Here is a 144,179-nt window from a genome sequence, read left to right as displayed (position 1 = left end):
GCTGTTTAGGTGCATTTAGCGTAAAGAATCGCTCCTGCAGATGTACTTTGATTTATGTGAAACCTGTGTGCATCCTTCCATTGACTGTCTTACAATGTAAATAAAATAATACAGTGTATTATTACAGATAAAAAAAAAAAAAAAGAAAGCACATCAGGTCTCGAACCCTGGTCCCCCAGCGAGGGAGGTGGGAGCCTTCACCCCTAGCCCACGACGCCTCATGAGAGATTTCCAATTTCATGTGTGAAAGTACTGCAAACAGCGCCCGGCCCCCGCCCCATTGCTGTTGGTTTATGCCTTAGAGGACTCGGACGCTCGCATTTGTAAAGCACGGTGTTTTCCTCCGCCTCCTGCCAGCTTGTTGCCCTTCCCCCATGGGAGCCTGCACAGATCATGCAGTAGACAGGGAGGGAATGCAGGTCATGTGCAATACACAAACGCCCCGCTCCTGCAGATGTACTTTGATTTATGTGAAACCTGTGTGCATCCTTCCATTGGATGTACTGTATTGGAGAGAAGAAAAAAAAATTTTTAAAGTGAATGTCACGGGAACACATTAAAAATAAGGTTGGCACTTCCTTCCCATTGGTGTTGGTTTACAGTATGCCGTAGTGTACTCGGACGCTCATGTAATTGCATTTCAAAGGCACAGTATTTTCCATCGTCTCCCCCCTACCCCCATCGCCCTTCCCCCCTGGGAGCCTGCACAGGGAGGAAATTCAGGTCCTGTGCAATACACAAACGCTGAAGATCTACAGTACTGTTTTGCTCAGTTGGTAGCGTCAGAATACACTCATTTCATTCCCGCTGTTTAGGTGCATTTAGCGTAAAGAATCGCTACTGCAGATGTACTTTGATTTATGTGAAACCTGTGTGCATCCTTCCATTGACTGTCTTACAATGTAAATAAAATAATACAGTGTATTATTACAGAAAAAAAAAAAAAAAAAGAAAGCACATCAGGTCTCGAACCCTGGTCCCCCAGCGAGGGAGGTGGGAGCCTTCACCCCTAGCCCACGACGCCTCATGAGAGATTTCCAATTTCATGTGTGAAAGTACTGCAAACAGCGCCCGGCCCCCGCCCCATTGCTGTTGGTTTATGCCTTAGAGGACTCGGACGCTCGCATTTGTAAAGCACGGTGTTTTCCTCCGCCTCCTGCCAGCTTGTTGCCCTTCCCCCATGGGAGCCTGCACAGATCATGCAGTAGACAGGGAGGGAATGCAGGTCATGTGCAATACACAAACGCCCCGCTCCTGCAGATGTACTTTGATTTATGTGAAACCTGTGTGCATCCTTCCATTGGATGTACTGTATTGGAGAGAAAAAAAAAAAATGTTAAAGTGAATGTCACGGGAACACATTAAAAATAAGGTTGGCACTTCCTTCCCATTGGTGTTGGTTTACAGTATGCCGTAGTGTACTCGGACGCTCATGTAATTGCATTTCAAAGGCACAGTATTTTCCATCGTCTCCCCCCTACCCCCATCGCCCTTCCCCCCTGGGAGCCTGCACAGGGAGGAAATTCAGGTCCTGTGCAATACACAAACGCTGAAGATCTACAGTACTGTTTTGCTCAGTTGGTAGCGTCAGAATACACTCATTTCATTCCCGCTGTTTAGGTGCATTTAGCGTAAAGAATCGCTCCTGCAGATGTACTTTGATTTATGTGAAACCTGTGTGCATCCTTCCATTGACTGTCTTACAATGTAAATAAAATAATACAGTGTATTATTACAGATAAAAAAAAAAAAAAAGAAAGCACATCAGGTCTCGAACCCTGGTCCCCCAGCGAGGGAGGTGGGAGCCTTCACCCCTAGCCCACGACGCCTCATGAGAGATTTCCAATTTCATGTGTGAAAGTACTGCAAACAGCGCCCGGCCCCCGCCCCATTGCTGTTGGTTTATGCCTTAGAGGACTCGGACGCTCGCATTTGTAAAGCACGGTGTTTTCCTCCGCCTCCTGCCAGCTTGTTGCCCTTCCCCCATGGGAGCCTGCACAGATCATGCAGTAGACAGGGAGGGAATGCAGGTCATGTGCAATACACAAACGCCCCGCTCCTGCAGATGTACTTTGATTTATGTGAAACCTGTGTGCATCCTTCCATTGGATGTACTGTATTGGAGAGAAGAAAAAAATTTTTTTAAAGTGAATGTCACGGGAACACATTAAAAATAAGGTTGGCACTTCCTTCCCATTGGTGTTGGTTTACAGTATGCCGTAGTGTACTCGGACGCTCATGTAATTGCATTTCAAAGGCACAGTATTTTCCATCGTCTCCCCCCTACCCCCATCGCCCTTCCCCCCTGGGAGCCTGCACAGGGAGGAAATTCAGGTCCTGTGCAATACACAAACGCTGAAGATCTACAGTACTGTTTTGCTCAGTTGGTAGCGTCAGAATACACTCATTTCATTCCCGCTGTTTAGGTGCATTTAGCGTAAAGAATCGCTACTGCAGATGTACTTTGATTTATGTGAAACCTGTGTGCATCCTTCCATTGACTGTCTTACAATGTAAATAAAATAATACAGTGTATTATTACAGAAAAAAAAAAAAAAAAAGAAAGCACATCAGGTCTCGAACCCTGGTCCCCCAGCGAGGGAGGTGGGAGCCTTCACCCCTAGCCCACGACGCCTCATGAGAGATTTCCAATTTCATGTGTGAAAGTACTGCAAACAGCGCCCGGCCCCCGCCCCATTGCTGTTGGTTTATGCCTTAGAGGACTCGGACGCTCGCATTTGTAAAGCACGGTGTTTTCCTCCGCCTCCTGCCAGCTTGTTGCCCTTCCCCCATGGGAGCCTGCACAGATCATGCAGTAGACAGGGAGGGAATGCAGGTCATGTGCAATACACAAACGCCCCGCTCCTGCAGATGTACTTTGATTTATGTGAAACCTGTGTGCATCCTTCCATTGGATGTACTGTATTGGAGAGAAAAAAAAAATGTTAAAGTGAATGTCACGGGAACACATTAAAAATAAGGTTGGCACTTCCTTCCCATTGGTGTTGGTTTACAGTATGCCGTAGTGTACTCGGACGCTCATGTAATTGCATTTCAAAGGCACAGTATTTTCCATCGTCTCCCCCCTACCCCCATCGCCCTTCCCCCCTGGGAGCCTGCACAGGGAGGAAATTCAGGTCCTGTGCAATACACAAACACTGAAGATCTACAGTACTGTTTTGCTCAGTTGGTAGCGTCAGAATACACTCATTTCATTCCCGCTGTTTAGGTGCATTTAGCGTAAAGAATCGCTCCTGCAGATGTACTTTGATTTATGTGAAACCTGTGTGCATCCTTCCATTGACTGTCTTACAATGTAAATAAAATAATACAGTGTATTATTACAGAAAAAAAAAAAAAAAAAAGAAAGCACATCAGGTCTCGAATCCTGGTCCCCCAGCGAGGGAGGTGGGAGCCTTCACCCCTAGCCCACGACGCCTCATGAGAGATTTCCAATTTCATGTGTGAAAGTACTGCAAACAGCGCCCGGCCCCCGCCCCATTGCTGTTGGTTTATGCCTTAGAGGACTCGGACGCTCGCATTTGTAAAGCACGGTGTTTTCCTCCGCCTCCTGCCAGCTTGTTGCCCTTCCCCCATGGGAGCCTGCACAGATCATGCAGTAGACAGGGAGGGAATTCAGGTCATGTGCAATACACAAACGCCCCGCTCCTGCAGATGTACTTTGATTTATGTGAAACCTGTGTGCATCCTTCCGTTGGATGTACGGTATTGGAGAGAAAAAAAAAATGTTAAAGTGAATGTCACGGGAACACATTAAAAATAAAGTTGGCACTTCCTTCCCATTGGTGTTGGTTTACAGTATGCCGTAGTGTACTCGGACGCTCATGTAATTGCATTTCAAAGGCACAGTATTTTCCATCGTCTCCCCCCTACCCCCATCGCCCTTCCCCCCTGGGAGCCTGCACAGGGAGGAAATTCAGGTCCTGTGCAATACACAAACGCTGAAGATCTACAGTACTGTTTTGCTCAGTTGGTAGCGTCAGAATACACTCATTTCATTCCCGCTGTTTAGGTGCATTTAGCGTAAAGAATCGCTCCTGCAGATGTACTTTGATTTATGTGAAACCTGTGTGCATCCTTCCATTGACTGTCTTACAATGTAAATAAAATAATACAGTGTATTATTACAGAAAAAAAAAAAAATAAGAAAGCACATCAGGTCTCGAACCCTGGTCCCCCGGCGAGGGAGGTGGGAGCCTTCACCCCTAGCCCACGACGCCTCATGAGAGATTTCCAATTTCATGTGTGAAAGTACTGCAAACAGCGCCCGGCCCCCACCCCATTGCTGTTGGTTTATGCCTTAGAGGACTCGGACGCTCGCATTTGTAAAGCACGGTGTTTTCCTCCGCCTCCTGCCAGCTTGTTGCCCTTCCCCCATGGGAGCCTGCACAGATCATGCAGTAGACAGGGAGGGAATGCAGGTCATGTGCAATACACAAACGCCCCGCTCCTGCAGATGTACTTTGATTTATGTGAAACCTGTGTGCATCCTTCCATTGGATGTACTGTATTGGAGAGAGAAAAAAAAAATGTTAAAGTGAATGTCACGGGAACACATTAAAAATAAGGTTGGCACTTCCTTCCCATTGGTGTTGGTTTACAGTATGCCGTAGTGTACTCGGACGCTCATGTAATTGCATTTCAAAGGCACAGTATTTTCCATCATCTCCCCCCTACCCCCATCGCCCTTCCCCCCTGGGAGCCTGCACAGGGAGGAAATTCAGGTCCTGTGCAATACACAAACGCTGAAGATCTACAGTACTGTTTTGCTCAGTTGGTAGCGTCAGAATACACTCATTTCATTCCCGCTGTTTAGATGCATTTAGCGTAAAGAATCGCTCCTGCAGATGTACTTTGATTTATGTGAAACCTGTGTGCATCCTTCCATTGACTGTCTTACAATGTAAATAAAATAATACAGTGTATTATTACAGAAAAAAAAAAAGAAAGCACATCAGGTCTCGAACCCTGGTCCCCCGGCGAGGGAGGTGGGAGCCTTCACCCCTAGCCCACGACGCCTCATGAGAGATTTCCAATTTCATGTGTGAAAGTACTGCTAACAGCGCCCGGCCCCCGCCCCATTGCTGTTGGTTTATGCCTTAGAGGACTCGGACGCTCGCATTTGTAAAGCACAGTGTTTTCCTCCGCCTCCTGCCAGCTTGTTGCCCTTCCCCCATGGGAGCCTGCACAGATCATGCAGTAGACAGGGAGGGAATGCAGGTCATGTGCAATACACAAACGCCCCGCTCCTGCAGATGTACTTTGATTTATGTGAAACCTGTGTGCATCCTTCCATTGGATGTACTGTATTGGAGAGGAAAAAAAAAAATGTTAAAGTGAATGTCACGGGAACACATTAAAAATAAGGTTGGCACTTCCTTCCCATTGGTGTTGGTTTACAGTATGCCGTAGTGTACTCGGACGCTCATGTAATTGCATTTCAAAGGCACAGTATTTTCCATCGTCTCCCCCCTACCCCCATCGCCCTTCCCCCCTGGGAGCCTGCACAGGGAGGAAATTCAGGTCCTGTGCAATACACAAACGCTGAAGATCTACAGTACTGTTTTGCTCAGTTGGTAGCGTCAGAATACACTCATTTCATTCCCGCTGTTTAGGTGCATTTAGCGTAAAGAATCGCTCCTGCAGATGTACTTTGATTTATGTGAAACCTGTGTGCATCCTTCCATTGACTGTCTTACAATGTAAATAAAATAATACAGTGTATTATTACAGAAAAAAAAAAAAAAAAAAGAAAGCACATCAGGTCTCGAACCCTGGTCCCCCAGCGAGGGAGGTGGGAGCCTTCACCCCTAGCCCACGACGCCTCATGAGAGATTTCCAATTTCATGTGTGAAAGTACTGCAAACAGCGCCCGGCCCCCGCCCCATTGCTGTTGGTTTATGCCTTAGAGGACTCGGACGCTCGCATTTGTAAAGCACGGTGTTTTCCTCCGCCTCCTGCCAGCTTGTTGCCCTTCCCCCATGGGGGCCTGCACAGATCATGCAGTAGACAGGGAGGGAATGCAGGTCATGTGCAATACACAAACGCCCCGCTCCGGCAGATGTACTTTGATTTATGTGAAACCTGTGTGCATCCTTCCATTGGATGTACTGTATTGGAGAGAAAAAAAAAATGTTAAAGTGAATGTCACGGGAACACATTAAAAATAAGGTTGGCACTTCCTTCCCATTGGTGTTGGTTTACAGTATGCCGTAGTGTACTCGGACGCTCATGTAATTGCATTTCAAAGGCACAGTATTTTCCATCGTCTCCCCCCTACCCCCATCGCCCTTCACCCCTGGGAGCCTGCACAGGGAGGAAATTCAGGTCCTGTGCAATACACAAACGCTGAAGATCTACAGTACTGTTTTGCTCAGTTGGTAGCGTCAGAATACACTCATTTCATTCCCGCTGTTTAGGTGCATTTAGCGTAAAGAATCGCTCCTGCAGATGTACTTTGATTTATGTGAAACCTGTGTGCATCCTTCCATTGACTGTCTTACAATGTAAATAAAATAATACAGTGTATTATTACAGAAAAAAAAAAAAAAAAAAAGAAAGCACATCAGGTCTCGAACCCTGGTCCCCCGGCGAGGGAGGTGGGAGCCTTCACCCTTAGCCCACGACGCCTCATGAGAGATTTCCAATTTCATGTGTGAAAGTACTGCAAACAGCGCCCGGCCCCCGCCCCATTGCTGTTGGTTTATGCCTTAGAGGACTCGGACGCTCGCATTTGTAAAGCACGGTGTTTTCCTCCGCCTCCTGCCAGCTTGTTGCCCTTCCCCCATGGGAGCCTGCACAGATCATGCAGTAGACAGGGAGGGAATGCAGGTCATGTGCAATACACAAACGCCCCGCTCCTGCAGATGTACTTTGATTTATGTGAAACCTGTGTGCATCCTTCCATTGGATGTACTGTATTGGAGAGGAAAAAAAAAAATGTTAAAGTGAATGTCACGGGAACACATTAAAAATAAGGTTGGCACTTCCTTCCCATTGGTGTTGGTTTACAGTATGCCGTAGTGTACTCGGACGCTCATGTAATTGCATTTCAAAGGCACAGTATTTTCCATCATCTCCCCCCTACCCCCATCGCCCTTCCCCCCTGGGAGCCTGCACAGGGAGGAAATTCAGGTCCTGTGCAATACACAAACGCTGAAGATCTACAGTACTGTTTTGCTCAGTTGGTAGCGTCAGAATACACTCATTTCATTCCCGCTGTTTAGATGCATTTAGCGTAAAGAATCGCTCCTGCAGATGTACTTTGATTTATGTGAAACCTGTGTGCATCCTTCCATTGACTGTCTTACAATGTAAATAAAATAATACAGTGTATTATTACAGAAAAAAAAAAAGAAAGCACATCAGGTCTCGAACCCTGGTCCCCCAGCGAGGGAGGTGGGAGCCTTCACCCCTAGCCCACGACGCCTCATGAGAGATTTCCAATTTCATGTGTGAAAGTACTGCTAACAGCGCCCGGCCCCCGCCCCATTGCTGTTGGTTTATGCCTTAGAGGACTCGGACGCTCGCATTTGTAAAGCACGGTGTTTTCCTCCGCCTCCTGCCAGCTTGTTGCCCTTCCCCCATGGGAGCCTGCACAGATCATGCAGTAGACAGGGAGGGAATGCAGGTCATGTGCAATACACAAACGCCCCGCTCCTGCAGATGTACTTTGATTTATGTGAAACCTGTGTGCATCCTTCCATTGGATGTACTGTATTGGAGAGGAAAAAAAAAAATGTTAAAGTGAATGTCACGGGAACACATTAAAAATAAGGTTGGCACTTCCTTCCCATTGGTGTTGGTTTACAGTATGCCGTAGTGTACTCGGACGCTCATGTAATTGCATTTCAAAGGCACAGTATTTTCCATCGTCTCCCCCCTACCCCCATCGCCCTTCCCCCCTGGGAGCCTGCACAGGGAGGAAATTCAGGTCCTGTGCAATACACAAACGCTGAAGATCTACAGTACTGTTTTGCTCAGTTGGTAGCGTCAGAATACACTCATTTCATTCCCGCTGTTTAGGTGCATTTAGCGTAAAGAATCGCTCCTGCAGATGTACTTTGATTTATGTGAAACCTGTGTGCATCCTTCCATTGACTGTCTTACAATGTAAATAAAATAATACAGTGTATTATTACAGGAAAAAAAAAAAAAAAAAAGAAAGCACATCAGGTCTCGAACCCCGGTCCCCCAGCGAGGGAGGTGGGAGTCTTCACCCCTAGCCCATGACGCCTCATGAGAGATTTCCAATTTCATGTGTGAAAGTACTGCAAACAGCGCCCGGCCCCCGCCCCATTGCTGTTGGTTTATGCCTTAGAGGACTCGGACGCTCGCATTTGTAAAGCACGGTGTTTTCCTCCGCCTCCTGCCAGCTTGTTGCCCTTCCCCCATGGGGGCCTGCACAGATCATGCAGTAGACAGGGAGGGAATGCAGGTCATGTGCAATACACAAACGCCCCGCTCCTGCAGATGTACTTTGATTTATGTGAAACCTGTGTGCATCCTTCCATTGGATGTACTGTATTGGAGAGAAAAAAAAAATGTTAAAGTGAATGTCACGGGAACACATTAAAAATAAGGTTGGCACTTCCTTCCCATTGGTGTTGGTTTACAGTATGCCGTAGTGTACTCGGACGCTCATGTAATTGCATTTCAAAGGCACAGTATTTTCCATCGTCTCCCCCCTACCCCCATCGCCCTTCACCCCTGGGAGCCTGCACAGGGAGGAAATTCAGGTCCTGTGCAATACACAAACGCTGAAGATCTACAGTACTGTTTTGCTCAGTTGGTAGCGTCAGAATACACTCATTTCATTCCCGCTGTTTAGGTGCATTTAGCGTAAAGAATCGCTCCTGCAGATGTACTTTGATTTATGTGAAACCTGTGTGCATCCTTCCATTGACTGTCTTACAATGTAAATAAAATAATACAGTGTATTATTACAGAAAAAAAAAAAAAAAAAAAGAAAGCACATCAGGTCTCGAACCCTGGTCCCCCGGCGAGGGAGGTGGGAGCCTTCATCCTTAGCCCACGACGCCTCATGAGAGATTTCCAATTTCATGTGTGAAAGTACTGCAAACAGCGCCCGGCCCCCGCCCCATTGCTGTTGGTTTATGCCTTAGAGGACTCGGACGCTCGCATTTGTAAAGCACGGTGTTTTCCTCCGCCTCCTGCCAGCTTGTTGCCCTTCCCCCATGGGAGCCTGCACAGATCATGCAGTAGACAGGGAGGGAATGCAGGTCATGTGCAATACACAAACGCCCCGCTCCTGCAGATGTACTTTGATTTATGTGAAACCTGTGTGCATCCTTCCATTGGATGTACTGTATTGGAGAGAAAAAAAAAATGTTAAAGTGAATGTCACGGGAACACATTAAAAATAAGGTTGGCACTTCCTTCCCATTGGTGTTGGTTTACAGTATGCCGTAGTGTACTCGGACGCTCATGTAATTGCATTTCAAAGGCACAGTATTTTTCATCGTCTCCCCCCTACCCCCATCGCCCTTCCCCCCTGGGAGCCTGCACAGGGAGGAAATTCAGGTCCTGTGCAATACACAAACGCTGAAGATCTACAGTACTGTTTTGCTCAGTTGGTAGCGTCAGAATACACTCATTTCATTCCCGCTGTTTAGGTGCATTTAGCGTAAAGAATCGCTCCTGCAGATGTACTTTGATTTATGTGAAACCTGTGTGCATCCTTCCATTGACTGTCTTACAATGTAAATAAAATAATACAGTGTATTATTACAGAAAAAAAAAAAAAAAAGAAAGCACATCAGGTCTCGAACCCTGGTCCCCCGGCGAGGGAGGTGGGAGCCTTCACCCCTAGCCCACGACGCCTCATGAGAGATTTCCAATTTCATGTGTGAAAGTACTGCAAACAGCTCCCGGCCCCCGCCCCATTGCTGTTGGTTTATGCCTTAGAGGACTCGGACGCTCGCATTTGTAAAGCACGGTGTTTTCCTCCGCCTCCTGCCAGCTTGTTGCCCTTCCCCCATGGGAGCCTGCACAGATCATGCAGTAGACAGGGAGGGAATGCAGGTCATGTGCAATACACAAACGCCCCGCTCCTGCAGATGTACTTTGATTTATGTGAAACCTGTGTGCATCCTTCCATTGGATGTACTGTATTGGAGAGAAAAAAAAAATGTTAAAGTGAATGTCACGGGAACACATTAAAAATAAGGTTGGCACTTCCTTCCCATTGGTGTTGGTTTACAGTATGCCGTAGTGTACTCGGACGCTCATGTAATTGCATTTCAAAGGCACAGTATTTTCCATCGTCTCCCCCCTACCCCCATCGCCCTTCCCCCCTGGGAGCCTGCACAGGGAGGAAATTCAGGTCCTGTGCAATACACAAACGCTGAAGATCTACAGTACTGTTTTGCTCAGTTGGTAGCGTCAGAATACACTCATTTCATTCCCGCTGTTTAGGTGCATTTAGCGTAAAGAATCGCTCCTGCAGATGTACTTTGATTTATGTGAAACCTGTGTGCATCCTTCCATTGACTGTCTTACAATGTAAATAAAATAATACAGTGTATTATTACAGAAAAAAAAAAAAAAAAAGGAAAGCACATCAGGTCTCGAACCCTGGTGCCCCAGCGAGGGAGGTGGGAGCCTTCACCCCTAGCCTACGACGCCTCATGAGAGATTTCCAATTTCATGTGTGAAAGTACTGCAAACAGCGCCCGGCCCCCGCCCCATTGCTGTTGGTTTATGCCTTAGAGGACTCGGACGCTCGCATTTGTAAAGCACGGTGTTTTCCTCCGCCTCCTGCCAGCTTGTTGCCCTTCCCCCATGGGAGCCTGCACAGATCATGCAGTAGACAGGGAGGGAATGCAGGTCATGTGCAATACACAAACGCCCCGCTCCTGCAGATGTACTTTGATTTATGTGAAACCTGTGTGCATCCTTCCATTGGATGTACTGTATTGGAGAGAAAAAAAAAATGTTAAAGTGAATGTCACGGGAACACATTAAAAATAAGGTTGGCACTTCCTTCCCATTGGTGTTGGTTTACAGTATGCCGTAGTGTACTCGGACGCTCATGTAATTGCATTTCAAAGGCACAGTATTTTCCATCGTCTCCCCCCTACCCCCATCGCCCTTCCCCCCTGGGAGCCTGCACAGGGAGGAAATTCAGGTCCTGTGCAATACACAAACGCTGAAGATCTACAGTACTGTTTTGCTCAGTTGGTAGCGTCAGAATACACTCATTTCATTCCCGCTGTTTAGGTGCATTTAGCGTAAAGAATCGCTCCTGCAGATGTACTTTGATTTATGTGAAACCTGTGTGCATCCTTCCATTGACTGTCTTACAATGTAAATAAAATAATACAGTGTATTATTACAGAAAAAAAAAAAAAGGAAAGCACATCAGGTCTCGAACCCTGGTCCCCCAGCGAGGAAGGTGGGAGCCTTCACCCTTAGCCCACGACGCCTCATGAGAGATTTCCAATTTCATGTGTGAAAGTACTGCAAACAGCGCCCGGCCCCCGCCCCATTGCTGTTGGTTTATGCCTTAGAGGACTCGGACGCTCGCATTTGTAAAGCACAGTGTTTTCCTCCGCCTCCTGCCAGCTTGTTGCCCTTCCCCCATGGGAGCCTGCACAGATCATGCAGTAGACAGGGAGGGAATGCAGGTCATGTGCAATACACAAACGCCCCGCTCCTGCAGATGTACTTTGATTTATGTGAAACCTGTGTGCATCCTTCCATTGGATGTACTGTATTGGAGAGAAAAAAAAAATGTTAAAGTGAATGTCACGGGAACACATTAAAAATAAGGTTGGCACTTCCTTCCCATTGGTGTTGGTTTACAGTATGCCGTAGTGTACTCGGACGCTCATGTAATTGCATTTCAAAGGCACAGTATTTTCCATCGTCTCCCCCCTACCCCCATCGCCCTTCCCCCCTGGGAGCCTGCACAGGGAGGAAATTCAGGTCCTGTGCAATACACAAACGCTGAAGATCTACAGTACTGTTTTGCTCAGTTGGTAGCGTCAGAATACACTCATTTCATTCCCGCTGTTTAGGTGCATTTAGCGTAAAGAATCGCTCCTGCAGATGTACTTTGATTTATGTGAAACCTGTGTGCATCCTTCCATTGACTGTCTTACAATGTAAATAAAATAATACAGTGTATTATTACAGAAAAAAAAGGAAAGCACATCAGGTCTCGAACCCTGGTCCCCCAGCGAGGAAGGTGGGAGCCTTCACCCTTAGCCCACGACGCCTCATGAGAGATTTCCAATTTCATGTGTGAAAGTACTGCAAACAGCGCCCGGCCCCCGCCCCATTGCTGTTGGTTTATGCCTTAGAGGACTCGGACGCTCGCATTTGTAAAGCACGGTGTTTTCCTCCGCCTCCTGCCAGCTTGTTGCCCTTCCCCCATGGGAGCCTGCACAGATCATGCAGTAGACAGGGAGGGAATGCAGGTCATGTGCAATACACAAACGCCCCGCTCCTGCAGATGTACTTTGATTTATGTGAAACCTGTGTGCATCCTTCCATTGGATGTACTGTATTGGAGAGAAAAAAAAAATGTTAAAGTGAATGTCACGGGAACACATTAAAAATAAGGTTGGCACTTCCTTCCCATTGGTGTTGGTTTACAGTATGCCGTAGTGTACTCGGACGCTCATGTAATTGCATTTCAAAGGCACAGTATTTTCCATCGTCTCCCCCCTACCCCCATCGCCCTTCCCCCCTGGGAGCCTGCACAGGGAGGAAATTCAGGTCCTGTGCAATACACAAACGCTGAAGATCTACAGTACTGTTTTGCTCAGTTGGTAGCGTCAGAATACACTCATTTCATTCCCGCTGTTTAGGTGCATTTAGCGTAAAGAATCGCTCCTGCAGATGTACTTTGATTTATGTGAAACCTGTGTGCATCCTTCCATTGACTGTCTTACAATGTAAATAAAATAATACAGTGTATTATTACAGAAAAAAAAAAAAAGGAAAGCACATCAGGTCTCGAACCCTGGTCCCCCAGCGAGGAAGGTGGGAGCCTTCACCCTTAGCCCACGACGCCTCATGAGAGATTTCCAATTTCATGTGTGAAAGTACTGCAAACAGCGCCCGGCCCCCGCCCCATTGCTGTTGGTTTATGCCTTAGAGGACTCGGACGCTCGCATTTGTAAAGCACAGTGTTTTCCTCCGCCTCCTGCCAGCTTGTTGCCCTTCCCCCATGGGAGCCTGCACAGATCATGCAGTAGACAGGGAGGGAATGCAGGTCATGTGCAATACACAAACGCCCCGCTCCTGCAGATGTACTTTGATTTATGTGAAACCTGTGTGCATCCTTCCATTGGATGTACTGTATTGGAGAGAAAAAAAAAATGTTAAAGTGAATGTCACGGGAACACATTAAAAATAAGGTTGGCACTTCCTTCCCATTGGTGTTGGTTTACAGTATGCCATAGTGTACTCGGACGCTCATGTAATTGCATTTCAAAGGCACAGTATTTTCCATCGTCTCCCCCCTACCCCCATCGCCCTTCCCCCCTGGGAGCCTGCACAGGGATTAAATTCAGGTCCTGTGCAATACACAAACGCTGAAGATCTACAGTACTGTTTTGCTCAGTTGGTAGCGTCAGAATACACTCATTTCATTCCCGCTGTTTAGGTGCATTTAGCGTAAAGAATCGCTCCTGCAGATGTACTTTGATTTATGTGAAACCTGTGTGCATCCTTCCATTGACTGTCTTATAATGTAAATAAAATAATACAGTGTATTATTACAGAAAAAAAAAAAAGAAAGCACATCAGGTCTCGAACCCTGGTCCCCCAGCGAGGAAGGTGGGAGCCTTCACCCCTAGCCCACGACGCCTCATGAGAGATTTCCAATTTCATGTGTGAAAGTACTGCAAACAGCGCCCGGCCCCCGCCCCATTGCTGTTGGTTTATGCCTTAGAGGACTCGGACGCTCGCATTTGTAAAGCACGGTGTTTTCCTCCGCCTCCTGCCAGCTTGTTGCCCTTCCCCCATGGGAGCCTGCACAGATCATGCAGTAGACAGGGAGGGAATGCAGGTCATGTGCAATACACAAACGCCCCGCTCCTGCAGATGTACTTTGATTTATGTGAAACCTGTGTGCATCCTTCCATTGGATGTACTGTATTGGAGAGAAAAAAAAAATGTTAAAGTGAATGTCACGGGAACACATTAAAAATAAGGTTGGCACTTCCTTCCCATTGGTGTTGGTTTACAGTATGCCGTAGTGTACTCGGACGCTCATGTAATTGCATTTCAAAGGCACAGTATTTTCCATCGTCTCCCCCCTACCCCCATCGCCCTTCCCCCCTGGGAGCCTGCACAGGGGGGAAATTCAGGTCCTGTGCAATACACAAACGCTGAAGATCTACAGTACTGTTTTGCTCAGTTGGTAGCGTCAGAATACACTCATTTCATTCCCGCTGTTTAGGTGCATTTAGCGTAAAGAATCGCTCCTGCAGATGTACTTTGATTTATGTGAAACCTGTGTGCATCCTTCCATTGACTGTCTTACAATGTAAATAAAATAATACAGTGTATTATTACAGAAAAAAAAAAAAGGAAAGCACATCAGGTCTCGAACCCTTGTCCCCCAGCGAGGGAGGTGGGAGCCTTCACCCCTAGCCCACGACGCCTCGTGAGAGATTTCCAATTTCATGTGTGAAAGTACTGCAAACAGCGCCCGGCCCCCGCCCCATTGCTGTTGGTTTATGCCTTAGAGGACTCGGACGCTCGCATTTGTAAAGCACGGTGTTTTCCTCCGCCTCCTGCCAGCTTGTTGCCCTTCCCCCATGGGAGCCTGCACAGATCATGCAGTAGACAGGGAGGGAATGCAGGTCATGTGCAATACACAAACGCCCCGCTCCTGCAGATGTACTTTGATTTATGTGAAACCTGTGTGCATCCTTCCATTGGATGTACTGTATTGGAGAGAAAAAAAAAATGTTAAAGTGAATGTCACGGGAACACATTAAAAATAAGGTTGGCACTTCCTTCCCATTGGTGTTGGTTTACAGTATGCCGTAGTGTACTCGGACGCTCATGTAATTGCATTTCAAAGGCACAGTATTTTCCATCGTCTCCCCCCTACCCCCATCGCCCTTCCCCCCTGGGAGCCTGCACAGGGAGGAAATTCAGGTCCTGTGCAATACACAAACGCTGAAGATCTACAGTACTGTTTTGCTCAGTTGGTAGCGTCAGAATACACTCATTTCATTCCCGCTGTTTAGGTGCATTTAGCGTAAAGAATCGCTCCTGCAGATGTACTTTGATTTATGTGAAACCTGTGTGCATCCTTCCATTGACTGTCTTACAATGTAAATAAAATAATACAGTGTATTATTACAGAAAAAAAAAAAAGGAAAGCACATCAGGTCTCGAACCCTGGTCCCCCAGCGAGGGAGGTGGGAGCCTACAGCCCTAGCCCACGACGCCTCGTGAGAGATTTCCAATTTCATGTGTGAAAGTACTGCAAACAGCGCCCGGCCCCCGCCCCATTGCTGTTGGTTTATGCCTTAGAGGACTCGGACGCTCGCATTTGTAAAGCACGGTGTTTTCCTCCGCCTCCTGCCAGCTTGTTGCCCTTCCCCCATGGGAGCCTGCACAGATCATGCAGTAGAGAGGGAGGGAATGCAGGTCATGTGCAATACACAAACGCCCCGCTCCTGCAGATGTACTTTGATTTATGTGAAACCTGTGTGCATCCTTCCATTGGATGTACTGTATTGGAGAGAAAAAAAAAATGTTAAAGTGAATGTCACGGGAACACATTAAAAATAAGGTTGGCACTTCCTTCCCATTGGTGTTGGTTTACAGTATGCCGTAGTGTACTCGGACGCTCATGTAATTGCATTTCAAAGGCACAGTATTTTCCATCGTCTCCCCCCTACCCCCATCGCCCTTCCCCCCTGGGAGCCTGCACAGGGAGGAAATTCAGGTCCTGTGCAATACACAAACGCTGAAGATCTACAGTACTGTTTTGCTCAGTTGGTAGCGTCAGAATACACTCATTTCATTCCCGCTGTTTAGGTGCATTTAGCGTAAAGAATCGCTCCTGCAGATGTACTTTGATTTATGTGAAACCTGTGTGCATCCTTCCATTGACTGTCTTACAATGTAAATAAAATAATACAGTGTATTATTACAGAAAAAAAAAAAAAAAAAAAGAAAGCACATCAGGTCTCGAACCCTGGTCCCCCAGCGAGGGAGGTGGGAGCCTTCACCCCTAGCCCACGACGCCTCATGAGAGGTTTCCAATTTCATGTGTGAAAGTACTGCAAACAGCGCCCGGCCCCCGCCCCATTGCTGTTGGTTTATGCCTTAGAGGACTCGGACGCTCGCATTTGTAAAGCACGGTGTTTTCCTCCGCCTCCTGCCAGCTTGTTGCCCTTCCCCCATGGGAGCCTGCACAGATCATGCAGTAGACAGGGAGGGAATGCAGGTCATGTGCAATACACAAACGCCCCGCTCCTGCAGATGTACTTTGATTTATGTGAAACCTGTGTGCATCCTTCCATTGGATGTACTGTATTGGAGAGAAAAAAAAAATGTTAAAGTGAATGTCACGGGAACACATTAAAAATAAGGTTGGCACTTCCTTCCCATTGGTGTTGGTTTACAGTATGCCGTAGTGTACTCGGACGCTCATGTAATTGCATTTCAAAGGCACAGTATTTTCCATCGTCTCCCCCCTACCCCCATCGCCCTTCCCCCCTGGGAGCCTGCACAGGGAGGAAATTCAGGTCCTGTGCAATACACAAACGCTGAAGATCTACAGTACTGTTTTGCTCAGTTGGTAGCGTCAGAATACACTCATTTCATTCCCGCTGTTTAGGTGCATTTAGCGTAAAGAATCGCTCCTGCAGATGTACTTTGATTTATGTGAAACCTGTGTGCATCCTTCCATTGACTGTCTTACAATGTAAATAAAATAATACAGTGTATTATTACAGAAAAAAAAAAAAAAGGAAAGCACATCAGGTCTCGAACCCTGGTCCCCCAGCGAGGAAGGTGGGAGCCTTCACCCTTAGCCCACGACGCCTCATGAGAGATTTCCAATTTCATGTGTGAAAGTACTGCAAACAGCGCCCGGCCCCCGCCCCATTGCTGTTGGTTTATGCCTTAGAGGACTCGGACGCTCGCATTTGTAAAGCACGGTGTTTTCCTCCGCCTCCTGCCAGCTTGTTGCCCTTCCCCCATGGGAGCCTGCACAGATCATGCAGTAGACAGGGAGGGAATGCAGGTCATGTGCAATACACAAACGCCCCGCTCCTGCAGATGTACTTTGATTTATGTGAAACCTGTGTGCATCCTTCCATTGGATGTACTGTATTGGAGAGAAAAAAAAAATGTTAAAGTGAATGTCACGGGAACACATTAAAAATAAGGTTGGCACTTCCTTCCCATTGGTGTTGGTTTACAGTATGCCGCAGTGTACTCGGACGCTCATGTAATTGCATTTCAAAGGCACAGTATTTTCCATCGTCTCCCCCCTACCCCCATCGCCCTTCCCCCCTGGGAGCCTGCACAGGGATTAAATTCAGGTCCTGTGCAATACACAAACGCTGAAGATCTACAGTACTGTTTTGCTCAGTTGGTAGCGTCAGAATACACTCATTTCATTCCCGCTGTTTAGGTGCATTTAGCGTAAAGAATCGCTCCTGCAGATGTACTTTGATTTATGTGAAACCTGTGTGCATCCTTCCATTGACTGTCTTATAATGTAAATAAAATAATACAGTGTATTATTACAGAAAAAAAAAAAAAGAAAGCACATCAGGTCTCGAACCCTGGTCCCCCAGCGAGGGAGGTGGGAGCCTTCACCCCTAGCCCACGACGCCTCATGAGAGATTTCCAATTTCATGTGTGAAAGTACTGCAAACAGCGCCCGGCCCCCGCCCCATTGCTGTTGGTTTATGCCTTAGAGGACTCGGACGCTCGCATTTGTAAAGCACGGTGTTTTCCTCCGCCTCCTGCCAGCTTGTTGCCCTTCCCCCATGGGAGCCTGCACAGATCATGCAGTAGACAGGGAGGGAATGCAGGTCATGTGCAATACACAAACGCCCCGCTCCTGCAGATGTACTTTGATTTATGTGAAACCTGTGTGCATCCTTCCATTGGATGTACTGTATTGGAGAGAGAAAAAAAATGTTAAAGTGAATGTCACGGGAACACATTAAAAATAAGGTTGGCACTTCCTTCCCATTGGTGTTGGTTTACAGTATGCCGTAGTGTACTCGGACGCTCATGTAATTGCATTTCAAAGGCACAGTATTTTCCATCGTCTCCCCCCTACCCCCATCGCCCTTCCCCCCTGGGAGCCTGCACAGGGGGGAAATTCAGGTCCTGTGCAATACACAAACGCTGAAGATCTACAGTACTGTTTTGCTCAGTTGGTAGCGTCAGAATACACTCATTTCATTCCCGCTGTTTAGGTGCATTTAGCGTAAAGAATCGCTCCTGCAGATGTACTTTGATTTATGTGAAACCTGTGTGCATCCTTCCATTGACTGTCTTACAATGTAAATAAAATAATACAGTGTATTATTACAGAAAAAAAAAAAAGGAAAGCACATCAGGTCTCGAACCCTTGTCCCCCAGCGAGGGAGGTGGGAGCCTTCACCCCTAGCCCACGACGCCTCGTGAGAGATTTCCAATTTCATGTGTGAAAGTACTGCAAACAGCGCCCGGCCCCCGCCCCATTGCTGTTGGTTTATGCCTTAGAGGACTCGGACGCTCGCATTTGTAAAGCACGGTGTTTTCCTCCGCCTCCTGCCAGCTTGTTGCCCTTCCCCCATGGGAGCCTGCACAGATCATGCAGTAGACAGGGAGGGAATGCAGGTCATGTGCAATACACAAACGCCCCGCTCCTGCAGATGTACTTTGATTTATGTGAAACCTGTGTGCATCCTTCCATTGGATGTACTGTATTGGAGAGAAAAAAAAAATGTTAAAGTGAATGTCACGGGAACACATTAAAAATAAGGTTGGCACTTCCTTCCCATTGGTGTTGGTTTACAGTATGCCGTAGTGTACTCGGACGCTCATGTAATTGCATTTCAAAGGCACAGTATTTTCCATCGTCTCCCCCCTACCCCCATCGCCCTTCCCCCCTGGGAGCCTGCACAGGGAGGAAATTCAGGTCCTGTGCAATACACAAACGCTGAAGATCTACAGTACTGTTTTGCTCAGTTGGTAGCGTCAGAATACACTCATTTCATTCCCGCTGTTTAGGTGCATTTAGCGTAAAGAATCGCTCCTGCAGATGTACTTTGATTTATGTGAAACCTGTGTGCATCCTTCCATTGACTGTCTTACAATGTAAATAAAATAATACAGTGTATTATTACAGAAAAAAAAAAAAGGAAAGCACATCAGGTCTCGAACCCTGGTCCCCCAGCGAGGGAGGTGGGAGCCTACAGCCCTAGCCCACGACGCCTCGTGAGAGATTTCCAATTTCATGTGTGAAAGTACTGCAAACAGCGCCCGGCCCCCGCCCCATTGCTGTTGGTTTATGCCTTAGAGGACTCGGACGCTCGCATTTGTAAAGCACGGTGTTTTCCTCCGCCTCCTGCCAGCTTGTTGCCCTTCCCCCATGGGAGCCTGCACAGATCATGCAGTAGAGAGGGAGGGAATGCAGGTCATGTGCAATACACAAACGCCCCGCTCCTGCAGATGTACTTTGATTTATGTGAAACCTGTGTGCATCCTTCCATTGGATGTACTGTATTGGAGAGAAAAAAAAAATGTTAAAGTGAATGTCACGGGAACACATTAAAAATAAGGTTGGCACTTCCTTCCCATTGGTGTTGGTTTACAGTATGCCGTAGTGTACTCGGACGCTCATGTAATTGCATTTCAAAGGCACAGTATTTTCCATCGTCTCCCCCCTACCCCCATCGCCCTTCCCCCCTGGGAGCCTGCACAGGGAGGAAATTCAGGTCCTGTGCAATACACAAACGCTGAAGATCTACAGTACTGTTTTGCTCAGTTGGTAGCGTCAGAATACACTCATTTCATTCCCGCTGTTTAGGTGCATTTAGCGTAAAGAATCGCTCCTGCAGATGTACTTTGATTTATGTGAAACCTGTGTGCATCCTTCCATTGACTGTCTTACAATGTAAATAAAATAATACAGTGTATTATTACAGAAAAAAAAAAAAAAAAAAGAAAGCACATCAGGTCTCGAACCCTGGTCCCCCAGCGAGGGAGGTGGGAGCCTTCACCCCTAGCCCACGACGCCTCATGAGAGGTTTCCAATTTCATGTGTGAAAGTACTGCAAACAGCGCCCGGCCCCCGCCCCATTGCTGTTGGTTTATGCCTTAGAGGACTCGGACGCTCGCATTTGTAAAGCACGGTGTTTTCCTCCGCCTCCTGCCAGCTTGTTGCCCTTCCCCCATGGGAGCCTGCACAGATCATGCAGTAGACAGGGAGGGAATGCAGGTCATGTGCAATACACAAACGCCCCGCTCCTGCAGATGTACTTTGATTTATGTGAAACCTGTGTGCATCCTTCCATTGGATGTACTGTATTGGAGAGAAAAAAAAAATGTTAAAGTGAATGTCACGGGAACACATTAAAAATAAGGTTGGCACTTCCTTCCCATTGGTGTTGGTTTACAGTATGCCGTAGTGTACTCGGACGCTCATGTAATTGCATTTCAAAGGCACAGTATTTTCCATCGTCTCCCCCCTACCCCCATCGCCCTTCCCCCCTGGGAGCCTGCACAGGGAGGAAATTCAGGTCCTGTGCAATACACAAACGCTGAAGATCTACAGTACTGTTTTGCTCAGTTGGTAGCGTCAGAATACACTCATTTCATTCCCGCTGTTTAGGTGCATTTAGCGTAAAGAATCGCTCCTGCAGATGTACTTTGATTTATGTGAAACCTGTGTGCATCCTTCCATTGACTGTCTTACAATGTAAATAAAATAATACAGTGTATTATTACAGAAAAAAAAAAAAGGAAAGCACATCAGGTCTCGAACCCTGGTCCCCCAACGAGGGAGGTGGGACCCTTCACCCCTAGCCCACGACGCCTCATGAGAGATTTCCAATTTCATGTGTGAAAGTACTGCAAACAGCGCCTGGCCCCCGCCCCATTGCTGTTGGTTTATGCCTTAGAGGACTCGGACGCTCGCATTTGTAAAGCACGGTGTTTTCCTCCGCCTCCTGCCAGCTTGTTGCCCTTCCCCCATGGGAGCCTGCACCGATCATGCAGTAGACAGGGAGGGAATGCAGGTCATGTGCAATACACAAACGCCTCGCTCCTGCAGATGTACTTTGATTTATGTGAAACCTGTGTGCATCCTTCCATTGGATGTACTGTATTGGAGAGAAAAAAAAATGTTGAAGTGAATGTCACGGGAACACATTAAAAATAAGTTTGGCACTTCCTTCCCATTGGTGTTGGTTTACAGTATGCCGTAGTGTACTCGGACGCTCATGTAATTGCATTTCAAAGGCACAGTATTTTCCATCGTCTCCCCCCTACCCCCATCGCCCTTCCCCCCTGGGATCCTGCACAGGGAGGAAATTCAGGTCCTGTGCAATACACAAACGCTGAAGATCTACAGTACTGTTTTGCTCAGTTGGTAGCGTCAGAATACACTCATTTCATTCCCGCTGTTTAGGTGCATTTAGCGTAAAGAATCGCTCCTACAGATGTACTTTGATTTATGTGAAACCTGTGTGCATCCTTCCATTGACTGTCTTACAATGTAAATAAAATAATACAGTGTATTATTACAGAAAAAAAAAAAAAAAAAAAAAGGAAAGCACATCAGGTCTCGAACCCTGGTCCCCCAGCGAGGGAGGTGGGAGCCTTCACCCCTAGCCCACGACGCCTCATGAGAGATTTCCAATTTCATGTGTGAAAGTACTGCAAACAGCGCCCGGCCCCCGCCCCATTGCTGTTGGTTTATGCCTTAGAGGACTCGGACGCTCGCATTTGTAAAGCACGGTGTTTTCCTCCGCCTCCTGCCAGCTTGTTGCCCTTCCCCCATGGGAGCCTGCACAGATCATGCAGTAGACAGGGAGGGAATGCAGGTCATGTGCAATACACAAACGCCCCGCTCCTGCAGATGTACTTTGATTTATGTGAAACCTGTGTGCATCCTTCCATTGGATGTACTGTATTGGAGAGAAAAAAAAAATGTTAAAGTGAATGTCACGGGAACACATTAAAAATAAGGTTGGCACTTCCTTCCCATTGGTGTTGGTTTACAGTATGCCGTAGTGTACTCGGACGCTCATGTAATTGCATTTCAAAGGCACAGTATTTTCCATCGTCTCCCCCCTACCCCCATCGCCCTTCCCCCCTGGGAGCCTGCACAGGGAGGAAATTCAGGTCCTGTGCAATACACAAACGCTGAAGATCTACAGTACTGTTTTGCTCAGTTGGTAGCGTCAGAATACACTCATTTCATTCCCGCTGTTTAGGTGCATTTAGCGTAAAGAATCGCTCCTGCAGATGTACTTTGATTTATGTGAAACCTGTGTGCATCCTTCCATTGACTGTCTTACAATGTAAATAAAATACACTCATTTTATTCCCGCTGTTTAGGTGAATTTAGCGTAAAGAATCGCTCCTGCAGATGTACTTTGATTTATGTGAAACCTGTGTGCATCCTTCCATTGACTGTCTTACAATGTAAATAAAATAATACAGTGTATTATTACAGAAAAAAAAAAAAAAAGAAAGCACATCAGGTCTCGAACCCTGGTCCCGCAGCGAGGGAGGTGGGAGCCTTCACCCCTAGCCCACGACGCCTCATGAGAGATTTCCAATTTCATGTGTGAAAGTACTGCAAACAGCGCCCGGCCCCCGCCCCATTGCTGTTGGTTTATGCCTTAGAGGACTCGGACGCTCGCATTTGTAAAGTACGGTGTTTTCCTCCGCCTCCTGCCAGCTTGTTGCCCTTCCCCCATGGGAGCCTGCACAGATCATGCAGTAGACAGGGAGGGAATGCAGGTCATGTGCAATACACAAACGCCCCGCTCCTGCAGATGTACTTTGATTTATGTGAAACCTGTGTGCATCCTTCCATTGGATGTACTGTATTGGAGAGAAAAAAAAAATGTTAAAGTGAATGTCACGGGAACACATTAAAAATAAGGTTGGCACTTCCTTCCCATTGGTGTTGGTTTACAGTATGCCGTAGTGTACTCGGACGCTCATGTAATTGCATTTCAAAGGCACAGTATTTTCCATCGTCTCCCCCCTACCCCCATCGCCCTTCCCCCCTGGGAGCCTGCACAGGGAGGAAATTCAGGTCCTGTGCAATACACAAACGCTGAAGATCTACAGTACTGTTTTGCTCAGTTGGTAGCGTCAGAATACACTCATTTCATTCCCGCTGTTTAGGTGCATTTAGCGTAAAGAATCGCTCCTGCAGATGTACTTTGATTTATGTGAAACCTGTGTGCATCCTTCCATTGACTGTCTTACAATGTAAATAAAATAATACAGTGTATTATTACAGAAAAAAAAAAAGGAAAGCACATCAGGTCTCGAACCCTGGTCCCCCAACGAGGGAGGTGGGAGCCTTCACCCCTAGCCCACGACGCCTCATGAGAGATTTCCAATTTCATGTGTGAAAGTACTGCAAACAGCGCCTGGCCCCCGCCCCATTGCTGTTGGTTTATGCCTTAGAGGACTCGGACGCTCGCATTTGTAAAGCACGGTGTTTTCCTCCGCCTCCTGCCAGCTTGTTGCCCTTCCCCCATGGGAGCCTGCACAGATCATGCAGTAGACAGGGAGGGAATGCAGGTCATGTGCAATACACAAACGCCCCGCTCCTGCAGATGTACTTTGATTTATGTGAAACCTGTGTGCATCCTTCCATTGGATGTACTGTATTGGAGAGGAAAAAAAAAATGTTAAAGTGAATGTCACGGGAACACATTAAAAATAAGGTTGGCACTTCCTTCCCATTGGTGTTGGTTTACAGTATGCCGTAGTGTACTCGGACGCTCATGTAATTGCATTTCAAAGGCACAGTATTTTCCATCGTCTCCCCCCTACCCCCATCGCCCTTCCCCCCTGGGAGCCTGCACAGGGAGGAAATTCAGGTCCTGTGCAATACACAAACGCTGAAGATCTACAGTACTGTTTTGCTCAGTTGGTAGCGTCAGAATACACTCATTTCATTTCCGCTGTTTAGGTGCATTTAGCGTAAAGAATCGCTCCTGCAGATGTACTTTGATTTATGTGAAACCTGTGTGCATCCTTCCATTGACTGTCTTACAATGTAAATAAAATAATACAGTGTATTATTACAGAAAAAAAAAAAAAAAAAGAAAGCACATCAGGTCTCGAACCCTGGTGCCCCAGCGAGGGAGGTGGGAGCCTTCACCCCTAGCCCACGACGCCTCATGAGAGATTTCCAATTTCATGTGTGAAAGTACTGCAAACAGCGCCCGGCCCCTGCCCCATTGCTGTTGGTTTATGCCTTAGAGGACTCGGACGCTCGCATTTGTAAAGCACAGTGTTTTCCTCCGCCTCCTGCCAGCTTGTTGCCCTTCCCCCATGGGAGCCTGCACAGATCATGCAGTAGACAGGGAGGGAATGCAGGTCATGTGCAATACACAAATGCCCCGCTCCTGCAGATGTACTTTGATTTATGTGAAACCTGTGTGCATCCTTCCATTGGATGTACTGTATTGGAGAGAAAAAAAAAATGTTAAAGTGAATGTCACGGGAACACATTAAAAATAAGGTTGGCACTTCCTTCCCATTGGTGTTGGTTTACAGTATGCCGTAGTGTACTCGGACGCTCATGTAATTGCATTTCAAAGGCACAGTATTTTCCATCGTCTCCCCCCTACCCCCATCGCCCTTCCCCCCTGGGAGCCTGCACAGGGAGGAAATTCAGGTCCTGTGCAATACACAAACGCTGAAGATCTACAGTACTGTTTTGCTCAGTTGGTAGCGTCAGAATACACTCATTTCATTCCCGCTGTTTAGGTGCATTTAGCGTAAAGAATCGCTCCTGCAGATGTACTTTGATTTATGTGAAACCTGTGTGCATCCTTCCATTGACTGTCTTACAATGTAAATAAAATAATACAGTGTATTATTACAGAAAAAAAAAAAAAAATGCACATTAGGTCTCAAACCCTGGTCCCCCGGCGAGGGAGGTGGGAGCCTTCACCCCTAGCCCACGACGCCTCATGAGAGATTTCCAATTTCATGTGTGAAAGTACTGCAAACAGCGCCCGGCCCCCGCCCCATTGCTGTTGGTTTATGCCTTAGAGGACTCGGACGCTCGCATTTGTAAAGCACGGTGTTTTCCTCCGCCTCCTGCCAGCTTGTTGCCCTTCCCCCATGGGAGCCTGCACAGATCATGCAGTAGACAGGGAGGGAATGCAGGTCATGTGCAATACACAAATGCCCCGCTCCTGCAGATGTACTTTGATTTATGTGAAACCTGTGTGCATCCTTCCATTGGATGTACTGTATTGGAGAGAAAAAAAAAATGTTAAAGTGAATGTCACGGGAACACATTAAAAATAAGGTTGGCACTTCCTTCCCATTGGTGTTGGTTTACAGTATGCCGTAGTGTACTCGGACGCTCATGTAATTGCATTTCAAAGGCACAGTATTTTCCATCGTCTCCCCCCTACCCCCATCGCCCTTCCCCCCTGGGAGCCTGCACAGGGAGGAAATTCAGGTCCTGTGCAATACACAAACGCTGAAGATCTACAGTACTGTTTTGCTCAGTTGGTAGCGTCAGAATACACTCATTTCATTCCCGCTGTTTAGGTGCATTTAGCGTAAAGAATCGCTCCTGCAGATGTACTTTGATTTATGTGAAACCTGTGTGCATCCTTCCATTGACTGTCTTACAATGTAAATAAAATAATACAGTGTATTATTACAGAAAAAAAAAAAAGAAAGCACATCAGGTCTCGAACCCTGGTCCCCCAGCGAGGGAGGTGGGAGCCTTCACCCCTAGCCCACGACGCCTCATGAGAGATTTCCAATTTCATGTGTGAAAGTACTGCAAACAGCGCCCGGCCCCCGCCCCATTGCTGTTGGTTTATGCCTTAGAGGACTCGGACGCTCGCATTTGTAAAGCACGGTGTTTTCCTCCGCCTCCTGCCAGCTTGTTGCCCTTCCCCCATGGGAGCCTGCACAGATCATGCAGTAGACAGGGAGGGAATGCAGGTCATGTGCAATACACAAACGCCCCGCTCCTGCAGATGTACTTTGATTTATGTGAAACCTGTGTGCATCCTTCCATTGGATGTACTGTATTGGAGAGGAAAAAAAAAATGTTAAAGTGAATGTCACGGGAATACATTAAAAATAAGGTTGGCACTTCCTTCCCATTGGTGTTGGTTTACAGTATGCCGTAGTGTACTCGGACGCTCATGTAATTGCATTTCAAAGGCACAGTATTTTCCATCGTCTCCCCCCTACCCCCATCGCCCTTCCCCCCTGGGAGCCTGCACAGGGAGGAAATTCAGGTCCTGTGCAATACACAAACGCTGAAGATCTACAGTACTGTTTTGCTCAGTTGGTAGCGTCAGAATACACTCATTTCATTCCCGCTGTTTAGGTGCATTTAGCGTAAAGAATCGCTCCTGCAGATGTACTTTGATTTATGTGAAACCTGTGTGCATCCTTCCATTGACTGTCTTACAATGTAAATAAAATAATACAGTGTATTATTACAGGGAAAAAAAAAAAAAAAAAAGAAAGCACATCAGGTCTCGAACCCTGGTCCCCCGGCGAAGGAGGTGGGAGCCTTCACCCCTAGCCCACGACGCCTCATGAGAGATTTCCAATTTCATGTGTGAAAGTACTGCAAACAGCGCCCGGCCCCCGCCCCATTGCTGTTGGTTTATGCCTTAGAGGACTCGGACGCTCGCATTTGTAAAGCACGGTGTTTTCCTCCGCCTCCTGCCAGCTTGTTGCCCTTCCCCCATGGGAGCCTGCACAGATCATGCAGTAGACAGGGAGGGAATGCAGGTCATGTGCAATACACAAACGCCCCGCTCCTGCAGATGTACTTTGATTTATGTGAAACCTGTGTGCATCCTTCCATTGGATGTACTGTATTGGAGAGGAAAAAAAAATGTTAAAGTGAATGTCACGGGAACACATTAAAAATAAGGTTGGCACTTCCTTCCCATTGGTGTTGGTTTACAGTATGCCGTAGTGTACTCGGACGCTCATGTAATTGCATTTCAAAGGCACAGTATTTTCCATCGTCTCCCCCCTACCCCCATCGCCCTTCCCCCCTGGGAGCCTGCACAGGGAGGAAATTCAGGTCCTGTGCAATACACAAACGCTGAAGATCTACAGTACTGTTTTGCTCAGTTGGTAGCGTCAGAATACACTCATTTCATTCCCGCTGTTTAGGTGCATTTAGCGTAAAGAATCGCTCCTGCAGATGTACTTTGATTTATGTGAAACCTGTGTGCATCCTTCCATTGACTGTCTTACAATGTAAATAAAATAATACAGTGTATTATTACAGGGAAAAAAAAAAAAAAAAGAAAGCACATCAGGTCTCGAACCCTGGTCCCCCGGCGAGGGAGGTGGGAGCCTTCACCCCTAGCGCACGACGCCTCATGAGAGATTTCCAATTTCATGTGTGAAAGTACTGCAAACAGCGCCCGGCCCCCGCCCCATTGCTGTTGGTTTATGCCTTAGAGGACTCGGACGCTCGCATTTGTAAAGCACGGTGTTTTCCTCCGCCCCCTGCCAGCTTGTTGCCCTTCCCCCATGGGAGCCTGCACAGATCATGCAGTAGACAGGGAGGGAATGCAGGTCATGTGCAATACACAAACGCCCCGCTCCTGCAGATGTACTTTGATTTATGTGAAACCTGTGTGCATCCTTCCATTGGATGTACTGTATTGGAGAGAAAAAAAAAAAATGTTAAAGTGAATGTCACGGGAACACATTAAAAATAAGGTTGGCACTTCCTTCCCATTGGTGTTGGTTTACAGTATGCCGTAGTGTACTCGGACGCTCATGTAATTGCATTTCAAAGGCACAGTATTTTCCATCGTCTCCCCCCTACCCCCATCGCCCTTCCCCCCTGGGAGCCTGCACAGGGAGGAAATTCAGGTCCTGTGCAATACACAAACGCTGAAGATCTACAGTACTGTTTTGCTCAGTTGGTAGCGTCAGAATACACTCATTTCATTCCCGCTGTTTAGGTGCATTTAGCGTAAAGAATCGCTCCTGCAGATGTACTTTGATTTATGTGAAACCTGTGTGCATCCTTCCATTGACTGTCTTACAATGTAAATAAAATAATACAGTGTATTATTACAGAAAAAAAAAAAAAAAAAAGAAAGCACATCAGGTCTCGAACCCTGGTCCCCCGGCGAGGGAGGTGGGAGCCTTCACCCCTAGCCCACGACGCCTCATGAGATATTTCCAATTTCATGTGTGAAAGTACTGCAAACAGCGCCCGGCCCCCGCCCCATTGCTGTTGGTTTATGCCTTAGAGGACTCGGACGCTCGCATTTGTAAAGCACAGTGTTTTCCTCCGCCTCCTGCCAGCTTGTTGCCCTTCCCCCATGGAAGCCTGCACAGATCATGCAGTAGACAGGGAGGGTATGCAGGTCATGTGCAATACACAAACGCCCCGCTCCTGCAGATGTACTTTGATTTATGTGAAACCTGTGTGCATCCTTCCATTGGATGTACTGTATTTGAGAGAAAAAAAAAAATGTTAAAGTGAATGTCACGGGAACACATTAAAAATAAGGTTGGCACTTCCTTCCCATTGGTGTTGGTTTACAGTATGCCGTAGTGTACTCGGACGCTCATGTAATTGCATTTCAAAGGCACAGTATTTTCCATCGTCTCCCCCCTACCCCCATCGCCCTTCCCCCCTGGGAGCCTGCACAGGGAGGAAATTCAGGTCCTGTGCAATACACAAACGCTGAAGATCTACAGTACTGTTTTGCTCAGTTGGTAGCGTCAGAATACACTCATTTCATTCCCGCTGTTTAGGTGCATTTAGCGTAAAGAATCGCTCCTGCAGATGTACTTTGATTTATGTGAAACCTGTGTGCATCCTTCCATTGACTGTCTTACAATGTAAATAAAATAATACAGTGTATTATTACAGAAAAAAAAAAAAGAAAGCACATCAGGTCTCGAACCCTGGTCCCCCAGCGAGGGAGGTGGGAGCCTTCACCCCTAGCCCACGACGCCTCATGAGAGATTTCCAATTTCATGTGTGAAAGTACTGCAAATAGCGCCCGGCCCCCGCCCCATTGCTGTTGGTTTATGCCTTAGAGGACTCGGACGCTCGCATTTGTAAAGCACGGTGTTTTCCTCCGCCTCCTGCCAGCTTGTTGCCCTTCCCCCATGGGAGCCTGCACAGATCATGCAGTAGACAGGGAGGGAATGCAGGTCATGTGCAATACACAAACGCCCCGCTCCTGCAGATGTACTTTGATTTATGTGAAACCTGTGTGCATCCTTCCATTGGATGTACTGTATTGGAGAGGAAAAAAAAAAATGTTAAAGTGAATGTCACGGGAACACATTAAAAATAAGGTTGGCACTTCCTTCCCATTGGTGTTGGTTTACAGTATGCCGTAGTGTACTCGGACGCTCATGTAATTGCATTTCAAAGGCACAGTATTTTCCATCGTCTCCCCCCTACCCCCATCGCCCTTCCCCCCTGGGAGCCTGCACAGGGAGGAAATTCAGGTCCTGTGCAATACACAAACGCTGAAGATCTACAGTACTGTTTTGCTCAGTTGGTAGCGTCAGAATACACTCATTTCATTCCCGCTGTTTAGGTGCATTTAGCGTAAAGAATCGCTCCTGCAGATGTACTTTGATTTATGTGAAACCTGTGTGCATCCTTCCATTGACTGTCTTACAATGTAAATAAAATAATACAGTGTATTATTACAGAAAAAAAAAAAAGAAAGCACATCAGGTCTCGAACCCTGGTCCCCCAGCGAGGGAGGTGGGAGCCTTCACCCCTAGCCCACGACGCCTCATGAGAGATTTCCAATTTCATGTGTGAAAGTACTGCAAACAGCGCCCGGCCCCCGCCCCATTGCTGTTGGTTTATGCCTTAGAGGACTCGGACGCTCGCATTTGTAAAGCACGGTGTTTTCCTCCGCCTCCTGCCAGCTTGTTGCCCTTCCCCCATGGGAGCCTGCACAGATCATGCAGTAGACAGGGAGGGAATGCAGGTCATGTGCAATACACAAACGCCCCGCTCCTGCAGATGTACTTTGATTTATGTGAAACCTGTGTGCATCCTTCCATTGGATGTACTGTATTGGAGAGAAAAAAAAAATGTTAAAGTGAATGTCACGGGAACACATTAAAAATAAGGTTGGCACCTCCTTCCCATTGGTGTTGGTTTACAGTATGCCGTAGTGTACTCGGACGCTCATGTAATTGCATTTCAAAGGCACAGTATTTTCCATCGTCTCCCCCCTACCCCCATCGCCCTTCCCCCCTGGGAGCCTGCACAGGGAGGAAATTCAGGTCCTGTGCAATACACAAACGCTGAAGATCTACAGTACTGTTTTGCTCAGTTGGTAGCGTCAGAATACACTCATTTCATTCCCGCTGTTTAGGTGCATTTAGCGTAAAGAATCGCTCCTGCAGATGTACTTTGATTTATGTGAAACCTGTGTGAATCCTTCCATTGACTGTCTTACAATGTAAATAAAATAATACAGTGTATTATTACAGAAAAAAAAAAAAAGAAAGCACATCAGGTCTCAAACCCTGGTCCCCCAGCGAGGGAGGTGGGAGCCTTCACCCCTAGCCCACGACGCCTCATGAGAGATTTCCAATTTCATGTGTGAAAGTACTGCAAACAGCGCCCGGCCCCCGCCCCATTGCTGTTGGTTTATGCCTTAGAGGACTCGGACGCTCGCATTTGTAAAGCACGGTGTTTTCCTCCGCCTCCTGCCAGCTTGTTGCCCTTCCCCCATGGGAGCCTGCACAGATCATGCAGTAGACAGGGAGGGAATGCAGGTCATGTGCAATACACAAACGCCCCGCTCCTGCAGATGTACTTTGATTTATGTGAAACCTGTGTGCATCCTTCCATTGGATGTACTGTATTGGAGAGAAAAAAAAAATGTTAAAGTGAATGTCACGGGAACACATTAAAAATAAGGTTGGCACTTCCTTCCCATTGGTGTTGGTTTACAGTATGCCGTAGTGTACTCGGACGCTCATGTAATTGCATTTCAAAGGCACAGTATTTTCCATCGTCTCCCCCCTACCCCCATCGCCCTTCCCCCCTGGGAGCCTGCACAGGGAGGAAATTCAGGTCCTGTGCAATACACAAACGCTGAAGATCTACAGTACTGTTTTGCTCAGTTGGTAGCGTCAGAATACACTCATTTCATTCCCGCTGTTTAGGTGCATTTAGCGTAAAGAATCGCTCCTGCAGATGTACTTTGATTTATGTGAAACCTGTGTGCATCCTTCCATTGACTGTCTTACAATGTAAATAAAATAATACAGTGTATTATTACAGAAAAAAAAAAAAAAAAAAAGAAAGCACATCAGGTCTCGAACCATGGTCCCCCGGCGAGGGAGCTGGGAGCCTTCACCCTAGCCCACGACGCCTCATGAGAGATTTCCAATTTCATGTGTGAAAGTACTGCAAACAGCGCCCGGCCCCCGCCCCATTGCTGTTGGTTTATGCCTTAGAGGACTCGGACGCTCGCATTTGTAAAGCACGGTGTTTTCCTCCGCCTCCTGCCAGCTTGTTGCCCTTCCCCCATGGGAGCCTGCACAGATCATGCAGTAGACAGGGAGGGAATGCAGGTCATGTGCAATACACAAACGCCCCGCTCCTGCAGATGTACTTTGATTTATGTGAAACCTGTGTGCATCCTTCCATTGGACGTACTGTATTGGAGAGAAAAAAAAAAAATGTTAAAGTGAATGTCACGGGAACACATTAAAAATAAGGTTGGCACTTCCTTCCCATTGGTGTTGGTTTACAGTATGCCGTAGTGTACTCGGACGCTCATGTAATTGCATTTCAAAGGCACAGTATTTTCCATCGTCTCCCCCCTACCCCCATCGCCCTTCCCCCCTGGGAGCCTGCACAGGGAGGAAATTCAGGTCCTGTGCAATACACAAATGCTCAAGATCTACAGTACTGTTTTGCTCAGTTGGTAGCGTCAGAATACACTCATTTCATTCCCGCTGTTTAGGTGCATTTAGCGTAAAGAATCGCTCCTGCAGATGTACTTTGATTTATGTGAAACCTGTGTGCATCCTTCCATTGACTGTCTTACAATGTAAATAAAATAATACAGTGTATTATTACAGAAAAAAAAAAAAAAAAAAGCACATCAGGTCTCGAACCCTGGTCCCCCAGCGAGGGAGGTGGGAGCCTTCACCCCTAGCCCACGACGCCTCATGAGAGATTTCCAATTTCATGTGTGAAAGTACTGCAAACAGCGCCCGGCCCCCGCCCCATTGCTGTTGGTTTATGCCTTAGAGGACTCGGACGCTCGCATTTGTAAAGCACGGTGTTTTCCTCCGCCTCCTGCCAGCTTGTTGCCCTTCCCCCATGGGAGCCTGCACAGATCATGCAGTAGACAGGGAGGGAATGCAGGTCATGTGCAATACACAAACGCCCCGCTCCTGCAGATGTACTTTGATTTATGTGAAACCTGTGTGCATCCTTCCATTGGATGTACTGTATTGGAGAGAAAAAAAAAAATGTTAAAGTGAATGTCACGGGAACACATTAAAAATAAGGTTGGCACTTCCTTCCCATTGGTGTTGGTTTACAGTATGCCGTAGTGTACTCGGACGCTCATGTAATTGCATTTCAAAGGCACAGTATTTTCCATCGTCTCCCCCCTACCCCCATCACCCTTCCCCCCTGGGAGCCTGCACAGGGAGGAAATTCAGGTCCTGTGCAATACACAAACGCTGAAGATCTACAGTACTGTTTTGCTCAGTTGGTAGCGTCAGAATACACTCATTTCATTCCCGCTGTTTAGGTGCATTTAGCGTAAAGAATCGCTCCTGCAGATGTACTTTGATTTATGTGAAACCTGTGTGCATCCTTCCATTGACTGTCTTACAATGTAAATAAAATAATACAGTGTATTATTACAGAAAAAAAAAAAAAAAAAAAGAAAGCACATCAGGTCTCGAACCCTGGTCCCCCGGCGAGGGAGGTGGGAGCCTTCACCCCTAGCCCACGACGCCTCATGAGAGATTTCCAATTTCATGTGTGAAAGTACTGCAAACAGCGCCCGGCCCCCGCCCCATTGCTGTTGGTTTATGCCTTAGAGGACTCGGACGCTCGCATTTGTAAAGCACGGTGTTTTCCTCCGCCTCCTGCCAGCTTGTTGCCCTTCCCCCATGGGAGCCTGCACAGATCATGCAGTAGACAGGGAGGGAATGCAGGTCATGTGCAATACACAAACGCCCCGCTCCTGCAGATGTACTTTGATTTATGTGAAACCTGTGTGCATCCTTCCATTGGACGTACTGTATTGGAGAGAAAAAAAAAAAAATGTTAAAGTGAATGTCACGGGAACACATTAAAAATAAGGTTGGCACTTCCTTCCCATTGGTGTTGGTTTACAGTATGCCGTAGTGTACTCGGACGCTCATGTAATTGCATTTCAAAGGCACAGTATTTTCCATCGTCTCCCCCCTACCCCCATCGCCCTTCCCCCCTGGGAGCCTGCACAGGGAGGAAATTCAGGTCCTGTGCAATACACAAACGCTGAAGATCTACAGTACTGTTTTGCTCAGTTGGTAGCGTCAGAATACACTCATTTCATTCCCGCTGTTTAGGTGCATTTAGCGTAAAGAATCGCTCCTGCAGATGTACTTTGATTTATGTGAAACCTGTGTGCATCCTTCCATTGACTGTCTTACAATGTAAATAAAATAATACAGTGTATTATTACAGAAAAAAAAAAAAAAAAAAGAAAGCACATCAGGTCTCGAACCCTGGTCCCCCGGCGAGGGAGGTGGGAGCCTTCACCCCTAGCCCACGACGCCTCATGAGATATTTCCAATTTCATGTGTGAAAGTACTGCAAACAGCGCCCGGCCCCCGCCCCATTGCTGTTGGTTTATGCCTTAGAGGACTCGGACGCTCGCATTTGTAAAGCACAGTGTTTTCCTCCGCCTCCTGCCAGCTTGTTGCCCTTCCCCCATGGAAGCCTGCACAGATCATGCAGTAGACAGGGAGGGTATGCAGGTCATGTGCAATACACAAACGCCCCGCTCCTGCAGATGTACTTTGATTTATGTGAAACCTGTGTGCATCCTTCCATTGGATGTACTGTATTTGAGAGAAAAAAAAAAATGTTAAAGTGAATGTCACGGGAACACATTAAAAATAAGGTTGGCACTTCCTTCCCATTGGTGTTGGTTTACAGTATGCCGTAGTGTACTCGGACGCTCATGTAATTGCATTTCAAAGGCACAGTATTTTCCATCGTCTCCCCCCTACCCCCATCGCCCTTCCCCCCTGGGAGCCTGCACAGGGAGGAAATTCAGGTCCTGTGCAATACACAAACGCTGAAGATCTACAGTACTGTTTTGCTCAGTTGGTAGCGTCAGAATACACTCATTTCATTCCCGCTGTTTAGGTGCATTTAGCGTAAAGAATCGCTCCTGCAGATGTACTTTGATTTATGTGAAACCTGTGTGCATCCTTCCATTGACTGTCTTACAATGTAAATAAAATAATACAGTGTATTATTACAGAAAAAAAAAAAAGAAAGCACATCAGGTCTCGAACCCTGGTCCCCCAGCGAGGGAGGTGGGAGCCTTCACCCCTAGCCCACGACGCCTCATGAGAGATTTCCAATTTCATGTGTGAAAGTACTGCAAATAGCGCCCGGCCCCCGCCCCATTGCTGTTGGTTTATGCCTTAGAGGACTCGGACGCTCGCATTTGTAAAGCACGGTGTTTTCCTCCGCCTCCTGCCAGCTTGTTGCCCTTCCCCCATGGGAGCCTGCACAGATCATGCAGTAGACAGGGAGGGAATGCAGGTCATGTGCAATACACAAACGCCCCGCTCCTGCAGATGTACTTTGATTTATGTGAAACCTGTGTGCATCCTTCCATTGGATGTACTGTATTGGAGAGGAAAAAAAAAAATGTTAAAGTGAATGTCACGGGAACACATTAAAAATAAGGTTGGCACTTCCTTCCCATTGGTGTTGGTTTACAGTATGCCGTAGTGTACTCGGACGCTCATGTAATTGCATTTCAAAGGCACAGTATTTTCCATCGTCTCCCCCCTACCCCCATCGCCCTTCCCCCCTGGGAGCCTGCACAGGGAGGAAATTCAGGTCCTGTGCAATACACAAACGCTGAAGATCTACAGTACTGTTTTGCTCAGTTGGTAGCGTCAGAATACACTCATTTCATTCCCGCTGTTTAGGTGCATTTAGCGTAAAGAATCGCTCCTGCAGATGTACTTTGATTTATGTGAAACCTGTGTGCATCCTTCCATTGACTGTCTTACAATGTAAATAAAATAATACAGTGTATTATTACAGAAAAAAAAAAAAGAAAGCACATCAGGTCTCGAACCCTGGTCCCCCAGCGAGGGAGGTGGGAGCCTTCACCCCTAGCCCACGACGCCTCATGAGAGATTTCCAATTTCATGTGTGAAAGTACTGCAAACAGCGCCCGGCCCCCGCCCCATTGCTGTTGGTTTATGCCTTAGAGGACTCGGACGCTCGCATTTGTAAAGCACGGTGTTTTCCTCCGCCTCCTGCCAGCTTGTTGCCCTTCCCCCATGGGAGCCTGCACAGATCATGCAGTAGACAGGGAGGGAATGCAGGTCATGTGCAATACACAAACGCCCCGCTCCTGCAGATGTACTTTGATTTATGTGAAACCTGTGTGCATCCTTCCATTGGATGTACTGTATTGGAGAGAAAAAAAAAATGTTAAAGTGAATGTCACGGGAACACATTAAAAATAAGGTTGGCACCTCCTTCCCATTGGTGTTGGTTTACAGTATGCCGTAGTGTACTCGGACGCTCATGTAATTGCATTTCAAAGGCACAGTATTTTCCATCGTCTCCCCCCTACCCCCATCGCCCTTCCCCCCTGGGAGCCTGCACAGGGAGGAAATTCAGGTCCTGTGCAATACACAAACGCTGAAGATCTACAGTACTGTTTTGCTCAGTTGGTAGCGTCAGAATACACTCATTTCATTCCCGCTGTTTAGGTGCATTTAGCGTAAAGAATCGCTCCTGCAGATGTACTTTGATTTATGTGAAACCTGTGTGAATCCTTCCATTGACTGTCTTACAATGTAAATAAAATAATACAGTGTATTATTACAGAAAAAAAAAAAAAGAAAGCACATCAGGTCTCAAACCCTGGTCCCCCAGCGAGGGAGGTGGGAGCCTTCACCCCTAGCCCACGACGCCTCATGAGAGATTTCCAATTTCATGTGTGAAAGTACTGCAAACAGCGCCCGGCCCCCGCCCCATTGCTGTTGGTTTATGCCTTAGAGGACTCGGACGCTCGCATTTGTAAAGCACGGTGTTTTCCTCCGCCTCCTGCCAGCTTGTTGCCCTTCCCCCATGGGAGCCTGCACAGATCATGCAGTAGACAGGGAGGGAATGCAGGTCATGTGCAATACACAAACGCCCCGCTCCTGCAGATGTACTTTGATTTATGTGAAACCTGTGTGCATCCTTCCATTGGATGTACTGTATTGGAGAGAAAAAAAAAATGTTAAAGTGAATGTCACGGGAACACATTAAAAATAAGGTTGGCACTTCCTTCCCATTGGTGTTGGTTTACAGTATGCCGTAGTGTACTCGGACGCTCATGTAATTGCATTTCAAAGGCACAGTATTTTCCATCGTCTCCCCCCTACCCCCATCGCCCTTCCCCCCTGGGAGCCTGCACAGGGAGGAAATTCAGGTCCTGTGCAATACACAAACGCTGAAGATCTACAGTACTGTTTTGCTCAGTTGGTAGCGTCAGAATACACTCATTTCATTCCCGCTGTTTAGGTGCATTTAGCGTAAAGAATCGCTCCTGCAGATGTACTTTGATTTATGTGAAACCTGTGTGCATCCTTCCATTGACTGTCTTACAATGTAAATAAAATAATACAGTGTATTATTACAGAAAAAAAAAAAAAAAAAAGAAAGCACATCAGGTCTCGAACCCTGGTCCCCCGGCGAGGGAGCTGGGAGCCTTCACCCTAGCCCACGACGCCTCATGAGAGATTTCCAATTTCATGTGTGAAAGTACTGCAAACAGCGCCCGGCCCCCGCCCCATTGCTGTTGGTTTATGCCTTAGAGGACTCGGACGCTCGCATTTGTAAAGCACGGTGTTTTCCTCCGCCTCCTGCCAGCTTGTTGCCCTTCCCCCATGGGAGCCTGCACAGATCATGCAGTAGACAGGGAGGGAATGCAGGTCATGTGCAATACACAAACGCCCCGCTCCTGCAGATGTACTTTGATTTATGTGAAACCTGTGTGCATCCTTCCATTGGACGTACTGTATTGGAGAGAAAAAAAAAAAATGTTAAAGTGAATGTCACGGGAACACATTAAAAATAAGGTTGGCACTTCCTTCCCATTGGTGTTGGTTTACAGTATGCCGTAGTGTACTCGGACGCTCATGTAATTGCATTTCAAAGGCACAGTATTTTCCATCGTCTCCCCCCTACCCCCATCGCCCTTCCCCCCTGGGAGCCTGCACAGGGAGGAAATTCAGGTCCTGTGCAATACACAAATGCTCAAGATCTACAGTACTGTTTTGCTCAGTTGGTAGCGTCAGAATACACTCATTTCATTCCCGCTGTTTAGGTGCATTTAGCGTAAAGAATCGCTCCTGCAGATGTACTTTGATTTATGTGAAACCTGTGTGCATCCTTCCATTGACTGTCTTACAATGTAAATAAAATAATACAGTGTATTATTACAGAAAAAAAAAAAAAAAAAAGCACATCAGGTCTCGAACCCTGGTCCCCCAGCGAGGGAGGTGGGAGCCTTCACCCCTAGCCCACGACGCCTCATGAGAGATTTCCAATTTCATGTGTGAAAGTACTGCAAACAGCGCCCGGCCCCCGCCCCATTGCTGTTGGTTTATGCCTTAGAGGACTCGGACGCTCGCATTTGTAAAGCACGGTGTTTTCCTCCGCCTCCTGCCAGCTTGTTGCCCTTCCCCCATGGGAGCCTGCACAGATCATGCAGTAGACAGGGAGGGAATGCAGGTCATGTGCAATACACAAACGCCCCGCTCCTGCAGATGTACTTTGATTTATGTGAAACCTGTGTGCATCCTTCCATTGGATGTACTGTATTGGAGAGAAAAAAAAAAATGTTAAAGTGAATGTCACGGGAACACATTAAAAATAAGGTTGGCACTTCCTTCCCATTGGTGTTGGTTTACAGTATGCCGTAGTGTACTCGGACGCTCATGTAATTGCATTTCAAAGGCACAGTATTTTCCATCGTCTCCCCCCTACCCCCATCACCCTTCCCCCCTGGGAGCCTGCACAGGGAGGAAATTCAGGTCCTGTGCAATACACAAACGCTGAAGATCTACAGTACTGTTTTGCTCAGTTGGTAGCGTCAGAATACACTCATTTCATTCCCGCTGTTTAGGTGCATTTAGCGTAAAGAATCGCTCCTGCAGATGTACTTTGATTTATGTGAAACCTGTGTGCATCCTTCCATTGACTGTCTTACAATGTAAATAAAATAATACAGTGTATTATTACAGAAAAAAAAAAAAAAAAAAAGAAAGCACATCAGGTCTCGAACCCTGGTCCCCCGGCGAGGGAGGTGGGAGCCTTCACCCCTAGCCCACGACGCCTCATGAGAGATTTCCAATTTCATGTGTGAAAGTACTGCAAACAGCGCCCGGCCCCCGCCCCATTGCTGTTGGTTTATGCCTTAGAGGACTCGGACGCTCGCATTTGTAAAGCACGGTGTTTTCCTCCGCCTCCTGCCAGCTTGTTGCCCTTCCCCCATGGGAGCCTGCACAGATCATGCAGTAGACAGGGAGGGAATGCAGGTCATGTGCAATACACAAACGCCCCGCTCCTGCAGATGTACTTTGATTTATGTGAAACCTGTGTGCATCCTTCCATTGGACGTACTGTATTGGAGAGAAAAAAAAAAAAATGTTAAAGTGAATGTCACGGGAACACATTAAAAATAAGGTTGGCACTTCCTTCCCATTGGTGTTGGTTTACAGTATGCCGTAGTGTACTCGGACGCTCATGTAATTGCATTTCAAAGGCACAGTATTTTCCATCGTCTCCCCCCTACCCCCATCGCCCTTCCCCCCTGGGAGCCTGCACAGGGAGGAAATTCAGGTCCTGTGCAATACACAAATGCTCAAGATCTACAGTACTGTTTTGCTCAGTTGGTAGCGTCAGAATACACTCATTTCATTCCCGCTGTTTAGGTGCATTTAGCGTAAAGAATCGCTCCTGCAGATGTACTTTGATTTATGTGAAACCTGTGTGCATCCTTCCATTGACTGTCTTACAATGTAAATAAAATAATACAGTGTATTATTACAGGAAAAAAAAAAAAAAAAAAGCACATCAGGTCTCGAACCCTGGTCCCCCAGCGAGGGAGGTGGGAGCCTTCACACCTAGCCCACGACGCCTCATGAGAGATTTCCAATTTCATGTGTGAAAGTACTGCAAACAGCGCCCGGCCCCCGCCCCATTGCTGTTGGTTTATGCCTTAGAGGACTCGGACGCTCGCATTTGTAAAGCACGGTGTTTTCCTCCGCCTCCTGCCAGCTTGTTGCCCTTCCCCCATGGGAGCCTGCACAGATCATGCAGTAGACAGGGAGGGAATGCAGGTCATGTGCAATACACAAACGCCCCGCTCCTGCAGATGTACTTTGATTTATGTGAAACCTGTGTGCATCCTTCCATTGGATGTACTGTATTGGAGAGGAAAAAAAAAAATGTTAAAGTGAATGTCACGGGAACACATTAAAAATAAGGTTGGCACTTCCTTCCCATTGGTGTTGGTTTACAGTATGCCGTAGTGTACTCGGACGCTCATGTAATTGCATTTCAAAGGCACAGTATTTTCCATCGTCTCCCCCCTACCCCCATCGCCCTTCCCCCCTGGGAGCCTGCACAGGGAGGAAATTCAGGTCCTGTGCAATACACAAACGCTGAAGATCTACAGTACTGTTTTGCTCAGTTGGTAGCGTCAGAATACACTCATTTCATTCCCGCTGTTTAGGTGCATTTAGCGTAAAGAATCGCTCCTGCAGATGTACTTTGATTTATGTGAAACCTGTGTGCATCCTTCCATTGACTGTCTTACAATGTAAATAAAATAATACAGTGTATTATTACAGAAAAAAAAAAAAAAAAAAAGAAAGCACATCAGGTCTCGAACCCTGGTCCCCCGGCGAGGGAGGTGGGACCCTTCACCCCTAGCCCACGACGCCTCATGAGAGATTTCCAATTTCATGTGTGAAAGTACTGCAAACAGCGCCCGGCCCCCGCCCCATTGCTGTTGGTTTATGCCTTAGAGGACTCGGACGCTCGCATTTGTAAAGCACGGTGTTTTCCTCCGCCTCCTGCCAGCTTGTTGCCCTTCCCCCATGGGAGCCTGCACAGATCATGCAGTAGACAGGGAGGGAATGCAGGTCATGTGCAATACACAAACGCCCCGCTCCTGCAGATGTACTTTGATTTATGTGAAACCTGTGTGCATCCTTCCATTGGATGTACTGTATTGGAGAGAAAATTTTTTTTTTAAAGTGAATGTCACGGGAACACATTAAAAATAAGGTTGGCACTTCCTTCCCATTGGTGTTGGTTTACAGTATGCCGTAGTGTACTCGGACGCTCATGTAATTGCATTTCAAAGGCACAGTATTTTCCATCGTCTCCCCCCTACCCCCATCGCCCTTCCCCCCTGGGAGCCTGCACAGGGAGGAAATTCAGGTCCTGTGCAATACACAAACGCTGAAGATCTACAGTACTGTTTTGCTCAGTTGGTAGCGTCAGAATACACTCATTTCATTCCCGCTGTTTAGGTGCATTTAGCGTAAAGAATCGCTCCTGCAGATGTACTTTGATTTATGTGAAACCTGTGTGCATCCTTCCATTGACTGTCTTACAATGTAAATAAAATAATACAGTGTATTATTACAGAAAAAAAAAAGAAAAAAAAGAAAGCACATCAGGTCTCGAACCCGGGTGCCCCAGCGAGGGAGGTGGGAGCCTTCACCCCTAGCCCACGACGCCTCATGAGAGATCTCCAATTTCATGTGTGAAAGTACTGCAAACAGCGCCCGGCCCCCGCCCCATTGCTGTTGGTTTATGCCTTAGAGGACTCGGACGCTCGCATTTGTAAAGCACGGTGTTTTCCTCCGCCTCCTGCCAGCTTGTTGCCCTTCCCCCATGGGAGCCTGCACAGATCATGCAGTAGACAGGGAGGGAATGCAGGTCATGTGCAATACACAAACGCCCCGCTCCTGCAGATGTACTTTGATTTATGTGAAACCTGTGTGCATCCTTCCATTGGATGTACTGTATTGGAGAGAAAAAAAAAAATGTTAAAGTGAATGTCACGGGAACACATTAAAAATAAGGTTGGCACTTCCTTCCCATTGGTGTTGGTTTACAGTATGCCGTAGTGTACTCGGACGCTCATGTAATTGCATTTCAAAGGCACAGTATTTTCCATCGTCTCCCCCCTACCCCCATCGCCCTTCCCCCCTGGGAGCCTGCACAGGGAGGAAATTCAGGTCCTGTGCAATACACAAACGCTGAAGATCTACAGTACTGTTTTGCTCAGTTGGTAGCGTCAGAATACACTCATTTCATTCCCGCTGTTTAGGTGCATTTAGCGTAAAGAATCGCTCCTGCAGATGTACTTTGATTTATGTGAAACCTGTGTGCATCCTTCCATTGACTGTCTTACAATGTAAATAAAATAATACAGTGTATTATTACAGAAAAAAAAAAAAAAAAAAAGAAAGCACATCAGGTCTCGAACCCTGGTCCCCCAGCGAGGGAGGTGGGAGCCTTCACCCCTAGCCCACGACGCCTCATGAGAGATTTCCAATTTCATGTGTGAAAGTACTGCAAACAGCGCCCGGCCCCCGCCCCATTGCTGTTGGTTTATGCCTTAGAGGACTCGGACGCTCGCATTTGTAAAGCACGGTGTTTTCCTCCGCCTCCTGCCAGTCCTCCATTCCCATTATGTATTAGCGAACTCAGACGCTCATATATTTTAAAAGCACGGTGTTTATACATTGTACTGTACATTCTTCCTTTTACACAATTACTGTAGTTGCGTCTCCATACACATACAGTACAGTACGCCATACTTTTTCCACCGCCTCCCGTTACGCCTACAGTATTGCCAGAGCTGTAGATCAATCCGCCGCTATACTGTACGATCGAAAGTACTGGATTAGTGGAGCATTAGCCACACAGTGGTGGAGATGTGTAATGCATGATGAGTATCTAGATCGCCTCAACGCGCCTGCCTGTGATTAAACTCAGCTATCGCCTTAGCGTGACTAAACGCCCGTCTCGGCGGAGAAACAGTCAAGATAAAGGTGGCTACATCTGTAGCTTACACCATGAAAATTGGCTAAGGGGAATTCCTTTTGGCCAATATAGTCGTATCAAAAGAAATTGCTCGGAACCAGAGGTCTGTAAAGAACTTATTAATGAAACAAAACTACGAGTAGTATAGTGAACCACTTTCTATCAAACTCATTTTTTACAGATGCCACGCCCACTCTCCACCTACTCTCCGCCTACTCTCCGCCCAGACACCGCCCCCATAACCGCCCATAACAAACCCCGACACTCCCACTTTTTATCTCTTTCTGCTGCTGTTTTATATGAAATAAGCTTACAAAATCTGTTATAAGCGCTTTTAATACACTGTGTATTATCACTGATGATGCAACGATGTATATTATTTCCAAATGATTTATAAAATAAACGTGCGAGCTAGGAATGTTGTTTATTGGATTCTAGCGTGATATCTATAAAAGTGTATACTGCTATGTCTGCGAACAAAATATCCGTTGTGTTACAACAGTCTGCTAACCGAAAAAATCATATGAAGAATGCTTATTACACTGTATTAAAACCGGGAAGTTATAGCGGCATTAATAAGTTTTATGCATCGAATAAAGATGTGTTTAAAAGGAGCGATATTAAAGAATGGCTGCAAAAACAAGATACTTATATATTACATAAGCCGGTCAGGAAAAACTATAAAAGGAATATGATCTGCGTATCTGGTATAAATCAACAATGGCAATGTGACTTGGTTTCGCTCATAGATCTTGCGAAGTACAATGACGGATTTAAGTACATACTAACCATCATCGATATTTTCAGTAAGAGGTCGTGGGCTGAAAGCTTAATGACTAAGAACGCTACATCCGTCGCTAATGCTTTTGAAAAAATATTTCAGCAGGGTTACGTACCAAAGAATCTACATACCGACTGCGGTAAAGAGTTTCTAAACAAAACCTTAAAAAAAGTGTTAGAAAAATACGATATACACCATTTTACGACTAATAATGACGTAAAGGCGGCTGTCACAGAACGCTTTAATAGAACTTTAAAAACACGGATGTGGCGCTATTTCACAGCGCATAATACTTACAGATATATAGATGTTTTACAGGCCTTTATATGCAGCTACAATAACATGTACCACAGAACGATTAAGTGCGCACCGTTTGAAGTGAAGCCCTCTAACGCTTTGTGGATTTTCAAGACTGTGTACGGCGATTACTTTAAATACGGTAAACAAGCGCCACGTTTTAACATCGGTGAGCATGTGCGCATATCCAAATATAAGGATATATTTCAGAAAGGGTATGAACTGAATTTTTCTGAGGAAATATTTGTCATACAGGATGTGAACACTAAAGGTGTTAAGCCGCTTTATAAGTTGACGGATCTCTACGGCGAGACCATTACAGGCAGTTTTTACTCCGTAGAACTTCAATGCATACCCAAAAACCATAATAGAATTTACAAAGTGGAAAAGATTTAAAAAAAATAAGACGGTTAAAGGTCGAAAATACGTGTTAGTCAAGTGGCGCGGATGCCCTGCAAAATTTAACAGTTAGGTAGCGGCAGCTGAGTTAAAAGATATATAAAGCGCATTACCCTCTAAACAAGACGAGCTATGGATGACAAATCGTTTTACATAACTTTGCCCAGCAATGCTTCGGCCTATACTTTCCCGCAGAATAAGATATCTAACTATACAACAAAGCTTGCAAAGCCGATACACTTAAGCGGTGAGTGGGAAGTCACTCTTACAGAGATACAATATCCGCACACATGGAATACTTTGGATATACAGGATTGTAGGTTACAAATAACACAGGGCGTTATGCTAACCAATTCAGTGTGGAATTCACAACAGTGTGCGTTAAACCCGGATTTTATAAAACAATCGACGCACTGCTGGATGTAATCAACGCGGAAATTGACCATCATAAACTGGATGGTGGTTTAAGGCTAGGGGGAGTCATTCCGAGTTGTTCGCTCGTTATTTTTTTCTCGCAACGGAGCGATTAGTCGCTAATGTGCATGCGCAATGTCCGCAGTGCGACTGCGCCAAGTAAATTTGCTATGCAGTTAGGTATTTTACTCACGGCATTACAAGGTTTTTTCTTCGTTCTGGTGATCGTAATGTGATTGACAGGAAGTGGGTGTTTCTGGGCGGAAACTGGCCGTTTTATGGGAGTGTGTGAAAAAACGCTACCGTTTCTGGGAAAAACGCGGGAGTGGCTGGAGAAATGGAGGAGTGTCTGGGCGAACGCTGGGTGTGTTTGTGACGTCAAACCAGGAACGACAAGCACTGAAGTGATCGCACTGGAAGAGTAAGTCTCGAGCTACTCAGAAACTGCACAGAGAAGTCTTTTCGCAATATTGCGAATCTTTTGTTCGCAATTTTGATAAGCTAAGATTCACTCCCAGTAGGTGGCGGCTTAGCGTGTGCAAAGCTGCTAAAAGCAGCTTGTGAGCGAACAACTCGGAATGACCCCCAGTGTACGATCCGCTTGAACGTGTTGTAACATGCGACAGTAAGCGGTTGTATCATCTTTCAGCGGGAGATAAACTGATGAGAATACCTGGTTTACAGCCTAAAACTAAGATTTCTAAGCCGTGCGCAGATATCAAGGGAGGCCAATATATGCTGTACGTGTATACTGACATTATCGAACATCAGAGGGTCGGTGATAGCTACGTACAGCTACTACGCACAGTTGAAATTAAGGGATATAACAATGAAGTGATCACAATACGATATGAGAAGCCCGATTGCGTACCTTTGTGCAAAGCGCATTTTGACACAGTCGCCATAGAGATAAAGGATGACCAGAACAAGAACATATCATTTAAGTTTGGTAAAGTGATCGTGAAACTACACTTCAGACGTCGCAAAAACGATATTTATTAACTAAACAGAATGGTCGCTGTTAAAAATTATGGTGAGCCGGACCTCTACGCACAATATTATAATACGCAAGCTGGTAATGGATTACCCGGTTTTCACGGCAGTGCATACATGTATGGCTGCGGTTTAGGCGGTATTTTTCGAAGTCTTTTCAGAAAAGCTGTTCCTCTTTTCCGGAGAGGTTTAGAGTTAGCTAAACCGCATATGAAGACAGCCGCACGTAATATTGCGAAAGACGTTATCGGACAAGCCACAACGGCCGTAATTAATAAAATACACGAGTTGAACCAAGCAAAACAAGATGGATCAGGCCTAATATATACAAGAAAAGGTGTGTCTAAAAGAAAACGGAAGCGTGTGATATCACTTCCGCCTTGGGACATACCCTTTTTAAATAAAAACCAGAGACGACGCAACTCAAAGAAGAAGAGAAAGCCGAAGTGCACTGTTGGTGATATTTTTTAATCATGTCTTTCATACACCACGAGTCCGTTGAATGTGCAAAAACTGAGCTGGATCTTTTTGACGTACCCCCGACACAAACTAGCATAGAGAAAAGTCTATACGTTGAAGTTCATCCTTTAGCGGCTTTATCAGACACAGCACCGCTAGAGTTTTATATAGCGGCCAGCGGTGAACACTACTATGATCTGAACAACACGCTGCTGTACGTGACGTGCAAGATTGTACGAACCAATAACACACCGATACCGCAAGGTGCACGGGTAGCACTTATTAATTACCCCATAGCGACTTTATTCAACCAAGTGGATGTAACTTTGGGTGATAGACTCATATCACAATCCAACAATCTTTACGCATACCGCACGTACATTGAGACTATATTGAATTACAGCTCGGACGCTTTGTCAACAAAGCACACAACAGGATTATTTTACAAAGATTCGGCTGGAGAATTTAACAACACTGTGCTGGACGGACCGAACACGGGATTCAAAAAACGAGCAGAAGCGACAGAGCAGAGTCGCACTGTTGAATTGCTAGGACCGCTTCACTGCGACCTTTTCCATCAACATAAATTAATTTTAAACGCCGTTGACCTGAAGATTAAACTCACCAGAAACAAAGACGCATTCTGCTTAATGTTGGCTGATGCGGATGCCTTTAAAATACAGATCACAGCAGCGTCCCTGTTCGTGAAAAGAGTGCAGGTTTCACCGGCCGTGCGAATTGGACACGCGCAGGCTCTGCTAAACGGCAATGCGAAATACGCGATCGACCGCGTTGGGATGAAAATCTACAGCGTACCCACGGGGAGTAGAGTATTTAATCTAGAAAATCTATTTTTAGGTCAAGTGCCGAAAACTGTCATAGTCGGCTTTGTGGATAACGAAGCATTTTCAGGAATCCATAACCGGAATCCCCTTTGCTTTGAACATAAAAATTTAAGTTTTGCGTCCCTTTATCTGGATGGAACACCACATCCTGCAAAACCATTTCAACCAGACTTTGAACATGGTAACGCTGTAAAAGAGTATATGTCACTCATACAGATCACAAATAAACAGAAATCTGACAATGGTATACTGATTGACCGCGAAGAGTACCTCAGAGGTTACGCACTATTTGCTTTTGATCTTGGATATCGTCTGAATAACGGAAAGACCTGTTTAAAAGTTAAAGGTATAACTCTCAACGTTGATAATGCGCAACACGTCAACTTTGACAGCCTGAAAGAGTTGGTCTTGGATTACCCTTTAAATCCTGAAGGTGACATCCAGAAAAAAATTGTGATACGTCAACCCGGAATAGTGAGGGTTAAAAAGTATTGGCAAATTGAAACGCGTTTGCTGCAGAAAACGCAAAAGTGCGTTTACACTAAACGGAGATTTACAGAAAACTTCACAACGTTACCGTTTGGTTATTAAGATGGATATCAGACTGCAACATCCCTTTTCATGCATTTTAGCAGGCCCCTCCAATTCGGGTAAAAGTTATTTTGTTAAAATGCTGCTGCAAAATGCATCTACGCACATATCACACGTACCTGATAATATTGTTTGGTTTTACGGATGTTGGCAACCTATGTATGATCAGCTTCTGCGTGATTACCCAAGCATTCGTTTTATAGAGGGTCTACCTGAGACTTTTAACGACGACCAACTTTTTTCCTCTACTAGGATTAATTTAGCAGTTATTGATGATCTGATGGAAACATGTCGATGCGCTTACGTCGCAATTGGTCGATTTTAAAAGCGTTAAAAAAGGCGAAACCGACTCAAAGAAAAGCTATTCTATCCACCGCTTCAAACGATTTAGTAACAACCATTTGCGAGATAGCCCTCAATATACTTAAAGGTAAAATACCCTTGCCACAAGGTCAGCTGAACTACCTTAAAAAGAAGCGAGCCCTTATAAAATCGCTTTGTGATAAGAAATGCGCCATTGGTAAAAAGAAGCGCTTGGTGAAACAATCTGGTAGCTTTATTGGATCTTTGCTTGGTTTTGCTATTCCGTTAATAACAGGTCTTCTGACTAATCGCTGATGGAATACGCTGAGAAAATGTACCTGGTTCCGCAGCGACAGATAGAACGTTTACAAAACAAACCGTTTAACGATGATATACGTAAAACAGTCACGCAAGGTCTACATGTGGAAATCATAAACATACTACAGAATAATAATTTATTGGAATATGATAAAGCTAAACGTTACAGAAATATATGGTGTTGAGTAAGCAAGCTGATAGAGAAATGTCATCTTTAACTCTTTTAACGCCCAAAATAACATCCCAACCTCAAACAAACAACTCTGATCAACCAGACGGAATTGACACTGTTTATCATGATGTTGTGGATGGTGTTAATGCCCGATATAGGAAGAACTCTGAAATTATTTTGAGTAAAATGACGGGCTCGAAACACATCACAAACTGGAACGCCAAAGGCGAGTTTCTCTATAAAGGTAACGTTGTACAGGGATCCAATATGTTAGATTTAATAAAACACATCACGCAAAGCCACAGCGTGTCGAGCCGTAAAATGCCGCATGGGTGGAGTGAAATTATGCACGCTATGGCTGAAATAAATGTCCCGTCCACTGTAGTCGGCAACGCATCAAACAGAATGCTCCTAGAACGTTTAAAAGCAGAAACACGCACCGTTGATGATGACTTTTTATTAACACCAGATCTAGATGCATATAAAAAAAGGCATTTAAATGTTATAATCAGTCCCGGATTAACAACGACTCATGGTTACTTAATGCCTAGAAAACGAACTGTAGAAATGTTACAGGATTCACCGTGGCTGAGCCTATGATCTATTTCTATTATATATTGATTTTAAGCATTGACTTTGTAATAAAGTTTAAAAAAAAAAAGTTTGTTTATTATAGTTATGAATCATTGTATATAAATGCTTCAAACATCGTTCTGATTACATTTGTTATAATATTACGTTTATGCATCTGTAAATATGCTTTTTATGTTACAATAAAATAATCTTATGATTAATAATGATCTGTTTTGTTCTTGGTTTCTAATCCGTGCTTTTGAAAGAAAATCACAAGTGCACAACAACATAAAGTTTAAAATCATTGATTTATTATAGTTTTGAAACATTATACATAAAATGTTTCAATCACAGGGATGATTACAAGTAACACATTTCTGTATACATTTAGCCGTATAACGACTCAAACAATGACTTTTTGGCAGGCGCCTTACAAACATTGCAACTAAACGGTCATTACATTTTGTATCAATACTAAATCGGGACATAATCTCCTCATATTTGTAGTTTTTACACATCATAAATATAAAGTAAATACAATATTGACTGCATACAGTGCTTGAAAAATCTTGTAACTGACGGTTTTGGTGACAAACACTTTTTGAATTAAAATGTAAAAACTTTATGATATTCTTTGAGAAAATGTCACTGTCCGGCGAGAGACCGTAGGAATCAAAAAAATAACAAATACCGTGTTCATTAAAATAAACTGCCAACCAGTGTTCGCTGGGCTGTCCACTACTATGCATATTGATTACAAATGCGCAGGGGTAATGCGTCAGTTTATCGGTAGGCAACAGATCACACGGATAAGTACCTTTAAAAATATTCTGTGTGCTTGGCGCAGCATACAGAATGCAATTTATCTGTAATGTGTTCATTTTTCAGCAAACGCTGTTTTACTTTATTTCATTTATAGATAATCGTACAGCACATCGCGCCTTTGATTAATCTCGATGATGTTATCAAATAGAGCATATATTATCACGTTGACTGTCCGGTCCAGCGCTTCTGCGAAGCGGAATTCGGCGCGTAGAGTCCCCGTTCTTATCAGGGAAAGGTGTTCTCCACACTCCTGTTCAGGTGAAAGATCAAAAGCAAATAGTGCTGAGGTACTCTTCGCGGTCAATCAGTATACCATTGTCAGATTTCTGTTTATTTGTGATCTGTATGAGTGACATATACTCTCTTACAGCGTTACCATGTTCAAAGTCTGGTTGAAATGGTTTTGCAGGATGTGGTGTTCCATCCAGATAAAGGGACGCAAAACTTAAATTTTTATGTTCAAAGCAAAGGGGGTTCCGGTTATGGATTCCTGAAAATGCTTCATTATCCACAAAGCCGACTATGACAGTTTTCGGCACTTGACCTAAAAATAGATTTTCTAGATTAAATACTCTACTCCCCGTGGGTACGCTGTAGATTTTCATCCCAATGCGGTCGATCGCGTATTTCGCATTGCCGTTTAGCAGAACCTGCGCGTGTCCAATTCGCACGGCCGGTGAAACCTGCACTCTTTTCATGAACAGGGACGCCGCTGTGATCTGTATTTTAAAGGCATCCGCGTCAGCCGACATTAAGCAGATTGCGTCTTTGTTTCTGGTGAGTTTAATCTTCAGGTCAACGGCGTTTAAAATTAATTTATGTTGATAGAAAAGGTCGCAGTGAAGCGGTCCTAGCAATTCAACAGTGCGACTCTGCTCTGTCGCTTCTGCTCGTTTTTTGAATCCCGTGTTCGGTCCGTCCAGCACAGTGTTGTTAAATTCTCCAGCCGAATCTTTGTAAAATAATCCTGTTGTGTGCTTTGTTGACAAAGCGTCCAAGCTGTAATTCAATATAGTCTCAATGTACGCGCGGTATGCGTAAAGATTGTTGGATTGTGATATGAGTCTATCGCCCAAAGTTACATCCACTTGGTTAAATAAAGTCGCTATGGGGTAATTAATAAGTGCTACCCGCGCACCTTGCGGTATCGGTGTGTTATTGGTTCGTACAATCTTGCATGTCACGTACAGCAGCGTGTTGTTCAGATCATAGTAGTGTTCGCCGCTGGCAGCTATATAAAACTCTAGCGGTGCTGTGTCTGATAAAGCCGCTAAAGGTTGAACTTCAACGTATAGACTTTTTTCTATGCTAGTTTGTGTCGGGGGTACGTCAAAAAGATCCAGCTCAGTTTTTGCACATTCAACGGACTCGTGGTGTATGAAAGACATGATTAAAAAATATCACCAACGGTGCACTTCGGCTTTCTCTTCTTTGAGTTGCGTCGTCTCTGGTTTTTATTTAAAAAGGGTATGTCCCAAGGCGGAAGTGATATCACACGCTTCCGTTTTCTTTTAGACACACCTTTTCTTGTATGTATTAGGACTGATCCATCTTGTTTTGCTTGGTTTAACTCGTGTATTTTATTAATTACGGCCGTTATGGCTTGTCCGATAACGTCTTTCGCAATATTACGTGTGGCTGTCTTCATATGCGGTTTAGCTAATTCTAAACCTCTCCAGAAAAGAGAAACAGCTTTTCTGAAAAGACTTCGAAAAATACCACCTAAACCGCAGCCATACATGTATGCACTGCCGTGAAAACCGGGTAATCCATTATCAGTTTGCGTATTATAATATTGTGCGTAGAGGTCCGGCTCACCATAATTTTAAACAGCAACCATTCATTTTAGTTAATAAATATCGTTTTTGCTACGTCTGAAGTGTAGTTTCACGATCACTTTACCAAACTTAAATGATATGTTCTTGTTCTGGTCGTCCTTTATCTCTATGGCGACTGTGTTAAAATGCGCTTTGCACAAAGGTACGTAATCGGGCTTCTCATATCGTATTGTGATCACTTCATTGTTATATCCCTTAATTTCAACTGTGCGTAGTAGCGGTACGTAGCTATCACGACCCTCTGATGTTCGATAATGTCAGTATACACGTACTGCGTATATTGGCCTCCCTTGATATCTGTGCATGGCTTAGAAATCTTAGTTTTAGGCTGTAAACCAAGTATACTCGTCAGTTTATCACCCGCTGAAAGATGATACAACCGCTTACTGTCGCATGTTACAACACGTTCAAGCGGATCGTACACTAGCCTTAAACCGCCATCCAGTTTATGATGGTCAATTTCTGCGTTGATTACATCCAGCAGTGTGTCGATTGTTTTATAAAATCCGTGTTTAACGCACACTGTTGTGAATTCCACAACTGAATTGGTTAGCATAACGTCCTGTGTTATTTGTAACCTACAATCCTGTATATCCAAAGTATTCCATGTGTGCGGATATTGTATCTCTGTAAGAGTGACTTCCCACTCACCGCTTAAGTGTATCGGCTTTGCAAGCTTTGTTGTATAGTTAGATATCTTATTCTGCGGGAAAGTATAGGCCGAAGCATTGCTGGGCAAAGTTATGTAAAACGATTTGTCATCCATAGCTCGTCTTGTTTAGAGGGTAATGCGCTTTATATATCTTTTAACTCAGCTGCCGCTACCCAACTGTTAAATTTTGCAGGGCATCCGCGCCACTTGACTAACACGTATTTTCGACCTTTAACCGTCTTATTTTTTTAAAATCTTTTCCACTTTGTAAATTCTATTATGGTTTTTGGGTATGCATTGAAGTTCTACGGAGTAAAAACTGCCTGTTATGGTCTCGCCTTAGAGATCCGTCAACTTATAAAGTGGCTTAACACCTTTAGTGTTCACATCCTGTATGACAAATATTTCCTCAGAAAAATTCTGTTCATACCCTTTCTGAAATATATCTTTATATTTGGATATGCGCACGTGCTCACCGATGTTAAAACGTGGCGCTTGTTTACCGTATTTAAAGTAATCGCCGTACACAGTCTTGAAAATCCTTAAAGCGTTAGAGGGCTTCACTTCAAACGGTGCGCACTTAATCGTTCTGTGGTACATGTTATTGTAGCTGCATATAAAGGCCTGTAAAACATCTATATATCTGTAAGTATTATGTGCTGTGAAATAGTGCCACATCCGTGTTTTTAAAGTTCTATTAAAGCGTTCTATGACAGCCGCCTTTACGTCATTATTAGTCGTAAAATGGTGTATATCGTATTTTTCTAACACTTTTTTTAAGGTTTTGTTTAGAAACTCTTTACTGCAGTCGGTTTGTAGATTCTTTGGTACGTAACCCTGCTGAAATATTTTTTCAAAAGCATTAGCGACGGATGTAGTGTTCTTAGTCATTAAGCTTTCAGCCAACGACCTCTTACTGAAAATATCGATGATGGTTAGTATGTACTTAAATCCGTCATTGTACTTCGCAAGATCTATGAGCGAAACCAAGTCGCATTGCCATTGTTGATTTATACCCGATACGCAGATCATATTCCTTTTATAGTTTTTCCTGACCGGCTTATGTAATATATAAGTATCTTGTTTTTGCAGCCATTCTTTAATATCGCTCCTTTTAAACACGTCTTTATTCGATGCATAAAACTTATCAATGCCGCTACAACTTCCCGGTTTTAATACAGTGTAATACGCATTCTTCATATGATTTTTTCGGTTAGCAGACTGTTGTAACACACCGGATATTTTGTTCGCAGACATAGCAGTATACACTTTTATAGATATCACACTAGAATCCAATAAACAACATTCCTAGCTCGCACGTTTATTTTATAAATCATTTGGAAATAATATACATCGTTGCATCATCAGTGATAATACACAGTGTATAAAAAGCGCTTATAACAGATTTTGTAAGCTTATTTCATATAAAACAGCAGCAGAAAGAGATGAAAAGTGGGAGTGTCTGGGGTTTGTTATGGGCGGTGATGGGGGCGGGGTCTGGGCGGAGAGTAGGCGGGAGTAGGCAGAGAGTAGGCGGAGAGTGGGCGTGGCACCTGTCAAAAATGAGTTTGATAGAAAGTGGTTCACTATACTACTACCACGCTTTCTAGAAAAAGGTTATACAATACATTGGATGAAATAACTAAAGCAGAAGATCGCATTGAACTTATAGATAGAGCTGACCTGTTAAAAAACTAAATAAAGGCACCAAATGACAATAGTCATATGTGGGCCTTTATCAGCAGATATAGTTCTGATTCTAAAGAAATAGAAAAATGCATAAAAAAAAATTGGCCTATACTTCAAAAGGATCCCGTGATTGGAAAGGAGCTGCCAGCTCTACCGTCCTTTATATACAGAAAAGCTCCTAGTCTTAAAAATAAACTGGTTGTAGCAGTGTAGATGATGTAAAACGTAATAGCCTAAGAATACAAGGTTTTCATCGTTGTGGATTATGCACTATGTGTAAAATTACCACAAAAAATAATCCTTCGAAAATAAAGGACTTTGTTGTAAATGGAACTACATATCCCCTTAGAGACTTCATCACATGCAACTCGATAAACGTAATCTATGTAGTACAGTGCACCTGCAATCTCCTCTATGTGGGTAAAACCACAAGAAATTTAAAACCAGGTTGGCAGAGTACGTGTACAATATTAGAAAGGGTTTTGAGTTGCACACATTACCTGCCCATTTAAAAGAAAAACATCATTACAAAGAATGTTATGTAAAATCCTTTTGGGGTATTCAAGTAATACAGACAAACTGGAAATCAAGAGAGATAGATCTTAGGCTATCGAAAGCTGAGATGAAATGGATCTTCACTTTGAAGACTCTTGTCCCCAGAGGTCTCAATGGGGACTTTGAGTTGAAACACTTTCTTTAACACTTTCTTGTCCCTCTCTATTAGTATTCATCCTTATGTTTTTGCTGTTATGTTTTTGTTGATATGTAAAAATTGAAGTTTGGAATATTATTTGTTTATATTTGTTTTTTTATTCTGTCAGGTCACCCTCACCCTCTATACGAATGGATTTTGTGCAAATTCCACTCTAATAGTCTACAGTGCGTCTAAGAATTACCGAGGCTACATCCTTTTAAGTAAAATGCCTGCACTTTGAAGTCTGCCCATTGTGCACCATTAGAAGCACTGTGGAACGCGGTGGAATGCATCTATCGCACTTCCTGTTACTACCGGAAGTGACGCGACACACTGAGAGTCAATCAATGCCGTATAATGGAACGCGGTGGAATGCACAGACATCACTTCCGGTTATTACCGGAAATGAGGCGGCGCTGGATATAGGACGGTTTTCTTCAACTCCGTCCTAGGATTGGTGTTTTTAAATATTGGCGCCAATTCGTCTGTTGGGTGGGGGTGTGCCTATACTCTATTCTGTCAATTACCACTGGTATAAATATTGCATTGTATTGTTCACCACCATGCTTCTGAAGGAGGACCTGATTGTCCGAAACGCGTTAAGCTGGTGGACTTGCTGCTGATACTGGACGCTTCTCTCCTCCTGGGAACATTGTAGGGATCTTGACTTCTTTGACGTATGGACCGGCTGGTTTCCGTTCTCCATTCTTATGAGAGTCATCGAATTCCCTCAGGAGGTTCTATGTGCTTTATTCTGTTTTTACAAATGTGAGTGTATTTTTGTGAATAAACCTGTTTAAATTTTAAGAAACAGTATTGCACTATATCCTTCTCTTTTTGAGTTATATACTCTAGTGGAGGAAGAAAAAGGTTTGAAGAAGTCCTAAATTTCATGTGGAGGATGATGAGCGAGAATAACTTTTATTAAATGTACATCTTCTGGAGGAAAAGCTCCGAAAGAAAATTACAGTTGTGGGAAGAACTTTCAATAAAAGGAAAGACTTTATTGCTTTAGTATTTATTTTCACTTTATTTGCGCTACTGGGTCTCTCTCTTTTCTACAGTGTATCTTAGCTTAGCAGAAGTGCGAACGAAAGGTTAGCAGTTTTGAAATTAAATATTTTCATGCAGTTTCAGAATAGCTCGAAACTTACTCCTACCTTTCGATCACTGCAGACAGTTCAGTTCCTGTTTTGACATCACAAACACGCCCTCCGTTCGGGCAGCCACTCCCCCGTTTCTTCAGGCATGCCTGCGTTTTCTGCTGACACGCCTGCGTTTTTTTAGCACACTCCCGGAAAACGGTCAGTTACCACCCAGAAACGCCCCTTTCCTGTCAATCACTCACCGATCACTCGAGCGATAGAAAACAGTCGTTCGGCCTTGTGTAAAACTGCAAAGTTTTGTGTGAAAGTACTTAGCCCGTGCGCACTGCGGCCCATACACATGCGCAGAACAGCCAATTTTTTGCCTGATCGCTATGCTGCGAAAAATGTCAACGAGCGATCAACTCTGAATGAGGGCCCATATTAATTGATTACAAGGCTCAGTTTGGGAAGAAGGAGGGCTATCAATTAAATGCAAATAAGTTTCTTTATCAAATATGAATACTGTTATTTTAATGTCAGGTAATGTGCGTTGGGAAGTCTAAGGGTGTGTACACACGGTGAGATCCTTGCTATGCCCGATTTTCACTTGCGATTTCCCTTGAACTCCCCGGAGCCCAGATAGCACAGATTTTGACTAACTTTTCTTGAGATATGGACTATGTATGCTTACGATTTTGGCTTATGTGAGATTTTGGCTTATGTGAGATGTCATTGACATGTGAGATGAACTAGATAGTACACCGATCTAGCAAGGATTGACTTGCCTGCACAGTCTTTTCTTGCGATGCCGACCTGGCGGGACCGCGCATCGGGATCGAATCGGGATCGCAAGGTGACTTTCACCTTGCGATCTGCACTAACTTTTCTTGCGATTTTGACTATATAGTCAAAATCGAAAGAAAATATCTCACCATGTGTACACACCCTTAGGTTTATTTATTAAATATGACTGCTATTAACCGCCAGAACTGGTTTCCAGAAATAGGTCTATTTATTAAATGTGAATGCTAATAATTTAAAGAAAAGGTTATTTGGAGAGAAACAAGATTCTTTATAATAGGACAAAAATTTTATGTTGCATCCAGTGGCGTAACAAGGAAGTAGCGGGGAGTGTGGTACGCACCCAGGTGTCACCCATCAAGGGGTGACACCAAAGTGCTGGCTCCTGCTAGGTGACAAGAGCCAGATGCTGCACTGTAACATTACGTGCAGCAGCCCAGCTCCTGTCACCCTGTAGAAGCCAGCACAGCAGCCTCCAGGGGCAGGCCACATTTCCTGGACCCTGTAGTGACGAAAAATAGGGACTTAGCCCTGCCCCTCCTGCAAAGTTCCACCCCTTTTGCGGCCATAGCAGAGCCAGGTGTCATTTGGGTAAGTGACGCCTCTGGTTGCATCTAGTTAAAGGAGGAAATAGGTATACTTATTAAATGTGAATGCAAATTCTTTGATGCCAGGGGCCGGATGTAATGCAGTGTGAGATGGCCAGATCTCTGAGATTGCTGCCAGGTTGGTTTTGCCTTGTAAATGATTGCCGCTTTAAAAAGACATACGAGTTCAGCCGACGTCGTGGTGCTACGGACGTCTCACACTGCATTACATCCGGCTCCAGGTCTTGTTGCAAAAGACAGAGGCCTAATTGAACAATGGTACTATTGCATACCTCCCAACATGACCCATTCCAGGAGGGACAAAATGCTAGGTTCCTGCTATCGCATTCTCCTGATTTTTGGACCAGTGCACATGCGCAGGGCCTGTTCTGCACGTGCAATGCAATTGTATCACAGTTATGTGAACACCATTGCCTGATTGACAGGCAGAGGCATTTGCAGGGCGTTCGCGGAGTGGTCAGGGATGGCATCTAAAATGGGGATGGGTCCAGGACATTTTTGGGGCTGCCACGTGATGTCACACAAGGCCGCTATGATGGGTAAGATGCCAGTGGTGCGCAAGCAGGGGGTTAAGGGATGGAGTGGGTATATCGGAGTGGGTATGATTAAAATTTGTTATATTCTGATTGTTGTATCAATGTACAAATGCATTATACCAGTTAAATGTCTTTGCATGTCAAATGTGCTCAAATCCACCAGAAGTCCAGATACAGATGCTAATCAGCCCTAGAATCCTGTATATGTAACTGGAATATGTGAGTAAACACAGCAGGGATCAAGACTGTAGTTTAGGGAAGACACACTTTCTACCTAGGTGTGAAGTACTTCCTGACCAGAACTACAGTTTGTTACCCAGGAACCAGATCTATGGCCAGCAGGGTTTGCTCTGTTCTTACTGAGACAAAGCTGTAAATCCTAGCTTAAGCTGATTGCAAAATCATGCCAGAGCTTTATAGCAAGCCATAAAAGATTAAAGTATCGGCCCTGCTAGAATGGCTGAGAAACAGTGTATGCTGAGACTCACTCCACTCTGGTCTTGGGAGAGTTAAAATGCTTCTGCGGGGCATGAGAGGGGGCCTGCAGTGGGCTTAAACATTAGAAGCTCTGGCTGCAAGTTGTTCATTGTCATGAAGGGATCTAAATGATCTTGAGGAAACATACCTACCAGAGAAGACTCCACCTCACTCAGCGTTCAGCCCTGCCTAGGTGATATGAGTCCCATTTTATTCCCTATTTTATTTCTTGAAATTGTAATTACTTGTGTGACTATTTTAAATTACTATATTCTTGTAACATTTCTTTTTCTGTTACTATAAGATTTTAAGTTTTGACTTGGATTAAACATCTTAATCTTAGTTCTGGAATCTGTGTTTTCACACTCATACCTCGAGAGGCTCATTTTACCTAATTTTTACGTAGTAATGATTGTATTTGGGGGTGAGAGTAGGAGCTCACCCTGGGCTTGACCCAAAATGTACTTCTGCTGGTCGCAGTTACTGCGTTGATTTAACACATACACTGAGTTAATCAGTAAAGTATCATGGGCCACGCTCTCATATTGGCGTATCTGGAGAATCGCTGCTCCTGGAATTGTGACAGAGTACTTGGCAGTGGGTGGGATAATATTGCTTTTTTATTAATTAGAAAACGTAAGTGAATGAAATTCACCAGATACCAGAACTCAAAGGTTATATTATTTACAGTTACACAGTGAAAACAATTTCTGTTTCCCATCCCCTTTTTTTTCGTTTGGTGAAAGATGGCCACAAACTACAACAAACCTAGAAAGGAAGTGCTTGTGGAGTGATGTCTGGAGCAGGGTCTGCCGAGAGTCAGAACAGGGAACAGATGATCCATGTCCCGATGGGCACAAAACAGAAACAAGGAGCTGGGGGGAATCAATCGGATTCCAGGTCAGATGTTGGGGGACAAATGGCACTAGAGGTTGTGGAGCCCACCTGTCATGGACCTGACTCCTCCAATACTTCCTTTAAGGACTCTGCCTTGGATCTGTATTTACAGTTAGTTCTAAAGAATGTGAAAGAGCCCGCCCGACCCAGCGATGATGCTGCAGCTAATAGAACAGTTCAATACCAAAGAGGCTGATCGCAAGCTCCAATTGGAGTTAGCTAAATTCAATCGCAAGCCTGTGGCCGCCGACGCCAATCCCCATAGACCGCATCAAGACCAATTTCCAGTGATAGATGGCGAACTGAACAACTTTTTCAGAACTTTCAAAAATACTTGCTGACAATTTCAATTGGACTCTAGTCTTTGGGACAGTTTTTTTAACCCCTACCCTATGGGGAAAAGCATTGGATTCATTCGCTGACCTCCCACGGGAGATGGATGGGAATTATGTGGAAAATAAAAAGGTGTTGCTGGCCCAGTTTAGCATCACCCCGTAAGTCTACAGGCAGAAGTTCAGGGGTCTAACCTAAAATGCCTCTGATACTTATGCCAGACTGTCTGCACAATTAGCAACCTTCCTACAGCAATGGCTGGAGGGATTACAAGAAAGGGACTTTAATACATTAAAGGACCTCATGCTACAGGAGCAATTCAGCTTCCTGTGCCCAGCAGAAGATAGGGAGTGGGTCCTAGATCACGAACCCAAATCAGCAGAAGAGGCTGCCAGTTTTGCAAACAAGTATGCTGCTACCCAGACCGCCATGACAAAGGAAAGTTGGGGACCGCCTGGGCAACGTGCCTGAAGGGAGAAGCAACCTGCAGGAACTGTCCCATCACCAACCCATGCAGCTTTGACCCCTGTTTCATCCCAAGTTAAGAGCGGGGGGGGAAGATGGTTTGGGCTATGAGCCGCCGGTGTTATGTCTGTGATGACCCTGGGCACCTCAGTGATAGTTGCCCGGTGAAAAAGAAGATAGCACCATCTCCTGCAGGGGCCCCACCAGCAAAAGCTGTGCCAGCCATTTCATACTCATAAAGGTCCCAGGAGGGTGCCAGCAAGAACCTGCAAGCTGTTGTCATAGGAAAGCAGTCAGCTGTGGGGATGTAATGCAGTGCAAGATGGCCAGATCTCCAAGATTCCTGCCAAACTCATAGTTTTTTTTACAAGCAGCAATCATTTACAAGGCAAAACCAGGTTGGTTTTGTCTTGTAAATGATTGCCGCTTGAAAAAATAAGTATGAGTACAGGAGTCTTGGAGCTCTGCCTGTCTTGCACAGCATTACATCCGGCCCCAGGGCACGTTGCAAGGACAGAGGCCTAATCAAACAATGGTACTGTTGCATACCTCCCAACATGACCCATTCCAGGAGGGACAAAATGCTAGGTTGATGCGATTGCATTCTTCTTATTTTTGGGCCAGTGCACATGCGCATGGCCTGTTCTGCATGTGTGATGCAATTGTATCACAGTGATGTGAATGCTTCTGCCTGTTAATAAGGGCATTTGCATGTTGGTCAGGGATGGCATCGCGGGGGAGTGGCAGCTAAAATGTGGGTGGGACCAGGCCATTTCAAGGACCGCCACATGATGCCATGGGTAAGATGCCAGTGGTACATAGGCAGGGGTTTAGTGGATGGAGTGGGTATTAATTTGATTGATGTATCAATGTACCAATGCATTATACCAGTTAAATGTCTTTGCATGTAAAATGTGCTCATATCCATCAGAAATCCAGATACAGATGTTAATCAGCCCTAGAATCCTGTGTATGGGACAATAATCTGTGAGTAAACACAGCAGGGATCAAGCATGTAGTTTAGTGAAGACACACTGTCTACCCAGGTGTGAAGTTCTTGCTGACCAGAACTACAGTTTGTTACCCAGAAACCAGATCCATGGCCAGCTGATTATAAAATCATGCCCAGAGCTTTGAAGCCAGCCATAAAAGATGAAAGTATCGACCCTGCTAGGATGGCTGAGAAACTTCACAGTGTAAGGGGAGATTCACTCCACTCTGGTTTTAGGAGGGTTAAAATGCTTTCAAGGGAGAGGAGAGGGTGCTTGCAGTGGGTTTAAATATGAGAAGCTCTGGCTACAAGTTGTTCATTATCATGAAGGGATCTACAGTAAATGATCACCTCACTAAGCATTCATCCCTGCCTAGGTGATGTGAACGTTGTCCCTTTTTTCTTTTTCTGTAACTATAAGCTTTGATGTTTTGACTTGGATTAAACATCTTAATCTTAGTTGTGGAATCTGTATTTCCACACACAAACTTCGAGAGTCTCATGTTACCTAATTTGTATGTATTAATTATTTGTGTTTGGGGGTGGGAGTAGGAGCTCATCCTGGACTTGACCCAAAAGATACTTTTGCTGGTGGCAGTTACCGTGTTGATTTACCACCTTGCAATCAGGTATTTTATCTGCGATCTTTGTACCCGTACAATGCGCATGTGCAATGCGGTGCATACGCCTGCGCAGTTTTGCTGAGATTTAACCTGATTGCAGTGCTGCAAAAAGTTGCTAGCGAGCGATAAACTCGGAATGACCTCCAATATCCGCTCCAAATGGAAGAAGATAATCTATATGGGAAATAACCAAATCACAAGGTACACATAACATAGAATGATTTGTGGAGCTTTGTTATCTGTGATTGACTGAGTGGTATAACATTTATAAATCCCCACACATAGGATATAGGACCCTATTCAAGTAGGATCGCTAATCTTGCTAAAAAGCAGTTGCTGCGATCAAATAGTTGCCGCCCAGAAATAGAGAAAAAACGCCCATTGCAGAAATTGCAAATGCATTACAGTGCGCAATGTGATCGCATAACCTAGTGATGTGCACCGGAAATTTTTCGGGTTTTGTGTTTTGGTTTTGGGTTCGGTTCCGCGGCCGTGTTTTGGGTTCGAACGCGTTTTGGCAAAACCTCACCGAATTTTTTTTGTCGGATTCGGGTGTGTTTTGGATTCGGGTGTTTTTTTCAAAAAACCCTAAAAAACAGCTTAAATCATAGAATTTGGGGGTCATTTTGATCCCATAGTATTATTAACCTCAATAACCATAAATTCCACTCATTTTCAGTCTATTCTGAACACCTCACACCTCACAATATTATTTTTAGTCCTAAAATTTGCACCGAGGTAGCTGTGTGACTAAGCTAAGCGACCCAAGTGGCCGACACAAACACCTGGCCCATCTAGGAGTGGCACTGCAGTGTCAGACAGGATGGCACTTGAAAAAAATATTTCCCAAACAGCACATGACGCAAAGAAAAAAAGAGGCGCACCAAGGTCGCTGTGTGACTAAGCTAAGCGACACAAGTGGCCGACACAAACACCTGGCCCATCTAGGAGTGGCACTGCAGTGTCACGCAGGATGGCCCTTCAAAAAAATACTCCCCAAACAGCACATGACGCAAAGAAAAATGAAAGAAAAAAGAGGTGCAAGATGGAATTGTCCTTGGGCCCTCCCACCCACCCTTATGTTGTATAAACAGGACATGCACACTTTAACGAACCCATCATTTCAGCGACAGGGTCTGCCACACGACTGTGACTGAAATGACTGGTTGGTTTGGGCCCCCACCAAAAAAGAAGCAATCAATCTCTCCTTGCACAAACTGGCTCTACAGAGGCAAGATGTCCACCTCCTCCTCATCGTCCGATTCCTCACCCCTTTCACTGTGTACATCCCCCTCCTCACAGATTATTAATTCGTCCCCACTGGAATCCACCATCTCAGGTCCCCGTGTACTTTCTGGAGACAATTGCTGCTGGTGAATGTCTCCATGGAGGAATCGATTATAATTCATTTTAATGAACATCATCTTCTCCACATTTTCTGGAAGTAACCTCGTACGCCGATTGCTGACAAGGTGAGCGGCGGCACTAAACACTCTTTCGGAGTACACACTGGAGGGAGGGCAACTTAGGTAGAATAAAGCCAGTTTGTGCAAGGGCCTCCAAATTGCCTCTTTTTCCTGCCAGTATACGTACGGACTGTCTGATGTGCCTACTTGGATGCGGTCACTCATATAATCCTCCACCATTCTTTCAATGGTGAGAGCATCATATGCAGTGACAGTAGACGACATGTCAGTAATCGTTGGCAGGTCAGTCCGGACCAGATGTCAGCATCAGCAGTCGCTCCAGACTGCCCTGCATCACCGCCAGCGGGTGGGCTCGGAATTCGTAGCCTTTTCCTCGCACCCCCAGTTGCGGGAGAATGTGAAGGAGGAGATGTTGACGGGTCGCATTCCGCTTGACTTGACAATTTTCTCACCAGCAGGTCTTTGAACCTCTGCAGACTTGTGTCTGCCGGAAAGAGAGATCCAACGTAGGTTTTAAATCTAGGATCGAGCACGGTGGCCAAAATGTAGTGCTCTGATTTCAACAGATTGACCACCCGTGAATCCTGGTTAAGCGAATGAAGGGCTCCATCCACAAGTCCCACATGCCTAGCGGAATCGCTCTGTTTTAGCTCCTCCTTCAATGCCTCCAGCTTCTTCTGCAAAAGCCTGATGAGGGGAATGACCTGACTCAGGCTGGCAGTGTCTGAACTGACTTCACGTGTGGCAAGTTCAAAAGGTTGCAGAACCTTGCACAACGTTGAAATCATTCTCCACTGCGCTTAAGACAGGTGCATTCCACCTCCTTTGCCTATATCGTGGCCAGAAGTATAGGCTTGAATGGCCTTTTGCTGCTCCTCCATCCTCTGAAGCATATAGAGGGTTGAATTCCACCTCGTTACCACCTCTTGCTTCAGATGATGGCAAGGCAGGGTCAGGTGTTTTTGGTGGTGCTCCAGTCTTCTGTACGCGGTGCCTGTACGCCGAAAGTGGCCCGCAATTCTTCTGGCCACCGACAGCATCTCTTGCACGCCCCTGTCGTTTTTTAAATAATTCTGCACCACCAAATTCAAGGTATGTGCAAAACATGGGACGTGCTGGAATTTGCCCAGATGTAATGCACGCACAATATTGCTGGCGTTGTCCGATGCCACAAATCCCCAGGAGAGTCCAATTGGGGTAAGCCATTCTGTGATGATCTTCCTCAGTTGCCGTAAGAGGTTTTCAGCTGTGTGCGTATTCTGGAAAGTGGTGATACAAAGCGTAGCCTGCCTAGAAACGAGTTGGCGTTTGCGAGATGCTGCTACTGGTGCCGCCGCTGCTGTTCTTGCTGCGGGAGGCAATACATCTACCCAGTGGGCTGTCACAGTCATATAGTCCTGAGTCTGCCCTGCTCCACTTGTCCACATGTCCGTGGTTAAGTGGACATTGGGTACAACTGCATTTTTTAGGACACTGGTGAGTCTTTTTCTGACGTCCGTGTACATTCTCGGTATCGCCTGCCTAGAGAAGTGGAACCTAGATGGTATTTGGTAACGGGGGCACACTGCCTCAATAAATTGTCTAGTTCCCCGTGAACTAACGGCGGATACTGGACGCACGTCTAACACCAACATAGTTGTCAAGGCCTGAATTATCCGCTTTGCAACAGGATGACTGCTGTGATATTTCATCTTCCTCGCAAAGGACTGTTGGACAGTCAATTGCTTACTGGAAGTAGTACAAGTGGTCTTCCGACTTCCCCTCTGGGATGACGATCGACTCCCAGCAGCAACAACAGCAGCGCCAGCAGCAGTAGGTGTTACACTCAAGGATGCATCGGAGGAATCCCAGGCAGGAGAGGACTCGTCAGACTTGCCAGTGACATGGCCTGCAGGACTGTTGGCTTTCCTGGGTAAGGAGGAAATTGACACTGAGGGAGTTGGTGGTGTGGTTTGCGGGAGCTTGGTTACAAGAGGAAGGGATTTACTGGTCAGTGGACTGCTTCCACTGTCGCCCAAAGTTTTTGAACTTGTCACTGACTTATTATGAATGCGCTGCAGGTGACGTATAAGGGAGGATTTTCCGAGGTGGTTAACGTCCTTACCCCTACTTATTACAGCTTGACAAAGGCAACACACGGCTTGACACCAGTTGTCCGCATTTCTGTTGAAATAATTCCACACTGAAGAGCTGATTTTTTTTGTATTTTGACCAGGCATGTCAATGGCCATATTCCTCCCACGGACAACAGGTGTCTCCCCGGGTGCCTGACTTAAACAAACCACATCACCATCAGAATCCTCCTTGTCAATTTCCTCCCCAGCGCCAGCAACACCAATATCCTCATCCTGGTGTACTTCAACACTGACATCTTCAATTTGACTATCAGGAACTGGACTGCAGGTGCTCCTTCCAGCACTTGCAGGGGGCGTGCAAATGGTGGAAGGCGCAAGCTCTTCCCGTCCAGTGTTGGGAAGGTCAGGCATCGCAACCGACACAATTGGACTCTCCTTGGGGATTTGAGATTTCGAAGAACGCACAGTTCTTTGCTGTGCTTTTGCCAGCTTAAGTCTTTTCTTTTTTCTAGCGAGAGGTTGAGTGCTTCCATCCTCATGTTAAGCTGAACCACTAGCCATGAACATAGGCCAGGGCCTCAGCCGTTCCTTGCCACTTTGTGTCGTAAATGGCATATTGGCAAGTTTACGCTTCTCCTCAGACGCTTTTAATTTTGATTTTTGGGTCATTTTACTGAACTTTTGTGTTTTGGATTTTACATGCTCTGTACTATGACATTGGGCATCGGCCTTGGCAGATGACGTTGATGGCATTTCATCGTCTCGGCCATGACTAGTGGCAGCAGCTTCAGCATGAGGTGGAAGTGGATCTTGATCTTTCCCTATTTTTTTAACCTCCACATTTTTGTTCTCCATATTTTAATGCGCACAACTAAAAGCCACCACAGGTATACAATGTAGATGGATGGATAGTATAGTATTATATTACTTATGGACAACGAGTGCACTGACGACACAGAGGTAGGTACAGCCGTGGCCTACCGTACTGCTATATATATATATATATATAATATACTGTATAATAATAACGGACCTGGTGGACACTGTCAGCAGACTGCTAAACTAGTATGAAGAAAAAAAAAGCCACCACAGGTATACAATGTAGATGGATGGATAGTATAGTATTATATTACTTATGGATGACGAGTGCACTGATGACACAGAGGTAGGTACAGCCGTGGCCTACCGTACTGCTATATATATATATATATAATATACTGTATAATAATAACGGACCTGGTGGACACTGTCAGCAGACTGCTAAACTAGTATGAAGGAAAAAAAAGCCACCACAGGTATACAATGTAGATGGATGGATAGTATAGTATTATATTACTTATGGAGGACGAGTGCACTGACGACACAGAGGTAGGTACAGCTGTGGCCTACCGTACTGCTATATATATATATATAATATACTGTATAATAATAACGGACCTGGTGGACACTGTCAGCAGACTGCTAAACTAGTATGAAGAAAAAAAAAGCCACCACAGGTATACAATGTAGATGGATGGATAGTATAGTATTATATTACTTATGGAGGACGAGTGCACTGACGACACAGAGGTAGGTACAGCCGTGGCCTACCGTACTGCTATATATATATATATATATAATATACTGTATAATAATAACGGACCTGGTGGACACTGTCAGCAGACTGCTAAACTAGTATGAAGGAAAAAAAAAGCCACCACAGGTATACAATGTAGATGGATGGATAGTATAGTATTATATTACTTATGGAGGACGAGTGCACTGACGACACAGAGGTAGGTACAGCCGTGGCCTACCGTACTACTATATACATATATAATATACTGTATAATAATAATGGACCTGGTGGACACTGTCAGCAGACTGCTAAACTAGTATGAAGAAGAAAAAAACCCACCACAGGTATACAATGTAGATGGATGGATAGTATAGTATTATATTACTTATGGACGACGAGTGCACTGACGACACAGAGGTAGGTACAGCCGTGGCCTACCGTACTGCTATATATATATATAATATACTGTATAATAATAATAACGGACCTGGTGGACACTGTCAGCAGACTGCTAAACTAGTATGAAGAAAAAAAAAGCCACCACAGGTATACAATGTAGATGGATGGATAGTATAGTATTATATTACTTATGGAGGATGAGTGCACTGACGACACAGAGGTAGGTACAGCCATGGCCTACCGTACTGCTATATATATATATAATATACTGTATAATAATAACGGACCTGGTGGACACTGTCAGCAGACTGCTAAACTAGTATGAAGAAAAAAAAAGCCACCACAGGTATACAATGTAGATGGATGGATAGTATAGTATTATATTACTTATGGACGACGAGTGCACTGACGACACAGAGGTAGGTACAGCCATGGCCTACCGTACTGCTATATATATATATATATATATATATATATATAATATACTGTATAATAATAACGGACCTGGTGGACACTGTCAGCAGACTGCTAAACTAGTATGAAGAAAAAAAAAGCCACCACAGGTATACAATGTAGATGGATGGATAGTATATAGAGATGAGCGCCTGAAATTTTTCGGGTTTTGTGTTTTGGTTTTGGGTTCGGTTCCGCGGCCGTGTTTTGGGTTCGAACGCGTTTTGGCAAAACCTCACCGAATTTTTTTTGTCGGATTCGGGTGTGTTTTGGAATCGGGTGTTTTTTTCAAAAAACACTAAAAAGCAGCTTAAATCATAGAATTTGGGGGTCATTTTGATCCCAAAGTATTATTAACCTCAAAAACCATAATTTACACTCATTTTCAGTCTATTCTGAATACCTCACAATATTATTTTTAGTCCTAAAATTTGCACCGAGGTCGCTGTGTGAGTAAGATAAGCGACCCTAGTGGCCGACACAAACACCGGGCCCATCTAGGAGTGGCACTGCAGTGTCACGCAGGATGTCCCTTCCAAAAAACCCTCCCCAAACAGCACATGACGCAAAGAAAAAAAGAGGCGCAATGAGGTAGCTGTGTGAGTAAGATTAGCGACCCTAGTGGCCGACACAAACACCGGGCCCATCTAGGAGTGGCACTGCAGTGTCACGCAGGATGGCCCTTCCAAAAAACCCTCCCCAAACAGCACATGACGCAAAGAAAAAAGAGGCGCAATGAGGTAGCTGTGTGAGTAAGATTAGCGACCCTAGTGGCCGACACAAACACCGGGCCCATCTAGGAGTGGCACTGCAGTGTCACGCAGGATGTCCCTTCCAAAAAACCCTCCCCAAACAGCACATGACGCAAAGAAAAAAAGAGGCGCAATGAGGTAGCTGACTGTGTGAGTAAGATTAGCAACCCTAGTGGCCGACACAAACACCGGGCCCATTTAGGAGTGGCACTGCAGTGTCACGCAGGATGTCCCTTCCAAAAAACCCTCCCCAATCAGCACATGATGCAAAGAAAAAGAAAAGAAAAAAGAGGTGCAAGATGGAATTGTCCTTGGGCCCTCCCACCCACCCTTATGTTGTATAAACAAAACAGGACATGCACACTTTAACCAACCCATCATTTCAGTGACAGGGTCTGCCACACGACTGTGACTGATATGACGGGTTGGTTTGGACCCCCCCCAAAAAAGAAGCAATTAATCTCTCCTTGCACAAACTGGCTCTACAGAGGCAAGATGTCCACCTCATCATCACCCTCCGATATATCACCGTGTACATCCCCCTCCTCACAGATTATCAATTCGTCCCCACTGGAATCCACCATCTCAGCTCCCTGTGTACTTTGTGGAGGCAATTGCTGCTGGTCAATGTCTCCGCGGAGGAATTGATTATAATTCATTTTAATGAACATCATCTTCTCCACATTTTCTGGATGTAACCTCGTACGCCGATTGCTGACAAGGTGAGCGGCGGCACTAAACACTCTTTCGGAGTACACACTTGTGGGAGGGCAACTTAGGTAGAATAAAGCCAGTTTGTGCAAGGGCCTCCAAATTGCCTCTTTTTCCTGCCAGTATAAGTACGGACTGTGTGACGTGCCTACTTGGATGCGGTCACTCATATAATCCTCCACCATTCTATCAATGTTGAGAGAATCATATGCAGTGACAGTAGACGACATGTCCGTAATCGTTGTCAGGTCCTTCAGTCCTGACCAGATGTCAGCATCAGCAGTCGCTCCAGACTGCCCTGCATCACTGCCAGCGGGTGGGCTCGGAATTCTGAGCCTTTTCCTCGCACCCCCAGTTGCGGGAGAATGTGAAGGAGGAGATGTTGACAGGTCGCGTTCCGCTTGACTTGACAATTTTGTCACCAGCAGGTCTTTCAACCCCAGCAGACTTGTGTCTGCCGGAAAGAGAGATCCAAGGTAGGCTTTAAATCTAGGATCGAGCACGGTGGCCAAAATGTAGTGCTCTGATTTCAACAGATTGACCACCCGTGAATCCTTGTTAAGCGAATTAAGGGCTCCATCCACAAGTCCCACATGCCTAGCGGAATCGCTCCGTGTTAGCTACTCCTTCAATGTCTCCAGCTTCTTCTGCAAAAGCCTGATGAGGGGAATGACCTGACTCAGGCTGGCAGTGTCTGAACTGACTTCACGTGTGGCAAGTTCAAAGGGCATCAGAACCTTGCACAACGTTGAAATCATTCTCCACTGCGCTTGAGACAGGTGCATTCCACCTACTATATCGTGCTCAATTGTATAGGCTTGAATGGCCTTTTGCTGCTCCTCCAACCTCTGAAGCATATAGAGGGTTGAATTCCACCTCGTTACCACTTCTTGCTTCAGATGATGGCAGGGCAGGTTCAGTAGTTTTTGGTGGTGCTCCAGTTTTCTGTACGTGGTGCCTGTACGCCGAAAGTGTCCCGCAATTCTTCTGGCCACCGACAGCATCTCTTGCACGCCCCTGTCGTTTTTAAAAAAATTCTGCACCACCAAATTCAAGGTATGTGCAAAACATGGGACGTGCTGGAATTTGCCCATATTTAATGCACACACAATATTGCTGGCGTTGTCCGATGCCACAAATCCACAGGAGAGTCCAATTGGGGTAAGCCATTCCGCGATGATCTTCCTCAGTTGCCGTAAGAGGATTTCAGCTGTGTGCGTATTCTGGAAAGCGGTGATACAAAGCGTAGCCTGCCTAGGAAAGAGTTGGCGTTTGCGAGATGCTGCTACTGGTGCCGCCGCTGCTGTTCTTGCGGCGGGAGTCCATACATCTACCCAGTGGGCTGTCACAGTCATATAGTCCTGACCCTGCCCTGCTCCACTTGTCCACATGTCCGTGGTTAAGTGGACATTGGGTACAACTGCATTTTTTAGGACACTGGTGAGTCTTTTTCTGACGTCCGTGTACATTCTCGGTATCGCCTGCCTAGAGAAGTGGAACCTAGATGGTATTTGGTAACGGGGGCACACTGCCTCAATAAATTGTCTAGTTCCCTGTGAACTAACGGCGGATACCGGACGCACGTCTAAAACCAACATAGTTGTCAAGGCCTCAGTTATCCGCTTTGCAGCAGGATGACTGCTGTGATATTTCATCTTCCTCGCAAAGGACTGTTGGACAGTCAATTGCTTACTGGAAGTAGTACAAGTGGGCTTACGACTTCCCCTCTGGGATGACCATCGACTCCCAGCAGCAACAACAGCAGCGCCAGCAGCAGTAGGCGTTACACGCAAGGATGCATCGGAGGAATCCCAGGCAGGAGAGGACTCGTCAGAATTGCCAGTGACATGGCCTGCAGGACTATTGGCATTCCTGGGGAAGGAGGAAATTGACACTGAGGGAGTTGGTGGGGTGGATTGCGTGAGCTTGGTTACAAGAGGAAGGGATTTACTGGTCAATGGACTGCTTCCGCTGTCGCCCAAAGTTTTTGAACTTGTCACTGACTTATTATGAATGCGCTGCAGGTGACGTATAAGGGAGGATGTTCCGAGGTGGTTAACGTCCTTACCCCTACTTATTACAGCTTGACAAAGGCAACACACGGCTTGACACCTGTTGTCCGCTTTTCTGTTGAAATACCTCCACACTGAAGAGCTGATTTTTTTGGTATTTTCACCAGGCATGTCAACGGCCATATTCCTCCCACGGACAACAGGTGTCTCCCTGGGTGCCTGACTTAAACAAACCACCTCACCATCAGAATCCTCCTGGTCAATTTCCTCCCCAGCGCCAGCAACACCCATATCCTCCTCATCCTGGTGTACTTCAACATCTTCATCTTCAATCTGACTATCAGGAACTGGACTGCGGGTGCTCCTTCCAGCACTTGCAGGGGGCGTGCAAATGGTGGAAGGCGCATGCTCTTCACGTCCAGTGTTGGGAAGGTCAGGCATCGCAACCGACACAATTGGACTCTCCTTGTGGATTTGGGATTTCGAAGAACGCACAGTTCTTTGCGGTGCTTTTGCCAGCTTGAGTCTTTTCAGTTTTCTAGCGAGAGGCTGAGTGCTTCCATCCTCATGTGAAGCTGAACCACTAGCCATGAACATAGGCCAGGGCCTCAGCCGTTCCTTGCCACTCCGTGTGGTAAATGGCATATTGGCAAGTTTACGCTTCTCCTCCGACAATTTTATTTTAGGTTTTGGAGTCCTTTTTTTACTGATATTTGGTGTTTTGGATTTGACATGCTCTGTACTATGACATTGGGCATCGGCCTTGGCAGACGACGTTGCTGGCATTTCATCATCTCGGCCATGACTAGTGGCAGCAGCTTCAGCACGAGGTGGAAGTGGATCTTGATCTTTCCCTAATTTTGGAACCTCAACATTTTTGTTCTCCATATTTTAATAGGCACAACTAAAAGGCACCTCAGGTAAACAATGGAGATGGATACTAGTATACAATTATGGACTGCCTGCCGAGTGCAGACACAGAGGTAGCCACAGCCGTGAGCTACCGTACTGTACTGTGTCTGCTGCTAATATAGACTGGTTGATAAAGAGATGTCTATGTAACTATGTATGTATAAAGAAGAAAGAAAAAAAACCCACGGTTAGGTGGTATACAATTATGGACGGACTGCCTGCCGAGTGCAGACACAGAGGTAGCCACAGCCGTGAACTACCGTACTGTACTGTGTCTGCTGCTAATAATATAGACTGGTTGATAAAGAGATGTCATAGTAGTATGTATGTATAAAGAAGAAAGAAAAAAAAACCACGGTTAGGTGGTATACAATTATGGACGGACTGCCTGCCGAGTGCAGACACAGAGGTAGCCACAGCCGTGAACTACCGTACTGTACTGTGTCTGCTGCTAATATAGACTGGTTGATAAAGAGATGTCTATGTAACTATGTATGTATAAAGAAGAAAGAAAAAAAAACCACGGTTAGGTGGTATACAATTATGGACGGACTGCCTGCCGAGTGCAGACACAGAGGTAGCCACAGCCGTGAACTACCGTACTGTACTGTGTCTGCTGCTAATATAGACTGGTTGATAAAGAGATGTCTATGTAACTATGTATGTATAAAGAAGAAAGAAAAAAAAACCACGGTTAGGTGGTATACAATTATGGACGGACTGCCTGCCGAGTGCAGACACAGAGGTAGCCACAGCCGTGAACTACCGTACTGTACTGTGTCTGCTGCTAATATAGACTGGTTGATAAAGAGATGTCTATGTAACTATGTATGTATAAAGAAGAAAGAAAAAAAAACCACGGTTAGGTGGTATACAATTATGGACGGACTGCCTGCCGAGTGCAGACACAGAGGTAGCCACAGCCGTGAACTACCGTACTGTACTGTGTCTGCTGCTAATATAGACTGGTTGATAAAGAGATGTCTATGTAACTATGTATGTATAAAGAAGAAAGAAAAAAAAACCACGGTTAGGTGGTATACAATTATGGACGGACTGCCTGCCGAGTGCAGACACAGAGGTAGCCACAGCCGTGAACTACCGTACTGTACTGTGTCTGCTGCTAATATAGACTGGTTGATAAAGAGATGTCGTAGTAGTATGTATGTATAAAGAAGAAAAAAAAACCACGGTTAGGTGGTATACAATTATGGACGGACTGCCTGCCGAGTGCAGACACAGAGGTAGCCACAGCCGTGAACTACCGTACTGTGTCTGCTGCGACTGGATGATAAATGATATAAAAAATATATATATATCACTACTGCAGCCGGACAGGTATATATTATATATTATATAATGACGGACCTGCTGGACACTGTCTGTCAGCAGAATGAGTTTTATTTTTATAGAATAAAAAAAACAACAACACACAAGTGAAGTCACACGACGAGTGTTTAACTTTTTCAGGCAATCACAATATAAGTATACTACTAACTATACTGGTGGTCAGTGTGGTCAGGTCACTGGTCAGTCACACTGACAGTGGCACTCCTGCAGCAAAAGTGTGCACTGTTTAATTTTAATATAATATTATGTACTCCTGGCTCCTGCTATAACCTATAACTGGCACTGCAGTGCTCCCCAGTCTCCCCCACAATTATAAGCTGTGTGAGCTGAGCAGTCAGACAGATATATAATATATATAGATGATGCAGCACACTGGGCTGAGCCTGAGCAGTGCACACAGATATGGTATGTGACTGAGTCACTGTGTGTATCGCTTTTTTCAGGCAGAGAACGGATATATTAAATAAACTGCACTGTCTGGTGGTCACTCACTATATAATATTATGTACTCCTGGCTCCTGCTATAACCTATAACTGGCACTGCAGTGCTCCCCAGTCTCCCCCACAATTATAAGCTGTGTGAGCTGAGCAGTCAGACAGATATATAATATATATAGATGATGCAGCACACTGGGCTGAGCCTGAGCAGTGCACACAGATATGGTATGTGACTGAGTCACTGTGTGTATCGCTTTTTTCAGGCAGAGAACGGATATATTAAATAAACTGCACTGTCTGGTGGTCACTCACTAGTAAACTCTCTGCACTCTCTACACTTCTACAGTACTCCTCCTAGTCCTAAGCTCCAGTAAATCTCTCTCTCTTATAATCTAAATGGAGAGGACGCCAGCCACGTCCTCTCACTATCAATCTCAATGCACGTGTGAAAATGGCGGCGACGCGCGGCTCCTTATATAGAATCCGAGTCTCGCGATAGAATCCGAGCCTCGCGAGAATCCGACAGCGTCATGATGACGTTCGGGCGCGCTCGGGTTAACCGAGCAAGGCGGGAAGATCCGAGTCGCTCGGACCCGTGAAAAAAAACATGAAGTTCGGGCGGGTTCGGATTCAGAGAAACCGAACCCGCTCATCTCTAATAGTATAGTATTATATTACTTATGGAGGACGAGTGCACTGACGACACAGAGGTAGGTACAGCCGTGGCCTACCGTACTGCTATATATATATATAATATACTGTATAATAATAACGGACCTGGTGGACGCTGTCAGCAGACTGCTAAACTAGTAGTATGATGGAAAAAAAAAGCCACCACAGGAGTGTTTTTCAGGCAGACAAACGTATACTGGACTGGTGGTCACTGTCAGCAAAACTGTGCACTGTACTCCTGCTATAACTGCTCCCCAGTCCCCACAATTAGGCAGTGTGAGCAGTGCACTCAGCACAGATATATCATGCAGCAGTGCAGCACACTGAGCAGTGGCGCACGCAGGGGGGGGTTTCCGAGTACCTGGAAACCCCCCCTGCCAGGATGATCCATCACAGTGCACCGACAATGATTATTTATTTATTTATTTATGAGAGTAGCCGCGAGCATGGGCTGTGAACTGTGCTGCTGCTGCGACAGCAGCTCTTCACAGCCCTTTACATTTCCGAGCAGTGCAGGCCAGGCAGGAAGCTACCATGAGCCTTTGCTTGTGACTCACTGCACTGCTCTATTCCTCGGCAGGCACTCCGTCCTCCTCGGCTCCAGTCTACAGCTGCGTGTGCCTCCCATTAATACAGGTCCGTCGTCAGGTCAGATGTGTGTGAGCTGCAGTCCCTGGGGAAGGAGAGAAAGGGGGGAGTGTTCGTGTTATGTATTATGCAGTCTAAGTGTTTTTTGTGCGGGGGTAGGAGATAGTTTGCAATCCCAGTGTGTGTGTGTGTGTACAGTCTGCAGTCCCAGTGTAAGTGTGGGGGAGTTAGTGTTGTCTACAGTCCCAGTGTAAGTGTGGGGGAGTTAGTGTTGTCTACAGTCCCAGTGTGTATGTGTGTGTGTTTGTATGTATGTATGTATGTGTGTTGGGCAGTCTACAGTCCCAGTGTGCATGTGTTTGTAATTGTAACCTGCAGTCATAGTGTGGTGGGGTAGTCTGCAGTCCCAGTGTGTGTGTGTGTGTGTGTGTGTGTGTGTGTGTATGTATGTATGTGTGTGTATATGTATGTGTGTGTGTGTGTATATATATATATATAGATATACAGATATAGATATAAATATATATATATATATATATATTCATAAATGACAGAGGTGGCACTCCTGGACTCGTTGCTTAGTGAATAAAATGTGCTTTGAAATCAACATTTTGGGGCACTTCCCTTCAGCATCAGGTTTTTGTGTGTCCTGATGGGGGAAAGTGCCCCGAAACGTTGAATTAATAGCACATTGTCTTCACTAAGCAACGAGTCCAGGAGTGCCACCTCTGTCATTTATGCCTATGGATGGTGTCTGCCAGCCCCTATGAGTGCACACTGGTAAGTTAAGGTTGGTGTTAACAAGGAGCAGAGCCGGCCCTAACCAATATGATGCCCTAGGCAAGATTTTGTCTGGTGCCCCCTAGCACCACCGCTGGTTCTGCCTCTGACCTTGCACCTCTTTCCCAGCACCATCACCCCTCACCCATAGCAGTCCTTGTACCCCCTATATTTTAAATTGGAACAGTTCGCACATTTGACGCACAGCCCAAAAAGGGGCATCTACTTGCTGGGAAGGGGCATGGCCACACAATAGTAACCCCAATTCCAATTACGCCACATTTATTCACATTTGATCATGCGATAGTGTCCATAATTCATATTACATCCCACAGTAGTACCACTTTACCTTAAACGTTACTCCTCACAGTAGAGCCCCTTATTCACATTACATCACACTGAATTGCTCCTTATTCACATTACACCACACCTTATTGCTCTTTATTCACATTAGACGACACAGTAGTGCCCTTACTATATGCAACGCCACATAGAGCACCTTGTACACATAATGCCACACATTAGTAATGCATTTATACACAATTCCACACAGTAATGCCCCTTACACATATGAGACACATTAATGTCCTTATAAACATAATGCACCTTACACATTATGACAACCTTTATTAATGCCCTTTTACACATAATGTCCCTTACACATATGCCGCACATTATTAATGCCCTTATACACATAATGACACACATAGTGCCCCCTACACATTTGCTGCACATTATTAGTGCCCCTATACACATAATGACACACATACAGTAGTACCCTGTTACACATATGCCGCACATTATTAATGCACTTACATATACACATAATGACACACATAGTGGCCCTTTACACATATGTTGCACATTATTAATGCATTTTTACATGACACACATAATGCTCCTTACTCATATTCCAAACACTACTGCACAACCAACCCACTCACATGCACACAGCACTCACACTGCCACTAACACTGTGACCTCTGCCTCTGCTTGGATACAGATGTGCCCTCACAAATCTTGCATCAATGCTAACGTCGGGCACATTTTTTTTACTGAAAATGCATCTTATTTGCATTGTTATGTGGCTAGGATGCACAAGCAGCTTCTGCTGATTAAAATGATATGCAGCATGCCTATATACAGTGTGAGACTGTGGCTGTGTCTGCATATGAAATGCTACATACAGAATATAGGCATGCCGCATATCATTTTAATCAGCAGAAGCTGATGATGCCCCTAGGCATATCAAATGCCCTAGGCAATTGCCTAGTTTGCCTATGCCTATGGCCGGCTCTGACAAGGAGTGCCGGATAATACACACACGGAAACCCCCCCTCCCAAATCCTGCGTTTGCCCCTGCTGAGTGAGCACAGATATGGTGGAGCGTTTTTTTCAGGCAGAGAAACAACGGATTAAACTCACTGGTGGTATTATAATCAAAACCCTGCACTGTACTCCCTAACAGCTGCTCCCCGTCCCCAATCCTCCCCACAATTATAACTAAGTCACTCAGTCTTTTCTACTATAACGGAGAGGACGCCAGCCATGTCCTCTCCCTATCAATCTCAATGCACGTGTGAAAATGGCGGCGACGCGCGGCTGCTTATATAGAATCCGAATCTCGCGAGAATCCGACAGCGGGATGATGACGTTTGGGCGCGCTCGGTTTACCCGAGCCACACGGGAGAATCCGAGCACGGCTCGGACCCGTGTAAAAAGGCTGAAGTTCGGGTGGGTCGGTTTCCGAGAAACCGAACCCGCTCATCACTATAACCATACACAAATACCGGAACATTAAAGAGTTTTTCCATCTGCGCCAGGCAAGGTTGTCCACAATTCAGCACACGCAAGACGCTGGAAGTGGCCATCACTGATGTCAGAGACCCACCAGAAAAACACCTTGCTACGCACTTCCAAATACACCCACAAAACCTCCTAGGGGTGCTGTGAAAAAAATTCTGATCCTCTAGGATGCCGTGGCTCAAAAAAAGTCTGGGAACCACTGCTATATACACTAATTGTTTAACCTAGACTTCTTGTTTTCTCTTATCTCTGATTAACCATTCCTCCTAGCACATTTAAGAATAACTTGTCCAACTTATAGATCAATTAACACAAATATACATGGCATACAATAACATATGTTAGTCAACACATAGGAACAACTAATGACAATAAGCTGTAAAACAATGAGGCAGTGAAGGCTGAGTACAAAGAAAGGGGTGATAGATCACAAGTGTCTTTATACTTCAATCACAGTGCTATTGTGGGCAGTTTAGGGGCACAGTGTGGGGATAAAGGTGAGAAGCAGCTGATAAGATCTGTGGCTTTTGCAAGCATCATGTACAGTAAGAGGATGTCTTCTTCAGGGGCATCGCTCATTTTGGTGTTGAGCGAACTCAATGTTGCACCCATGTGCCTAAGTCTTAGGCAGCTGCCTTAAGCTGGCTAATGGTGGCACCAACCATGAATTTTAGCAAATACATTATTTAGAAGCATGCTTATTGTGACTTTGACATATGCCAGGAGAAACAATAAAAACTCCACTACGTCCTTTGGAATCAGTCCCCTATTTTGTGAAGCTGATACTGAGTTTGAAGCAAAAGAAAATAAAGCAACTACAGTGATTTTGCAGCTGGATAAACTATGTTGCAGTGCAAGGGGACACATACTTATTTTGCATGCAAGATAATTTTATATGGAGTACTTGTACCGGTGTGTCAGCATGGTCATCCGAAGGGGCACTCTTGGTCTCCTTTCTAGGGGATGACTCAAATGCTGGAAGTACCACTAGGTGTGTGAAGACTAGAGGGTGAGAGACCAAGATGAGCAAAATCTCTCACTATCCCATAGTGCTTACATGATAGATCTCAACAAAGCTATGCATTTGTGCCCTATAAGAACTATCGTTATTTTGACTGTCATTGGTGCTTTGTGTTCTTGGTTGCTTTAGAAGCACTGTACAATATATTTGGGCATTTAACACTGGTAGTATAGGAGAGAAATGAATAGTGATGAATAGATGGAAAGATGGAAAGGTACAATTTGACTGCTGATGCATGGCGGATTTGTTTACACATAGACCCATTAGAAAGATAGCCAAAAACAAAATGTATAAAACAATTAATATAAAAAGAGACAGCATAATAAAATAAAAGCTTACACTGACAGCCACATATAATTGTTTGTAAATGTCAGTGCCGTAAACTCCACAGAGTGGCAACAAGTAAAGTTTACAAGTAGCAGTAAAATGTATGTTGGGATGTAATTACAAACAAATTAGACAGCAGAACCGTATCAGTGTCCCAATACTCCAACCCATACTCATAGATTCACAGTCAATATGAAATAATAATCTTAGATAAATTAGTTTTCTGAAAAATAATGACAATAATGAAGATCTGTTTAATTATTTTTCTTCTCTTTGTAACTTTTAGTGAAATATCTCATTGAAGCCCCTATGGAAAAGAGGCTACTATATAAAAAAAAAAACAGTTGGTGAAGTCTGAATCTTTAAGCTTTGAAAATAAACAGAATGATTTGTTAAATAAGAAAAGATTTCAAATTGTTAAATCGACTCATGATCTGTTCCAAGAAAAACAAACACTTATATTAAAGACACATTTGTTCCAGAAAAATAGCAAGTACTAAGCATAAAATATAGTTAAAAGAAGGAGAACATGAAATAGACAACAATTTTTGAAAAGTAGCAGAGAGTTGGCTTTCCACTACAGGCATATACAGTATAAATCATCATCATCGATATTTGCATAAATGTAATCACACCACATACAAATGCTGTAGTTGTGCACATGTTATGAAGGAATCCATATCTACAGATATTAAAGCAACCAGATCCACATGGATAGATTGACATTTTTTTTCAGCTGATAGGGATCACTACCCATACATAACACATTTTTGTTTTTACATAGGCCTTTATGGTGCCACATTCAAAATGCAATAATTGCATCATGGGTTTGTCCTGCTGTTGCAGAATCATGGGTTTGCATTGCTGTTCTAGCCAGAAGACTTCACTATACATGCCTATACCAGTGGTTGTCAAACTCAGTCCTCAGGACCCCACACAGTTCACGTTTTTCAGGTAACCCAGCAGGTGCACAGGTGTATTTATTACTCACTGATTCATTTTAAAAGATCCAGGTGCATCCAGGGGGAGCTAATAATTACTTCACTTGTGATTCTGTGAGGAGACCTGCGAAACATGCACTGTGTGGGGACTGAGTTTGAGAACCTGTGGCCTACACGATCATCTGCCAACTACAACTGTGCCTAGGTATGTCTACCAATTTCACTTCATTTTCCAACACTTCGTTTTTCATTACAGATAAAGTTTGACATACGAGCTGGTAAGAAATATCCATCTAGGGTTGCTGACTCTAAATAGTTAAAGCAGAAAAAAACACTAATGACACGCTGAATAATAATAATAATAATACATAATTTATCTATTTCACAGAAGCACACCTGATTGTTTGTGTACATCTTTGATGGTTGCTGTACTGTGCATGTGCAGCTGGGTCCTGCGAAACTACTCACAGTGATCTCTAAGCCATTTGGGAGGTGGGGTTGGCGATGGTGTTTACAGAATGGGGGGGGGGGTGTCACCCCATTTTGTAGGTGCCAAGGCCAGGGTTACTTATATGGCCAATGTTCACGCAGAGTGATCCAATGCTGCCTCTTTGGATGCAGCTGTGGATCGCAGAAGCCTGCAGGAGGCGTCTACTAACAAAAGATGACACCTGCAGCATCACCATATCATCACACAGCAGCTGCGCCCAGCGACACAACTGCTGCATGAGCTGCACCCATCTCTGAATCAGGCCCTAGAATCATATAACAATGATAACAAATGACTGGCTCCCTGTACAAGATTCTTCAGGTCTCTCAATAATAATACAGGTGAAACTCAGAAAATTAGAATATCGTGCAAAAGTTCATTTATTTCAGAAATTCAACTTAAAAGGTGAAACTAATATATTATATAGACTCATTACATGCAAAGTGAGATATTTCAAGCCTTTATTTGTTAGAATTTTGACGATTGTGGCTTACACCTTAAGAAAACACCAAATCTAAAATCTCAGAAAATTTGAATATTACATAAAATCAATAAAAAAAGGATTTTAAATACAGAAATGTCAGCCCTCTGAAAAGTATAATCATGCATACGTACTCAGTACTTGGTTTGGGCCCCTTTTAAGTGAATTACTGCCTCAATGCGGCGTGGCATGGATTCTATCAGCCTGTGGCACTGCTGAGGTGTTATGGAAGACCAGGATGCTTCAATAGCGGCTCTTCTGCATTGTTCGGTCTCATGTCTCTCATCTTTCTCTTGGCAATGCCCCATAGCTTCTTTATGTGGTTCAGGTCAGGCAAGTTTGCTGGCCATTCAAGCACAGTAATACCATGGTAATTGAACCAGGTTTTGATACTTTTGGCAGTGTGGGCAGGTGCTAAGTCCTGCTGGAAAATGAAGTCAGCATCTCCATAAAGCTTGTCTGCTGAAGGAAGCATGAAGTGCTCTAAAATGTCCTGGTAGACGGTTAAGGAGACTGGGAGAGCATTGACTATGGGCTTAATAAAGCACAGTGGACCAACACCCGCAGACGACATGGCTCCTCAAATCAACACAGACTGTGGAAACTTCACACTGGACTTCAAGCATCTTGAATTGTGTGCCTCTCCATTCTTCCTCCATACTCTGGGACTTTGGTTTCCAAATGAGATGCCAAATTTGCTCTCATCAGAAAAGAGGACTTTGGACCACTGAGCAACAGACCAGTTCTTTTTTTCTTTAGCCCAGGTAAGATGCTTCTGACATTGTTTGTTGCTCAGGAGTGGCTTGTCAAGAGGAATACGACATTTGAAGCCCATATCCAGGATCCATCAGTGTGTGGTGGCTCTTGATGCACTAACTTCAGCCTCAGTCCACTCCTTGTGAAGCTCTCCCACACTTTTGAATGGCCTTTTCAAGACAATCCTCTCCAGGCTGCAGTCATCCCTGCTGCTTGTGCACCTTTTTCTTCCACACTTTTCCCTTCCACTTAACTTTCTATTAATGTGCTTTGATACAGCACTTTGAGAACATCCAACTTCTTTTGCAATTTCCTTTTTAGGCTTTCCTTCCTTGTGGAGGGTGTCAGTGATGGTTTTCTGCACAACTGTCAGGTCAGAAGCCATCCCCATAATTGTGAATTGTACTGAACCAGACTGAGAGACCATTTAAAGGCTCAGGAACCCTTTGCAGGTGGTTTGGATTAATTAGCTGATTAGGGTGTGACACTTTGAGCCTACAGTATTGAACCTCTTCACAATATTCTAATTTTCTGAGATTTTGGATTTGAGGTTTTCTTAAACTGTAAGCCACAATCATCCAAATGATAACAAATAAAGGCATGAAATATCTTACTTTGCATGTAATGAGTCTGTATAATATATTAGTTTCACCTTTTAAGTTGAATTACTGAAATAAATGAACTTTTGCACAATATTCTAATTTTCTGCCTTTCACTTGTATATGGAACTTGAGTTGGTAAATATCAAGTGAGAATTCATACTGAGAATAAAATATTCCATAACAGGTTTGAAATCCTGGCTTACCAGGGATGTGCAGTCAGGGGAGACAGTGCCTCCTGTCATTAATGATTATAATAATACAAAAAGATACTTATGACACATATTCTGTGTCATAAGTATCTGCTTTACCTCTTGTATTATTTAAATCATTTGTTACCTATAAAAACTGTTTTAAAAATGTTTCGGAGGCACTGCTCACGGTGCCTCCCGCTGTCAGTGTGAAAGGGCCGAAAGAGGGGGACGGGGCCAAGCATCGGGCTGTAAAAGCCCTTTCAAAAAATCCCTATAAGTGGCACTGGTATAAGTGCCTCTTTGGCAGGGGCGTGCTATCAACCCATATGAAAGCACGACCCTTTCACTCTGATTGGGCAGTGGTGGTTTCGGTGGGGTGGGGGAGACAACTAGGACTTGCCTCCCGGTCATCAAGGATTTTTTAATTTATAAATATTTCCACTGTATGATGCTAGTCCATCCCCCAGCCCATCCAGAAGCCCACCTGCACTGTAGCAGACACGGAAGAAGGGTTGCGCCGCCTGCCAGTGAACTGTGTGCAGTGCAGTAACAGAGCCCCCAGTCCCAAACCATGTGGCCACTTCCACCTCACTACCCCTGTGACACCGCTGCCACTGCCCATCTCTGGCCTAGTCTCTGGTCACTCGCAGTGCAGTCCGGCCAGAGGGATGATGAGGGACCATGATCCCTGATCCTCCCCTCCTCCCTCACTCTTTCACGACCCCAGATTCATGTTCAGGCTGTTCTTGGCACCCGGGAATCTGACGTCATAATCCCCAGAGTTAACACCAAGGGGGAGCTGCGCTGCAGGTCTAGGCCCAGGTAAGTAAAATGCAATATACTCATTTACTGTCTGTTCCCATTACCCTTTCCTTCAAATTCTCACCCTCTGGTACTGCTGTTACCCTCTCGTTGTCACTCACTGCTGTCACCCTCTCTGTGGGGTCACTCACCACTATCACCCTCTCCCTGTCACACTCCCCTGGCATCATGCTTTTCCTGTCACCCTCTCTCTGGTGTCATGATCTTCCTGTCACCCTCTCACTGTCGCCATCTCCCTGGCATCACGCTCTACCTGTCACCCTCTCCTTGGTGTCACACTCTTCTTGTCACCCTCTCCCTGGTGTCACCCTCTCCCTGTCACCCACTGCTGTCACTCTCTCCCTGTCATCCACTGCTGTCGCTCTCTCCCTGGCATCACGCTCTTCTTGTCAAGCTCTTCCTGTCACCCTCTCCCTGACACCGACTGCTGTCACCCTTTCCCTGGCCTCACCCTCTCCCTGTCACCCACTGCTGTCACCCTCTCTCTGGCGTCACCCTCCATGTCACCCACTACTATTACCTTCTACCTGGCGTCATGCTCTTCCTGTCACCCACTGCTGGTTATTTTGTTGTCCAGGACTTCCATTAACTTAATAGCATCACACAAGTGGTGCTATTAAGTTAATGGAAGCCATGGACAACAAAATTGCATTCATGTCCTTCTCCCACTCCCTTCCCAGTCCCAAACACTAAAATTAATTTTTTATAAAAATGTAAAATATATTAGCTGCCTACTTATCACAAGTTTGATGAGCAGGCAGGCTGCGGGCATTGGTGGTCAGGGCATCAGACTGAGATGCGAATTAGTGGCAAGGGGGTTGGGGCAGTTAATGGCAGCAATTTTGTAAGCAATTGGCAGAGGTGGTGGCCATTAATGGCGGGGATAGTGGACATCAGGGGTGGCAGCGGTAGCGGGCATAGGCTCAGGTGCAGTAGCGGGCATCAGCTCAGCAGTGGTAAGGGTCATTGGCGGAACTCAATAGATATTATGGCTGCAGTGCCTCACCAGCCACTGACTTCACTTCACGCCACTGTGGCTTACATATTGTAGAAGAGATTAATATGATGTGCCATAATGAAATCAATTTGGCCCTGTCTCCTGCTGCTCAATGTTGTCAGGGAACATGAGTGGATTTAGAAGGCTAGCCTGCTCTCCCAGTCTCCTTAATTTCAAGGATCTCTTGCTCCAAGTATGGAAATTTTACCTTCTTGACTCTCCCAGACATTTCACAACAGTAGGCAAACAAGATCTAAATATACCTTGAGTAAAGTGAATATGACACTTTGTTTTTAAAATATGCTTTAAGTTAGGTATTCCCAACCTCTGTACTCAAGGCACACTGACAGTTCACGTTTTAATGCTATCCAGACTTGAGCACAGGTGACTTAATTAGTACCTCAGTTATTCTGATTTAACCATTTGTGCTGAAGCCTGGATTTTACAAAAACTTGCACTGTTATTATGCCTTGAGAAACAAGAGGGTAAATTTACTAAGGTGGGAGATTTTTAGAACTGGTGATGTTGCCCATGGCAACCAATCAGATTCTGCTTACCATTTATCTAGCTGCTTCTAGCAGATAATAGATATAATCTGATTGGTTGCTATGGGCAACATCACCAGTTCTAAAAATCTCCAACCTTAGTAAATTTACCCCATGGTTAGGAATGCCTGCCTTAAGTGCATATGTGCAGTCTTTCTTTACTATAAATCAAAAAGCAGTGTATTATAAAACTGAATAACATACAGGAACACTTTGGCATATTATCATGTTGTCATGTTCTGCTTTGCAGAAATGTATTGGTTAGATTTGTAGATTCATAAACTTGGCTGAAGCCAGGTGATGTCACAGCAGTTTAATAGTCTGTAGGCTTAGCTTTGACCTCTAGTAGACCCAATCAGATACAGTCTAAAATAGAGTGAGCACTGCAAACTTAAAATATTTAAAATATTTTTATTTTTACCTCTATGGAATATATTAAGATTATTACACAATAGTGTGCTATTTAATTATACAATCCAAAACCTTGTACTTAACGTCAAAAACGTATAGAATACATGTATAGTAACTATATTATTATAACTAAAATTGAGGTTCAGTTTGGAAGCCTACATAATGTATCAAATAGCCTTATTCATATTTGTGCCTATTTTTATATATTTTACTTACCTTAATTGGCGTATGCATATTGACATACAAAGGATTCAAATTGCTCCATAAGAATATGATAAAACTGGAAACCTGCCATGCAAATGTTTTTGTGATGTTTTGGATGGAATATGACAATAAAGATTTCCACCATCTAATGTAAGAAGATGAGCAGGATTGTTAGTATTCCACAAATGGATGATCCACTATGAGTGCCCTTATTTTTGCATAATATTTACTTTGAATGATGAGATTATTTAAATAGGATAAAGAAGTATATTAGGGCTCATTTAGCAGGAAATTCACTACTTTTTTAGGAGCTTAAAACATCCAGTAATGGAAATACTGATGGTGCAGAGAATGCTGCCATGGCCCTGGCTACCCCCTAGGTGCTCCCATCACTCTGAGGCCTCATCGTTCAGTTCTGAAAATAGCATAGCACAACCTTCTCATGAATAGTGCATGTACACCATGTATTCTTCAAAGGGCCTCTTTTAAAGGAGGGAGGAGGACCAGGAGGTTACAGCACCATATCTTGGTCTTTACCCTTTTGCTATTGGCACACCAACAATCATATTTACAGATTGCTCTCTATTATACACACCACAGGATTTCAATTCTGGAAAACAAGAAGGCTATTGTGAATCTTTCCATTTCAATGTGGATTTTTGGAGTCCCTTTTATGTCTCCGAACATGATAATGGACAAAAACTGCTAATTTTTGTCTCATCTGACCACATCACATGATCCATTTGTAGTTCTAATGACACTTTGCAAAGGTCCGGTGCTGCACTTTATGTCTTGCTGATAGGAAGGCTTACTGGTCATGGAGGTGCATCTGTCTGTGGATTTTGAAGTTTTAAAAACTCAACTAAATAATGTAGTTCTGAAACTATGATCTTTGGGTTTGCCTTTGGCTCTCTTGCCATCCTCCCCACTGTGCTAGGGGGAAGTATGCTCATGCATTCTCTTCCTGGTAAATTTTCAATGGTTTTGCCTTGTAAATGACTGCCCCTTTAAAAATACAGAAATTCTTCCCCGAAAACCTGCACTTCGCACCCTATTACATTTACCCCCAAGGCTTAGGACATCTCTACCTTAATCTCTCTAAATATTTGAAATCTGCCCCACCTGTAATGCAGCATGTTTGTACCAAGGAGTAAAGTTTCTTGCTCTTTCTCACTTTATTACCAACTCAGAATCAGGCCCATAATTTGTAAGCAATCTCTCCTAACCTGTTTGAAGAACATTTGAATTTTTATATATTTTGATTATTTTATATGCATATTATTATCCAATTTCTCTGGAGTGCCAATAATTCTGGCATTGACTTTATCTTGGGTGCCTGTAATTGGAAGTTATCCAATATTTTTGATATGGTGACTTTATTATTAGGTTTTTTCTTTTTTACCATTGTTGCTTTTAATCTAAGTAAGCACATATATGTATGCACAAATATCTATACAATAATAATATCTCTTCATTGTCATGTTCAATATGAGTCATAAATTAGTAGTAATATATGGGAAAATGAAACTTTGATTTAGTAAAGGACCAAAGGACTTTATTTTTGCTCATTTTAGTGGATTCTGCAATTCTGCAAAGGTAGGCAGTGTTTAATTGTTTGGGGGCAGCAGCAAAAAATGTGGACACGTATCTATGTATATTCAAGGGAAACACTAAGCTAAACACTATGGGGGGAATGTAATAGAGTGCGTAAACCAGGAAGTGTGGAATTGTGAGTTCTCACATATTTTTAAAGCAGCAATCAGTTACACGGCAAAACAAGGTTGGTTTTGCCATGTGACCGATTGCCGCTTTAAAAATATGTGAGAACTCTGACGAAATCCTGCACTTCCTGGTTTTCGCATTCTATAACATTCCCCCTATATAACTATAGCAATGGGACTGTATTAACTGCTCCCCTGAATAATAAAGATTTTCCATCCTTCTCACAAATCAAAGGGCAGTGTACAGACAATAGGGGGGATTTAGATCTGATCGCTGCTGTGCTTTTTCGCACAACAGGCAATCATGGTTAGACTGTGTATATGTATGCACAGCAATGCACACGCGCGTCGGCAAACAACAGGCATTGCCAATCAGCGACAGGATGGTGTGAAAATTTCAGTCGCACAGCCATTCACGTGCTGATTGACAGGAAGAGGCCGTTTGTTGGTGGTAACTGACCATTTTCTGGGAGTGTCAGGGAAAACTCAGGCGTTCACAAGCGTTTTCAGGGAGGGTATGTGACGTCAGCTCTGGAACCAATCAGCCTGTTCTCATCACACTCAAGGAGTAAGTCCTGGAGAGCGCACATACTGCACACACTGGTAAAATCATTCAATGGTGAGTGTGGTGCAAACGGATTTGCAGCTGTCTGCTCACTGAGGTATTTTTAGCAGCTCGGCGTACACATGCGACTGCACGGCGAATATACACTCCCCTTGCGCGGTGACTATCTGACCGTCCTATACCTGTATTTAAGTTCAGTATTTTAAAATAATCAGAAATGTTCCAATAACCAAATATTGAGTGAAGTTTAAAGGTGTTTGGAAAATTAAGATATCAGAAACATAAATAATAAAATCATTACAATCCATAGATCAGCATTAGTGAAGAAACATACAGTATGTATTTCAGCTTTTGAAAGAAATTTGAAAATGTAAGAAAAGTTATGAGATTTTTCTACTAATTTTAATAGTTTTTTTAATGCTATTTTTACTCTTGCTGCTAGAAATGCCGTTGGTTCTGCTACGCACTTGGGAAATACTTTGCCCACTGTTCCTTTTGCTACCTCACACAAAAAGATTAATTATTTCTAACATAACAGTTGTTTAAATTACCAGGACCTACAAATCATATTACCAGTCACTTGTTACATGATGTCTTTAGAAATTAATGATAGAATTTAGTATAATCTAAGATACAATATATATTTTTGTTATACACCAAAACCATTGTATGACTGTACTCAAAATATTTGGAAAATGTATTGCATTATCATGTCAAGATATTCATTGCAGGCTGAAATGTTTATAACCTTAGTGTCAACATTTAATAGCAGAATGAGAACCTCTTATACAAATACAGTGTGGGTTCCAAGATTTCCAGCACCGAAAAACAGACAGACAGATATATATATAGGCGTAATATATATGCACAATGCCCAAGACCTGAATAGATATAGCATAGGGCTAAAGACATGATTACAGATGTCATACATAAGTCATGCATAAATAAATGGTATTACAGTGCCCTAGACATGTATTGTCTTGTATTAGTATAGTACTGTCTCAGTGAGTCAGGGCCCAGCTCCCTCATACTGGGTCCCGCAGTGCTGGCTCTTCGCAGGGGGCTGTGGCTCATTGGCAGACTGATACCGGTTTCCTGCTTTCCGGTTCCTGTCTTAGTAAATTAGTATTCACTGCTGTTGGTCCCTCTTTCAGCTGCTGTGGGGCTGACCAGCATCTCCTCTCCTCTCCCTCTGGCTGCTGGTGGCAGATCTGGCACCAGGTGGCTGCAGCTCCCATAAGGACGTGTGTGTCGATATGTTTCAAATTTAAATTGATGGTGTGCCAAATGTGATGTCACATTGGCACTAAATTTGAACCTCCTCCCTAAATCCACCTGTTTCTGACCCATTCCTGACTACTACTGTATGCCCCTCACGGAGGCCAATCTTACTGCCTGTCCTCCATACCTAGACACCCCATCAAGGGCTTTGATCTGCATATCAGGAGCAGGGAAGTCCAAACTGTCCCTGGCGAAGTCCACCAATACATTAGACTCTGCACCTCTGTTCTAGGCCAGTGCCAGTCCTATTTCTATGGTCAGCATCCCTACCATCCCAGAGAGAGTTGTCGCAGGTACAAGTCATACATAGCTATACAAGTACTGAAGTACAGCGGAGGACCTTAGTGGAGCACAAACAGTAATTTAGTGGTGCAGTGAGCCTCAATTAGCACAGATGATTCTAGACTTCTGCCAAAGTGCATGTATTGTACAGCAAACTAGTGGTGTTTGTGCAGCAACAAACAATTGCACTAGTTGGGAGGGTTGGGCGCAGTAAAGGGGGGTACTCACAGAGCGATATTCTAAGCAGTCTGACTAGATTGCTTAGAATTTGAGCATTATCGCTCCGTGTGTACCCCCTACAGCGATAGCGATGCGCAGCCCCGCGCATCGCTATCGCTGGTGCTAGATTGGCCAATCTAGCGGGTCGCTCACTTCACCCGCTCCCCCCGCACGCTCAGCACAGATCGCGCTGTGCTGAGCGGCAGGAGAGATGTGTGCTGAGCGGTTCGCTCAGCACACATCTCTCCCGCATAGGCCCGTCTATATGGGCCTTTAGGACATTACTTACGAAATACAAAGTAGCTGCAAAGAGTGAGGGTAATTCAGGTGTGGTTTGAGCACAGTTGCATGCAGCATGTGCAGGACCCATTCTGCGCATGCGCCAACAGGGCCTGCGATGACGGATACAGATTGGCTTCAGAATGTCAGTGATTAACAGTCTGGTGCCGTTTAGGGGCAGCGACGAACTCTGTTTCTCTAAACAGAGGTATGTCACTGCCATTGCAGGGGAGGGAAGAGGCAAGGAGCTCTGTCATAGGACTGTTATTTCTTGGCCTCTAGGTAGCAGCTGTGGCAAACAGCTTGTACGACCCCATGGGTCACTCAGCTAGCCAATGGTGTCACAGCTGTTCTGACACTGCATCCGACCTAGGAATCAGCGTGGATCAGTAATGCAGGCAGGAGCTGTGAAGCCTTCTGCTGCATTACCATATTAGAGCTATCACTGCTGCTTCCATCTAAGCAGCAGTAATAGCTACTCCAGCCACATCTGAATGAGGGCCCATGTGCAAAGTTTTGTGCAGCAGTTTCTAAATGAGACTTCACTTGTATGCTATGGAAATAAGAGAGAGGGAGGAGAGGGTCAATGCTGTCATATTCACTCCATTAAAGAAATAAAATGTTGCTCTAGTCCTGGGTTTATGGCTTACTGGTGTTTTAACATACTTTCAAATTGAGTGAGAGTGATAAAGTGGAGGGAGATAAAATCCCAGCCAATCAGTGTAATTAGTACATCTGCCCCTTTATCTCCATCCCCTTTATCTCTCTCCAAGGCTTATTACATAAACTCCTGGGTCAGAATATGGTCTGATAGGTAAGAGCTGTCAGCAGTCTGGGAAATTAAATCTGTGGTCAGGGCTGCAGCAAATTAACTTGTTTAGCACATAAATAGGGATCAGGGCAAGTTGAAGATATATATCAATACCGGCCAAAAATAAGGAAAATCAAGCAAACACTACAGGGATAGATATTTGTATAATGCAATGGAGCTGAATAGGTATAAGCAGCGCTTAAAGTGGTCCTAGGGACGTGGTGGAACTCATCCCACCCCCCACGCCTGTGCAATAAAGGGATTGCACGCGCCGCAAAAAAGGAGCATGGTCTCAAAAAGAAAGGGGCATGGTCACCCAATAGTATCCCTAATTCAAATTATGCCGCACAATAGCACAATCTTATTCACATTACACCACATAGTAGTGTCCCTTATTCATGTTATGACACACATTAGTGCCCCTTATACACAAAGCCTGCAGTAGTAGCACCCCAAATACACATAGTCCCTCATTCCGAGTTGTTCGCTCGCAAGCTGCTTTTAGCAGCATTGCACACTCTAAGCCGCCGCCTACTGGGAGTGTATCTTAGCTTCTTAAAATTGCGTTCGAAAGATTCTCAAAATTGCGATTACACACCTCTTAGCAGTTTCTAAGTAGCTTCAAACTTACTCGGCATCTGCGATCAGTTCAGTGCTTGTCGTTCCTGGTTTGGCGTCACAAACACACCCAGCGTTCGCCCAGAAACACTCCTCCGTTTCTCCAGCCACTCCCGCGTTTTTCCAAGAAACGGTAGCGTTTTTCACACACACCCATAAAACGGCCTGTTTCCGCCCAGGAACACCCACTTCCTGTCAATCACACTACGATCGCCTGAACGAAGAAAAAGCCGTGAGTAAAATACCTAACTGCATAGCAAATTTACTTGGCGCAGTCGCAGTGCGAACATTGCGCATGCGCAATAAGCGGAAAATCGCTGCGATGCGAAGAAATTTACTGAGCGAACAACTCGGAATGAGGGCCATAATGCCCAGAGCTGTTGTACCCCTTATACAATGCCCTCAGTAGTAATGCCCTTATGCAATGCCCACTATAGTGGTAGCGCCCACAGTTGTAGTGCCCCTTATGTAGAGCCCATTGTATTGGTACCCCTTATACAGTGCCCCCCGTAGTAGTGCCCCTTATGTCCCCAGGAGTGATGCCCTTTATTAAGTGCCCCCTATGCAATGCCCTCATTAGTAGTGCCCCCAGTGGTAATGCCCCCAGTAGTTATGCCTCCTTGTAAATATGCCCCCTGTAGTTATGCCCCCAGTAGATATGCCCCCAGGGGCAATGTCCTCAGTAGATATGCCCCCTGTTGTTATGCCTCCAGTAGATATACCCCCAGTAGAGATGTCCCCAGATATGCCCCCTGTAGTTAGTAGCGCCGCTTACACACACACACACACACACACACACACACACACACACACAAAGAACACAATACTCACCAGCCCCTCTCCTGCTTCTGGTCACTGACCTCCATCTGGTGTCCGCTCCTCGGATCTATGGGAGAGACGTCATGACGTCTCTCCCATAGTGTCGCACACTGACAAGCTGGAAGCCAGAGCTCAGGAGTGAGCTCCTGCCTCCGGGTGCCGTTGAGGGGTAGGAGCCAGGCACCCGTTGGTAACACAATCTCAGCAGGTGCCCGGCATCTCCATGCGGCTTCAGGCATCTCAATGGGTAAGGTGAGCCAGAGGAGGCAGAACTGCGTTCCATCTCCAAATGGAACTGATGGAATGCAGTTCCGTCCCGTTCCGGCTCACTTTAACCTCTGGGTATAAGTGTTAAACCCTAGCTACACAGTAACTGAGGTGTCTAGCCCAGGGGCGAATTCAGTTGTGGGGGCACCGCTAGGCACATCAGTAGCAGGCGCTAACCCCCCCCCCCCCCCCCCCCCCACACACACACACACACACACACACATAATTTTATAATCTTCATTGATTGGTTATACGTCCTCATTTGATGAATGCCAGTTTAATAGATTATTATTATTATTATTATTATTATTATTATTGTTATGATTATGTATACAGATTTAGTAAGTAGGACAGCTTACAAGGACAGAATGTGCATGTCCTACCCATTTAAACTCCCATTCAAGATGCCATATGGTACAGTACAGTGGAAATATTTTGCAGTTATTGGTACATTTCAGGCTGACAGTACCAACACAAGCATCCAAGTGCCGCCCCCCCAGGCAAGTGCCGTCCCTAGGCACGTGCCGTCCCTAGGCACGTGCCGTCCCTAGGCACGTGCCTCAATTGCCTAATGGGAAATCTGCCGCTGGTCTAGCCTCAAAGAAACAGGATTTGTACAGGATACAACAAAAGCTCTAGGCAGTAATGATGTCAATCATCATTTTAATAGTAAAGGATATAATAAAGATACATAGTCCAATAATTATAACAATGATAACTAAGGGCCTTATTCAGAGTTGTTAGCAAACCAAAAAAGCACAAAATGGACAAAACCATGTTGCACTGCAGGTGTGGCAGATGTAACATATGCAGAGAGAGTTAGATTTGGGCGGGTGTGTTCAAACTGAAATATAAATTGCAGTGTAAAAATAAAGCAGCCAGTATTTACTCTGCACAGAAACAATATAACCAACCCGAATCTAACTCTCTGCACATGTAATATCTGCCACACCTGAAGTGCAACATGGTTTTGTCAATTTGTGTGCTTTTTTGGTTTGCTAGCAAAGCTGAATAACCCCTAAGTCTTATAACAATCTTGAACATCTTGTGAAAAAATCCACTGTTTTCACTATAAGAGTACAATAGTTGTGGGTCCTGAATAATATTGTTCAATGTGATGATTGTTCTGAGGGGTACATTTTATTTTTAGCCGCATTTGGAGATTTTCTAAAGGCAAAACAATGAAATATCAGAACTATGAAATACCAAAAAAAGATTCCCAACTACAATCAATTAGCGGAAAATCATTGATGTTTTCCCATAGGCGGCTATAAAATCCTCAGGTTTACTAAACGTCAGTTTTTGGACAAATCAAAAACAGACCTCAAAGAGGAGGGATAACCCGCCCAAACATTCGACCTGCCCATCGCAGTCGAGTTTGGGAGAAGCACAAATCTCTGTGGTCTGTGCAGTGCTACTTGGGGTTAAAAATTAGAGAGTTAAAAATTAAAAACAAAAAGTAACAATGCAGTACTCAATTAAAATGAAGTTGTACTGAACCAAATAACCATAGCTGGAAAACGAAGCGCTGGGCGGGCACCCAGCATCCTATACGGACTACGAGAAACGTGTTTACTGGTAGGTAACCAAAATCCTATTTTCTCTTACGTCCTAGAGGATGCTGGGGTCCACATTAGTACCATGGGGATGTACCAAAGCTCCCAGAATGGGAGGGAGAGTGCGGAGACTCCTGCAGAACTGATTGACTGAACTTCAGATCATCAGAGGCCAAAGTATCTAACTTGTAGAACTTTGCAAACGTGTTTGACCCACACCAAGGTGCAGCTCGGCAAAGATGTAAAGCCGATACACCCCGGGCAGCCGCCCAGGAACACCCCACCTTACGAGTAGAGTGGGCCTTGACAGATGTAGGACACGACAGTCCTGCAATAGAATACGCATGCTGGATAGTGAACCTGATCCAGTGAGAGATCGTCTGCTTAGAAGCAGGACACCCAATTTTATTGGGATCATACAGGACAAACAGAGTCCGATTTTCTGTGATGAGCAGTCCTCTTCACATCGATTTTCAGAGCCCTTACAACATCCAAGGACTTTGATGAAATTGAGGAGTCAGTAGCCACTGGCACCACAATAGGTTGGTTGATATGAAATGCCGATACAACCTTCGGAAGACACTGTTGATATGAAATGCCGATACAACCTTCGGAAGACACTGTTGACGTGTCCGGAGCTCAGCTCCATCTTCATGGAAGATCAAGTATGGGCTTCTACAGGACAAAGCCCCCAACTCCGACACACGTCTAGCAGAAACTAAGGCCAACAATGTGACAGCCTTCCATGTAAGAAATTTGGCCTCAACCTCCTGTAGAGGATCGAAACAGTCTGATTGCAAGAACTGCAACACCACGTTAAGGTCCCACCGCAGGCAGTACAAAGGGAGGTTGGATGTGCAGAACTCCCTTCAAAAAGGTCTGAACCTCAGGGAGGGCAGCCAATTGTTTCTGGAATAAAATGGATATGGCTGAAAACTGGACCTTCACAGATCCCAACCTCAGGCCCATATCCACGCCAGCTTGTAGGAAGAGGCGAAACCGTCCCAGTTGAAACTCCACCACAGGAAATTTCTTGGATTCACACTAAGATACATATTTTTTCCAAATACGATAGAAATGTTTAGCCATTACTCCTTTCCTAGCCTGTATCAGGGTAGGAATAACCTTGCTCGGAATGCCCTTTCGAGCTAGCATCAGGCGTTCAACCTCCATGCCGTCAAACGTAGCCGTGGTAAGTCTTGATAGGCGAACGGCCCCTGCTGCAGCAGGTCCTCCCGAAGAGAAAGAGGCCTTGGCTATTCTTGCAGTAGATCCAGAAGATCCGCGTACCAAGCCCTTCTTGGCCAGTCTGAAGCAATGAGGATCGCTTGAACCCTTGTTCTCCTTATGAGCTTTAGAACTCTTGGGATGAGTGGAAGTGGAGGAAACACGTACACCGACTGGAACACCCACGGAGTCACTAGGGTGTATACTGCCACTGCTTGCAGGTTTCTCAACCTGGAACAATACTGCCGAAGCTTCTTGTTGAGACGAGAGGCCATCATGTCGATCTGGGGTACGCCCCAAAGATCTGTTACCTCCTTGAACACCTCTGGATGGAAAACCCACTGGATTTGTGTCTGCTGAGGAAGTCCGCTTCCCAGTTGTCTACTCCCGGAATGAAGATTGCTGACAGCACCAACGCGTTTTTTTCTTCCCAGGGGATGATTCTTGTTACCTCTGACATTGTAGCTCTGCTCTTCATTCCGCCCTGTCGGTTTATGTAAGCCACTGTTGTCACATTGTCCGACTGCACTTGAACGGCCCGATTTCTCAGAAGATGGGCCGCTTGAAGAAGACCGTTGTAGATGGCTCTTAGTTCCAGAATGTTTATCGGCAGGCCGGCTTCCAGACTTGACCACCGTCCTTGGAAGGTTTCCTCTTGAGTGACTGCGCCCCAGCCCCGGAGACTTGCATCTGTGGTTAGAAGGATCCAGTCCTGAATCCCGAACCTGCGGCCCTCCAGAAGGTGAGGCAGTTTCAGCCACCAGAGGAGTGAAATCCTGGCCTCTGGTGACAGACATATTCTCTGGTGCATATGTAGATGGGATCCCGACAACACTTGTCCAGGAGATCCAGTTGGAAGGACCAAGCGTGAAACCTCCCATACTGCAGGGCCTCGTAAGAGGCCACCATCTTTCCCAGAAGGTGAATGCACTGATGAACTGACACCCAGGTTGGTTCAGGACATCCCGGACCATTGTTTATATCACCAATGCTGTTTCCTCTGGAAGAAACACCCTCTGCACTTCCGTGTCGAGGATCATTCCAAGAAAGGACAACCTCCTGGTTGGTTACAAATGTGATTTTGGAAGATTCAAGATCCAGCCATGTTTCCTGAGAAGCTGGGTCATGAGAGCTATGGACCGTAACAGCTTCTCCTTGGACGATGCTTTTATCAGCAGATTGTCCAGATATGGGATTATGTTCACCCCCTGTCTGCGGAGGAGAATCATCATTTCCGCCATCACCTTGGTGAATACCCTCGGTGCTGTGGAGAGGCCGAATGGCAGGGCCTGAAACTGAAAATGACAGTCCAACAGTGTGAATCGAAGATAAGCTTGATGCGGCAGCCAAATCTGAATGTGGAGGTAACATCCTTGATATCCAGGGATACCAGGAATTCCCCCTCCTCCAGGCCTAATATCACTGCCCTCAGAGACTTGAACTTGAACTCCCTCAGAAATGGGTTTAGTGATTTTAAGTTCAGAATAGGCCTGACCGAACCATCCGGTTTCGGTACCATGACAGGGGTTGAATAGTAACCTTTGTTTTGCATATGAGGTGGTACTGGCACAATGACCTGTGCCTCCACCAACTTCTGGACGGCTTCTTGCAGGACAGTCCTGTCCGCCAGCAGAGCTGGCAAGACTGATTTGAAAAATCGGTGAGGACCACTTTACTATAGCTTTGGCAATCCAAGCACTGGCAATAGTGGGACGTAGTATTGCCCCAGAAGCCGTGTACATGGATTTAAGCGTATTATCAATTTTACGATCAGCCGGCTCTTTCAAGGCGGTAGATCCTGGAACAGGTAAAACCATCTTTTTTGAGAGTCTGGATACTGACACGTCAACAATAGGCGGGTTTTCCCATTTTTTCCTATCCTGTACCGGGAAAGGAAATGCTACCAGAACCCGTTTAGGTATCTGGTATTTTTTATCCGGGTTTTCCCAAGCCTTTTCAAAAATAGCATTTAATTCCTTTGATGCTGGGAAGGTTAGCAAAGCTTTCTTATTTTCAGTGAAGTAAGCCTCCTCTACCTGCTCGGGTGTTGTATCAGCAATATTCAACACATCTCTAATAGCCTCTGTCATCAACTGCACCCCATTAGCAAGAGATGCTGCCCCCCGCAACACATCCCCATCACCATCTGTAGTATCAGAATCTGTATCATCCTGCATGATCTGTGCAAGAGCACGTTTATGTGAATATACAGCGGGGAGCCCTGATGTACCAGAACTGGGCCAGACTGCCATAGAATTCTGTAAAGCCTGAGTTGCAGATTCATTTTGAGCAACCCTATTTGAAATCTGAGAAATAATAGATTTGATAGATGATAACCACTCAGGCTCCCTTGCTGGAATCTGTTCTAAACCAGTGCAATCCTGATTGCATGGAATGGGATCATCCTGAGAGGACATATCCTCTGCAGCATATGACACAGAGTCCCTGGACATTGCTTAATGGAGACCACAGACACTCCACACACACACAGGGGAGGACAGACAGAGTTTCACCCCCAAGAATGGCAAGAGAGACACAGAGATTGGAGCCAACCCACATGCAGCGCTGTTAATAAAAAGGGAGAGCCCCTATCAGCGCTGACTGTGCACCTTAATAGGTTACACAGTAGTTTTGCAGCCTCCCCCCTTCTACAACCCCCTGGTACCGTGAGAGATAGCTGGAGTTGCTGTGGAGGGATTTGCTCTTCCTGGACAGCGCTGTGCAGGCAGGAAAATGGCGCAGAATGCTGCTGGGTCCGCTCTGAGGAGAAGCTCCGCCCCCAAAATGGTACTGTCTTCCCGCTCTTCCAAGAATTATACTGGCCTGAGAATTTATGCTGGCTGAGATCCTGGGACCCCGACAGGCTGTGTGACCAGTGTAGGGTGTAGGCGCTGGCTCAGGGCGCCCCTCACAGCGCCGCACTATGTACCGTTGAGCCTCCAGAGCGCAGTTAATATTGCGCTCCTACCCTGATGCCGCCATCTAAACACCGGCCCCCCGCTTGTTAGGGGGTCTGTGACTCACTCGCCACTGATCTTCAGCTGTGTAAGGGGGTGGCAGCATGCTGTTGGGGTGAGCGATCCCCTGTGGCGGGGAACGATCTATTCCCTCAGGAGCTCAGTGTCCTGTCAGCGGAGACAGTGGCTCAGACCCCGCAGGGCGGACACTACTCCCCCCTTTAGTCCCACGAAGCAGGGAGGCTGTTGCCAGCAGCCTTCCTGTAAAATAATAAACTCTAAAATAAACTTTTCTAGAGAAACTCTGGAGAGCTCCCCTAGCTGTGACCGGCTCCTCCAGGCACATTTTCTAAACTGAGTCTGGTATGAGGGGCATAGTGGGAGGAGCCCGCCCACACTCTCAAACTCTTAAAGTTCCAATGCAAATGGTGAACCCGTCTATACCCCATGGTACTAATGTGGACCCCAGCATCCTCTAGGACGTTAGAGAAATCATTTTTTACAGTGGTATTGCAGGTACCAGCAAGCTTGCCCTACCATGCCAGCACTTGAAGAACCACAAATACTAGCATGTACGGATAGTAAGGGCCCGCTGGCACCTGTACTCCTACTGTAAAAAAAATATATATAAAAAAAAGACTCACACACCGAATATGTTAACCCTTTATTACACAATCATACACTTCATGCTCACCTACTCCTTGGAGGTGGTCAGTTCCCTCATCCAGGTAGAGGTCCAGGGGTCTTCTTAAATTCTTAAAACCAATAAATGCAGCTTCCGGAGACCATGGACATGCTAGCTGTGCTGTAGATATAGGGGGTAATTCTGAGTTGATCGCAGCAGGATTTTTGTTAGCAGTTGGGCAAAACCATATGCACTGCAGGGGAGGCAGATAGAACATTTGCAGAGAGAGTTAGATTTGGGTGGGGTGTGTTCAATCTGTAATCTAAATTGCAGTGTAAAAATAAAGCAGCCAGTATTTACCCTGCACAGAAACAAAATAACCCACCCAAATCTAACTCTCTCTGCACATGTTATATCTGCCTCCCCTGCCGTGCACATGGTTTTGCCCAACTGCTAACAAAAATCCTGCTGCGATCAACTCAGAATTACCCCCATAGTACATCACCCAGAATTACACTTTCCACATGGTTCCTTGCAATATAGTGCTGATTGGTTGGTAAGAGCTCAAAAGAGGGCACATACTGAAGGGCTACTTGGGCACCTGCATATATAACAAGGAAGCGGTTATCCAAAAATTCAAATTACTTTCATGTCTAAAAAAAAAATTTAATATAAAAATTAGCATTTTCTGTGGCTTGTAGACCTGGATGAATCTCAAGCAAGGGCAGGATATGCAATAGTTTTACACCAGGAGATACTATTAGTATATGCAACTAGTATATGCCAAGAGATGAGGTCTGAAATTAGTAACAGTAAACACAGAGGTTGAAGTACACAATACATACTCAATATAGTACTTTAATAAAGTATCCCACGCATTAGGCTGTATGGACTATTACTATTCATAAATAATATAGTAAGTTGCGTGCCGTTTATCATGAAAAAACTAGAGATGAGCGCCTGAAATTTTTCGGGTTTTGTGTTTTGGTTTTGGGTTCGGTTCCGCGGCCGTGTTTTGGGTTCGACCGCGTTTTGGCAAAACCTCACCGAATTTTTTTTGTCGGATTCGGGTGTGTTTTGGATTCGGGTGTTTTTTTCAAAAAACCCTAAAAAACAGCTTAAATCATAGAATTTGGGGGTAATTTTGATCCCAAAGTATTATTAACCTCAAAAAACATAATTTACACTCATTTTCAGCCTATTCTGAACACATCACACCTCACAATATTATTTTTAGTCCTAAAATTTGCACCGAGGTCGCTGTGTGAGTAAGATAAGCGACCCTAGTGGCCGACACAAACACCGGGCCCATCTAGGAGTGGCACTGCAGTGTCACGCAGGATGTCCCTTCCAAAAAACCCTCCCCAAACAACACATGACGCAAAGAAAAAAAGAGGCGCAATGAGGTAGCTGACTGTGTGAGAAAGATAAGCGACCCTAGTGGCCGACACAAACACCGGGCCCATCTAGGAGTGGCACTGCAGTGTCACGCAGGATGTCCCTTCCAAAAAACCCTCCCCAATCAGCACATGATGCAAAGAAAAAGAAAAGAAAAAAGAGGTGCAAGATGGAATTATCCTTGGGCCCTCCCACCCACCCTTATGTTGTATAAACAAAACAGGACATGCACACTTTAACCAACCCATCATTTCAGTGACAGGGTCTGCCACACGACTGTGACTGATATGACGGGTTGGTTTGGACCCCCCCCAAAAAAGAAGCAATTAATCTCTCCTTGCACAAACTGGCTCTACAGAGGCAAGATGTCCACCTCATCTTCACCCTCCGATATATCACCGTGTACATCCCCCTCCTCACAGATTATCAATTCGTCCCCACTGGAATCCACCATCTCAGCTCCCTGTGTACTTTGTGGAGGCAATTGCTGCTGGTCAATGTCTCCGCGGAGGAATTGATTATAATTCATTTTAATGAACATCATCTTCTCCACATTTTCTGGATGTAACCTCGTACGCCGATTGCTGACAAGGTGAGCGGCGGCACTAAACACTCTTTCGGAGTACACACTTGTGGGAGGGCAACTTAGGTAGAATAAAGCCAGTTTGTGCAAGGGCCTCCAAATTGCCTCTTTTTCCTGCCAGTATAAGTACGGACTGTGTGACGTGCCTACTTGGATGCGGTCACTCATATAATCCTCCACCATTCTATCAATGTTGAGAGAATCATATGCAGTGACAGTAGACGACATGTCCGTAATCGTTGTCAGGTCCTTCAGTCCGGACCAGATGTCAGCATCAGCAGTCGCTCCAGACTGCCCTGCATCACCGCCAGCGGGTGGGCTCGGAATTCTGAGCCTTTTCCTCGCACCCCCAGTTGCGGGAGAATGTGAAGGAGGAGATGTTGACAGGTCGCGTTCCGCTTGACTTGACAATTTTGTCACCAGCAGGTCTTTCAACCCCAGCAGACCTGTGTCTGCCGGAAAGAGAGATCCAAGGTAGGCTTTAAATCTAGGATCGAGCACGGTGGCCAAAATGTAGTGCTCTGATTTCAACAGATTGACCACCCGTGAATCCTTGTTAAGCGAATTAAGGGCTGCATCCACAAGTCCCACATGCCTAGCGGAATCGCTCCGTGTTAGCTCCTTCTTCAATGCCTCCAGCTTCTTCTGCAAAAGCCTGATGAGGGGAATGACCTGACTCAGGCTGGCAGTGTCTGAACTGACTTCACGTGTGGCAAGTTCAAAGGGCATCAGAACCTTGCACAACGTTGAAATCATTCTCCACTGCACTTGAGACAGGTGCATTCCATCTCCTATATCGTGCTCAATTGTATAGGCTTGAATGGCCTTTTGCTGCTCCTCCAACCTCTGAAGCATATAGAGGGTTGAATTCCACCTCGTTACCACTTCTTGCTTCAGATGATGGCAGGGCAGGTTCAGTAGTTTTTGGTGGTGCTCCAGTCTTCTGTACGTGGTGCCTGTACGCCGAAAGTGTCCCGCAATTTTTCTGGCCACCGACAGCATCTCTTGCACGCCCCTGTCGTTTTTTAAAAAATTCTGCACCACCAAATTCAAGGTATGTGCAAAACATGGGACGTGCTGGAATTTGCCCATATTTAATGCACACACAATATTGCTGGCGTTGTCCGATGCCACAAATCCACAGGAGAGTCCAATTGGGGTAAGCCATTCCGCGATGATCTTCCTCAGTTGCCGTAAGAGGTTTTCAGCTGTGTGCGTATTCTGGAAAGCGGTGATACAAAGCGTAGCCTGCCTAGGAAAGAGTTGGCGTTTGCGAGATGCTGCTACTGGTGCCGCCGCTGCTGTTCTTGCGGCGGGAGTCCATACATCTACCCAGTGGGCTGTCACAGTCATATAGTCCTGACCCTGCCCTGCTCCACTTGTCCACATGTCCGTGGTTAAGTGGACATTGGGTACAACTGCATTTTTTAGGACACTGGTGAGTCTTTTTCTGACGTCCGTGTACATTCTCGGTATCGCCTGCCTAGAGAAGTGGAACCTAGATGGTATTTGGTAACGGGGGCACACTGCCTCAATAAATTGTCTAGTTCCCTGTGAACTAACGGCGGATACCGGACGCACGTCTAACACCAACATAGTTGTCAAGGACTCAGTTATCCGCTTTGCAGTAGGATGACTGCTGTGATATTTCATCTTCCTCGCAAAGGACTGTTGAACAGTCAATTGCTTACTGGAAGTAGTACAAGTGGGCTTACGACTTCCCCTCTGGGATGACCATCGACTCCCAGCGGCAACAACAGCAGCGCCAGCAGCAGTAGGCGTTACACGCAAGGATGCATCGGAGGAATCACAGGCAGGAGAGGACTCGTCAGACTTGCCAGTGACATGGCCTGCAGGACTATTGGCATTCCTGGGGAAGGAGGAAATTGACACTGAGGGAGTTGGTGGGGTGGTTTGCGTGAGCTTGGTTACAAGAGGAAGGGATTTACTGGTCAGTGGACTGCTTCCGCTGTCACCCAAAGTTTTTGAACTTGTCACTGACTTATTATGAATGCGCTGCAGGTGACGTATAAGGGAGGATGTTCCGAGGTGGTTAACGTCCTTACCCCTACTTATTACAGCTTGACAAAGGGAACACACGGCTTGACACCTGTTGTCCGCATTTCTGGTGAAATACCTCCACACCGAAGAGCTGATTTTTTTGGTATTTTCACCTGGCATGTCAACGGCCATATTCCTCCCACGGACAACAGGTGTCTCCCCGGGTGCCTGACTTAAACAAACCACCTCACCATCAGAATCCTCCTGGTCAATTTCCTCCCCAGCGCCAGCAACACCCATATCCTCCTCATCCTGGTGTACTTCAACACTGACATCTTCAATCTGACTATCAGGAACTGGACTGCGGGTGCTCCTTCCAGCACTTGCAGGGGGCATGCAAATAGTGGAAGGCGCATGCTCTTCACGTCCAGTGTTGGGAAGGTCAGGCATCGCAAACGACACAATTGGACTCTCCTTGTGGATTTGGGATTTCAAAGAACGCACAGTTCTTTGCGGTGCTTTTGCCAGCTTGAGTCTTTTCAGTTTTCTAGCGAGAGGCTGAGTGCTTCCATCCTCATGTGAAGCTGAACCACTAGCCATGAACATAGGCCAGGGCCTCAGCCGTTCCTTGCCACTCCGTGTGGTAAATGGCATATTGGCAAGTTTACGCTTCTCCTCCGACAATTTTATTTTAGGTTTTGGAGTCCTTTTTTTTCTGATATTTGGTGTTTTGGATTTGACATGCTCTGTACTATGACATTGGGCATCGGCCTTGGCAGACGACGTTGCTGGCATTTCATCGTCTCGGCCATGACTAGTGGCAGCAGCTTCAGCACGAGGTGGAAGTGGATCTTGATCTTTCCCTAATTTTGGAACCTCAACTTTTTTGTTCTCCATATTTTAATAGGCAGAACTAAAAGGCACCTCAGGTAAACAATGGAGATGGATGGATTGGATACTAGTATACAATTATGGACGGACTGCCACGGTTAGGTGGTATAAAAAAACCACGGTTAGGTGGTATATATTATAATAATAATACAATTATGGATGGACGGACTGCCTGCCGACTGCCGACACAGAGGTAGCCACAGCCGTGAACTACCGCACTGTACACTGGTTGATAAAGAGATAGTAGTATACTCGTAATAACTAGTATGACACTATGACGACGGTATAAAGAAAGAAAAAAAAATACCACAGTTAGGTGGTATATATTATAATAATAATACAATTATGGATGGACGGACTGCCTGCCGACTGCCGACACAGAGGTAGCCACAGCCGTGAACTACCGCACTGTACACTGGTTGATAAAGAGATAGTAGTATACTCGTAACAACTAGTATGACACTATGACGACGGTATAAAGAATGGAAAAAAAACCACGGTTAGGTGGTATATATTATAATAATAATACAATTATGGATGGACGGACTGCCTGCCGACTGCCGACACAGAGGTAGCCACAGCCGTGAACTACCGCACTGTACACTGGTTGATAAAGAGATAGTAGTATACTCGTAACAACTAGTATGACACTATGACGACGGTATAAAGAATGAAAAAAAAACCACGGTTAGGTGGTATATATTATAATAATAATACAATTATGGATGGACGGACTGCCTGCCGACTGCCGACACAGAGGTAGCCACAGCCGTGAACTACCGCACTGTACACTGGTTGATAAAGAGATAGTAGTATACTCGTAACAACTAGTATGACACTATGACGACGGTATAAAGAAAGAAAAAAAAATACCACGGTTAGGTGGTATATATTATAATAATAATACAATTATGGATGGACGGACTGCCTGCCGACTGCCGACACAGAGGTAGCCACAGCCGTGAACTACCGCACTGTACACTGGTTGATAAAGAGATAGTAGTATACTCGTAACAACTAGTATGACACTATGACGACGGTATAAAGAAAGAAAAAAAAATACCACAGTTAGGTGGTATATATTATAATAATAATACAATTATGGATGGACGGACTGCCTGCCGACTGCCGACACAGAGGTAGCCACAGCCGTGAACTACCGCACTGTACACTGGTTGATAAAGAGATAGTAGTATACTCGTAACAACTAGTATGACACTATGACGACGGTATAAAGAATGAAAAAAAAACCACGGTTAGGTGGTATATATTATAATAATAATACAATTATGGATGGACGGACTGCCTGCCGACTGCCGACACAGAGGTAGCCACAGCCGTGAACTACCGCACTGTACACTGGTTGATAAAGAGATAGTAGTATACTCGTAACAACTAGTATGACACTATGACGACGGTATAAAGAATGAAAAAAAAAACACGGTTAGGTGGTATATATTATAATAATAATACAATTATGGATGGACGGACTGCCTGCCGACTGCCGACACAGAGGTAGCCACAGCCGTGAACTACCGCACTGTACACTGGTTGATAAAGAGATAGTAGTATACTCGTAACAACTAGTATGACACTATGACGGTATAAAGAATGAAAAAAAAACCACGGTTAGGTGGTATATATTATAATAATAATACAATTATGGATGGACGGACTGCCTGCCGACTGCCGACACAGAGGTAGCCACAGCCGTGAACTACCGCACTGTACACTGGTTGATAAAGAGATAGTAGTATACTCGTAACAACTAGTATGACACTATGACGACGGTATAAAGAAAGAAAAAAAAATACCACGGTTAGGTGGTATATATTGTAATACAATTATGGATGGACGGACTGCCTGCCGAGTTCCGACTGCCGACACAGAGGTAGCCACAGCCGTGAACTACCGCACTGTACTGTGTCTGCTGCTAATATAGACTGGTTGATAAAGAGATAGTATACAATACATACAACAATATACTACTATACTGGTGGTCAGGCACTGGTCACCACTAGTCACACTGGCAGTGGCACTCCTGCAGCAAAAGTGTGCACTGTTTAATTTTAAATTAATATAATATTATGTACTCCTGGGGGCTCCTGCTATAACAACCTGCAGTGCTCCCCAGTCTCCCCCACAATTATTATAAGCTTTGCCTTTTATACATTGATGTGCAGCACACTGGGCTGAGCTGAGTGCACACAGACTGAGTCACACTGTGTGACTGGCTGCTGCTGTGTATCGTTTTTTTTCAGGCAGAGAACGGATATAGCAGAGAACGGATATATTATATTAAAATAAATAAAAGTTAACTAACAACAACTGCACTGGTCACTGTGGTAAACTCTGTCTGACTCTGCACAATCTCTCTCTCTCTTCTAATCTAATTTCTAATGGAGAGGACGCCAGCCACGTCCTCTCCCTATCAATCTCAATGCACGTGTGAAAATGGCGGCGACGCGCGGCTCCTTATATAGAATCCGAGTCTCGCGAGAATCCGACAGCGTCATGATGACGTTCGGGCACGCTCGGGTTAACCGAGCAAGGCGGGAGGATCCGAGTCTGCTCGGACCCGTAAAAAAAACATGAAGTTCGTGCGGGTTCGGTTTCAGAGAAACCGAACCCGCTCATCTCTAGAAAAAACATATTTAAATGCAGTCTCAAACACATTATAGTTATTACGTTTAATTAAATACTTATATCCATTATCTTCCCCTTTAACAAAAACAGTGTGAATTTGCTTTCAAGCTGCAAAATGATTGCAAGTCTAATAAATAATGCAAGCAGTTGCACCAATATAGTATCAGTGGGAAGGATCAATTAGCCAATTAGAAGCAGCTGTGATCATAATCATCATCACCAGTGCACACTTTCCATAGGATTTCTGTACATCTGCAAGTGATTTGCCTCCTTACAGATGCAAATGTATCATCATTGTCATCTACATGTGACGTACTTGGCCAACACATCCACTCCATCGTCCATTCTGCCTGTGTGAATGTAAATGGCATAGCAGCAAAATGCATTCAAATCTACATAAGTAAACGTGTTAATTTGTCCCAAAAACTAACTCTACATCAGCACCTTAGATTTTGTGAAGGTTTTCCTGTTTTCTTAAAGTGGCAATCATTTACATGGCAAAATAACCTGGTTTTGCCACTTTAAAAAAAAAAAACAAGAAAACTCTCACAAAATCTCTCATGTTCTGATTCTCACACCCTACTACATCCCCCCCACCCTCAGTATTTGTAACGCACAAAGGGGCTAATTCAGACCTGATCGCTGCTGTGCGTTTTTGCACAGAGGGTGATCAGGTCTAAACTGCGCATGCGTGTGCACCGCAATGCGCAGGCGCGATGGTCTACAGCGCCGGGGAGCGCCGGGATGGTGTGAAAAATCTGATTGCACCGGCGAATGCAAGACGATTGACAGGAAGAGAGCGTTTGTGGGTGGCAACTGACCGTTTCTAGGGAGTGTCCAGAAAATCGCAGCAGGGACCTGGCGTTTGTGGGAGGATTCATGACGTCAGCTCCGTCCCAAATCATTGCAGCGGCTGAGTAAGTCCTGGGCTGTACCGAGACTGCACAAACAGCTTTTTGTGCAGCTCTCCTGCACATGCGATTGCACACGTGCACAGCGAATTCAGCCTCCACATGTAGGTGGCAACTACCTGATCGCAGGGATGCAAAAAACGCACCCTAGCGATCAGCTCTGAATTACCCCCCAAATCTTTCACTTTCTGATTCTCATACCCTATTACATCCCACCCTGATTTATATTTTACATTGAATTGAATATACGAATTCTGTTTTAATGAGAGAAGTATAAACATGAATTGGACTTTTCTGCAGAATGTTATGAGAACTCACTATTTTTCTAACAATGCAAGCAAGAGAAACAAACGTGTGCTGGAGTCCAAATGCTTGGGTTAATTTAAGCAGATTTTAGATAAAGCAAATAGATTTTAAAAGTGTGTGTTTGTCATGATGACCACAATGGAATTTGGAAATGGTACCTTAATATTAACTGGAGCCTCTTATTTATAGTTTTGTATTTAATTTCTTTGAAATGTGCTGCTGACGCAAAGATCACTGTTCAACATTAGTTTTACATAAAACAGATAGGACTATTATTAGCCATATGAGAGGAACACGCTTAATTTTTCTTCTTGAATTTGCTAAACTGAAGTGCAAAATGTAGGTCTGACGAAGGAAAATTTAGTTAACAATATGCAGGGCAATATTTGCCAAACCACCATTTTTTGGGTGATTTTACCGACAGTTTAGTAAACCGTCAATTTATTAAAAGGTAAAAGCACATTTAGAAACCCACCCACTACACATCATCTGATTTTTACTAGATTTAGATAAAACACAGCTAATTTGACTATGCTGAATTGTGATGCCTACAAAAAAGTTCAGATACACGCTTTACTGTGGCAGTAGGAAAATGCCCTTTTCGGGCAACACCATTAATACTAGCTAGTGCATGTATACATCATTACAAACTCAGCTGAGCAGAAGGAGCAAGTAGCAGCTGTTACAGCTTACCTGGATACTACACCGGCCTAATATAAAAAAAATTCATGGACCCTTAAACTTAAAGGTGCTGTTGGATGGTTAAGTCATACAGGTGTTTGCCTTTCTGATGACTAGCCAGGTTAAAAAGAATTTTCGGTCTGATACAGTACAATCCCATTATGTCTTTGGCCTGTACAAGCTTCTGTGTGCTCTCTTTGCTTTTTTGCCATTGACTTTTCCCATTTACAGTAAAGGCCTTTTCAACCAAAAACCTGGGTCGGACCCAGGTTTTAAAATGGTTCCAACCCGGGTCAGACCATGTTTACACTGCACATTTGACCCATTATTATTATTATACTTGTAACAGAACCCAGGTCACCCATTTACACTGCGCCATTACTCAGGTCCTGCTCAGGTTTGACCCTGGTAGCTACTCTAATCGGATACCCAGGTCATTTTTTTTGGGACCCTTTTCTACTGAGCCATGACCCAGGTTGGTCTGGCAATAACCCACATTATTGATGCAGTGGAAAAGGGGTATCAGTCCCCTGGTATAATATCAAGGTGGCAGGAGTACATAATGTCCTGGAAGCTAAAGACTGCACACATATTGGACTGTGATGGATCATCTCTGCATAGACGGAGGTACTGCCATCACTCACGCTCCTTTAGTATGCAAGTGGACTGTGATAGTAATTGCTGCAGGCTTCACAATTTCTGGCTTGCATTCTATCTTGAAATACAAAGTGCTGTACAGTTCATCATGACATAATGCCTGACGTCTGACATGACCAGGATAAGCAAACAGAATTGCTTGTTTAACAGACTGAATCTTGGTGTGTTTAAATGATTAGTGGATACATCTGGGATATTGTATAAAAAGGGTTGTTGTTATTTGCTTGTCTTCTTGGGCACCATGGCAAAGTAACTAGTGACACTGTAGAACCTTAATATAAATGGTCCACATGGAGCCCAGAGACTTAAGGGGCCCTAAATCTAGCTAATATACTTGTCTACCAAATACCCAAAATTGTCTGCTAAGAAGTTGGATCCAGCCGATTGCCTGGGCCTGAAAAAGGGACTCGTCAGTGGCGATCTCTATCTCCTAGTAAAGGTAAAGCTCCACACTGATATCATCCATCTCCCACAATCCTGTTTCATGCTCATGTCCTTTAACCTAAATGTCAAACACTATTATGATGATATTTTTCCTTGATCATTCAAGTTTGGAATTTTCAACATTGGAACTGTACCTACTAATCCTTTCAATCAATGATAATAGTTAATACAAGTAGAAACCAGCTTAAAATGTATTTATCTTCATTTTTTTTTCTGGGACATGTACTGTACTTTACCCTAGCCCTGCCAAAATTTAGGAGTCAGTCATCTCTTTTTAGGCATGAAATTGTTGTATGTGTATTGCAATATGGCTCTCATTATAATTAAGTGTTATTTTTTTTTTTGGACATAGGGCCTAATTCAGAGTTGATTGCAGCAGCAAAGTTGCTAGCAGTTGGGCAAAACCATGTGCACTGCGGGAAGGGGGGTTGGGGGGGTTCCGATATAACATGTTCAGAGAGAGTTAGATTTGGGTGGGGTGTGTTCAAACTGAAATCTTAATTGCAGTGTAAAAATAAGGCAGCCAGTATTTACCCTGCACAGAAACAATATAACCCACCCAGATCTAAAGGGCCCTACACACTGGCAGATAACACTGCACAATATGAACGTTCTCGTTCATTAATGAATGAGAACTCGTTCATATCGTGCAGTGTGTAGGCACCAACAATAAACGATGCGCGGCCCCGCGCTCGTTCATTGTTGGTGCCCCGTCGCTTATGCATGCAGGCCAATATGGACGAGATTGTCCATATTAGCATGCACTGCTATGGACCCGGGTGACGTGGGGAGTAAAGAAACTTTACTCCCACCATCACCTCCACCCCCCCCCCCCCCCCCCCCCCCCGCCGCCGGGTCGCCCGCCTGCCGTATCGGCGATCGGGTAGCTCGGCGGCGGGTTGTCCAGTCCGTAGGGCCCTTAACTCTCTTGGCAAATGTTATATCTGCCCCCCCCCCCCCCCCTGCAGTGCACATGGTTTTGCCAACTGCTAACAAATTTGCTGCTGCGATCAACTCTGAATTAGGCCCATAGCTGTGTGTTACAATGCACACCTGACTTGGACCTTTACCTTGGACCATATGTAAATGTAAAATAATATTTTTCTATACATTTGTGTATTACCCTCATTCAACCAGTTTAACAATTTTTTTTTATTGTAACACGGCTATTGGATTACTACATTGGTTAAGAAATTAATTTGCAATGTTGGACATAGCTGTGTTACAATACACTTAAATGTAACCCTTACAAAAACAATTATGATATACTTTAATCAATATACATCTTAATGAAGCATTCAAATACTTTACTTACTTTAATTAAAACAAAACACAGACAACTTATTAGAAGTTTTACTTGAAAATTACTACATTACATTAAAAAAGTATATTACATTGTTTCTCATTTCATGTATTTCTGTTTTTCTAATTATCAATGGTTCTACTTATTTACAATTTTGAACAATGACGGTTATGTAGAATTTAAATTAGCCTAACCTTTGGAAAAAGAGAATTTGATTACCACAGTTAAACTAAACATTGCACATTACCTTAGCTAAAACTAGCTAAACTTTATTAATAATGAATGAATATGGAAAGAAGGAATTAAGTTGTAGCTTTGAAGGTGTGTGTGGGGGGGGGGGGGGGGGGGGGGGGGAAATGAAAGGAAGAAATATGGAATAAAGATTGATAAATCAATCAATGAATAAATAAGAAATAAATAAAGAGTAAGTGTCACGATCCGGGTATCTGGACGCCATTTCTTACCCATCAGATGCCTCCTAAGGCTGGCTCAGCGCTCCAGGACCGGATCCCATCTGTTATCCTGATGTGTACATTCCTGTATCCTCTCCTGTCACTCTGGGACGCTGTCACAGTAAACGCCATATTACACCTGGCATGGCGTCTCCCGCGGCCTCCGCCGCCGTCCCTGAACTTCTGCATGCAGAGTGTCTGAGTGGCGATTACGTCAGCCGCGGCCTCCGCTGTGTCCGCGTGGTTGGATGTGCATCTGTCAGCCTGGCGCCTCCTGTCTCCGGTGGCCGGCGCCGCCATTACTGTTTTCATTACCACATGGATTACAAACCAAACTTCCCTCCAAGTGTCTGCATGGGCGCAGCCATCTTGGATTCTGTCAGCTGATCATTTCCACCAATCTGTTCTCAGTATTGATAATCTGCATAATTGCCTAGCCAATCCCTTTCTTGCTGCAGGTATAAATACACTGTGCCTGAGCAAGGAAGGCGTCAGTGCTTTGGTTGTCAAACCTAGTTCCTGTTTGTCTCTCTCCTGTGATTGTCTTCCAGGTTCCAGCTCCTGTCTCAAGACTTCCACCATAGAGACCCGCACCAGCATTCCACCTGCGGTGTAGCCTGACTCTCCAATCCATTGTGGATTCATCTGTTTCCAGCTACAACATTACCTGCTTCCAGCTCAGCTTCCAGCAGAGTACAGCTTCCCTTAAAGGGCCGGTGTCCTTTCTACACTTTACCACTCTCCACCGGTATTATTATTTCTCCGCTCTCAAGTTCTACATTTCAGTTCATATTTCATCGCTCCCAAGTTCATTTATTATTTAACTGGTTCCAGCCAGTATCCACTCCGTGCTAACAACAGTCTGGTTCCAGCCAGTATCCACAGCAGCTGTTTTATCTTCAGCAACCCAGCTTTTCCTGGAACACCAGCTGGCACAATCCTGGGTTATCTCCATTGCCACAGTCGGGCCTGGTAAGGACTTTCCATCTAGAAGATCATAAGAACTATCTCACACTACCAGTGCCCTGTGGCTCCTGCCATCCTGTAGTACCCAGGAACTGTATTTATTCTTTGCTGACTTTTACGTTTTCTTTTACTGCTGCTGTGTTGCGGAGTTGTCATAATAAACATCATTGACTTTTATCCAAGTTGTCGTGGTCACGCCTTCGGGCAGTTATTATTCATGTTACTTACATGTCCAGGGGTCTGATACAACCTCCCAGGTTCCGGTACATCTCAGCCCCTACAACTGAGGCTGCCTCCCGTCAGCTCAGGCCCTCAGTTGTGACAGTAAGCACTGACCTAATGAATCCAGCCGGAGACCAGGATCAAGCGGCCAGGCCGATGCAAGAACTGGCAGCCCGACTAGAACATCAGGAGACTGCACAGGGCCACATCATCCGCTGTCTCCAGGATCTCTCTACTCGGCTGGATGGGATTCAGACAACTCTCCGTGGATCAGGCGCGTCTGGTGCGTCAACCACAGTGACTCCAGCTATAACCCCACCCACCTTACCCATTTCTGCTCCACGTCTTCATCTTCCAACGCCAGCAAAATTTGACGGATCTCCAAGATTCTGCAGGGGATTTCTCAACCAGTGTGAGATTCAGTTTGAGCTACAACCTGGCAATTTTCCCAGTGACCGTACAAAAATTGCCTACATTATTTCTCTTCTCAGTGGCTCAGCCCTTGATTGGGCATCACCGTTATGGGAGAGGTCCGACACCCTGCTATCTTCCTACACTGCCTTCGTGTCAACATTCAGGCGCATCTTCGACGAGCCAGGCCGGGTAACCTCAGCTTCATCCGAGATTCTCCGTTTACGCCAGGGGTCACGTACTGTAGGACAATATCTGATACAGTTCCAGATCCTGGCATCCGAACTGGCATGGAACGACGAGGCCCTGTATGCTGCATTCTGGCATGGCTTATCTGAGCGTATTAAAGATGAGTTAGCTACCAGAGACTTACCTTCTAAGTTAGATGAGCTAATCTCACTCTGCACGAAAGTTGATTTACGTTTCAGAGAGAGAGCAACTGAGCGTGGAAGATCATCTGCTCCAAAATCTTCTGCTCCTCCTCCTCGTCAACTGTCACCATCTAAAGATGAGCCCATGCAACTTGGCCGTTCCCGTTTAACTCCTGCTGAGCGCCGAAGACGTCTCTCTGAGTCTCTTTGCCTTTACTGTGCAGCTCCGTCTCACACCATCAATGCCTGTCCCGAACGTCCGGGAAAACTCCAAACCCTAGCTCGCCCAGGAGAGGGCCGGCTAGGAATAATGATCTCCTCTCCATCTCCTCATGATTGTAATCTCCCAGTGTCGCTCCAAATTGCTCAACGTTATCGGAACGTCATTGCCCTCCTTGATTCCGGAGCAGCTGGGAACTTTATTACCGAAGCCTATGTTAAACGGTGGTCCCTACCCACCGAGAGACTTCCTTCGTCCATCTCCTTAACTGCCGTGGATGGCAGTAAAATTTTTGATACAGTTATTTCTCTAAGGACTCTACCAGTTCGTCTGAGAGTGGGAGTTCTTCATTCCGAACTTATTTCACTTTTAGTGATTCCAAGAGCCACACATCCTGTGGTCCTGGGCCTTCCATGGCTCCGTCTTCACAATCCTACAATTGATTGGACGACTACGCAAATCCTGGCATGGGGTTCCTCCTGTGCTGAGACATGTTTGTTCAAAGTATTGCCTGTCTGTTCTTCCTCCCCCAGGTCGTCTGATGTTCCACCTCCTCCATATCAAGATTTCACGGATGTGTTCAGTAAAGCTTCTGCTGATATCCTTCCTCCTCATAGAGAGTGGGACTGTCCGATTGATCTCGTTCCAGGGAAGGTTCCACCTCGAGGCCGAACTTATCCGTTGTCTCTGCCTGAGACGCATTCTATGGAGGAATATATTAAAGAGAACCTAGCAAAGGGGTTCATTCGACCTTCTTCTTCTCCAGCCGGCGCAGGCTTCTTTTTTGTAAAAAAGAAAGATGGTGGTCTGCGGCCGTGCATCGACTACAGAGGTTTGAACGACATTACCATCAAGAACCGTTATCCTTTACCCCTGATTACTGAGCTCTTTGACAGAGTTAGCGGAGCTACCATCTTTACAAAGCTGGACTTGCGAGGTGCATACAATCTCATCCGGATCCGTGAGAGTGACGAGTGGAAGACCGCCTTTAACACCCGTGACGGACATTATGAGTACCTCGTCATGCCCTTCGGATTGAGCAATGCTCCAGCTGTCTTCCAGCATTTTGTCAATGAGATCTTCAGAGACATTCTATACCGTCATGTCGTGGTCTATCTAGACGATATCCTCATTTTTGCCAACGATTTAGAGGAACATCGTTTTTGGGTTAAAGAGGTTCTGTCCCATCTCCGTGTCAATCATCTCTATTGCAAATTAGAAAAATGCGTCTTTGAAGTCAAGTCCATTCCGTTTCTAGGGTACATTGTGTCCGGTTCCGGACTAGAGATGGATCCTGAGAAACTACAAGCAATCCAAAATTGGCCGGTACCCTTAACCCTCAAAGGGGTCCAGAGGTTCTTAGGGTTCGCCAACTATTACCGAAAGTTTATACGAGACTTTTCCACCATTGTGGCGCCTATTACTGCTTTCACTAAGAAGGGTGCTAACCCGTCCAAGTGGTCTGAAGAAGCCATGCAAGCATTTCATCTTTTAAAACAAAGGTTCATCTCTGCGCCTGTTCTGAAACAGCCTGACATCGACTCTCCTTTCATCTTAGAGGTGGATGCCTCCTCCGTTGGAGTAGGAGCGGTGTTATCTCAGAGGGCTAAAGATGGCCATTTACACCCTTGCAGTTTCTTCTCCCGGAAGTTCTCCCCAGCTGAGCGCAACTATGCCATTGGCGACCAGGAGTTGCTAGCCATCAAGCTCGCTCTAGAAGAGTGGAGGTATCTGTTGGAGGGAGCTTCTCATTCAATCACCATACTTACAGACCACAAGAACCTTTTATACCTGAAGGGCGCACAATGTCTCAACCCTCGTCAGGCCAGATGGGCACTTTTCTTTTCCAGGTTCGACTTTAAACTCCAGTTCTGTCCGGGCTCTCAGAATCGCACGGCCGATGCCCTTTCCCGCTCATGGGAGCAAGAAAATGAGTCAGAGTCTTCAGACAAGCATCCTATTATAAATCCGTTGGCATTCTCCACGGTATGGATGGACTCTACGCCCCCATCAGGGAAAAGTTTTGTGAAGCCGATGCTAAGGAAGAAGCTCATGCATTGGGCCCATGCTTCCCGTTTTGCCGGACATACAGGTATCCAAAAAACCCTGGAGTTTATCTCTAGGTCCTATTGGTGGCCAACTCTGAAAAAGGACGTCTTGGAGTTTATTGCATCTTGCCCAAAGTGTGCCCAACATAAAGTATCCCGCCAGTCGCCTGCGGGGCAACTGGTTCCACTATCCGTTCCCCGTCGACCATGGACCCACTTGTCGATGGATTTCATTACAGACTTACCCATGTGCAACAAGTTCAATACCATCTGGGTGGTAGTTGACCGGTTCACCAAGATGGCACACTTCATTCCTCTCACCGGTCTTCCGTCAGCTTCCAAGTTGGCTCAAGTATTCATACAAGAGATCTTCCGACTCCACGGTCTTCCTGAAGAAATTATCTCAGATCGAGGAGTTCAATTCACAGCCAAATTCTGGCGAAGTTTATGTCAAGTCCTCCAAGTCAAGCTAAAGTTTTCCACGGCTTACCATCCTCAGACCAATGGTCAAACCGAGAGGGTGAATCAGGACTTGGAGGCCTTCCTCCGCATCTATGTGTCCTCCTCTCAAGATGACTGGGTTCAATTACTTCCCTGGGCCGAGTTCTGTCATAACAACCAGTATCATTCTTCATCTGCTTCAACACCATTCTTCACTAACTTTGGATTCCACCCTAAAGTCCCTGAGTTCCAACCGCTTCCAGCAACTTCTGTTCCCGCAGTGGATATCACCTTGCATCAGTTTGCCAATATCTGGAAGAGCGTACGATCAGCTCTGCTCAAGGCATTGTTCAGGTACAAGAAGTTTGCGGATAAGAAGCGTCGAGCAGTTCCTGCTCTCAAGGTGGGTGATCGGGTATGGTTATCCACGAAGAATTTGAGGTTAAGAGTTCCCAGTATGAAGTTTGCACCTCGCTATATCGGTCCTTTCAAGATTGAACAAGTCATCAATCCTGTTGCTTACAGACTCCAGTTGCCTCCCTTCTTAAAAATACCCAGGACATTCCATGTTTCCCTGTTGAAACCGCTGATCTTGAATCGGTTTCATTCCTCACTTCCTCCAACTCCGAAAGTCCAAACTCAACGAGGCGTTGAGTATGAAGTGGCCAAGATCCTGGACTCACGTCACCGTTACGGTCAACTACAATATCTTATTGACTGGAAGGGTTATGGTCCTGAGGAACGTTCATGGACCAATGCTTCTGATGTCCATGCTCCTGCCTTGGTCCGGAGATTCCATTCCAAGTTTCCTCAAAAGCCAAAGAAGTGTCCTGGGGCCACTCCTAAAGGGGGGGGTGCTGTCACGATCCGGGTATCTGGACGCCATTTCTTACCCATCAGATGCCTCCTAAGGCTGGCTCAGCGCTCCAGGACCGGATCCCATCTGTTATCCTGATGTGTACATTCCTGTATCCTCTCCTGTCACTCTGGGACGCTGTCACAGTAAACGCCATATTACACCTGGCATGGCGTCTCCCGCGGCCTCCGCCGCCGTCCCTGAACTTCTGCATGCAGAGTGTCTGAGTGGCGATTACGTCAGCCGCGGCCTCCGCTGTGTCCGCGTGGTTGGATGTGCATCTGTCAGCCTGGCGCCTCCTGTCTCCGGTGGCCGGCGCCGCCATTACTGTTTTCATTACCACATGGATTACAAACCAAACTTCCCTCCAAGTGTCTGCATGGGCGCAGCCATCTTGGATTCTGTCAGCTGATCATTTCCACCAATCTGTTCTCAGTATTGATAATCTGCATAATTGCCTAGCCAATCCCTTCCTTGCTGCAGGTATAAATACACTGTGCCTGAGCAAGGAAGGCGTCAGTGCTTTGGTTATCAAACCTAGTTCCTGTTTGTCTCTCTCCTGTGATTGTCTTCCAGGTTCCAGCTCCTGTCTCAAGACTTCCACCATAGAGACCCGCACCAGCATTCCACCTGCGGTGTAGCCTGACTCTCCAATCCATTGTGGATTCATCTGTTTCCAGCTACAACATTACCTGCTTCCAGCTCAGCTTCCAGCAGAGTACAGCTTCCCTTAAAGGGCCGGTGTCCTTTCTACACTTTACCACTCTCCACCGGTATTATTATTTCTCCGCTCTCAAGTTCTACATTTCAGTTCATATTTCATCGCTCCCAAGTTCATTTATTATTTAACTGGTTCCAGCCAGTATCCACTCCGTGCTAACAACAGTCTGGTTCCAGCCAGTATCCACAGCAGCTGTTTTATCTTCAGCAACCCAGCTTTTCCTGGAACACCAGCTGGCACAATCCTGGGTTATCTCCATTGCCACAGTCGGGCCTGGTAAGGACTTTCCATCTAGAAGATCATAAGAACTATCTCACACTACCAGTGCCCTGTGGCTCCTGCCATCCTGTAGTACCCAGGAACTGTATTTATTCTTTGCTGACTTTTACGTTTTCTTTTACTGCTGCTGTGTTGCGGAGTTGTCATAATAAACATCATTGACTTTTATCCAAGTTGTCGTGGTCACGCCTTCGGGCAGTTATTATTCATGTTACTTACATGTCCAGGGGTCTGATACAACCTCCCAGGTTCCGGTACATCTCAGCCCCTACAACTGAGGCTGCCTCCCGTCAGCTCAGGCCCTCAGTTGTGACAGTAAGGATGGAAGGGATAACTATTGAATAAGGATGGAAGGAATAACAATTCAATATGGATGGAATAAAGATGGAAGAAATATGGATGGAATGAAAAAGGGTTGAATATGGAAGGAATAAGGATTTAATATCGATGGACTAAGGATGGATGTAATAATGATTGAAAAATAGGATTTTAAATTACCTACCGGTAAATCCTTTTCTCGTAGTCGGCAGAGGATACTGGGGTCCATTTAGTACCATGGGGTATAGACGGGTCCACTAGGAGCCATGGGCACTTAAAGAATTCAATAGTGTGGGCTGGCTCCTCCCTCTATGCCCCTCCTACCAGACTCAGTCTAGGAAACTGCGCGAGGAGGCGGACATACTTTGAGAGAAGGATAGATAAGGATAGTAGTGAGATTTCGAACCAGCACACACAGAACAATAGGAAAGCCAAGCTAATCAAACTTGAAACAGGAACAGCAACGGCTGAACCAACAATACTTAACCAAGTAACAGTGCAGGAAGAACGAAGCACCGGGCGGGCGCCAAGTATTCTCTACAGACTATGAGAAAAGGATTTACCGCTGGGCACTTAAAATCCTATTTTCTCTTACGTCCTAGAGGATACTGGGGTCCATTTAATGCCATGGGGATGTACCAAAGTTCCCAAACTGGGTGGGAGAGTGCTGAGTGGGAGAGAACTGATTGACCAAACTGAAGGTCCTCAGAAGCCAAAGTATCGAACTTGTAGAACTTAGCAAACGTGTTCGAACCTGACCAAGTAGCTGCTTGGCAGAGCTGTAAAGCCAAGACACCCCGGGCAGCCACCAAAGAAGAACCCACAGACCTAGTAGAGTGGGCCTTACAGATTTTGGACACAGCAAATGTGCTGTGGAATAAGCATGCTGAATAGTAAGTCTGATCCAGTGTGCAATGGACTGCTTTGAAGCAGGATAGCCAGTTTTATTAGGATCAAAAAGAAAAGACAGCGAGTCCATTTTTCTGTGACGAGCTATTTGCTTTACATACACCTTCAAAGCCCTTACAACATCCAAAGACTTTGAAGTAACAAAGGTGTCGGTGACAACCGGAACCACAATAGGTTGGTTGATGTGAAATGCGGACACCACTTTAGGAAGAAATTGCTGAGGAGTTCTGAGTTTAGCTCATGGAAAATTAAATAGGGACTTTTGTGAGACAAAGCCCCCCGCTCCAATACACGTCTTGCTGAAGCCAAGGCCAACAGTGTGACAGTCTTCCACGTAAGATATTTTACATCCACCTCCTCTAACGGTTCAAACCCGTCCGATTGGAGGATCTGCAGCACCACATTGAGATCCCAAGGTGCCGTGGGAGGCACAAAGGGAGGTTGGATGTGCAGAACACCTATCAAGAATGTCTGGACCTTAGAGAGAGAAGCCAATTGCTTCTGAAAGAGAATGGACAAGGTCGAAATCTAGACTTTTAAAGGAGCCCAGATGCAGGCCCACATCCACACCTGCCTGCAGAAAAACCAGGAAACGCCCCAGATGAAATTCCACTGCAGAAAATTTTCTGCTCTCACACCAAGAGACATATTTCTTCCAAATACGATGGTAATGCTTAGACATTACCCCCTCCCTGGCTTGAATCATAGTCAGGAAAACCTTGTGAGAGATGCCTCTCCTGGCAAAAATCAGCTGTTCAAATTCCATGCCCTCAAACATAGCCACGGCAAATCCTGAAAGACGAACGGGCCCTGTTGCAGAAGATCTTTGCGAAGAGGTAGAGGACATGGATCTTCAAGGAGCATCTCCAGAAGGTCCACGTACCAGGCCCTTCTTGGCCAGTCTGGAGTAATGAATATTGCTTGAACCCTTCCCCTTTTTATTCTCTTTAGAATTCTTGGGATCAGAGGAAGTGGAGGAAACACGTACACCATCTGATAGACCCATGGAGTCGTCAAGGCGTCCACCGCCACTGACTGTGGGTCTCTCGACCTGGAACAATACTGCTTGAGCTTCTTGTTGAGATGAGAAGCCATCATGTCGATCTGTGGATATCCCCATCGACTTGTCAAGCACCTGAATACTTCTGGGTGAAGGCCCCACTCCCCCGGGTGCAGGTCGTGTCTACTGAGGAAGTCTGCTTCCCAGTTGTCTACTCCCGGAATGAAGACCGCTGACAATGCCACAGTGTTTCTTCCTGCCCAGAGGAGAATTCTTGACACCTATGACATTGCTGCTCTGCTTTTCGTTCCTCCCTGTCGGTTTATGTACATCACTGCCGTCACATTGTCTGACTGGACCTGAATGGCCCGATTTTGCAGAAGATGTGAGGCCTGCAGAAGGGCATTGTATATGGCCATGCGTTTCAGAATGTTGACTGGATGGGCGATTTCCTAACTTGACCATCTTCCCTGAAACTGCACCCCCTGAGTGATTGCTCCCCAACCTCTCAGGCTTGCATCTGTGGTTAATAGAATCCAGTTCTGAATTCTGAACCTAGCCACCACAGAAGGAAGATCCTGGCTTTTGGCAACAGACGGATCCTCTGGTGCATATGAAGATACGATCCGGACCACTTGTCCAACAGATCGAGCTGTAAGGGTCGTGCATGAAGCCTTCCGTATTGAAGAGCCTTGTAAGAGGCCACCATTTTCCCCAGAAGGCGAATGCACAGATGCACAGACACCCGGGTTGGCATCAGGACATCCCAAACCATCGACTGGATTACCAATGCCTTCTCCAATGGAAGGAACACTTTCTGCGACCGTGGCCAGTATCATTCCCAGGAATGGGAGCCGCCTTGTCGGCTCTAGGTGAGACTTTGGAAGGTTCAGAATCCACCCGTGATCCTGGAGGAGTTTGGCTGAGAGACCATTGCTGTCCAGCAACCTTTCCCTTGATGGTGCTTTTATCAGGAGAACGTCCAGTCACGGAATTATGTTCACTCCCTGTTTGCGGAGTAGAAACATCATCTCTGCCATTACCTTGGTGAACACCCTCGGTGCCATGGAGAGACCAAATGGCAGGGCCTGGAACTGGTAGTGACAGTCCTGCAATGCAAACCATAGATAAGCCTGATGAGGCGGCCAGATCGGAATGTGAAGGTACGCATCCTTGATATCCATAGACACTAGGAATTCCCCCTCCTCCAGACCTGAGATTACCACTCTCAGAGACTCCATTTTGAATTTGAACACTCGTAAGTACGGGTTCAAAGACTTGAGGTTCAGAATCGGTCTTACCGAACCGTCCGGATTCGGAATTATGAACAAGTTGGAGTAGTACCCCTTGTTGAGCAGATGAGGTGGAACTGGAACAATGACCTGACCAGTTTCTGGATGGCATGCTGTAAAGTAATAAGGCTCTTGTAAAACTGGCAAGACTGATTTGAAGAATGTGTGAGGTGGGAGCTTTTGGAACTCCAGTCTGTAGCCCTGGGAAATAAGATCTATGACCCAGGGATCCTGGCATGAACGTGAATGAAGAATTGTAGGCGGGCTCCCACCTGACAGCCTTCCAGGCATTGCAGTCTACCGTCATGCTGAAGTCTTTGAGGAAGCAGAGCCTGAGCACTGTTCCTGAGCACCTGCAGTTGCTGCTTTGCGTGGTTTACCTCTTACACCGCTGGAGGACGTAGAAGCACCTCTGGATTTGCCCTTGAACTTGGCCGTCCTAAAAGACTTGGTAGGGGGGGCTGCGGAAGGAAGATATCTAGACTTACCCGCAGTAGCTGTGGGGATCCATTTGTCTAGTTCATCTCCAAACAAGGCCTCTCCTGTGAATGGTAGGCTTTCCATGCCTTTCCTGGAGTCTGCATCAGCAGTCCACTGGCGTAGCCACAAGCCCCTGCGTGCCGACACTGCCATAGCAGTAGTGCGTGCGTTAAGCAAGCCTATCTCTTTTATGGCTTACACCATAAAGTTTGCAGAGTCCTGTATATGATGCAGGAGTAAAACAACATCCCCTTTAGACAAGGAATCTAACCCCTCAATTAGGTTACCTTACCATTTTGTAATGGCTTTTGAGATCCATGTACATGCAATAGTGGGTCTTTGGGCCATCCCAGCAGCTGTGTACAATTATTTGAGTGTTGTCTCAATTTTATGATCAGCCATGTCTTTTAGGGAGGCTGCACCAAGTACAGGCAATACAATTTTTTCATGACAGCTTAGAGACTGATGCATCCAATATTTCTGGATTTTCTAATTTTTTTCTATCCTCAAGAGGAAAGGGAAAAGATGAGAGCAACCTTTTAGAGATCTGAAATTTCTTATCAGGATTAACCCACGGTTCTTCAAACAGGGTATTCAATTCCTTTGACACAGGAAAAGGACTTGTTTTTTACATTAAAATAAGATTCCTCCCACTCCTCTGACACTTTATCAGGAATATGCAGAACATCTCTGATAGCCTCCATAAGAGCCTCTATTACCTGTGACAGAGCTGCATCCCCCCCCACCAAGTCTACCTCACCCTCCTCCAAGTCTGACCCGTCAGAGACAGATTGCAGAATATGGGCCAGAGATCGCTTTTGTGGACAAATGGGAGTGGATAGAGACACTGTTTTGGGGACTGTGGCGGTCATTACGAGTTGATCGCTCGCTAGCTACTTTTTGCAGCGCTGCGAGTGTGCGAATGCCTGTGCAGCCGAGCTCTGCAAAAACAGTTTGTGCAGTTTCTGAGTAGTTCTGGACTTACTCAGTCTTTGAGATCACTTCAGTCTTTTTGTTCCCGGAATTGACGTCAGACACCCACCCTGCAAACGCTTGGACGCGCCTGCGTTTTTCCAACCAGTCCCTGAAAACGGTCAGTTGACACCCATAAATGCCTTCTTTCTGTCAATCTCCTTGCGATCGGCTGTGCGAATGGATTCTTTGTTAAATCCATCGCTCACCAACGATCCGCTTTGCACCTGTACGACGCGCCTGTGCATTGCGGTGCATATGCATGCGCAGTAGTGACCTGATCGCTGCGCTGCGATAAGCGGCAGTGTGCGAACAGGTCGGAATGACCCCATGAGTCTCTATTCATAAACTCATCCACAGTCTGTTTTAAGTATTGCGTCTCTTTCTCATTTCGGGACAATTTTGTAGAAAGAGTGGAGATCATTCCTTTAAGAGAATTAACCCACTCCGGTTCAGCCCCGCTATTCCAGGGCCAATATAACCCAGGGCCAATATCATCACCATCTTCCACGTAAGGTACTTGTCTTCTACCGTCATCAGAGGTTCAAACCAGGAGGACTGTAGAAAGCGTAATACCACATCCAAATCCCAAGGTGCCATAGGCGGCACAAACGGAGGTTGTATGTGAAGCACCCCTTGCAAAAAGGTCTGAACTTCAGGCAGGCTAGCCAGCTTCTTCTGGAAGAAGACGGAAAGGGCTGAAATCTGGACCTTAATGGATCCAAGATGTAAGCCTTCATCCACTCCAGTCTGTAGGAAATGAAGGAATTGTCCCAAGTGGAATTCTGCAGATGGATATGTGCGTACTTCGCACCAAGAAACATATCTCCGCCAGATATGATGATGGTGTTTTGGAAAGCCCTTTGTGGACCAGGATGTTCCGCTTAACTTCCATGCCATCAAACAAAGCTGCCTTAAGTCCGGATAGACGAACGGTCCTTGCTGAAGATAATTTCTTAGCGGCAGAGGCCAAGGGTCATCTATGGACATGTCCAGAAGAGCCACGTACCACACTCTCCGGAGCCAATCCGGTGAAATCAAGATTGCTTGTACTCCGTGATGTCTGATCTGCTTGAGCACCCTTGTGATAAAGCTAAATATTTATCTTATTTAAAGCCCTTTAAGAGGTCTAAGAACACTGTACGCTATTGACGTATGGAGTACCGTAAGGGTACGCACGTTGCGTAACAATCGCTTAGCCGTAATCGAGACGCTCAAGCGTCACGTTCGCTCACGGCCAAGAGATCACAGGCAGGCTATTGGCTGCCGACTAACGTAATGTTTCGCTATAGCGTAGCGGACGCTCGGGACCACGAGGAGATCACCAGCGGCGCTAACGCTCACAATGTTAAACCTTTATATCTAAACCATAAACAATGTAATATGCAGTGAAACCTTTATGTAGTGATAGAGTGTAGATGCAACACAGTGTAACCTTATTAACTTAAAAGCTGTTCGAGCGTCACCGACGCTCTGAGAATACTTAACACTATAAGAAATACACAAATACCGGGCTTAGGGTCTAACGCCTTATATGAATGTTATACTTGAAAAAGAATAATACAATACAAGTCATACACTACAATATAACATAGACTAACTAACCAGATAACTACACAGGAAATACAATACAATACAATTACGTTTAAGGGAAAATGAGAGAGAAAGAGGAAGAGAGAGAGAGATATGGCTCACAATAACAATAAAGACAATATGATTGCGGAGAAAACTTACGCACAAGGGGAACGATCGCATGCACCTCGATATCCAGCTCCCGATTATCAGCAATGAGAACCGTTGAAGAGAGTGAGCTGGATATCATCGGCTTGTCTATTTATGCCCCACACACAATACATTTCAATGGTCCCTACAATCTAATTGTTCATTGGACACAGGAATTCGTCTTCGCATTATAACAAAAGGTCATAGGTTGATTCATACAGGTGGGCTGAGACCATTTCTAACTGCTCAGGTGGGTGGGAAACTAGGTTTCCCGCTGCATGGATAAGTAAGTGCAAATAATAGTAAAAGTACATAAACTTCTTATGTCCATAACTATTCGCACGAGCGATTAATCAGCTTCAAACCAACACCGGAATATTGCTAATTAAATACTCTTCCGATGGATACTAAACACCACTGTATGACCCATGTCTGACCCTTCGTATCAAACAAAGAGGGATCTCTCTGTCCATGAACATGCTATATTAACTAAACTTTCAGAATCTATCAAGGGGACCATGATCTTCAAAATACATTATATGGTGAAAATATATAACAATTGAGTCGCACGCTGGGCGCACAGAAACTCTACCGTAAATGCGCATACCGTGCGCCTGCGGGTGCCCGCAACAGCGAGTATGTGCACGCACGGGAGAGCGCATGCATGCGCAGCGCGGACCTGTATGAGGTGCAAATATGGCAGTGTGCATCGTGATATTTTTCTGACTTTGACAGTCCACCCTTTGGCAGTCAACAATAACTGCCACTTCCTAAAACATTTCAAAAAGAGAAAAATATATGTCAGGTGTAAATACATTTCCATGGTTGGGTAGGGGAGGAGAGAAGAAGGTGTGAAAAGGGTATGACCTAGTGAGATAGCAGAAGCATGTGTGTATGAATCCATGTTTGGGGGGTCATGTATCATCGTGCCGTACGTGTTGTAAATCAAGCTTCGAGGTATTGCGAAGTATACATTTGAATTCCTTCTTATCCCGCGGTACGGGTCTGTGGATGGGCTGTCAAACTTTACCGAGCTCTTTTCGGATTTTGGTTGCAACAAAATGGGGGAGCACATTTTAGTTGATGATACATGAATGGGGGAATATGTGATTGCTGATATCTGTGCCTGTATTCCCTATCGACTATGTGTGTCATTACCTGAAGGTTGTAGAGATGACGATAAAGAACACTTATGGTAAATGCAGTGGTATTCTATGTCAGGTTAATGAACATTTGTCGGTTGAGGTCTTGTTCGGTGTCTGTTGAATGCAGTCTTCTTTGGGCTTTTGCCAAAAGGTGTGGGCAAAAAGCTTTGTCAATGTCCATAGACTTACAAAAGTGTTGGGCTAGCGTAATTTTAAAATTTCTAGGGAAACTGGGGGTCTATGGCATAGTTCATCAAATATCTGTGTATAAGGTTGTCAAAACTTCTTCTTTAATCCATCAGTTGTCTGTATACAGGATCATCAAATTTCTTGTCCAAGTGGGTCTTTTTTTACCTTGGAGAAAACGGAAAAACAGGTGAAAGAAACGGACCGTATAATCGCTTTTTCATCACATCATTGTTTCTACCGTTGGGTCATAAATCAAATCCATTGGAATTACAATTTCCTCACTCCTTAGACTCATTACCCTGGTACTACGTTTGCACTTCGTTAAAGCCTGAACGCACCTAAATATCAAGCCAATCGATATGACAACACCTAAGATACATAGAAGAAACTTCCCAACTTCCATTATGACTCCTTGAGCCCATTCTCCTAAACCAGAGAACCAATTTTGTGGGTTCAACCATGACACCCAACCAGTCAGCTCATTACCCACAGCAGCAAGGGTGAGATTGTGTCTCCGGCGAAATTCCCACTTTAATTGGAGAATATCGTCCATCTTTTGGTCTATGACCTCGACCGGATCCTCGGTGCTATTCGTAATATAAGTGCAGCATTTCACGCCGTACTGCGTTGCCAGTGTGACACAATATCCACCTGTCACTGCCGTGAGATAATTAAGAACCATTCTATGCTGAACCAGTTCTGTTTTATAAGCTTGAAGTTCCCTTCCAGTATACCTAAAAGTGTCGTCATACATTTCAGTGATATTGTCTAACAAATTTGCAAGCGCAGAGATATATCTATAATTCAACACTCCTCTAGCGGTGCGAGTGAAATCTAGCGCAAGTAGAACCTGAATCCCGGTGGATTCATGGATCATGTCAGAGGCCGAATGCTCTGTCCTTTCTGTCAGTTGCCTTTTAACTACGTGCTCGTAATGAGTGTGAGTATAAGGAGCTTGGGCACCACGGTGTATATCTTTCATTTTGGCATGTGATACAGTCATTACCTCAGGCAGTACTTTTCCAATATAACACAATCCTTCAGAGTTTGGGGCAAGCCACTTATACGCCTTCCTCCCGCATATGAAATATGCATCATCGGGGAGAACATATGGGACGGAGTAGGACATAACCATATTACACATCCTCCATGTGAAATCTCCTACCCCTAATTCTCCCATCTGTCTAGTACACGTATCAGTTTGTATGATATGTGCACAGTATCCTGGTGATACCTCTCCAACTCTCGTAATCCTACTTCCTAGGGTATACCTATATCGGAAAGATTTTTCTCTACTGGCTATGTGGCGTATAAGCTCTGTATCTGTAGGCATTCTATCTGCTCTATATGAAAAGGTCATGGTTTGGTTACTCCATGACACTTCCCAATTTCCCGGCTTTCGGGGATTGGAAATGTTAAAACATATTAGGGATTTATCCACATGATATTGGTGGAGCTTCAAACTAGGAGGGCTGGAGATATTAAACCTCCTGTCCACCGGTCTCCCACCCTTTAGCTCAAGTACCTCCCCTACCGTTAAAGGAAATGGTACTAGTCCTGATTTGCTATGACCTTGAGGTACTTGAGAGCATACCCAACAATCTGTTTGATTTAACACACTACCCACTAAGGAGTGATAGTCACTCAATGGATGCCGGTCCATGTGGATATTAAAACTGGATTGGCATTTCTTGATGCACCCATCCTCAACTACATTGTCACAGAGCCTACAGATACAGTTTTCTTCAGCTAACAATCCTTCACAATTCCTTCTATTGTCAATGCTATCGGATCGTTTTCTGATACTCGCCTTTACTTGTTGATTAAGTTGTTCTTGGAAAACTACGCCTCCATCTTTGTCATCAGAACCCATTCCAGAACCTCTCTCGACCTCCATGGTACTCTCGCCGGAACAGACTGCTCTGGTCAACATCATGGTCAACAGGAAAATCCGGATCACAGACTCTTGGGGCAAGTCCATCTTATAGGAGGAAACGGAGAAGAATGAGAAGGGGGAAAAAAATAATTGAGGGAGAGGGGATGGGAAGTGGAGAAAAACAATAAAAGGGAACAGGGAATCGACAACTGCTTTCGATCTTATGATTTTCAATGCTCAGGTGCCGCCTCAGTCCTCCTGGAACAGACACTCCAGTGATACAACTTCCTCTACCGTCTGTTCCTTATCACGGGACCTCTCTGGATCAGCAACCTTCTTACAGTGGGACGAATGAACCCAAGTCTCTCTCTCGGCAACCTTCAATGCTGTAGTGCTAGTCAATAAGACTTGGTATGGTCCTTCCCATCTGTCAATAAGGCAACCTGAGCGTAGAAAATTCCGTATCATTACATAATCCCCAGGTTCAATGTCATGACAATTACTATCTGGTAAATCAGGAATCACCAACTTCAAATTATCATTTTGGTTCCTTAGCTGTTTACTCATGTTAATCAAGTATTTTACAGTCACTTCATTGTTACACTTCAAATCATCCTGAGGGTTAATCATAACATGCGGTTGTCGACCAAACAAGATTTCAAAGGGAGACAGATTAAGAGGGGACCTGGGAGTTGTTCTGATGCTGTATAGTACAATGGGTAAAGCTTCTGGCCATGTCAATCCTGTCTCTGCCATAACTTTGCTCAGTTTATTTTTAATAGTGCTGTTCACTCTTTCCACCTTCGCACTCGCCTGGGGACGGTATGGAGTGTGCAGCTTGCTATCAATTCCCATCAACTTACACATTCCTTGAAAGACATCACCTGTAAAATGGGTACCCCTATCACTTTCAATTATTCTAGGGATACCATATCTACATACAAATTCCTGCACAATTTTCTTAGCAGTAAACATAGCGGTGTTTGTGGCCGCAGGAAATGCTTCGACCCAATTTGAGAACACATCAAGTACACAACAAGTACATATTTCAAATTTCGACAAGGAGGTAATTGAATAAAGTCACTCTGTATTACCTGAAAAGGGCCGCCTGTAGGTGGGATATGAGATGGTTCTGTTGGTATTGCCTTTCCGATATTCTTTCTCAGGCAGGTAAGGCATGACATTGCTCTCTTACTCGCATGAGATGAAAATCCTGGGGCGCACCAATATGCTCTTACCAACTTGCACATTCCCTCCTTGCCCAGATGAGTCAGCCCGTGTGCTGCCTCAGCTAAACATGGAAGATATGCTCTGGGGGCCACTGGTTTACCTTGTCCATCCGTCCAGAGTCCTGAGGACTCCTGGCCATATCCCTTTGCCTTCCAGACTGCCTTTTCCTGTGTGGAACAAAAATTTTGCATTTCACACAACTTCTGTGTGTTGATGCTATTAAATACCATCAGTTGTGTGGTGTCTGTCTGTCTGGGGGTACCAGCTGCTAACTTAGCAGCTTCGTCTGCTCGGCTGTTACCAAGTGATACTGGGTCCTGGCTATATGTGTGTGCTTTACACTTGATAACAGCCACTCTGTTGGGTTCCTGTATCGCTGTTAGAAGCCTTTTGATGTGAGCTGCATGCGCTACCGGTGTACCAGCTGCTGTCATGAAATTTCTGAGGCGCCATAGGGCTCCGAAATCATGGACTACCCCGAAGGCGTATCTAGAGTCGGTGTAGATATTGGCTGACTTGCCCTTAGCCAATTCACATGCTCTGGTTAGGGCGACCAGTTCAGCAACCTGGGCTGAGTGAGGTGGGCCTAGCGGTTCTGCTTCTATGGTGCCTTGGTCATCTACGACTGCGTATCCAGTACACAAGTCTCCCGAGTCTGACTGTCTGTGACAACTACCGTCCATGTAGAAGGTAAGATCTACATCTTCCAGTGGGTTGTCACTGATGTCAGGCCTTGCGGTAAAATTTTGGGTCAAATATTCCATACAATCATGTGTGTCCTCCTTTGTATTAAATCCTCCTTCCCAACCACTCTCATCCTCCACCCTTTGTGCCTGTCCAGGCACACCTGGGAGATATGTTGCAGGATTTAATGCACTGCATCTCCTTATGGTGATGTTTACGGGGTCATTAGTGCCAATTCCCATCTTGTAAACCGCGCTGATGAGACGTGCCTGGTTTGGGCAGAATTTAACAAGGCTGACACTGCATGTGGTGTATGAATTGTGAGGTTGTGACCTAGCACTACATCTTCGCTTTTCGTTACTAGCAATGCTATCGCAGCAACGCTTCGCAAGCATGTGGGGAGGGATCGCGCTACCATATCTAGCTGAGCGCTGTAGTATGCTACCGGCCTGCTGGCATCACCGTGCTTTTGGGTTAAGACGCCTGCCGCGCAACCAGCACTTTCTGTTCCGTACAGCTCAAAGGGTTTCCCATAGTCTGGCATACCTAATGCTGGTGCCTGCGTTAGGCACTGTTTAAGTCTCTCAAATGCCATCTCGGACTCGTCTGTGTGCGAAATCCGATCAGGCTTGTTTGAGGAAACCATCTCCTGCAAAGGTAATGCTAGAATGGAAAATCCTGGGATCCAGTTACGGCAATACCCACACATTCCTAAAAACGTTCTGATCTGTTGCTGGGTTTGAGGCAGAGTCATGTCTCTAATTGCTTGAATTCTATCAGCGGTCAGGTGTCTCAGTCCTTGTGTTAGACAGTGTCCCAAATATTTTACTTTAGTTTGGCATAATTGTAACTTGTCTTTGGAAACCTTGTGTCCTATGTCTGAAAGATGAAACAGGAGCTGTTTCGTATCCTTCAGGGATGCTTCCAATGAATCTGAACACAGTAGTAAATCATCCACGTACTGTATCAATATTGATCCACTCTCTGGTTGGAAAGACTGTAAACAATCATGCAAAGCCTGAGAAAATATACTTGGACTATCTATGAAACCTTGTGGTAATCGAGTCCATGTGTATTGGACTCCTCTGTATGTAAATGCAAACAAATATTGACTGTCAGGATGTAGGGGTACCGAAAAGAAAGCGGAGCAGAGGTCAATAACAGTGAAAAATTTCGCAGTGGGAGGGATCTGCATAAGGATGACAGCTGGATTTGGCACTACGGGGAACTGACTCTCAACTATTTTGTTAATCCCCCTTAGATCCTGCACTAGCCTGTAACCCCTCCCCCCACTCTTTTTCACAGGGAAGATGGGACTATTGGCAGTGCTGGATGTTCTTACCAGAATGCCCTGTTGTAGCAAGCGCTCTATTACTGGGTAAACTCCTAACTCCACCTCTGGCTTCAGAGGGTACTGTGGGATTTTTGGAGCTATCCTACCATCTTTTACTTGTACAACTACTGGAGCTACGTTTGCCATTAATCCAGTGTCCTGTCCATCTTTAGTCCAAAGTGACTCTGGTATCTGGGATGTAATTTCTTCTACTTGGGATGGAGTCCTATTTGTCATAATGGTATGTGACATTAATTTTGATGGGGAGTCTAACATGTCTCGCACTTCCTGAGCGTGATTCTCAGGTATGTCCAAGAATACACCTTCAGGAGTACAATAAATGACGCACCCCATTTTACACAATAAGTCTCTTCCCAGGAGATTAGTCGGTGCCGATGCAGCCAGCAAAAAGGAATGCTTGGTATGTAACGGCCCTATTGTAATCTCTGCTGGTTTGCTAACAGGGTAATGCTGGACTACTCCCGTTACTCCCATGGCTGGAATTGTCTTACCAGTGGTTCTCATGCCCACTGTCGAATTTATCACTGATTTGGCCGCCCCCGTATCTACAAGAAAGTTTAATGATTTACCAGCTACATTAATTGCAATTTCGGGTTCACTTCCAAGACTTGCAATCAATTTTACTGGCTGCAGATTACAGGTATGGCCACACCCCTATTGGGTATGGTGACCTCCCTGAATCCCGTTGGCAGCAACTACTTGTGAAGGGGTTAAATGGGAACTACCAGAGGCTTGTCAGTCTCTGTTCGGGGGGTATCTTTTTGTTTCCCCTGCATGTGGCTCATAACTCCATTTCTGTGAACCCTGCTCCCAATGTCGTGTGTCGTGTAGTTGTCTAGGGGGTTGATAAGACTTTTGTATGTTTCTCGATTTACAGTCTCGTGCAAAGTGTCCCTCTCTATGACAAGAATAACAGGTTACCACATTTGACTTACCCACAGGGTTTGGTGATTTATACAAAGGCTGCCTTGTGGTCAGGGCCTGTATACTTACGGCCATTAATTTATCACCTTGTAATTCCCTGTGTCTGGTGATATTCCGATCGTGATCAATAGCTGCCTCTCTCAAAGTAGCCACCGACAGACCTCGCCAACATGGTTGCGTGGCCTGTACCCTTGTCTTTAATGCCTCTTTTAAGCCATCCATTAGTACAGACACTGCTACTTCTCGATGGTTTATGTTTGTTTTAATGTCCTCTATGCCTGTGTATTTTGCCATATCTAGTAATGCCCTGTGAAAATACTCTGCAGCTGTTTCTGACTCTTTTTGTTTAATGGAGAAAATCTTGTTCCATTTAACTACAGCTGGGAAATACTCCTTTAACTGTAAACTTATCCTTTTTACATTATCTTTGTTGTACACATCTGTAAGAGGTACATCCTGATCCAATCCACAGTCAGCTAAAAATTGAGTTGAGTCGACATTGGAGGGTAAACATGCCCTCAGCAATACCTGCCAGTCTTTGTTATTGGGCTCTAAAGTGTTCCCTAGGTCTCTGATGTATTTCTGGCTAGCAACTAAGTCTGTCCTAGGGTCAGGGAATTCAGACACTATGGTTCTTAATTCCATTCGGGAAAATGGGCTATACATGGCAATGTTCCTAATGGGAGTGACTCCTGTGGTGTCTGTTTTCCCATTTGGAACAGCTATCACCCTAACAGGATTAAGTCTAGCAACATCATTCTGTGTAGATTCTACAGCCTGTGGTGAAATGGTTTCAGCATAGTGTATGGTGCCGTACTTACCCGTAGATACGACCTCACCTGTCCCTCCGCTAGGGGCCTTTGTTACTAATCTTAAGGGTTGGGCCGTGCCTACTGTAGTTTCTGATATGGTGGCTGCTAGAGAGAGCGCCGATATTGTTGCCGATTCGTCCTCTTGATCACACTCCTGGGGAAAGTTCAAAACAGGGTACAACTTGCACGGGTTAATACTTGCATTGGTTAACTTATTAACATTTACACAGTTGCTAAGTGCTTGTTTGTTACACCCTAATGCGTCATTCTCCGCAACCAATTTCTCTCCCGTTATGTAAGGTGGCGGTGGTGCCGTGGCTATCAGTTTCCTGATAGGGTTAGATCCCGCCGCCTGAGCCAATCCTCTCTGTATTTCACCCTCCTGTTGCCATAACTGCAAATAATCATAATGTTTGATCCGTCTCTTTGTTGATTTAATGAGACATATCCTCCTCCTTAGATTTTGTAACACTTCTGGGCTAAAGCTACCTACTCTTGGGAATTTCTCCCCGTCATGTACAGTCATTCTCTCCCATTCATCACATAAAACCTCTGTGTGTGAACCGTATTTTTCACACATTACGTACCTTGCCGACCCGACTGGTCGGTTTACTGAATCAACCCGAACCGAGGTTGATCGCCCCCTACCTGAACAATTGGCCCCCATAGTTTGAAGGTGTTGCTTTCTTCAGCCAACCCTTACAAAAACCAAAATGTTCAAGATAGGCTGACGGTGGCGGTTTACCGAGTACCCCACTCACTCGCCCACGCCGACCAATACGACCTACACACTGTCCTAGTGCTGGCGTACTCGACCCAGGGCCCCTATGAACCTTAATTTACTGGAACATGTGAGTGTGTTCCGCAGAGCATTGACCCTTTCCAGTAACTATTGGTTGTTGGATAGTTCCCAAGTGACTGGCGAACCTCCCTTAAAATAAAAAAAAATTACACAAATCACGTTAGAATGTACAAATAGCGTTTATGACCCGTTTCGTACACAAATGGCACTGGTCAGACTAACTAATGCACACAATTACGTGCGGTACAATCGTTCTGCACATGAGCAACTAATCTTATGTACGGAGCGACCAGCGGAATCGAAAATTTCGGCTGCGAATTCCTTCAGCATGAGCTTTATGGCCTATATGGGTTCCGCACCAACCCCCTGGGTTGTGCTCTTTTCTCTATTTATAGTGGACTTCCTTGTCTGCTGTACCTGGACCTCCTGGTCTGTTCTGGACCTCCTGGTCTGTACTACAGTATGACCTCCTGGTCTGCTATACTCTAATGCTCAGATTTATGTTTAACAAGGGATGCCTCCCTAGCCACCATGTACGTCACTTACATGCATGTACCTCACGAGAACTCGACTTCTTGTGGTTCAAACTCAAAAATTGTATAAACTTATATATGTAAAACACTCACTCACCACATGTACACTTTTGTTTCTATTTCTATTTCTGCGCAGAAATTTCTTTCCTTTAGACCAGATGTGTTGTAAATTTGGAGAAGGATCTGTTAGTCTAAATTTCGGACACTAAAATAGACTTGCGCTATTTATCGCGTTGCCACCTTTTCGCCTGTTAAAAATAACACTAGCGTGTGATTTGAGTTACGTGGGCGTACCCGGACGCTCCGTTGCATAATGTACGCTGCGTGCGTCGGACTTTGAGTTGCGTACGCAAGTCTCAGCCCTTTGTTAGAAACACGTGTACGCAAAGCAGAAATTCACCGTAACACAATTAACACGTTTATCAATGTAGATGATCCTCGATCATCTACTGAGCACCACACCAATCTCTCCTTGTATCTTTAGTTAGAGCTGCGTGCGTGCTTTGCACTTTATCCCTTAATGTATTACTTTTACACTTTAACTATGAAATAGCGACAAATCTCTTTTAGCACGTTTATCAATTATAAAATGGCAAACAGGAGAGTGATATATGAAAATACACGAATAAAAAGAAATGCAGATATGCGTGTGTGCGTACGCAAGACAGAAATAAACAGTTTTAAAAGACACTAGCGTGTTGTTCTTACCTCCGGTTCCGGATTCCCTCAGCACCCTTTACTAAGCAAAGCAGACGCTTATCCAGACAGCACTACGAGGAATATGATCTCCCGCCCTTTGCTGATGGATAATGTCTGCTGAAATTACCTAGCAGAGATATGTGAAGGACGGACGAGCCGCCAATTGTTAAAAATAAATATTTATCTTATTTAAAACCCTTTAAGAGGTCTAAGAACACTGTACGCTATTGACGTATGGAGTACCGTAAGGGTACGCACGTTGCGTAACAATCGCTTAGCCGTAATCGAGACGCTCAAGCGTCACGTTCGCTCACGGCCAAGAGATCACAGGCAGGCAGGCTATTGGCTGCCGACTAACGTAATGTTTCGCTATAGCGTAGCGGACGCTCGGGACCACGAGGAGATCACCAGCGGCGCTAACGCTCACAATGTTAAACCTTTATATCTAAACCATAAACAATGTAATATGCAGTGAAACCTTTATGTAGTGATAGAGTGTAGATGCAACACAGTGTAACCTTATTAACTTAAAAGCTGTTCGAGCGTCACCGACGCTCTGAGAATACTTAACACTATAAGAAATACACAAATACCGGGCTTAGGGTCTAACGCCTTATATGAATGTTATACTTGAAAAAGAATAATACAATACAAGTCATACACTACAATATAACATAGACTAACTAACCAGATAACTACACAGGAAATACAATACAATACAATTACGTTTAATGGAAAATGAGAGAGAAAGAGGAAGAGAGAGAGAGAGAGAGATATGGCTCACAATAACAATAAAGACAATATGATTGCGGAGAAAACTTACGCACAAGGGGAACGATCGCATGCGCCTCGATATCCAGCTCCCGATTATCAGCAATGAGAACCGTTGAAGAGAGTGAGCTGGATATCATCGGCTTGTCTATTTATGCCCCACACACAATACAATTCAATGGTCCCTACAATCTCATTGTTCATTGGACACAGGAATTCGTCTTCGCATTATAACAAAAGGTCATAGGTTGATTCATACAGGTGGGCTGAGACCATTTCTAACTGCTCAGGTGGGTGGGAAACTAGGTTTCCCGCCGCATGGATAAGTAAGTGCAAATAATAGTAAAAGTACATAAACTTCTTATGTCCATAACTATTCGCACGAGCGATTAATCAGCTTCAAACCAACACCGGAATATTGCTAATTAAATACTCTTCCGATGGATACTAAACACCACTGTGTAACCCCTGTCTGACCCTTCGTATCAAACAAAGAGGGATCTCTCTGTCCATGAACATGCTATATTAACTAAACTTTCAGAATCTATCAAGGGGACCATGATCTACAAAATACATTATATGGTGAAAATATATAACAATTGAGTCGCACGCTGGGCGCACAGAAACTCTACGGTAAATGCGCATACCGTGCGCCTGCGGGTGCCCGCAACAGCGAGTATGCGCACGCACGGGAGAGCGCACGCATGCGCAGCGCGGACCTGTATGAGGTGCAAATATGGCAGTGTGCATCGTGATATTTTTCTGACTTTGACACTTGGGATCAACAAAATCAGAGGAAATAGGTAGACCAGCCGGTAAGGCCAAAGCGACGTCAGCACATCCACTGCACTCGCCTGAGGGTCTCTGGTTCTTGAGCAGTTGCAGCAAAGCTTCTTGTTGTGGCGAGATGCCATCATGTCGATCTGCGGGTATCCCCACCTGACGGCGATCTGTAGAAACACCTGCGGGTGTAAGCCCCACTCCCTCTGGTGGAGATTGTGGCGCCTCAGGAAGTTCGCTTTCCAGTTGTCCACTCCCGGAATGAAAATTACGGACAGTGCTCTTGCATTTCTTTGTGCCCAGAGAAGTACTTTTGACACTTCTCACATGCAGGCCTTGCTTTTTGTCCCTCCTTGTCGATTGATGTACACCAGTGCCGTGGCGTTGTCCGACTGAGCCTGAATCGCCTGATCCCTGAGTAGAGGGGAGGCCTGATGCAGAGCATTGTATACAGCCCGAAGTTCCAGGATGTTGATCTGAAGTAGGGCCTCTTGGGCAGACCACCTGCCCTGGAACTGTGCCCCCTGGGTGACAGCTCCCTATCCTCTCAGGCTTGCATCCGTCGTGAGGAGGATCCAATCCTGAATCCCAAAGTGTCAACCTTCCAGCAGGTTGGAAGACTGTAGCAACCACAGGAGTGAAATCCTGGGCTGAGGTGACAGCTGAATCATCCGGTGCATCTGAAGATGTGAACCGGACCACTTGTTCAGGATGTCCAATTGGAAGGGTCTGGCATGGAACCTTCCGAACTGTATCGCCTGGTACGAGGCCACCATTTTTCGCAACTATTTTATACAAAGATGGATGGAAACTCGAGCAGGTCGGAGAACCCTGCAAACCATCTCTTGAAGTGTTCTCACCTTGTCCTCTGGGAGGAACACTCTCTGAGCTACAGTATCCAGTATCATACCCAGAAACAGGAGCCGTTGAGACGGTTCCAATTGGGACTTTTGTAGATTGAGGATCCACCCGTGGTGAGACACAAGTTGCATAGTGCGATCTATATGGAGCAGTAGAAGCTTTTATCAGGAGATTGTCCAGGTAAGGGATAATGTTGACCCCCTGGACTCTGAGCTGAAACATCATTTCCACCATCACCTTTGTGAACACCCTCGGAGCAGTAGACAGGCAGAAAGGCAATGCCTGAAACTGGTAGTGATCGTTCAGGAGGGCGAACTGCAGATAGGCCTGATGAGGAGGCCAAATTGGAATATGGAGGTAGGTGTCCTTGATATCCAGGGACACCAGGAATTCCTGTTGTTCCAAGCCTGCGATCACCGCTCTCAGAGATTCCATCTTGAATTTGAAAACCTTCAGGTAAGGATTCAATGACTTCAGATTCAAAATGGGTCTCACAGACCCGTCTGGTTTTGGCACTACGAACAGACTGGAGTAGTAACCTTGTCCTTGTTGTAGCAGGGGTACTGGAACAATGACCTGGGACTGGACCAACTTGTCGATGACCAGTAGAAGCATAACACACATATTTTCCAAACCTGGCAAGCTTATTTTGAAAAATCATTGGGAAGGAGCACCGTCGAACTCCAGCTTGTAACCCTGAGAGATAAGGTCCCTTACTAAGACATCTTGGCAGGAACCGTCCCAGATGTGGCTGTAGTGACGTAACCGAGCTCTAACCACAAGATCCCCTCAGGGTGGGTAGGCACCGTCACGCCGAAGTCTTTGTGGAAGCTGAACTGATGCTCTGTTCCTGAGAGCCAGTAATGGCTGGTTTCTTAGGCTTACCTCTGGAGCCTCTAGCTGCGTTGGAGGCACCCCTGGCCCTAGATTGAAATCTGGAGGACCAAAATGACTGAGTAGACGGTCCCGGGTAGGTACGCCTAGCAGGTGGAGCCCCTGAAGGGAGAAACGTGGATTTCCCAGCTTTTAGCTTTGGAGATCCATGCATCCAATTCACCTCCAAAGAGCCATTCACCTGTGAAGGGAAGAGATTCCACATTACATTTGGAGTCAGCGTCTGCAATCCACTGACGCAACCATATGGCTCTGCCTGCAGACACAGCCATAGCAGTGGTCCTTGCATTAATCTATTTAAGAGAGTCACAGAGGACTCTTGCCGTGTCCTGAATGTGTTTTAGGAAAGTTACAGTAGTAAACAAGGTCATATTACCTGAAAGACTCTCTTGAATTTGAGTAGCCCACGTATAAATGGCATGTGTCATCCAGCAACCAGCAATGACTGGTCTTTGAGCTACACCTGCAGCAGTGTAGATAGATTTCAGAGTGGTCTCAATTTTCCTTTCCCCCGTGTCCTTTACTGTAAAAGAACCCAGAGATGGGAGCACCGACTTTTTAGAAAGGCGAGAGACAGACGTCTACTGCTGGAGATTCTTCCCAGAATTTCCTGCCTTCAGGGGCAAAGTGGTAGGTATTCAAAAACATTTTGGACACCTGATATTTTTTATCTGGATTTTCTCCGGCAGGGTCCACAGGTTATCCACAGGATAACATTGGGATATGATGGAGCGACAGCGTTTTGGCACCAAATGATCACAAGCTTTCTGGCCTCCCAGGATGCAATGGGCTCGTCCATATATTCCCGCCCACTGGCTCAGTCAAATCAGTTTTTTGTTTGGTGCGGCAGGAGCTGGACCATGGTCACAGAGCTGCTGTGTTTGGAAGCCCTAAGCTTTATTATTTTATTTTTATAGTCTTACTACATTGTTTTGAGTGATCTTTCCTAACAGCGTCTTACACGCATATCGGAAAGAGTCGCTCCAACAACTCTCCGCCGGGTCACAACAACGCTTACCCACGGTACAAGTGCTGTCTCGACGGGCGTCTGTGTTGGATATACTAGCAGGTCCAGCAGATCTGGGCCACTAGAAGTCCAGTTTCCAAACCAGAACAGAAACCATCAGCCTGATGGGGCGGGCCTCCACCTGGGGGATTCCAAGGTAGGAGGCCGACTTCTTCAGTTTGCACACATATGGCAGCAGTCGACAACAGATGCCTGGGTGCAAGAAGTGGTATCTCTGGGTTATGATTTCCCTTTCAAGAAGCAGCCTCCTCGAAGGTTTTTTGCACCAGCCCATCTCATATAGAGATGAAGGCCAGAGCACTGCAGGAAGCAGTTCAGAAATTGCTCCAGTCCGGGGTAATTATTCCAGTACCCCCGGAACAACGTGGGCAGGGTTTTTACTCCAACCTATTTTTGGTTCAAAAGCCAAATGGATCATTCCGGCCAATTCTCAATCTCAAAATGTTAAACAAATACATTTGGGTCCCAAGGTTCCATATGGAGACGTTACGCTCCATAGTTTTGGCCATGGAACTGGGGGATTACATGGTAGCCCTGGATATACAGTATGCTTACCTGCATGTGCCTATAGCATTGTCCCATCAGTGTTACCTCAGGTTCACTATCATCCAGCAACATTTTCAATTCCAGGCCTTACCCTTTGGGTTAGCCACAGCACCCAGAGTATTTACCAAGATCATGGTGGTTATGGCAGCTTATCTCCGCAAGCAGGGGATAAGAATTTTTCCATACCTCAATGATCTTTTAATCCTGGCACAATCTCAGGAATTGCTCTTGAGCCATCTCCAACAGACAATAACTTGCCTACAGAACCACGGATGACTCATAAATTGGGCAAATTCGTCTCTGATTCCGTCACAATGGATGATTCACTTGGGGGCTGTATTGGATTCAAGTCTGCAGAAAATATTTTTACCTCTGGAAAAGATATCCAAGGTACAGTTAATGACTCAGGAATTGTTGCACAGTCAGACAATATCAATTCACGCAGCAATGCGAGTGATGGGGTTGATGGTGTCAACATTTGACATGGTGGAATATGCACAATTCCACTCAAGACCTCTGCAGCATCTGATTCTGGCCAGATGGAATGGAGTACATCAGATAATAAAGAAACAGATGATGATACTTCCAGAAAAGGTAAAAAGGTCATTAGCCTGGTGGCTACAGACAACCCATCTGTCACAACTGAGGGCCTGAGCTGACGGGAGGCAGAATCCCATCCAGCCGAGTAGAGAGATCCTGGAGACAGCGGATGATGTGGCCCTGTGCAGCCTCCTGATGTTCTAGTCGGGCTGCCAGTTCTTGCATCGGCCTGGCCGCTTGATCCTGGTCTCCGGCTGGATTCATTAGGTCAGTGCTTACTGTCACAACTGAGGGCCTGAGCTGACGGGAGGCAGCCTCAGTTGTAGGGGCTGAGATGTACCGGAACCTGGGAGGTTGTATCAGACCCCTGGACATGTAAGTAACATGAAGAATAACCGCCCGAAGGCGTGACCACGACAACTTGAATAAAAGTCAATGATGTATATTTATGACAAACTCCATGCATCACAGTAGCAGTAAAAGAAACATAAAATCAGCAGAGAAATAATACAGTTCCTGGGTACTACAGGGTGGCAGGGGCCACAGAGCTCTGGTAGTATGAGACAGTTCTTATTATCTGCGAGTTGGAAAGTCCTTACCAGGCCCGACTGTAGCAATGAAGAAAGCCCAGGATCGTACCAGCTGGTGTTCCAGGGAAAGCTGGACTGCTGTAAATAAAATAGCTGCTGTGGGTTCTCGTTGGAACCAGACAGATGTTGGCACGGAGTGGATACTGGCTGGAACCAGTTAAATAATAAATGAAGCTTGAGAGCGATGCAATATGAATGAAATGTAGAGCTTGAGAGCGGAGAAATAATAATACCGGTGGAGAGTGGTAAACTGTAGAAAGGACACCGGCCCTTTAAGAGAAGCTGTACTCTGCTGGAAGCTGGGCTGGAAGCAGGTAATGTTGTGGCTGGAAACAGATGAATCCAAAACGGATCGGAGAGTCAGGCTACACCGCAGGTGGAATGCTGGTGCGGGTCTCTATGGTGGAAGTCTTGAGACAGGAGCTGGAACCTGGAAGACAATCACAGGAGAGAGACAAACAGGAACTAGGTTTGACAACCAAAGCACTGACGCCTTCCTTGCTCAGGCACAGTGTATTTATACCTGCAGCAAGGAAGGGATTGGCTAGGCAATTATGCAGATTAACAATACTGACAACAGATTGGAGGAAATGATCAGCTGACAGAATCCAAGATGGCTGCGCCCATGCAGACACTTGGAGGGAAGTTTGGTTTGTAATCCATGTGGTAATGAAAACAGTAATGGCGGCGCCGGCCACTGGAGACAGGAGACGCCAGGCAGACAAGTGCACATCCAACCACGCGGACACAGCGGAGGCCGCGGCTGACGTAATCCACTCTGACACTCTGCATGCAGAAGCTCAGGGACGGCGGCGGAGGCCGCGGGAGACGCCATGCCAGATGTATTATGGCGTTACTGTGACAGCGTCTCAGAGAGACAGGAGAGGATGCAGGAATGTGAACATTAGGATAACAGATGGGATCCGGTGCTGGAGCGCTGAGCCAGCCTTAGGAGGCATCTGATGGGTAAGAAATGGCGTCCAGATACCCGGATCGTGACAGCACCCCCCCCTTTAGGAGTGGCCCCAGGACACTTCTTTGGCTTTTGAGGAAACTTGGAATGGAATCTCCGGACCAAGGCAGGAGCATGGACATCAGAAGCATTGGTCCATGAACGTTCCTCAGGGCCGTAACCCTTCCAGTCAATAAGATATTGTAGTTGACCGTAACGGTGACGTGAGTCCAGGATCTTGGCCACTTCATACTCAACGCCTCGTTGAGTTTGGACTTTCGGAGTTGGAGGAAGTGAGGAATGAAACCGATTCAAGATCAGCGGTTTCAACAGGGAAACATGGAATGTCCTGGGTATTTTTAAGAAGGGAGGCAACTGGAGTCTGTAAGCAACAGGATTGATGACTTGTTCAATCTTGAAAGGACCGATATAGCGAGGTGCAAACTTCATACTGGGAACTCTTAACCTCAAATTCTTCGTGGATAACCATACCCGATCACTCACCTTGAGAGCAGGAACTGCTCGACGCTTCTTATCCGCAAACTTCTTGTACCTGAACGATGCCTTGAGCAGAGCTGATCGTACGCTCTTCCAGATATTGGCAAACTGATGCAAGGTGATATCCACTGCGGGAACAGAAGTTGCTGGAAGCGGTTGGAACTCAGGGACTTTAGGGTGGAATCCAAAGTTAGTGAAGAATGGTGTTGAAGCAGATGAAGAATGATACTGGTTGTTATGACAGAACTCGGCCCAGGGAAGTAATTGAACCCAGTCATCTTGAGAGGAGGACACATAGATGCGGAGGAAGGCCTCCAAGTCCTGATTCACCCTCTCGGTTTGACCATTGGTCTGAGGATGGTAAGCCGTGGAAAACTTTAGCTTGACTTGGAGGACTTGACATAAACTTCGCCAGAATTTGGCTGTGAATTGAACTCCTCGATCTGAGATAATTTCTTCAGGAAGACCGTGGAGTCGGAAGATCTCTTGTATGAATACTTGAGCCAACTTGGAAGCTGACGGAAGACCGGTGAGAGGAATGAAGTGTGCCATCTTGGTGAACCGGTCAACTACCACCCAGATGGTATTGAACTTGTTGCACATGGGTAAATCTGTAATAAAATCCATCGACAAATGGGTCCAAGGTCGACGGGGAACAGATAATGGAACCAGTTGCCCCGCAGGCGACTGGCGGAATACCTTATGTTGAGCACACTTTGGGCAAGATGCAATAAACTCCAAGACGTCCTTTTTCAGAGTTGGCCACCAATAGGACCTAGAGATAAACTCCAGGGTTTTTTGGATACCTGTATGTCCGGCAAAACGGGAAGCATGGGCCCAATGCATGAGCTTCTTCCTTAGCATCGGTTTCACAAAACTTTTCCCTGATGGGGGCGTAGAGTCCATCCCTACCGTGGAGAATGCCAACGGATTTATAATAGGATGCTTGTCTGAAGACTCTGACTCATTTTCTTGCTCCCATGAGCGGGAAAGGGCATCGGCCTTGCGATTCTGAGAGCCCGGACAGAACTGGAGTTTAAAGTCGAACCTGGAAAAGAAAAGTGCCCATCTGGCCTGACGAGGGTTGAGACATTGTGTGCCTTTCAGATATAAAAGGTTCTTGTGGTCTGTAAGTATGGTGATTGAATGAGAAGCTCCCTCCAACAGATACCTCCACTCTTCTAGAGCGAGCTTGATGGCTAGCAACTCCTGGTCGCCAATGGCATAGTTGCGCTCAGCTGGGGAGAACTTCCGGGAGAAGAAACTGCAAGGGTGTAAATGGCCATCTTTAGCCCTCTGAGATAACACCGCTCCTACTCCAACGGAGGAGGCATCCACCTCTAAGATGAAAGGAGAGTCGATGTCAGGCTGTTTCAGAACAGGCGCAGAGATGAACCTTTGTTTTAACAGATGAAATGCTTGCATGGCTTCTTCAGACCACTTGGACGGGTTAGCACCCTTCTTAGTGAAAGCAGTAATAGGCGCCACAATGGTGGAAAAGTCTCGTATAAACTTTCGGTAATAGTTGGCGAACCCTAAGAACCTCTGGACCCCTTTGAGGGTTAAGGGTACCGGCCAATTTTGGATTGCTTGTAGTTTCTCAGGATCCATCTCTAGTAAGGAACCGGACACAATGTACCCTAGAAACGGAATGGACTTGACTTCAAAGACGCATTTCTCTAATTTGCAATAGAGATGATTGACACGGAGACGGGACAGAACCTCTTTAACCCAAAAACGATGTTCCTCTAAATCGTTGGCAAAAATGAGGATATCGTCTAGATAGACCACGACATGACGGTATAGAATGTCTCTGAAGATCTCATTGACAAAATGCTGGAAGACAGCTGGAGCATTGCTCAATCCGAAGGGCATGACGAGGTACTCATAATGTCCGTCACGGGTGTTAAAGGCGGTCTTCCACTCGTCACCCTCACGGATCCGGATGAGATTGTATGCACCTCTCAAGTCCAGCTTTGTAAAGATGGTAGCTCCGCTTACTCTGTCAAAGAGCTCAGTAATCAGGGGTAAAGGATAACGGTTCTTGATGGTAATGTCGTTCAAACCTCTGTAGTCGATGCACGGCCGCAGACCACCATCTTTCTTCTTTACAAAAAAGAAGCCTGCGCCGGCTGGAGAAGAAGAAGGTCGAATGAACCCCTTTGCTAGGTTCTCTTTAATGTATTCCTCCATAGAATGCGTCTCAGGCAGAGACAACGGATAAGTTCGGCCTCGAGGTGGAACCTTCCCTGGAACGAGATCAATCGGGCAGTCCCATTCTCTATGAGGAGGAAGGATATCAGCAGAAGCTTTACTGAACACATCCGTGAAATCTTGATATGGAGGAGGTGGAACATCAGACGACCTGGGGGAGGAAGAACAGACAGGCAATACTTTAAACAAACATGTCTCAGCACAGGAGGAACCCCATGCCAGGATTTGCGTAGTCATCCAATCAATTGTAGGATTGTGAAGACGGAGCCATGGAAGGCCCAGGACCACAGGATGTGTGGCTCTTGGAATCACTAAAAAAGAAATAAGTTCGGAATGAAGAACTCCCACTCTCAGACGAACTGGTAGAGTCCTTATAGAAATAACTGCATCAAAAAATTTTGCTGCCATCCACGGCAGTTAAAGAAATGGACGAAGGAAGTCTCTCGGTGGGTAGGGACCACCGTTTAACATAGGCTTCGGTAATAAAGTTCCCAGCTGCTCCGGAATCAAGGAGGGCAATGACGTTCCGATAACGTTGAGCAACTTGAAGCGAGACTGGGAGATTACAATCTTGAGGAG

Source organism: Pseudophryne corroboree, chromosome 4 (genome assembly GCF_028390025.1).
Source record: "Pseudophryne corroboree isolate aPseCor3 chromosome 4, aPseCor3.hap2, whole genome shotgun sequence".
Lineage (NCBI taxonomy): Eukaryota > Metazoa > Chordata > Amphibia > Anura > Myobatrachidae > Pseudophryne > Pseudophryne corroboree.
This window is presented reverse-complemented; position numbering follows the sequence as displayed.